This window comes from Antechinus flavipes, chromosome 2, assembly GCF_016432865.1.
Source record: "Antechinus flavipes isolate AdamAnt ecotype Samford, QLD, Australia chromosome 2, AdamAnt_v2, whole genome shotgun sequence".
Taxonomy (NCBI): domain Eukaryota; kingdom Metazoa; phylum Chordata; class Mammalia; order Dasyuromorphia; family Dasyuridae; genus Antechinus; species Antechinus flavipes.
In genome coordinates this window covers 330,320,554-330,440,704 of record NC_067399.1, presented here as the reverse complement: position 1 = coordinate 330,440,704, position 120,151 = coordinate 330,320,554, and the positions used below count along the sequence as shown (strand labels likewise).

General features: G+C 34.3%; 1 protein-coding gene across 2 annotated transcripts; it reads right to left on the bottom strand.

The window, feature by feature from the left end:
* Nucleotides 1–42,310: 42,310 nt before the first annotated feature.
* On the bottom strand, nucleotides 42,311–106,553 carry PPM1A (protein phosphatase, Mg2+/Mn2+ dependent 1A). 2 transcript variants are annotated; one of them, XR_007950667.1, is made up of 6 exons: nucleotides 106,400–106,553; nucleotides 59,578–60,431; nucleotides 57,968–58,085; nucleotides 53,091–53,199; nucleotides 50,253–50,499; nucleotides 42,311–49,427 (listed from the first exon to the last, which is right to left on the bottom strand). XR_007950667.1 is itself a non-coding variant. In XM_051977777.1 (6 exons), exons 2-6 carry the CDS (start codon nucleotides 60,409–60,411, stop codon nucleotides 49,398–49,400), a joined length of 1,149 nt encoding a protein of 382 aa, XP_051833737.1. In that variant the 5' UTR covers nucleotides 60,412–60,431; nucleotides 106,400–106,553; the 3' UTR covers nucleotides 42,311–49,397. The 2 variants fall into 2 exon arrangements, 1 of the variants encoding a protein (XP_051833737.1); XM_051977777.1 differs by having other exon boundaries at nucleotides 50,442–50,499.
* Nucleotides 106,554–120,151: the final 13,598 nt, after the last annotated feature.

Here is a 120,151-nt window from a genome sequence, read left to right as displayed (position 1 = left end):
TATTGGCTACTATGACACAAAAGGAAAAATGACAAATGTTGGAGGAGATGTGGAAAAAAATAGGACACTAATGCACTGTTGTTGGAGTTGTGAATTGATTCTAGAACTATGCACAAAGAATTATAAAATTATAAAATAATTATAAAATTGTGTATACTCTTTGTCCCAGCAATAATACTAAAATGTCTTATATCTCAAAGAGATAAAGGGAAAAAGAAAAGGACTTATACATACAAAATATTTATAATAGCTTTTTTCAGTGGCAAAGAATTGGACATTTTTGAGAGGATATCCATCAACTGGGGAATGACTGAAGAAATATATGATTGTAATGAAATACTGTTATTATGCTATAAGAACTGGTGAGCAGGATTCTCTCAGAAAAATCTGGGAAAACATATGAACTGATACAAAGTGAAATGAGCAAAACAAAGAGAACCAATGTACACAGTAATAGCAATATTGTTCAATGAAATATTATGAATGATGTAGCTATTCTTCAAAATACAATGATCCAAGACAATTCCAAAGGAATTTTGATGAAAAATGCTATACACCTCCAAAGAAAAAAACTGATGGATCTGATTGTGGATCAAAGCATATGTTATTTTTACCTTCTTTGTTTTTTTAATCTTTTTTGCAATATGACTAACATGAAAATATGTTTTGCATTACTTCCCATATATAATCTATAACAAATTGTTTGCTTTCTCAAGAATGGGGAGGAGAGGGAGGGATAGAAGAGTTTGTAACTCACAATTTAAGAAAATGAATGTTTAAAAATTTTACATGTAATTGAAAAATTAAAATAAAAGAGAAAGCTAAAGAGATGGCTTTAATATTCTGATTTTGGATTAATTGCTCTGATCTTCATAGTACCTCATTGATTATAGTAATTTCATTTTAACAAAACTAAGGAACTATAAACAATAAGATTTCCAAAAGTAACAATGGTACCTTACACTTTAGTATCTGCTACAATACCTAGCACAATGCCCCAATAAAGTCAAAGTATAATTATTTTATTAGTTGATTCACTGACTTCATTATAAACATTAATCAATTACTCAACAAGCATTTATTAAGCATGTGATATGTACCAGCTATTGGGTGCTAAGCAGTTTAGATACAAAGATAAAATCCCCATCCTCAAGGAATTTGCATTTTAACAGTTTATGTGTCAGGGTTTACATAATATATACAAAATGAATACAAGATAGTCTGTGTAAGGAATACACAACTAGGAAAGACTTCATATGGAACAAAGTATTTGGGCTAAGTCTTGAAGAAAACCAGAGATTTCAAGAGGCAAAGGTAGAAAGGGAGTGCATTCTAGCCATGGGGTACAGCCAGTTCAAAAGTACAAAGACAAGAGATAAGTCGTGTGTACCAAACAACTGAGTAAGCTTCATATATGCTAGGAAGTAGAGTAAATGGAAGAAAGAATTATGGAAAGGAAAAGGCTTTTACAGCCCTTTCAGGGAATCTTTATAGAAAGCAGAAAAAGTTTTGTAGAGGAATTTGTATTTGATTCTAAAAATAATGGAGAGCCACAAGTTTATGAGTTGATGGAGTGGGGATGATGGTGACATAATTAGGTTTGTACTTTAAGAAAGTGACATTGACAGTTATGTGGTGGTGAATTGGAAGTAGGGAGAAAAATTAGGAGTCTATTCTAATAATCTTAGTGAGGAAGACCTGAATCAGATCAGTATGCAAAGGAAAGAAGGGACATTTGCAAGAGATGTGGAGATGGAAACGAAGTTTTCAATCAACAACCATTTATCAGATATTTAGAAAAAGGGGAAAAAAAACACTGAGGTTGCAAAATTGAGGTTGACTAGAAAATGGTGGTACTCCTGAAAATAATAGTGAAGGAATAAGAAAGTTAGGCAGCACATTGGATAGGGAACTGTCCCTAGAGTTAAGAGAACCCAAGTTCAAATCTAGCTATAGCCATTTTTTAGCTGTGTGACCCTAGTCAAATCACTTAACTCTGCCTCCCCAAAAAAAGAAAGAAAGGAATAAGAAAGTTCAGAAAGAGATTATGTTTGTAGGATAATGAGTTTGATTTTGGACACGAATTTCAGATGCTTATGGAACTTCTAGGGTCAAAATGTCCAATATGCATTTTGTGATTCTGGACTGGAGCTCATGAATGAGACAAGAGCAGAATATACAGATCTGTAGTCACCCATATAAAGATGATGATTGAACCCATGGGATCTGATCAGATTGTTAAGTGAAGCAAGTTGAAAGAGAAAAGAAAAGAAAATCCTGGAGAGGAACCTAGGGGATGAGGTTGGCACCTATTCTTAGGGACATGACATGGATCACGAATCAGCAAAGGAGACTGAAAAGAGATGGTCATTTTGGTGGGAGGAGAACTAGGACAAAGTAGTCATGAAAATGCAGAGAGAAGAATGCCTAGGAGAGGGTAGTCAACAGATCTCATGCAGCAGAGATTAAGAGATCAGCAGATTTTCCTATTGAGAGATCATTTGGTAACTTTGTTAAGGGTAATTTCAGTTGAGTGAGGAGATCAAAAGTCAGATTCCAGGATTTTGGGAAGAAAATGAGAGGAAAAGAAGTAGAGTCTGAGTTGAAAAAGGGAAGAAAGACATGGAATGATTGCCAGGGCAGTGGGAGGTAGTGAGGAATTTTTAGAGATGGAGAATTGGGGGGGGGGGGATTTGAAAGCACCTGTAGATAGTAGCCAAAATGGTTTTCCTAGCACATGGGTCTGACCATGTTACCTACCCTACTCAATAGAATCTACTTGTTCTTTAGTCAATCTTTGTATTTTAAAAATATTTGCAAAGTGATCCCTTTCCAGGCTTATATTTTATTTCTTTCCAAGCATCCTATTACCCACCTTTGTTGCCATCTCAGTAGTTTTTATCTGGTTCTGACTTTTCATGACCCCATTTGGGTTTTTTTGACAAAAATATCAGAGCAGTTTGCCATTTCCTTCTCCAACTCATTTTATAGATGAGGAATGGAGGCAGATTTAAGTGACTTGCCCAGGGACACACAGTTAGTTAGTCTGAGACCAGATTTTAATTCAGGTTTAAAATTCTGACTTTATAATTTTCAAAATTCTCAAAAACATCTTCCCTCTTCTAGTATACATTCTACTTTTTTTTTTTTCAGGGGCAAGACCAAATATTCTAACCCTCATTGATATCTGTCTTCTTCACTCTAGTTTTTGTGTGATTGTGTACTAACTCTATGCAAGCCTCTTAATCTCAATGTGCCTCAGTTTTCTCATCTGAAAAATAGAAGTAACAAAAACACCTGCTTCCCAGGGTTATGTGAAAATTAAATGAGATAATAATTGTAAAACACTTAGCAAAGTGCCTGACACATAATAAATGCTATATAAATTTCAGCTATTAGCAATAGCAGCAACAATATTAGAATACTGGGAACATGATAAATTTTCAATAAATGGCTCAATTGATTGACTTTAGGTTATTTTGAGATGAGATTAGATTACTCCAAGGGACATTCAGGAGTTGACTCTGCAGTGTAGCCTACACTTTGGGGGAGGTAGGCTGCAGACAAAAGGAAACAGAGGCTTCAGCCTACTTAATCACATTGAATGTTCCTAATCCCAGAACCATACTTTTTGAAAACTCTCCTCACCACCATGACATCATGAGGATTGGCCTGTCAATCAGGTACACATAATTGAATTTTGCCTTGGGCTACCTAAGCTTTGTTCTTCAACAGTATGTCAACATTAATGAGAGTTAACTTTGACAAAATTTACTTCCTTTTCCTTACTGTAGCTGCTCTCTAAAGAAGGCCCCAATTACTCATGTTTTCTTCCCCATTCCACTATTATCAAAACTTGAATTTTAAGTGATAATGGTTCTTTTACTCCATCCTGGCTGAACCCCAGAAAACTATAACAAGGAAAGCCTGGGTACAATCTATGGTTATCTATAAAAATCATGGAAATTTCTGTTTCTTCTCTGTTCCTCGCATGGTAGGAAATAGCTACTTGTTATGTTTAATATCTAACACCATAGCTTCATAGGTTCTTCATTGGTGAATAATTCTGTATTGATAACTTAAGGCAAGAAGTCACTTGTGGATTTTTTTTTTATTTACTCTCCTTCCCTTTATACAAGTAATAGTTATCGAGTCATTTTTCTATCATGTCCAATTTTTCATGACCCCATTTGGGGCTTTCTTGGTAAAGGTATTCTGTAGTAGTTTGCCATTATCTTCCCCAGCTCATTTTATAGATAAGAAAACTGAGGTAAACAGGATCTTGACCCACAGCTAGTGTCTTCCTAGAAGAGTCACAAGCACTCTCTAAAATATGACACAGGCAGCCTCTTCATACAAGTAGACTTAATTCCAATTAAGCTGTTGCTTACTCTTTAGAATTGTGTTCTCCTTTCCTCCTGTTTGCCTAAATTCTGCTTAGTACAAGAGATTTGCTGTCAGCACTGGGCAGGTAGGTGATTAATTGAAAAGATTTGGAATGCAGCAGTGTTTCTATTGGGCTTATATCCCAAAGAAATACTAAAGAAGGGAAAGGGACCTGTATGTGCCAAAATGTTTGTGGCAGCCCTGTTTGTAGTGGCTAGAAACTGGAAAATGAATGGATGTCCATCAATTGGAGAATGGCTGGGTAAATTGTGGTATATGAATGTTATGGAATATTATTGTTCTGTAAGAAATGACCAGCAGGATGAATACAGAGAGGACTGGCGAGACTTATATGAACTGATGCTGAGTGAAATGAGCAGAACCAGGAGATCATTATACACTTCGACAACGATATTATATGAGGATGTATTCTGATGAAAGAGGATTTCTTTGACAAAGAGACCTAACTCAGTTTCAATTGATAAATGACAGACAGAAGCAGCTACATCCAAAGAAAGAACACTGGGAAAGGAATGTAAACTATTTGCATTTTTGTTTTTCTTCCCGGGTTATTTTTACCTTCTGAATCCAATTCTCCCTGTGCAACAAGAGAACTGTTCGGTTCTGCAAACATATATTGTATCTAGGATATACTGCAACATATCTAACGTATATAGGACTGCTTGCCATCTAGGGGAGGGGGTGGAGGGAGGGAGGGGGAAAATCGGAACAGAAGCGAGTGCAAGGGATAATGTTGTTAAAAAATTATCCTGGCATGGGTTCTGTCAATATAAAGTTATTATAAAATAAAATAAAATATAAAAAAAAAGAAAAGATTTGGAATGGAAAGCTTGGAAAAGCTGATTGGAGGAATCTGTGGGGTGTGTACATTCTAGTGAGTTATCTTTCCATTCTGTGAATGTGAAGTGTAAATTGGGATAGGAAACATTTGTGACTAAGACTCAGACATCATGATATATTTTCTGGCTCTATCAGATAAAATAATGTAAACATAACAAAAAAATACAACTTTCTTTTAGCTCTTATAATGAGAACGTTCAGTAGAAAAAGCCAATTGGATGTTATCAAACTTTCCTCTAATCACCAAAGGAGCCAAAACTGAGCTTCCTCAGCCAATAAGAGTTTTCTTGTCTTGGTTTATTTATGCTTTTGACTATGATGATAAATAATAGTGATAGTTCTGAAGGAAACATCAAAATGGAAATTTAATTTTCCATATCTTGGTGATATTTGAAATGTCAAGGGTTCAGTTGATTTTATGGTTCATAACATTAACCCAACTTTTTGATTCAGCTGAGTTCATTTTAAGTACACAGGAATCATGTGTTTGTTATAGGTGGTTAGTCATCTGTGAGTGAAAGATGCAAGAAGGTATATGAACTATTTGGTGAGAAGGTAATAGTAATAATAATAATAATAATAATCAACATTTATGTAGAATCTCTTTTGAATCTCACAACGACCTTGAAAGGTGGGTGCTATAATTACCCATTTTACAGGTGAAGAAATTGAAATTAAGTGATTTGTCTAGGGTCACATAGCTAATACATGTCTGGGGTCAGATGTGAGAGCTGCCTGACTCCAGATCCAGCACTCTATTCACTTCACCTCCAAGCTGCCTTACATACTTATGGCTGATTAGGAAAGGTCAGGAATGGTATGACAGATGTTCTTTATAGACTACTTATTATTAAATTGAAACTGACATAAAGAAACTTTCATTTTTCTACTAATCCCCATCTCCAGAACATACAGTGATCATTTATAACTATATGCAGATGACTTGGTTCAACCCAGCAGTTCACAAACTCTTTAGCTCCAGGACCCCTTTACATTCTTAAAAATTATTGGGGACCCTTCAAAGAGCTTTTGTTTATGTGTGTTATAACTATCAATATTTGCCATGTGTGTTATCTGTCAATATTTACCATATCAGAAATTAAAACAGTATTATTATGAAAATATTTTGGGCCTTGGGGACTCCTTGAAAAGGACTCAAAGATCCTCTGGAGATCCCCTAGACTACACTTTGAGAATTGCTGATCTAAATATCCAGTAAAGCAAAAGTAGATGAAGAATGTATGTTGCTCACCTTCTTAAATTGATACTGGAGGCACAGACTTGAGCAGGAGAAAGTAACTGAGCTAAATCTCAGTAAGGAAATTACTCCAGGCTTTTGAATGAGTACAATGATTTCAATGAGCTCAGGCTCCTCATGGCTGTAGGAGCTCACTTTTTAACCAAAATATTTTCCTAGTGATGTTCTGTGGTCACAAATTAGACAATTTCAGAAACAATCACCATCACAAATAACTCAGTAAAGGAGAAAAAAAGGCATGATTGAAAAGAGTAGATTGAAGCATCATGCAAATAATTATTTACCCATGAAAATGGTATAAAGGGCAATATAAAAGGCATATGTGGCCAGAAAAGGAGATGGAGTCAGATAGTTGGACAACATGAGCACTTATTAGGTACCAATTTAAAAACAAAGGAAGGCTATTTGCCCATTAGTTATGTCTTCTATGGAGGATTTGTGGAAAAATAAGAGGGTGAGAAAGCTTGCTGGAGTAGTAACTTGCATTGGTGGAGAGAATACTTGCATCAATCAAATTGTAACTCCATAAAAGTATCTGGAAATATATAAATGTCCTTTCCTTCTAGGATCAGACCTTGCTAGAATGAAATATGCATTTCTGGAGTCCTCCATGAAAGAGTCAAAGGAAAAATATGAAAGTCAGGGGAAAGTTTTTTTTTTTTTTAAATAAATGGTTAAGGAAATGGAATGTATGAATAATGAGTGTAACCTCCCGGGTCACTGGTTGCCAGTCTTACCTTATCCCAGGCCTTTGGCCATCTCTGGCCACTGCCTCGTCCAGCGTGGTTCTTGCTCAACAGAGTACCCGGACACAGTGGCTTGTGAGCACAAGTCTTTATTGTACCGATCACATCCTGCACTACTTTACTTCCTGGTCCCCACTATTTATATTGGGTCTATGAGGTCACATAAGCCAATGAGCCAATAAGAGAAAGAGATGGAGCTCATTATAATGTGTCCTCATGGCGGTCACAGCTTCAGCTCTCCAGGCGGTCCCTGCTAGCTGCAGAGAGCACACCAGGTGCCTTGGGCATCCAAGCCTTTTTACTTCCTTGTTGCTCGCCATGCTAGGTTCCTGTTTGGACCCTTACAACTCCCTTTTCTTGTTTAGTGGGGACCACTCATCGCATCAAACTAGCTTTGACATCAACAACAGCTCGCTTAATCAGTGAGATTACAAGGCATATAAAAATAGGACAAAGGCAAACAAAAGGTAAAATGGTAAGAGCTGGTCCCAAACAGAACTAAGAAAAGGTAACGTGGTGTGTAAGCCACTCAAGAAAGCCATGTTCGGGGAGGTAGGATGTTGTAAGTCATAAACAAAATTAATGACTGAGGTAAAGTTCTGTGGTTTCAATTATATACACCCTTTGGTATCTAGTAAAGAAAGGCACAAAGGAGGGGTGTGTACAAGAAAAGTCATATTCTTCAGCACTGCCTCACTAACTTTGACAGGCGGCCGTGTTGGTCTTTCACCCACTAATTTAGAGGCATTGCCTACAAATGGAAAATGGGGTGAAGCCTCCCCCAGCCCACCATACGAATAGCGGGACATGTCCATTGTCCTGTTTTCAGCCTCTGGGCATTGTGCATTAACCAGGGCAGTCCAATTCAGCTGCAACACTGGAGCTGTGTTCACCATATTTGGTGTCATGGTCAGGAGCGACATGGCTGTCATCAGCATCTAAAGGGCTGCTGACATCCGGCATCTTTCTGGGCCATTGTTGAGGATGATGTCATCATCTGGTCCTTCTTGATTCCCCAGGTCACGAATGTTTCTGGTTGGGATCCACTCCTCAGCTATTGGGTCTGCATCTGGAACGACAAGAGCATACCCAGTCCCCAAAACTTGACCCAATCGGGGCCCTTCCAGATGGCATCTAAGCCCTTCCACATCACTGTGGAGAGAGGGCTCTTGTCCTTATTGGCCAATTTATTGTTCAACTGTGCCTTTTGCATGTGCCAAAAATGCCTTGCTGGGGTAAGATTCACAGAATATGAAAATTGCAGGTAATTGTATGTATTTATTGCTGCATCTGAGAGAGCCTTTGTGAATTGGATAGATGTTATGGGCCAGAACTCTGAAACAAGGATTCTTACAAGGTGCTAATTCAACGGAATTGATGTTACAATGGTTATCTAGTTTAGCACAGTGATTAATAGTTCTCTAGTTCAGTATGATTGATTCAATCTTACAATAAATAATGGTTTCCTAGTGATATGATGATTGGTTTATGTTCAGTGTAGAGCATATAAGCTGGGACAAACTCAACCTCCGAGTCAGAGCCAGAGACAGACTCAGAAGGGACTCAGAGCCAGATACATTTCATCTCATAGCACCGTGGTAGCTGGTCTTCTGCACTTCCCCCACTGAGACCAAGCCCTGTCTGAAAGACTCTCAAGAAAACTAGCCCAAGCCCCAGGCAAGGAAACTAGATTGTGAAGGAGATAATAAAGGATTTGGACTTTAACACCTGGCTGTTCTTGTGGTAATTACTGAACTGAAATGAAGGCTGATCCAAGACCTCCAGAAAACCAACCAAGAACACTACAGGTTGTGCAAACCCCAATACTCCCTTTTCTTGTTTAGACAGAAGCATCTTGAGGATACAATTAGCTGTTCAACAATGGCTTGGCCAGTAGGATCATATAGGATGCCAGTGGAATGGGCAATGCCCAATTCAATGCAGAAGGACCGAAAAGCAGAAGATGTATAAGCTGGTCCATTATCTGTCTTTATTGCTTGTGGCACACTCATAATTGCAAAAGCTTGTATAAGGAATTCAGTGACTACTCGGGCTGTCTCTTTTGCTGCTGGTATTGCAAAAGTGAATCCTGAAAAGTGTCTACTACAATGTGGATAAAAGATAGGCAACCAAAGATTTATAATGGGTCACATCCATTTGCCAATTTTCATTGGGCTGCAAACCACAAGGGTTCTTCCCTGGAGGGAGTGTAGGAGAGTGAAAAGGAAGGCAAGCTGTACAGGCTTTTACTATGCTCCTAGTTTCCTCTTTTGTTATCCTAAATTGCAAACGTAAAGCTCGAGCAGCTTGATGATGTTTAGAATGAGATTCTTGGACTGCCTGAAATAAAGGAGTATTGTTGGCCAACATGGTTAGAAGGCTATCTGCCTTTGAATTTCCATAAAAAATAGCTCTTGAAATTCCACTATGAGAGTGGACATGAAAGATATAAATCTTACCTGGATGCTTTCTCACTTGCTCTGTGGCAATTCTTTGTACTATACTGTTCTGTGATTTTAGAGAAAAGTTTGGATTCGCTCCTATAAATGATGCTCTCGGACCGAATTAAAGTGAAAGTAAAATTTAATTATACAATACATGGAATAGATTGCTTATAATAACAACTAATACAATAAGTAATACATAAAAGATAAAGAATAATGAGAATTATGATTAAAATAGTAGAAAAAGAATAGAGAGAGAACTTCACCAATTCGGGGGAGTACCAACTCTAAATTGCAGTGGCTGGGGAACCCCAGGTTAGCAGCCTTCGAGTCCCGAACAGGAAGATCCCAGGCAGATCGTCATCTCCATGGATGAGATTCCAAAGACGATTGAACTGAGCAGAGTTTTTATAGGGTTTGAAAACAAAAGAAGGCACAGAGCCAACTTGCTTACATATAGAATGTTATATATAGGAGAAGGAAGTGCCAGATGGGCTTCAGGATATAACTTGATTAATGTTGACATCAGGGAGGGGAGCCAACACTCCCTGACATCCATTGTGTTCCAAGGAGTGGCTAGTTCCTGGAATTTCAGAAGTGAAGCCAAACACATGTGGCACATTCCCGGTCTCATAGGGTTAAAGAAGGGTTAAGTTCCCATGGAGAGAGTCACGTTCTTGAAATGATTTGAAATGAACTTACTAATAAGAAGGCATTTCCTATTCATACACCTACTGAATGGGCTGAATCAGATACTATATTTATATCTCCTAGATAATAATTAAGAGCTAGCATGATTGCATACAATTCATTCTGCTGAGTGGACTGAAAGGAAGTTCTGACTCTCTCTTTATAGTAAAGTCATGAGAGTATGCAGCACAAATGTTATGTTTGGATGCATCTATGAAGATAATTGGTCCTTTAAGAGGAGCCTTAGAAATCTTTTCTTCAAGAATCCATCGCCAATTATGTAACAGTCTGGTTATCTTCAATGGAGACCTATGTGTAAAATTTGGACCCATAGCCAATAAAATTTGCCACTATGGGATAGTTTCACAGCCTGCATTGATATAAAAAGTATATATCTTGTCAGGTCTTATCCTAGATAATTGTATTACTAGCTTAATGGCCTTTAATAAGATTCTAGCCACAAGCACTGGGTAAGGAGTAAAGCTTTGTTGGCTTGGGAGGTTCACCCACTCTATCACACTGTCTCCTTGATGAAGGACTGCTGTGGGTGCCTCTTGTGTGGCAAAAACTGATATTTCCAAGGCTTTCTAAGGCCCTGAAGTTCAAATCTGATCTCAGACACTTAATGCTTCCTAGCTGTGTGATCCTGGGCAAGTCACTTAATTCCAATTGCCTCGGGGTGGGGGGGGGGGGAGAGTAAAAAAAAAGACTTCCTTAACTCTGCCCCAAGTGCTGTACTCTCCAGGGCTTTAGGCACCAACTCTCTTGCTTTTTTCCTCATACTTCCTTGTCTGGCTACCCAAGTTAAAAATCTTTCCTAGTTTTAAAACTTGTGGGATTCCTTAAAACCAATTTTAACCCATTGAACTTCCACCTCTTTTGGCTCTAATCTCGCTCCCTTAAAAAGCCAAGAAAATATGCCCTTCTGAGCACCTGAGAACTCATTGATCTGCTTCTGAATTACTAACAAACTTTGCTTCTCTGTTAACCTAACTAAGCATGCTTCATACGTCCCTTGGAAGGGAAGCTCGTTTCTCTGTTCTATTGGGAAAGCAACAGGTCCCTGTAAAGTAACTTTCTGTTTCTTCTCTGACTCAACCTTTAGGCAGAGTTCTTGTACTTTTTGTTTTAAGTGCTTAAGCAACTCCTCCTGATTTTTTTTCTTGCTGAGCTGTATTCAATGGTCATGGGAGTAGACCTCTTAGAGCCCAGGAGCAAGCCCTCTGCTCCCATAGGGATGTGTTTTCTGTTAAAGCATCACCCGTCTGATGTATATATTTGAGCCGCGTGTCTGGCTGTGTCCTTGGGCTTGATCCTTTGGGGGCCTGGTGACCCTGAACGCACTGCCCCATGTTTGGGCTGCCACTTGTGACCACCCAGATCACTGGTTGCCAGTCTTACCTTATGCCAGATCTTCAGATGTCTCTGGCCACTGCCTTGTCGAGCAGTGGTTCTTGTTCAACAGAGAACCTGGACACAGTGGCTTGCGAGCATAAGTCTTTCACATCCTGCACTCCTCCCACTTCCTGGTCCCCACTACTCATATTGGGTCTATGAGGTCACATACACAGCCAATAAGAGAAGGAGACAGGTCCCATTAATGATACATCCTCAATGTGACCAGACCTTCTGCTCTAGAGGCAGTCCCTGTTAGCTGCTGAAGATACATCTGGGTGCCTCAGGCATCAAAGCCTTTTTATTTCCTTGTTGCACCATGCTAGGTTCCTCTTCGGATCCTTACAAATGAGGAAAAGGTTAAAAGAATCAAGCTTCCTCAGCATGAAGAAGACTGAAAAGTGTTTTTATAAATAATCATTGAATTGTGTAAGAAATTCTTCCCCAAAAGAGTGGCCATTTGCTCTCAAAATAAGATGAAATGAGCCTCAAAAGCCCCAGAAATTATTCAGTTTATTTATACAAAAAAACTTTCTTTCAGTGGGACTTTGATCAACATTAAAATAAGAGTAAGAAGACTGTGGAATCTTTTTGTCCCTCTCTTTCTGCTTTTAAAAACAACTTTTCCTGCTTCAGGAAAATGGGAAGCCAGGTATTATGTCATATTGTTGTTTCTTGTCCTTCAAAGAGAACCAATGGCAGTGGTCTAAGGTAAGCCAGCTGCTTTTCCCATTTTTGTTTTATTCAGTGAATTTCTGTCTCCCTGGTAGCCTACTGAGGTTTTGCCTAAAGCTCCATGAGAAGGAGTTGTTTATCCTATAAATGCAAAAAGATGCAAATTTGGAATTAGAATATCTTGATTCATATCTTAGTTCTGCTAAATGTGATCTTTAGATAAGCCACAAAATCTCTCCCAGTCTCAATTTCCTCATTTGTAAAGTGAACTAGGTGATCTCTAAGGACTTTTATAGTCAGGGATGTGTTGGAGCCAGATTGTAATTTTCATTGTGAGCATTTACAGCTCAGAAATTGGCAAACACTGCAAATTAGGTCTTGATTTATTATTTCATTGATTTTTCTACCCTTGAAAAAGTGAAATGTTAATATGTTAATAAGTGAATACTAATAAAATAAAGAAATAATAATAAAAATAATTCCATGATTTATTGTGGCAGAAGAAAAAAAAAAAAGAAAATGCTAGTAATGCAGGTAGAGTTTAAAAGTATGATGTAAGTATTTTTTTCTTTTCATAGAGCTGGTTGTTAAACATTTACCAGCATGTTCCTGCTTATAGTTCAATCTCTATGCTCCTATGATTTTAGGTTAAGGGACATCAAACCCTCTTTGCCAACATGAAAAGGAAATTACTTTAATATTTGTGGAAATTAATCAGAACTGCACAGGAACAATTCTTTGGTTTCAAAATATCCAGCAGTGTAGAACTGTCTCCTAGAATTTAAGCCTGTTATTCTTGTTTTCTCTTCTTGACCAGTTCTCTGGATTTGTTTATTTCTTATAAGATGTTTCATATTCTCTTCTATTTTTTTTCATTCTCTATACTTTGTTTTTGTTATTTCTTCATCTCTTATAGCTTCACTGGCTTCCTCTTGCCCAATCTTAATTTTCAAAGAATTATTTTTTTTTCTTTAAGACTCTTGAATCTCTTCTTCTAGTTGGTTGATTTTCTTTTCATAATCTTATTTTTCTTGAATCATTCTTATTTTTTTTCCTTTAGTTTTTCCTCAATCTCTCTCATTTGATTTTTGAAGTCTTTTTTGAATTCTTCCATAATTCTTTCTGGGAAAGTAGCCATTTAATATTATTCCTTGGGCTAGAAGAGACTACTTTTACTTCAATGTCCTCCTCTAAAGACGAACCCCAGTTTTCCCTATTCCTAAAACTTTCTATAATTGTTACTTCTCTTTTGCTTGTTCCTTTAAAAAAAAGAGAGAGAATTTATTATTGTTAACACCTCTAATCCTGAGGGGTGAGGAGACTGTGCCTCTAGCTTCACTTCAATTCTCTCCTCTGAGCTGGATTAACAAACCAAATGCTCTACCCCTCTGCAAATGCCAAAGTCAGCAGCATCTCTGCTCCATTGCTTCTTTACTCACTGGGTATACTGGTTCCTTCTCACGCAGGGCCAAGTCTTAACAGGCCTGGTTCCCTCAGTGTTCCAGGATACAGATCCTAACTCACCATGTTTAATGGAGATTTGAACCCGGCTAGCCTCAGGGCTCCCCACTGGCTGTTTCTGCAGAGCTAGCCTGGAAGTATTTACACTTGATACTAGTTAACCTCACCCCACTCTCTCCTTCCTGGGATCTTTCTTTGGACCTCCTCAAGTGGTCCCACAAGGACCCCTATTTTGCCCCAAGTTTTATTGGTTTTTCACTGGTCTATGCTCACCCTGAGGTGCAATTTTGCTTTGTTTGTGGGGGAAATCTGTTGAGCTTGGAATTTTCTGACCTACTCCACCATCTTTCCAGAACCCTCCTAGAATTTAGGAGAAGCAATGAGGTAAAATTGGTATTTCTCACTAGATTAGATAAGGCAGTGAGAGAAAGTCTCTCTTATATTAATAACTATTTACTATTAGAGAGATACAGAATTTTTTTCTTTCCTGTTTCCTCATTCTATACTAGGTCAAATCAGCCCCTGAAGAATAGGGCTAATAATGAGATTAGATTTGACAGTTTGCTTAGATCCCACCCAACTGGGAAAGTTTAGATCTAATCAAAAAGTAAAGACATTTTAATCTATTTGAAATCCAGCCCTTTGTGTTATAGTCAGGTAGGTCTGAGTGGAAGTGTATCCTCTTTTTCCAGATTGCCCTTTGTGGGGGTGACTTGATGATCAGAGCCCCTCATTAGAACAGATATACCTCTCATATTATTCGTTTTCTCATTAATTATTAGTTAAAATTAATTGATTGCCACGTCAGGGACATCCACTCTTCCAAGGGCCTATAAGCACCAAAAAGCTATCATAATCAATCTATTGATTTATGAGAGATGGCCAAATGACTATCCTTTTATTAATTACTTACTAACCATAATTAATAAAATTATTAACTACCTAGAAACTATGTCTCTAGACTTTTTTATATGTCACATAGTGTTGCTTTCTTTTTCTCTTAAAGGAAAATGCTACAAGGCCTAATTCCAAATCATTATTCTCCCAAAATGGAATTATTGGAAAAAGTTGCCATTTATGATTGAAACAAGAGACAAGGCATTGTAAACATTATCAAAGCTCACAATGCTAACAATTCACAGTAGACTTTAAAGTTTAAAAAATACAACATCCCTTTGAGGGAGCAGGTGTAATCATTATCACCATTTTACAGAAGAGGAAACTGAGACTAAGAGAGGCTTGATTTGTCCAGGGTAATTGCTAGGACTGTGATTTGAACCTGTGTATCTTGAGCTACTACATTTCCACTATACTCACTGCCTTCTTAGATGAAGCCTCTCATTGATCTTGGGACTTTGGTAGTTTAATACATATCCCAATCAAATCTAGAATCATAGGATCTTCGGATACAAGGATATTTTGAATATAACTCCGGATTCCTAGGTTCTATGTCTGCAAAACATTGTGATGGAGATGGGAGATTCAAGCAGATTAGGGCTATCTAATTGAACTTGGTTTTGGAAGGTTTGGGGGAGAAGAAACTGGAAGAGAAGTTTTGGCATCCAGTTTGCACCACATGGTGTTACTTTATGCACCTGTGCAACATGACCATGTGTGAACATTGGATATACTATGTTTAAGAGAGTTATTAAAGGCATCCTTTATAATATGGAGTAAAATATGCCACAGGGGGCAAATCTTGTTTATATTTTTCTCAAGAGCGTAGGTCAGCTAGATCTAAGGCTATGTATTTAAAAATATGGTTCTCTGTTACAGACTTCTTTTTTTCCTGGAAAATATCCCTTCTCATTTCACTTCAGATTGTGATGACACAGGGCATATGTCTAGAGCATTTAAAACTTCATCTCAAATTTCTACCTGCACCAGTGTTAATCACATCAGACAATGACTTGATTTGCCACTAGACTGTGTTTATGTCATACACAGAACATATATGACAATACAGGAGGGGAGGAGGGAAATAAGAGTATCTGATCAGAAAGCAAAGATTCTAAATGAACACTGACCCGAAGTCAGATCAGATCTCTGTTTCCTTTGGTCTCATCTATGTGGATAGCTCATGTCTCTATTTCCATTGTAGGGCTGCAGTTACCAGAAGAAAGGATAAGGGAGTCATATGCAGCTGACTGTATATACTTCCTCCTACATAAGATGGACAAACTTCCTCTCCTTAAAATCTCCCAAAGACAATACATAACTAACCTGGTAAATTCTGGAAGAGCATCTGCTCAAGTATTCCATCTCTATCACAATTCTATCCAGGCAGGGATTCTGAGAATTTGTATATTTTCAATAATCATATATTTTTTCATATATATTTTCAAAATCATCACCAAGAGTCTCAATTACTTATTCCTGGATAGAGAACCTCTAAATTTAAGATCAAACCTAGCTATACTCTAGACAGGGATCAAATCAAACAGCAAACTACTTAGCTGGCTTGAAGTTGCAAAACAAATGAGAGAAAAGTGAGCCAAGTGGTGGATTCAGTCCCCATACACAAAGGAGAGTATCATCTTGCAATCCCACATAATATTTAGATTTCTATGAAATCTGCCTTCTGTCAAAGCCAAAAAACATCTTAAGTCTGAGGACTCATCCCTGTTTCTCTCTCTACTGACAGGAAGAGTCACCTGAAATCTTTCTGGTGCAGCCATTCACTGTGTTTTTCTCTGTGGCACTGGCAGGATTATACTAGTACTCCTGGACTTCAAGAAGCTATAACAGATTTGCTCATTTCTTTATGTTTCCTTCTACCAACTAAAGCCTTGGATCATCACTTAATACCATAGTATTTTCAGTTTTTAAAAGTGGAGCAGCTAGGTGGCACAGTTCTGAAGCAAGAGCCTGAAGTCAGGAAAACTCATTTTCCCAAGTTCAAATCTGGCCTCAGATCCTAGCTGTATGAACCTGGATAAGTCACTTAACTTTGTTTACCTCAGTTTCCCCATATGTAAAATTAGCTTTCAGAGAAGGAAGTGGCAAATCACTCCAGTGTCTTTGCCAAGAAAATGAAGAGTTGGACATGACTAAACAACTGAACATCAATCTCATCAAGACTCTTATAACCATCAGAGTCCTCCCTTTGTGGGGAAAAAAAAATTGCTCTGCACTCAGATATCATGGAAAATGGAAAAGTCTGGGGAATGAATTTCTTCTTGTAAGCAATGCTTTCTAATTCAAGGCTCTTGATAAATAACGTGCTAGGGGCTTCTCTTTTTGGCCATGTCTGTTATACTAGTAATATTCTATTTAAGTCTCACTCAATACTATAAAAACTGCCTAGAAATCTTTAAATAGACCATAGTCTGAAAAGATTTTTTTCTCTTGTGGTATTGTGCACTGTGCTGGCTAATTCTCTGAATTTGGGTCTTTTTATTAATAGGCCCTTAATCAATCACAGACTAATAATTATTACTGATATTAATTCTTACAAAAGTACTATTGCAAATATCTCATTTTCTCTTCATAACAACTGGATATAAGTTCTACTGTTATCTCCATTTTACAGATGTGACAACTGAAGTTAAATGGCTTTTCCAGGGTCACATAGTTAATACGTATCTGAAGCTGGATTGTAACCCAGATCTTTCTGACTTTAGCCCCAATGCTATATCTATTGCACTACTGACTGATTTCTTTCTCTTTTTTTAAAATTAAACATGTATAATTCTTCTAAACACATTTCCATATTCACCATGTTTTGCAAGAGAAGTCAGATCAAAATCGGGGCTGGGGGAAGAATAAGAAAGAAAACAAAAGAAGCTAACAAATCACAACCAAAAACGGTGAGAATACTATGCTTTGATCCACATTCAGTTGTCCTAGTTCTCTTTCTGGATGTGGATGGCACTTTCCATTATAAGTCTATTGGAATTGCCCTGAATCACCTCATTGTTGAAAAGAGCCAACTCTTTCAGAATTGATCATGGCATAATCTTGTTTCTGTGAACAAAGTTCTCTTGGTTCTAGTCACTTCACTTAACATCAGTTCATTTAAGTCTTTGCAGGCTTTTCTAAAATCAACCTGCTCGTCTTTTCTTACTGAATATTAATATTTCATTACATTCATATACCACAATTTATTCAGCCATTCCCTAACTGAAGGGCATCTACTCAATTTTCAATTCCTTGCTACTACAAAAAGGGCTGCCACAAACATTTTTGTGTCTTTTATGATCTCTTTGAGATGCAGACCCAATAGAGACACTGCTGAATCAGAGGTTATGCATGGTTATATAGTCCTTTGGACATAGTTCCAAATTGCTCTCCAGAATGGTTGGATCATTTTTTGACTCACCAACAATGCATGAGTATCTGTTTTCCCAATTCCCTCCAATATTCATCATAATCTTTTTCTGTCATCTTTGAGTAATTTCTTTATCAAGTTTAGATCTCTAAACTAATAAAGAAGGACAAGGTTTTATTAAAAAAAATTCCCTCACTCCATTTGTGTCTCTTATCTGACTCCTTGGACTTTTGATAAACTATGGTAACTTCTGCTGCCACAATTCATATCTTTTTGCAGGGTTTTAATTTGAATGAGTGTGGGGAAAAAAATTAATCAGAAAAAAGAAAAAAAAAGCACATTTCCTTTTTTTTATTATTGTGGTTAACCTGAACGTTTAAAGATGACTTTCTTTAAAGGTTCTGATATAATCCTTTCTGTTATTATTTTTTTTTTTTTAGGCGATCAAGGACATTGACCTTGCAATCATATCTAAGCAGTTGATGCTAGTCCCTTCTGTGATCAGTACACACATACTGGGCAAGGGTGTTTTCAGGACACTGGATAACGGACAGATTGGTTTTTCTTGACAAGACCCTAAGTAAAAGGATTTAATGCATCCAACTCAATATGAATTGTATTTTGCTATACTGACATTAGATCCTTTGCCCCAGGGAAAACTAGGCTGGCTGCTGTGTAGCTGCATTAGATTGACTTAATGATTATAGGAAGAAACAGAGCATGATAAAACCTAAGTCATGTTGCCAGGAAGGACAGAATCACCACAATCTCACCAGCTTGCCTTTGTTCCATGCAGACACAACTGAATAATTAAGAATGGTAAAAAGTCATAGCTGGCAGAACACATTTTCAAATGTGTCTAGAGGTTCAATGTCACTGGCTCTCCTCCAGAATGGAATGCTATCCTTCCTCATCTGTGCTCTGACTTTCCGTGCTTCCTTCTATAGGAGCCCTTTACTTCTGGTGACTTCCCTCTCTTGATTATTTCCAGCATACACTGTGTATACTTAGTTTGTAAACGCTAGTTTGCAGGTTGCCTCCTCCATTAATCTGTGAACTCCTTGAGGGCACTTTCTCTGCATCCCCAGTACTTAGCACAAAGACCTGTTACAAAGTAGATGCTTATTAAATGTTTATTGACTGACTTACTGACTGAGCAAAATAGGGAGTTTCCTAAGATGAAACCACTTAATAACTAGTAATAATACTAGTTTACATTTATATAATGCTTTGCAAAAGACTTTGCCTATATCAACTCATTGAGTGATTAACTTTTGAGGAATTTCCATCAATTCTTGTTAAATAACTTCCCCACAGTAAAAAAAAAATTAAAAAGCTGCCATTGATCATAGTTCATACTGACTTTAATATTTTGAAGTTCCATCATTTTATCAGGGAACACCCTCAACCAAGACAGATTGCAAATTCTCGGTGTATGTGAATTGCTGTGGTCAAAATAATTCACTACTTGGTAGTCAGTTTTGTGGGGATAAATCTTACTGAATATGGCTAAGCCACTCTGCAATTACAGATACACAGAACTAATACATAAACACATACATGTAAAAATATATATCTCAATATACAAAATAGATCCACAATCCAATAATAATAGCTGGTTTCTAATGAGGTCCTGGATAATTAGATAGATAGAGAAAGCCTGAAGTAATAATATGATTATAATACTCTCTGAGACAAGCAGGGAAGGAACTGATGAGTGTAAATTCAGCCTTACTATTCCATCCCTGTGGAGATCTTGGGAAATCCTACTTTACTGTATCCAATCAGAAAGCCAAGTTATGATGTCAACCCCCTGAGTTTCAATTTCTCCTATAAAGCTGCTCATGCCGTCTTTGCTAAATACCTATTGGAGTTAGCCTCCCAGAACATTCTATTTCAGGTTTCTTTGCTCTCACTCCCTTCTCCATGCTTTATGGTTTTTCTTCTTGATATAGCTAACTAATTCTTTTAGGGTGCTAAACTCCTCTATGGATTAATCTGCCAGTTAATGGCATAACTTCCACCTTGTGGCATATTCCCTTTCTCCTGATTAATTGTGAGTTCCACTGGGGAATTTGTCTTTTCCAGTTGTTATTATTAAAACCCCTTTCTTTACAAACTATAGGCTACAATGTTTCTTGGATAAGATGGTATCTAGCAAGAAGAAGGATTCCAATCCCTGGTTAGGTTTGTAGGAAGACATGAATTTGGAGGAAATTATTTGGAAAGTGCAGGGTCAAGGTAAAATGTGAAATGCTAATTTAATACTCACTCCCTCAATTTGCTTCATGTATTGAATATACCAAGAGAGTATAACAATAGTTATAATAGTTATCAGTTACTTTGAGCCTCTTTTATTAGTATTGGAAAAACAAATACTAGAACAAGCATATTTTATGGGGCCATCACAATAATTTAGCATATTATAATAACATTTAATAACATCTGTTCTCAAAATTTTTCACTCAAGGTACTGAAAGAATAAACTAGATTGCTAAAGGCAATCTCTTAGTTTAAAGATTAGAGGACATGACTCAAAAAGAAAATATGCTGATATATATATATATATATATATACACACACGCACATGCACACACACACATAAATACATATATGTGTATATAGACATACATATATGTGTGTAGACATAAATACACATATGCATATGTAGATACACATAAATACATATGTGTGTATGTAGACACATACAAATACATATATGTGTATACACACACACATATATGTATATGTTCTCAAGAAACATTATGGCTTTCATTTCTGAAACTCACTAATTACCTGGTACTTCTTTAGGAAGCAGGACAAATCTGCATAGAGAAAGTATAAGAGCACTAAAGTAGGAAAAAATAAAAGGTAAGAAAAAAGACTGAAGAATTAGGAGATTTTTTTAGTTTTGTCTAAGCAATGTCCTCAAAAGTACTTTTTTTATTTGTTTCACCTCTTATCTCACATCCCTGCGTGATCCAATTCTAAGCAAATTATTTAACATTACTCTTGCCTTAAATCCTTTTCCATACCTCCTCCCCACCTCACTCCAACTTTAAGCATATAATTATTTAGACTAGGCTATTTCATTCAACCATCTCCAGTGACTTTGTCATTCATGTAATCATGAATGGTAATTTGCCAACTGCCACTGAAGTTTCTTTTAAAAGTATCCTCTTCCGAGTGTCATGTTACATCACCAAACAGCATGAGACAATGAAAAGGAAATGGAATTTATCCAAGAAACAAAAATACACTGATCTGAGCCCCAGGTGACTGTATAGAATTAATTGCAAGGTTCTTCAGGGACAGAAGGGCCTGTCTTTGTGAAAAGGTGAATGGAGTTAGGGACAGCAAAGACCAAATGGTCCCTTATGGCTCACCATTCATGAGTGCTCACCATAGCATTCAAGCCAAATTATTGCTGTAGATAATTAAACTGTATTGAGTTTAAGGCAATGGAACACAGAACTCCAAACTTGATAGAGCAACACATAAAGAACCAATTTAGAACCAAAGGCCCCAGTTCAGTTCTTGGATCTGACGCAATATTTGTGTTACCTGGAAAGTCATTTCTCTTTGTCATTTTCCTTATTAACATAATAAGGGAATTAGATTAGATGACTTCTGAGTTCATCCAGCTCTAAGCCTAATAATCCTGACTTCTGAGGGCCAGGACACTTACTTACTCTTCTATATGTTTTCCCTCATGCCTGAACTTTCTTCCTTTATAAACATGGAAAACAGTGCCTATGAAAGTAAGCCTCATCAAGGTACTCATCCTTGCTACTATAGCTTAAAGCAAAAGGAAATCATCTAGGCTATTACTTTGATCATTTTATACAATATGAAGATGAACAAAATATATAAAAGAAACTAAAGTATTCAAAAAGTATCTTTTGGGAAAGTAGCTAATTGATGATGTCTTAGAAAATGATCTCTTAGAATAGAGGAAGGAGGTAGAAAAGTTATGGATGTCACAAAAGTAGAGCTGGAAAAGGAAAAAAAAAAACAAATTTAGAAATCAACTATTCTAATCTCTTCATTTAGTAAGGTCCAAAGAAGTCAGAAATGACTTGCCTAAGATCAGACAGAAAGTATCATAGTAAGGTGTACAAATCTGGGAGGTATCAAGTTTTAGATATTTTGGCAAGACCTTTCTGTTCTCTTGGTATCTAAAGTGATTAGAAAGATCCTGGAAAACTCAGCAGGATCATACCCAATCACTTGTGTGAAAGCTTGAAGAATGTTTTAATTTTTTTTTTTTTAAGAACTTGTGTAACAAGGAAACTGCCAGCAAACTCAGTCCTTCTCATTAGTGCCAGATGTATCAATGCTCTCATGATATTCTCCATTTGGAAGTAAATGGAAAGCATATTTATTGAAGAGTCAGAATGACAAAGTTTAGTCATAGAACTCTATCCCTCAGCTTTTTCTTCCCAAAGAAGATTTTGAGTTTTGCATATTGTAAATTGCCCTATTAGCTTTATATTTAGGCTGAATTTATATATATACTAATTATCTCCCCCATGAGAATGTGAATTCTTTACATTTGTATATAGCCAGTATTTAGCACTGCTTGATGCTTAATAAATTCTTCTTGATAGAAGTGAGATTAGATTTAGGTTTTTTTTTTGAGCTGAAAGGGTAGAACTAGAGTATCTCAGTAAGAATTTTAAGGAGTCAGATTTTGTCCCAATGAGAACCAACTGCCAAATAATTAGTCTGTATAAATATCTTCTAGACAAAGTAGAGAGAGATGTATTGCATATTTAGGGCTCTCCAAAAGTGGAATTGAGTTTCTCAGCAGGGGTAGTATCTAAGTGAAGGATGATCACTTGTGTTCAGATAAGGACTGAATTAAGCAATTTAGAAGGTGCTTATGAACAAGAGAAAACCACAGAAAAGAAACTTAAGCATTTGTGTTTCATCTGGCCAATTTAGGAGTTCCTTATGCTTTTCACCCCAGGTTATATTCACAAAGGAGGATACAACTTTTCAAGATGTCTTGAAATAACTATTTCTCAAACTGGGAATTGGGATTTACATGAATTACAGAAAAATTTGAAAGGAGATCTCAAGTCAACACCTGACCAGAAAATCTGGTGATCTATGACCTTTTGCTAATATTTACTGAGTCATTCTTAATTGAATAGTTTTATTCTAACCTCCTTGTTGGCTCTTAAATACATTCCAGAGAAAATTTAGCCTTTCCCATCAAAAAAAAAAAAAAAAAAGCAACAAAGAGGAATTTGCAAATTAGGCTGATATCTGTTATATAGGATCTCTTAACCTTTATTTTTGTCTTGGGTGTCAAGTGGAGCCTATGAACCCCTTCTCAGAATTTTTTAAAGATGTAAAATAAAATGAAAAGGATTACAAAGTAAACCAAATATATTGAAATAGTAATATTTAAAAAAAAATAAACTCCATCCAACCAGGATAAGAACCCCTGTGTTACAGGAATGCAAGTGACAAGCTATATTCCTTTCTATTAAAAAGTTGTTTAGTCATGTTTGATTCTTTGTGACCCCATTTGGAGTTTTCTTGGCAAAGATACTGGAATGATTTGCTATTTCCTCCTCCAGCTCAGTTTACAGACAAGGAAATTGAAGCAAACAAGGTTAAATGACTTTCTCAAGGTACATAGCAACTGAGCATCTGAAGCCGGATTTGAACTCAAGATAACTCTGACTCCAGGTCCAGCACTTTATCCACTGAACCACTTATCAAATTTCTCCAGTACCCCATCCCTAAATCCCTTTCTACTCCTCTCATAGCCCACTCTAAAGCTACTCATGCACTCCACTGTGTTTTTTGGAATGCCTATTTTATAAGTAACAAACCTGTTTTGCTCTTAAAATTTTCTTGATTGTGCTTGCTTTATTCTTGAATGCTTTCTTTTTGGCTAATCATAGTATTTTTTCTTTGAACTGTAAACTTTGGATTTTGGTTATAATGTTCCTGGAAAGGAAGAAGGCAGGTTCTTTTTAGGATTTCTTTTAGGTGACAAGTGGATTTATTTTTACTTTGCTAAATAGTTTCAATAGGCCTACACAACTTTTCTTGATGATTTTTAAAGTATAGTATCCAGGCTTCCTTTTTTGGTTATGGTTTTCAGATAGTCCAGTAATTCTTATATTACCTTTTTTTTCCTAGGACAGTTGTTTTTGATTATTATATTTTATAGTTTTTATATTTTGTATTTCTTCTCTTCTGTCATATTTCTTATTGTTTCGCTAGCCATATGTTGGGTAGTTAGCCAACATATCTTAACTCATTATTCAATCTGATTTATCTTTTCTAAAGTATATGTGTGTGAGAGAATTAGGTTGAACTGTTCCTCTTCATTGCCATCTCAAACATAAGTCCCTCCATGCCTGATTTTACCTGCCTTGCCCCTTTAAAGTCCCTGTAGAAATCAGCTGTCAATCCTACTCATGTCCTCTCTGAGCCTTATAAGGCTCTTGGCGGAAGGGCGAAGTCTTAATAATATATTCAAGGATTGCTAGCATATACTCCAAGAATGTCATGGTAGTTTTGTCCAATCAGACTCTAGAAACATATACAATAACAATATAAATGGAAAGAATGATGAAAATTGAATGCTGTGTAATTATGACCAACCAAAATGGCCCCAAGAGTTATGAGTAATATATCTCTCTTCCTTTTAGTGGGTGTGGAATACCACACATACCTTAATTCAAGTGTTGGGTTGATTTTTCTAAACTATTTTCTCCTTTTTCAATTTTTTTTATAAGATATGCCCCTCTGTGAGAAAGAGATAATTGAGGATTGTAGGTGGTCTAAAAAACAAAAGATAATCTTTTAAAAAAAAGAATTCACTAAGAAAAGTAGTTAATTCTTTCCTGTCTATCTCTTCTATCCAACACATTTACCCCCAAGCTTCACACTGTCAAAGACTGGACTATTCCCTCTACAATTCTTCTTAGACCACCAAAAGGACCGACAAGTTCTTAACAATTAGCCTGTGAAGGAAATCAAAAATGTAGGTGGGCAAAAATATAGGGATTGTGAATTCGATGTAATGGTTCTTAGTCATCTCCCAGAGTTCTTTCACTGGGGGTAGCTGGTTCAGTTCATTACTGCTCCATTAGAACTGATTTGATTCATCTCATTACTGAAGATGGCCAGGTCCATCAATATATATGTGATTTTATAAAAGTGTTCTTTTCTTACAAATCTTCATTCCAAATGAGTAGTATAGAGAGCCATGAGGAGAGCTGTTCTGAACTGAGATCAAGGGAAATGGACCTGGGACCTGGACAGAAACGGATACTGCTTTTTTCCAGTGACCAAGGGAGCTAAGAAAGTAATCAGTTGGGGCTTGTATTTGGAAGTAGAGTTAATGATTAAAAAGAATTAAAGCTAGGAGAGCTACAAGCAACTGGTAGAACTGAGAGACTGGATCTGAGAATTAAAATAAGCTAGATAATTAAGAAAAGTAACTCTAAGGATTTAGAGAAGTATTATGGGGTAGAAGGAAAATGAACATGTTCCAGCAATGACTTTTTTTCTTGATGTTTTAGAATTATGCCAAACTAATGTGCGAAGTAGATTTATCCTTAAGATTTCAAATTTTCATAATAACTTTTGCAACTGAAAGCCTGTTGAAGGGTAGATTGAAAAAGAATAAAGAGACCCTGTAGTAATTAGAAATATAAAAACATGGGACTGTAGGAATATATTTTTACAAAGAGATTATTTTTCTTGTCATAATAGTAGCAGAAGAAAGTTTTTTTGGTCAAACATTGATAGCAACCAAGCTTGGGGGTGATAGAATAGTTAATGTTTATATACTAGCCCTTCTTATCACAAAACCACATAAAGCATTGCAACACGCGCGTACACACACACACACACACACACACACACAATTTTACATATTAAATCCTGATTGAATGAATAAGTCCAATGCCCTACCCTCTTCCCCCCCCTATTTTGAGAAATAGTGTTTTAAGTAGTAATTGTTAGTAGCTTGGATTAGGTCTTATTCCCACTTTTTATCTTTTAAACAGCCCAGGATATAGCCAAACTCAGTGAGCCACTAGGATTAAAAGATTTATTAAAAATAAATCATTTGTTTACTCTGGTCTGTAATCAGACCACAGTAATATCAATTTATTTAAGGAATTTTTGTCTGGCCAGAGAATCATTGTTTTACTTTTGTAAATTCTAAAAGTGGTGACTTACACGTTTATAAATTACTTTGTAATTAAAACTAGGCACATTTACATTTAGCACAAATTAAGTGTGTGAGAATAGCCTTGGCTCTGCCATTTACCATCCTTGACCTTGGCAGTGTAATTTGACCTCTTCAGGCCACACTTCATTGGTAAAAATGATCAGATTAGATGACTGCTTAAGTCCCTTTCAGATGTAAAACTATTATTCCATGTTATTTATCTGGGAACAGTTTCTCAAAAATCATTCTAAAGAACCAGTGGTGGTGGGGCATGTCTACATTCTATGCTACCAGGGATGCTGAAGCTAGAGGAGTTTCCTGAGCTCAAATGTTCTGAGATCCAATGGGCTAAGCCAACCTAATGCCTGTGTTAATCTTGGCATTTATATGGTGAATCCCTTCAGAAGGGTGGCAGCACACTGGGTTGTCTGAGGAAGAGGTGAACCATGCAGAGTTTGGGAAACATAGCATAACTAAACTCGTCTTGTTTTGATCAGAGAGGGACTTGTATGAGTAGCTTTATGACTTTCAGTTTGGGCAAGAGAGGAGACCCCCTCTTAAAATCAACAGTCCATTAAAGTTTTTTTTTTTATTAAGCTATTAGTAGCTTAAAATGGTACTTAAAAACTTTTGTGACACCTGGTAAAAACCATCCCATAGAGAGAGCAGGCACTTTCTTTGAGGCAATGAAAATTGAGAAATTTGTATTAATATGTTTAATATTGTTTTTATTTAATGAGAGGCTAAACACCAGGATGAGTTAATTATTAAAGATTTAAGCAAATATTCAAACTTCTTTAAAAGAACTAAGAATGCTGTTGTCGACATTATTTTTCATCAACTGGAAATAATGGATCAAGGGTCAGAAGAACCTGAAGTTCTAGTTACTTGCTCATTACTTCCGTATGTGATTTTGAGCAAGTTAATCTAATCTCTTTGGGCTTCAAATATATCTGTACAATAAAAATTTGGATTAAATGATTTTTGAGGTCCCTTCCAGTTTTAATAGTCACATCTGTTTAGCCATAACATTGTTGCTTGCCCTTAGTTCTTGAAGACCGTGACATCAAGGAGGTAATATCATGATATACAATGAATTGGAATTACATGAGGGAGGGCTGTGCAAGGTCATCTGCCTCATTTTCCCTCCCAGAGTCATCTGGGTCCAACGGCAAGATATAGATCAGGATGACAGAGCTGGTCCTGGATGCAATGGGAGATATTGGCCTTTTTAAGCTAAAGTCTCAGTTTGACTGAGGCCATGGCACCTTACAACAATATGTTGTAGGTCAAAGGGAGGGAATATGATGCAATATACAGTAGGGCTTCTTAAACTTTTTCCACTTGAGACACATTTTTGCTCAACAAATTTTTGTGGCATCCTGGCTCAAATCAGCATTCATGTATGTACAATGCAAAGTGTGCATGTTGTGTGTCCAGAACCCAGGGTTCAGTGATTAAGCAAACTTTGCCAGAAAAACTTTGGATTTATTACCTATTTGATTTTGAGTTCATTTTTGGTTGTTGCATTCAGAAACCTTTTACTGTTGCCCAATTTTCTGCAAACCCCACATCCAGTTAGGGGACCCCATAAGGGGTAGTGACCACAGTTTTAAAAGTTTTAAAAGTGCAGAGTACTGGATCTGGAGTTAGGTTTGCATCTTGCCCAAGACATTTAGCTGAAAGGCCCTTGAGTTTAATCAACAAGTATTTGTAAAAACCCTTACCACATTCCAAGCACCAGGAAACAATTCCTACTTGAAGGAAACTTACAAAGTTACAAATAGTTTGAATCTGCAGTTTCCTTTTTTATAAATGGAACTAATAATAGTATTTACTTCACAGAGTAGTTATGAGGATTAAATGAAATATCTGTAAAATGCTTTGCAATCTTGAAGTCTTATGTTACCTGTTTTTATATATGAATTATGAAAATTCACTTTAATTATTGATTCTCCCCCTCTATGCACTCCTCTATCAGGAGAGGATGAGAGCAGAACATTTTTTCTTCAAAGTTCTTTATATGATTACTTTAAATCAATCTACAAGTATTTATTAAGTATGTGTCACCCACTGTTCTAAGTGTTGGGGAATACAAAGACAAAAGAGAAACAATCCTTGCCCCTCGTGGAGGAGCTTACAGTTTACCAGGGAAAGATGCATTAGTAGATTCATGACATAAACCAAATAAATTCAAAGTAGTTTTGTGGGAGAGTGCAGTAATATCTGGGGAGAAAGAAGGTGGTGCTTAAGCTGAATCCTGAAGGAAACCAGAGACTTCAAGAAATAGAACTGATATAGGACTTAAAGAGTAAAAACAAGGTTCCAAAGGCCACTAATTTTAGTGAGATTTTTCATAGCCATGTTTAAGACAAGATATTAAAAAAATAATCAGAAGGCCCACCCTAAGATCTCAAAGGTTTAAAGGAAATAAACTTTATAGGACATATTCTTTGGGGCAGTGTAATGTAGTAGGAACTGTTATCTGCTTTATCTAAATATATTTCGCTCTAGAAGCATCCAGGACTACCTTGAGATAAAAGTAGAATCATTTTTTTCCTATCACTGAGGTGCCAAAACTTAACCAAGATAGACTTAATAAATGAATCCAGTCTATCAGTGCCAAAGCTATATGTATAAAAGTCAATTGACAGAAATGCCCTCTAAGGATGGGACATGGGTTATGTTTAGATGGGATTATTGATTGGAAAGAGGCAGGAAAAAAAAATGTGGTCAATAAATGTACAAGGGAGACTACCAGCAAGATAAAAAGGTAAGAGAGTCAACCTTACTGTTGTTTTTGTAAAAAGTAAAATAAAATGTTGTGTGGTTGCTGTTGTAATCTAATGGCAGGCTCATCACCCTGATTAGCTAAAATTCCAGTTGAGGTGAGTCAGAGAAGACTCTTTTCTTGGTGATTCTCTCCTTCTCTTGCCCCCCTCTCCCCACCCCCCCATCTACATCATCAAATGTATTTAATCTCTAGCCCTAGTTCATTGACGGGAAGAGGGAGACATTTCATCAGTTTCCCTAAATACCACTGATGTTCTTTTAAAAAAATGAACTGGCATCCTTTTTCATTTCAAATTAGTTAAAAAGCATTAGTTGCCACTGGATAACATTTCTGCTTTAATCTCATCCATAAAATGAGAAGATTGTATTTAAATGGTCACAAAAATCCCTTCTATAAGCTATTTCACTTGCAAGTTTGCTTAAAAGGAGATGGAGTTTATAAGCTAGAGATTATTTTTTAAAAGCAATTAAAATATTTTTTAAATGGCCAACTATCTAGCTTACTGGGATATTTCTTTCATGCACTCAGATCTTCACAGATCTGCACAATTTTTGCAACTTGAAAATAATTTTATAAATAATATCTGAAATAACAGTGTTGAAATCCTCATTCAATAAATGCAATAACAACATGAGGAGTTATCCATGAATTACTCACAAATAAGGCATAGTTGCCTTTTCTGTTTTCTTTTTTTCTAAAGATTGTCTTCCTGTTAATTTTTATTCAGGGTAACTGCTATTTATAAAAATGAAATTCCTAGAGCAGAAAAATGCATTATTGATTAAACTTACATAAATTTTTACATGGTTACTTAATTACACCTTATATATTCAGGTCATTGCTTTGGGTATAGTCACTTCAGCTACAAAGAAGTTGTCTGTGAAGCCAAGAACCCTGTGACAGTTTAAGCCTCAACCATCAATGTGATGCTTGAGCTTGAGGGATGCTGTTTTTGCTGGCTTTAAAAAAAAAATCACACACAAACAATTTGAAATCAAATAAACACCTACTATAAATCAGAAACTAGATTTCTAATTAAATGGGAACTGCATATACTATCTATTGTATAAGATCCTAAGGAGCAGTGTCATTTTTGTTTTTGTCTGCCTAGCATATCACCTGGAGTTTGGCACAAGACAGGTCTTCCATAAAGGACTAAGTTTCATAGATATCCAGCAGGAAACGAGCTTAGGGGTCTTCCTAATCCAATCTCTCTCTTCATTTTACCAAGGCTTAGAGAGAAGTGAATTGCAGACACAGAAAATTATCAGGATTGTGCTTCCTTACTCCAAATTCAGTGTTCTTTTCACTCTACTTTGGGATTTGATGAGACTGCATTAGGACTATTTTTTACTTGCTCCTTCCATTACTAGACTTTTTCTGCCTCTACTTTTTGGGGGAAGATAGAAAGGAAAAAGAGAGGACATGCATTTGTGCTCATCAGGCTGATTTCAGAAAAGCCTGGACAAACTTACATAAAATGATGCTGAGTGAAGTGAGCAGAACCAAGAGAACATTGTACACAATAACAAGATTATGTCATGATCAGTTGTGATGGACTTGGTTCTTTTCAGCAATGAGATGATTCAAGGCAATTCCAATAGACTTGAGATGGAAAATGCCAATTCATCCTGAAAGACAAGCATGGAGATGAATGTGGATCAAAGCATTTTCACCTGTTTTCTTTTATTTCTCATCTCCCCCTGCCTCTTTTTGGTTAGGTTTTTCTTGTACAACATGACAAATATGAAAATATTTTAAAGGATTCTACATATTTAACCTGTATCAGATTGCTTGCTCTTCTGGGGAGAGGGGAAGAAATGGAGGGAGAAAAATTTGGAACGCAACATTTTACAAAAATAAATGTTGAAAACTATACATGTACTTAGAAAATAAAATACTATTGAAAGGGGGAAAAAAAGAGTTTGTACTCATGAAGACTAGAAATTGAATTTTGGGGAGAATATTCTCCAAGTTCAGATTCTACTTCCATCTTCCTTTTTTTTTTTTTTTTTTTTTAAGTAATGACTTTAAAAGAATTTTTAAGTAAAAGGAAAAGGCAATTTATAAGGAAAGATAAGTAGAGAAAACTGCTAAATAAGGAAATTTATAATTTATTGATGGTAAGGACAAATTTGGTGAAGAGATTGGCTCTAGGGCACAGAAATACTATGTATTAGTAGTTATGGAATTATTGAAATTAAGAAATGGAAGCTATGTGAGGTTGTGAAATTATTAAGGTGAATAATTGTTTATAAAGCACTTAATGAGATGCTTGCAGATTAAGTGTAAAAATCCACTAATATATGAAAATATATGAATGAGTACGGATAACATGATTTTTGCAGTCATATGAAAGAAAAGTGAAATATCTGCCATAGGGAACACATAACTTGAGGAAATCCCCTGGCAAGTGGAGTGAAGGATAATGAAGTGTTCCTAAGGGAAATAGAAGAAGGGGGTCAATAAAAAAATACTTCTATCCTTTTTTGACATGACTAGTTAGATAGAAAATCTCAGGGAATGCTATCGATACAGTTTACCTAGATATTAGCAAAGATTTTCATAAAAATTCATGCTATTTTCATGGAAAAGGATATAGAGTAGATTGGCTTTAGAACTGATTGGATGGCTAGACTTAGAATGGTTTAATGTCAGCTTAGTGAGGTTTCCAGTAGACTGCTCCAAATTGCTGGCCTTTGTACTAGTTAATACGTTTTATTTTTATTTTTTTTTTATTAATCATCTGGGATAAAGGCATAGATATCAAATATGCAAACACTATGAAGCTGAGAGAGCTAAAGAACTGGATAACAAGATCCCAAAGGACCTCGATAAGCAGTACAGTAGGGTGAACGGAAAGGTGAAATCCAATAGGAATAAATATAAATTCTTATACTTGGATTCAAAATAATCAACTTAATAAAGGTTAGGGGAGAACTGATTAGATTGCTGTTTGTTGAAAAGGATTTATAGAATTCAGTGGATTACAAATTCAATGACTCAGCAATGTATTGTAACCAAAATACTGTGATCTTTGATTGCATTAAAAGTTGTCTAATTTCCAGAAAGTTATGGCTTTCTTGCCGCGCGCGTGCGTGTGTGTATGTGTGTGTGTGTATACACACACACACATACACCTTGTCCTAGTCAAATCACATATGGAATTTTGTGTTTGCTTCTAGATGCCAGTTTAAGAAATATATAGATGAAACAGCACAAGTAGAGTAACTATTTGAATTCACTCCATATTGTTTAGTTGGAGAAACTGAGAATATTTAGCCTGAAGAAAATTCTTAAGAATTAAAAAGTATTTGAAGGATTATGTGGCAGAAGGACTGGACTTATTCTACTTGACCTCAGTAGACAGAACTAGGAGCAATAGGTAGAATTACAAAAAGGCAAATTTAGAATGGATGTCCGAAAAAAAAATTTCCTAAAAATCACAACTATTGAATGGAAATGATCTGCCCTGAGGAGGTAGTTTCTCCCTCACAGGAGCTTATCAAGAATTGGGGACAATCTTTTGTTCCCCATGTTACAATAGTAATTGCTTTTAGGTGAGACATACCTGCTGAGACCACCTTCAACTATTAAATTCTTTGAGATTTTGTATGTGTATCTTTGAGATGAATACAATTGGAAGAACTATGGAAAGGGAGAAGGCAACAAACTGATCTCCTAGCATCAGTTTCATATACAAACATAGAGGACATTATTAATCATCATAAAGCAGAAGCCACCCACGCATCAATAAGTTTTTGTTGTTCTGCTATCTCCTTAGGAGCTTATGTCTAATGCTACCAACTTTTTGGACCCCATTTTTTTTTTGTGTGGAAATTTGAAATTTTCACTGAATATAAATAATTTAGTTATTAATATTTCATTCTTCTATGACTAGGTAATTTAGTCCTTAAGACTAAGTCCTCACCTATCTCAAGAATGCAAATCACATGAGGAGTAGATACAGAAAAATTTCAATTACTGAGGAGGAAGAGGAAGAGGAGGAATCACACTGTTACATGTTCATGTTACATGACTTTGCCCAGGGTCACACAGCTAGGAAGTGTTAAGTGTCTGAGGCCAGATTTGAACTCAGGTCCTCCTGACTTCAGGGTTGGTGCACTATCCACTACGCCACCTAACTGCCCCCACAAATAATTTTTAAGAGGTACTGAATCATTAAAAAAGATCTTCAGGTTTTGAGAAACTATTAAAATCATACTTCCAAATTTTCCTTTAAAATGGCAGGAGAATGGATGTAGGCAAAAGTCAAGCAATCATCATAAATCAGTGTCACATTCTTCTTTAAGTGAAAGAGCCCCTTTCTTTAGAAAGCTTCCTATTGAGCACTGGGGCCCAGTTAGGAGGAGTACACAGACACTGTTAGATCCCAAATATAATCTGTTCTTAAGGCAGTTCAGTAATTCTAATGTCAGAAGATGTAAAAGTAACATTGTTCAGATATAGATTCTTATCTGACTTTATAAACACTTGTGTGGATATATATTAAGAATATATTTAATTATGACATCTATACAACAAAGAGTCAGCAAAGTTTCAAGACTATAATAAATGTTTTTAAAAATCAGGTCAGAGCACATGACACAAATCTTTAGGAAGCCTGAGGGTGCAGTACAATGCAATGACCTCAGACTTTTTTGAAAACTGATTACAAAATCCCTACAGGGAAATGTAGTCAATGACCTCATATGCAAAATGAATAAAAAGAAATTCTCCCAACTCCCAGCCACTGTAATAGACCTTCTAGCCCTCATTTTAAGGATTAGAAAACTAAGGTTCAGAGAGGTCAAAATGATTTGCCCTAGTAGATATAGGCAGCAGACAGACATCTCGAGATTGAATCCTGGTCCTAATACTCCAAATATCAGCCACGTTTTTATACTGACATAAAAGTTCCCACTGTTCCCACTTCTATCCCATCAAAAAGGAAGAAAGAAGCCCAGGAAGTTGCCCTGGAAACAGATATACTTTTTACTGTATTTATTCAGTGTTGGGAGATTGTTGAGAATGGGCAAGCAGTGTTCAAATACTAGTCTACAGGGATGTGTGTGTGTGTGTGTGTGTGTGTGTGTGTGTGTGTGTGTGTGTGTGTACACACACCTGTATAAAACAGGTGAATAAAGTTAAATGAATAAAAAAGTATAGTTCATCCTTCAGGCTTTCCCTTGGATGCTTCTGACAAGTAAAGGAAATCAATTGTTTTCTATGTATCCTCTAATTTAAGCAAAAGACATTTTATTTTACTAGGAACACTGAAAATATAGTTGATTTAATGACTCACTTCAGAAATTGTAATCATAATAACCAACATTAATATAGTATATATAGTATATTAAACACTTTATTGTGAATTCATTTAATAACTTTAGATAACAGGAACAATTAAAAATTTTAAAAGTTAAGCTAAGTGAATACATCTTTAAAAATCTTTTTTCAAATGGAGACATGTCACTGCACTACTCTAGTACCAAATGCAGAGAACTGGGGAGGAGGGAACAGTTCCAAAGATCCCTAACTTATAACTTAATGATACTTAATAACAAATACAAAACTCATTTTATAGAGTCCCTGGTTAAACTACTTTAGAAAAAATTTTTAATCATTAAACCATCTTAGCAATCATAGATCCGAAGCTTTCATTTTATTTGGTATTGTCACATATTCAAGTTAATACATAAGTGCAATCTAAGTCCATTTTGGTTGTCACTTTAGAATAAGACATTACCCAATATAATATACAGAGAATTCCTCAATCATGATATCAGGATCCTGGACAGTTCCAATGCTCTAGCAATGTAATAAAAAATTTTTCTTATTATTATATAATGTTTTTTAATAAACTTGAATATTCCTCCAATCTTCTCTTTCTTCACATTCTCAATTTTCTTGTTTCCTATTTTCAAGTAGCAAGATGACTCCTCTAAGTTTAATTGTTAAATGTTAGCCATTAATAATTAGCAATCCCAGTTTTTAGAAACTTCTATTTCCCAGCTTTGTACTTTCTTCAAAATATTGTTTCCATTGGTTTTATTTGTGCAAAATGATGAACAAACATATTAGAAAAGGCTGGAAAGATTTATATGAACTCGTGCTGAGCAAGAACCAGGAATACATTGTACATAATAACAGCAAGAATATGCAATGACCAACTATGAAAGACTTGGTTCTTCTCAGTGGTTCAGTGATCCAAAGCAAATTCAACAGACTTTGGACAGAAAATGCTTCTGCATATAATAAAAAGAACTATGAAGACTGAATGTAAATCAACACATGCTGTGTTTACTTCTTTTTTCTGTTTTTCTTTTTTTTTCTCTCCCATGGTTTTTCTCTTTTGTTCTGATTTTTCTCTCCCAACATGATTCATAAAGCAATATGTATTAAAATAAAAATTTTAAAAGTTTATATTTACTGAAATGCCTTTTTCACAAGCACATATGACATATATTATAAAATATATATTTATGACTATATATGTAGACATGTCTTATGACTATAAGAAATAATCCTACACCCAAAATAAGAGAATACATCACAACATCACTTTTTTTTCCAATACAAAACGGGCATTGGGTTAAGTATTAGTAAAAGAGAACAAATTAAATTGGACAAATTATTTTTTCCTCTTTAAAAAAACACCTGGGGAGAGGATTCTGGGAAGATGGTAGAGTAGGTTGATAAATTTCAAGCTCTCCCAATTTCTCCCCAAAACATAACAAATTTGAGCATCAGGACAAATATAAGACTGGTGAAAAATCAGGTCCTCCTGATAATAATTCAAAAAGATCTGAAGAAAGACCCAGGATGGGATTAACTTGTATAAAGTGCAAACACCTCTAAGCTAGCTCCACATAAACAAAAGAGGAGGCCCAAGACAAGCTGGGTGTGGCTAGAGCCTCAGGAGGAACCACAGAAACTTTTACCTCCCCAACTATTTGTCTAGTCCAAGCTTGAGTCGGAGAAGAGGAGGTAAATCTCAGCTGATCGGGAACGCCAAGAATGCCAGGCCTAGCTGCTAAGTCTCAGTCCTGTGTGAGAAGGAACCAACCCATGTGAGTGCAGAGGCAGTAGAATAAGAATGCTGCTGGCTGTGGACAGGAGGGTGGAGCTCTTGGTTTGGGGTTCCTCGTCAGAGAAGAGAGCTGTGAGAAGCTCTGAGAAGCCAGAGACACCATCCTTTCAGATTAGAGGTACTTACTAATACCTCTTACCTAACCAAAAAAAAAAAAAAAAAAAAGGCTGGCAAAGAAGAAAAAACCTCACCATAGACACATACTATGGGAACAGGAAAGACTGGGGTTGATATTCAGAGGACACTAAAGTTAAGAAAAAAAAAAAAGCTTCCACCCCAAAGAGTAATGTGAAATTGCATCCTGCTTAGAGAGAATTTATCAAAGAACTCAAAAAAGTCAAATGAGAGACACTGAGGGAAATAAATAAATGCCATCCAAGAAAAAAACAAGATTATGGGGGGAAAAAAAATCAACCAAAAGCAAAGGAGACAGTTTCAAAAATGAAAGTAACTCTTTAAAAATTAGAATTGGGCAAGGGGAAGTCAGTGAAACTATGGGAGATCAAGAAATAGCAAAACAGATTATAAAGAATGAAAAAATAGAACAGAATGTAAAATATCTTATAAGAAAAATGACAGATCAGAAGAACAGATCAAGATGAAAAAATATAAGAATAACTGGACTACCTGAAAGTTGTGACCAAAAAAATAATCCAAGAAAATTGTCCTGGAATGATACAACATGAAGGGAAAATAGAGATAGAGAAAATCCACCAACCATCACCTCAATGAGATCTTTTGTGGAAAACACATAGGAATATTATTCCCAAACACTGAAATCCCTAGATCAAAGAGAACATTTTGCAACAAGAAAAAAAAAATTCAAAGTTCTAGCATTAAAACTACAAAGGACTTAGCAGCCACAATAAAAAACCATAGGTCCTGGAATCAAGAATTAGACCTGCAGCCAAAAATATCACATCCAGCAAAATTATCTACTTGAACGAGAGAAAATGGACCTTCAATGAACTTGCAAATTTGTAGGACTTTCTATCAACCAAACCCAAACTTAACAAAATTTAACATGTAAGAGCAGTATCAAAAAGCAATTTCAAGCTATTCAACATGGATAAATTGCTTTTTTTAAACATAGGAAATTTATAGCATTATGTTTAAGATTGACATCAATATTACAACAGCTCAAAATAAAGATTTAGGGAGAGTTAAGGTAGAAATAATAATTATATACAAATGAGGTACAGAGGAAGAATAAACATAGAGGAATTAGAAGGGGGAAGAGTGCTCATAGTTCTGAACACCTACTCAAATTTGGGATGGGTTAAATAGGCATTAGATACATGAATAAATTCATATACCATGAAGGGCATAGTACCTCTAAAATCTATAAAAAAAAATAAGGGGGGTGCAGAAAGATGGGCCGGACAGGGAAGCAAGGATGAGGGAAAATGACAAGGATCCATGCATTGGAAGAGGTTAAGTACAGCTTGCTTGACAATAGGGGTGGAGATGAAAAGAGGAAAAAAAAATAAAGTAAAAAAGGTGCACAACAGAGAACAATTTACAAGGAAGCAAGTAAAAGATGGATACTCATCAATATAATTTCTTCTACTAATATATATACTTTCTTGATCTGATATTTGTTATATATTTTTGAATCTTCCCTATTCTGTTAGGCACATAATAATGTTCTCTTTTGTTTTTCTTTTTTGTATTCCTTTTGTTTTTCTTTAAATAAATTTGAAAAAAAAAATAAAACCACCCTATTTGGTTACTACTATCTTAGACACGTGTAGGAATATGGTGGCATCCGAGAAGCATCAGGTATTTATTTGAATTTTTAAGTCAGTCAAAAGAACTAGTTTAAGAAAGTCTCTGGAAAAAAATTTTTTTTGTAATTTTAATTAAAAAAAAAAAAAACCTACTAAAGAAGCCTTCTGGTCTAGATAACCCAAATGTCTGTCTAGCATAAAGAGAAAATAGTTTGATTAAATAAGCAATTACATAGTTAGAAATGTATCACAAAACATGCTTTGGAATCTAAAGCTATTAAATAAGAAATGGAAAAAAAAAATTAGATCCTGAATTTCAGATTTATTGTTGTTCAGTCATTTCAGTTGCATTTCTTTGTGACCCCTATTTGGAGCTTTCTTGGCAAAGATACTGGAATAGTTTGCCATTTAATTCTCTAGCTACTAAATGTTTAAGACCAGATCTGAATTTGGAGAAAATGAGTCTTCATGACTCTAGACCAGACATTCTATCTACTTCACTGTCTAAAATCTGACCTAGATTTTAGGGTTAGTAGAAAGCATTTTATGTCCTCCAACCAGCTTACCAATATCTTTCTTCCTTTAAGAGACAATGATCAAGACTGAGAAAAAAAAATCAGTTCCTCTTTAGTTCTATGAAAATTAAACCTATAGAGGTAAAGTGAGGCAAAGATCTGCTAGAGTAATGAATGTGCAATTCTGTAAAAGTGACTTAATTTCAGGCAATTTCTTAAGATTATAACCAAAGAGATGCTCTCATATTGGCCTAGAAAGCAGTCAGCATACATAGGAAGCAAAAATTAAAGGCTTATAAAGTGCCAGGTACTGTAAACTGGAGCTAACAATACAAAGATGAAAAATAAAATAATATATTCAAGGAACTTATGTTTTAACAGTGATGACAGCAAGAACATATACAAAAAGGATACTGAATATTTAGAAATTAGTTAGTTGAAGAGGTACAAGAAGTTGAAGTCATAAAGGTGACATTTCAGTTGTGTTTTAAAGAAAGGGATTCTATGAGATAAGAGTTAAGGATAGAGTGTTTTAAATATGGGGGAAAGCCAGTGGAAAGGTAGGAGGATGGGAGACTAGTATATAAGGAACAAACAGAAGGCCAATTTAACTAGACTTCAAGAAGGGTAATAATGTCCTATGAAGTTGAAAAGATTAGTTGGGGCCAGGTTGTAAAGGTCTTTAAAGTAAAAAAGTTACACTTTAAAGTCAAAAAAAATTATACTTTATCTACAATAAGGAGCTTCAGTGAGTTAAGTAAAGGAGAGAAATAATCAGGAACACGTATTTAAGCAAAATCATTGATAGTTGTGTAGAAAGAACTGGCCCAGAAAAACCAATTAGAAAGTTGTTGGAATAGTCTAACTTGAAAAAAGATGCCTGCTGGGTGAGTAGAGAAAAGAAATAGAAAGGAAAAGATATTATGAAGATAAGCACAAGATTTGTAACTGATTGCAGACAAATATATATGAGATATCTAAATTGAGGATGTCACCAAGTTTACAAACTTAGGAGACTGGTAGTGTATTACTCTAGACATAAATAAGGAAATTAGTTAAGACAGTGTGGAGAGCAATATGGGAGAAAAGATGAGTTCTGTTGCATGTTAACCATGTTTCTGGAACATCTGTTTTGAAACGTTCAATAGGTTGTGTGGTACTGAAACTCAGGTGAGAGAATGAAGCAGAAAACATAGCTCTGTGGTCACCAAAAAACTGTACAAAGAGAAGTCAAGGCTTAGGAACCTTTAGAGAGGAGTGGATGGGTTAGTGGCTATAAGGGAAGGCTGAGCTTAGTAGAACAGCTCCCTTGTAGGTCATTTTGAATTGAATGTCCTGGAGTCACCTTAAATGTAAATATCCAAATTCTTCAAAGATACCACCATCCTATTCCAGGCTCCCAGGTTCATCAACTCTATAACATCCTTCAGTCCAAATAACCAAATCAGTTGCCAATTTTGTCATTTTCTACCTCTATAAGTTCTTTTACATTTTCCCTTATACCTGAACTATTAAAATAGCCACCTGTTTTTCTTGCTTTGTCTTTCCCCATTCCTACTCACCTAACAAAGTTGCCAATCTGATTTTTTCCAAACTGCAGCTCTTATTTAATAAACTTCTGGGGTTCTCTATTACTTCAAGCATCCCCTGTAAACTCCCGTTTCTTTTTCAGCTTTAATGTAGATAGATCCTCTTCATTTAAAGTATGGTCCAGCCAAACTGGCCTACTTAAGTGTTCCTCATAAAAACTCTTTCCCATCTTCCAGGTCCCTATCTTTGCAATGGCAATTTCCCACATCTGCAATGCATTCCTTCCTTATTCTCTAGTTCAGAGCATATACTTCCTTCTATACATTAAGTCTCTAAATCCCCTCCTAGATACTACTGCCTTCTTATTCCTCAGTTATCTTGTACCTACTTGTATATCCCAATATATATGCTTTCCCTGAGGAGATAGCAAGTTTGTTAAGAATATGGACTTACTTTCAATTTGTCTTTGTACCTCCATTTACCAATATGGTTCCTGGCACTTAAATGTTTGTTGATTGTTTAGAAGGGTGAGTTTTCCAAATCAATGAAAGTATAAATCTCATTTTTAAAAGCCTACTGTGATTCCCATATCTATACAATCACTATTTTTATTAGAAGCAATATTTCCTCGTCTGAGGTAGACTTAACTTATTTAATGAATGAAGATGAAAAAAAGTGAAGGAAAAGTATGTTCCTAGTCTCTTTTATAGTAGGTGTCAAACTATCTTGAAGTTAAAAGTAATGGTAATGAATGATTTCCAATGACAAATATTTTTCAAATTATAGAAAAGCTCGAGATAAGCAGAAAAACTTGACTCTAAGGGAGTATCAACCGCACATCAATTGAAAATATTTTATCCTGTTTCATTACACCAATATCAAATTCTTTTATTACTCTGCTTATAAGGCTTCATCATTACGGTATAAACAAGACTTCATGTTCCATTTTGATAACTACCTGAATTCCTATAGCAAAAGATTTCTTAGAAGCTCCAAATTCTTCATAATTTATCATCTACAATTTTATTTGTTCCAATACCATTCACAGAAGTAAGAACCAAAGATACAGATTAATGACTTAAATTTTAATTTAATGACTAAAGGCAATGTTAACATAAAATAGTCTTCTAAATTGTATTAGAGTACTTTTTTCTCTTTAAGCCAAGCTAAGGCATAAGTAATTGTTGAAATGAGATGAACCAAATCAATTCCAATTGTTCAATAATGAAGAGAAACAGCTACACCCAGCAAAAGAACCATGGGACCACAACATAACATTTCCACTCCTCCTGTTTTTGTCCGCTTGCATTTTTGTTTTCCTTCTCAGAATATTTTTACCTTATTTCTAAATCTGATTTTTCTTGTGCAGCAAGATAACTATATAAATATGTATATGTATATTATATTTAACATATATTTTAACATATTTAACATGTATTGGTTGACCTGCCATCTAGGGGAGGAGGTGGAGGGAAGGAGGGGAAAAGTTGGAATAGAAGGTTTTGCAAGGATCAATGCTGAAAAATTATCCATGCATATGTCTTGTGAATAAAAAGCTATTAATTAAAAAAAAAAGTAATTGTTGAAAATCATTTGATTTATAGAGTTGATTAAGAATAAACTGAGCAGATCCAATCTAGCTAATTGTCCTTTTTGAAGCCATATTTCATTTGGGGTAATCTCTTGGACTCCCTTCCAGTTTTTACCACTGGAAGACTGAGATGAGAACAAAACTAGGTTATTAAGGGTTCTGGTCACTTTTTGTAAACCTATACTATATACTATACTATAATATACTATAATAGCTAGCTTATTTGAACTAGATTATCTATTATTGCTTATAAATAAGAATACCTACTAACTCTGTGATTTAACTTCTAAAGTGCTCCCAAGCAATTCTCTAAGGCTGTGTATTAAAGAATTGCCAACCAGTAACAGAGAGGACTTTAATATTGCTAATTCTCCATAATGATGAAATACAGCTCCTGACCAAAAAAGAAAAGCACTGTAATTCTAAATGGTAAACTTCAGGTTTACCTTCAAGCTAAACAATGATAAAGAAAATGATACACATTTTAATTTAAAAAAAAAATATATATATATATGCTCAATACTTTCTTGTACATATATACCTAAAGCTATTTTCAAGTTACCCAGATTTTTCCTAGAACAAATTCTAAAATTTAATGGTAGTGACTTTGATATTTAAAGAAGTATGCTACACAAAACTAAACAATCAAAAATACACACACGTTATGCAATTGCCTGTTTATTATTTAGTGGCACCATTTTTTAAAACTATAAATTATTTCTAAGTCCCATTTCTCATATACATTCTGTAACCATTCACAGGCTTAATGTAATTCTTCAATGGAGTCAAAACAGAAAGTATACCTTAGAGAGTTAGAAACTAAATTCACACATTTTCTTTGGACCAGAAACTGGTACACAATACAAAATATACATTTATTGAACTTATTGTAAACACATTTTGGATCACATAAACTTCAAATAGTGGGTAATCACTGTGGAGAATATTACACATTGTATTTAAGGAAAATAGTTCTGCTTTTATATATTAGTCTCAAAATTTAAAATTTTATAAAGAAGCTAAGTATTCTGCAAACATGCTTTTTAAGCTTACATGTCCTCATTCATAGCATTAATACAAATTAAAGGGGAAAATTACATTTTCACAAAAAATTTTAAATACTATGCCAGGAGCTAAAACAATCAGCATTGCATGGCACTACATATGAGATGTATTTCTCCAATAAAGAGACTGAGTTCATTAAAAGGTCATTAGATGAGAGAGTAGTAATTTCTCTACTTCAAACTTCTACTAGAGACGGGTCCAAAATTAATCAAAACATCCAATTAGTGACCAAAAAAAAAAAAATCCAAACTTCAATTAATAGTCAAACCTTTTTTTTATTGAACATGTGTTTTGGGGAAAAAAATGTCATTAACCCTGGGCTGATGACTGGGATTGTTGGGCAGAATTATTAATTTCTTCTCTATTAGCACTTTAATCTAGCTTGATTTCACTTGATTCATAAGATTTACTTGAAATCAGAGATGGCCTGAATATATGTGCAATATTTTTTTTTATTCTTCTAACACCAGCAATGAATACCAGAAATTTAATCTCCTAATAACCAAGGGTTAAAAGAAAAAAACAAATTAGTGAACTTCTGAAAATAAATTACGTGCATAGCAAACATTATATTAGGTGTGCTTTAAATGTTTCTACCATAAATCTTTTTTTTTTTTTTTTAACTCCACTTAATCTTCTGTCAATTAAGTTTCCAGGGCCAAATCTTCTTAGAAAAGGATTAGATTTCCTCAAAGAAAAAAAAAGAGAGATTAGTCCTAACTTTATCATTTCCCTTCACCATTCAACACTTAAAATACAAAATTTTAAAAAGTTATAGGGTATATTCTGCTGTGCAGGGAAAAGCCCAGCCATTAGTTATTTTGAAAAACTCTCTATTTCAGACTTCTGCTAAATTCTTGCCTTTAAGCATCTTCTCCCAGCTCTCCAAACTTAACACAATTTACTAAAATAAACAGTCCTCTTGCATTTTGATCACTATTGGGTTTAATTGTTTGGGGTTTTCTTGTTTTATATATTATAAATGTCTAATAGCATAATGCCACTATATAAATATACTATGTATATGGAATTTTTGGCACTCACTGATCATACCTGCAATTACTGAATTAAGAAAGTAGGTGCAGAACCAACTATGTACACAAATCTAAGTTGCTTCAAAAAGTATTACACATATTTGCAAATATGTTATTAAATAGTAATTTCCTGGCTGATCAAAAGGTTCTGTGTACAAAAGAACAAAATGGCTCTACGCAATTTTTCTAAACATTAAAGTTGATGAGAAAATAATTAGAAAAATTTAAATGTCCCATAGATAGGATCATTAAAGGATTTTGGTGCAGTGATAATGTGAAAGGTCAAGAGTTTTATAGTAAACACTGCTTTTATCTTTATCAGATGAGTTCAGAAAAAATATAAATGGCTACATCAACAAAATTCTCCTAAAAGTTACTTTCTCGTTGATGGAGCAATAACTTTTATCACTAAGAATTTCTTGCAGCAGAAAGTGATATAGGTTGAAGTTAAGGTTGGATTTTCCTGACAGGATGCTACATCATTAGCGATTCACAGTGGGACTTCCAGAACTATTGTACCTACTAAAATAATAAAGGCCCACTATTTTCATCCCTACTCATCCTTATCTCCAGCTACTTCTTTATTTTAATCCTATTTTAACATATCATTCAATAAAAGGCAGCATGATGCCATTAATGGATAGGGGGTTGATCTTGGAATCTGGAAAACCCCAGTTGAATTCCTGTCTTTTTAATACAACTATCAGCAGGAAAGACAATGGACAAATTAAGTAACTGTCAATGACCCCAGGCAACTACCTAAATCTATAAAATTGCAGAGGAGTCAATAAGAGTGAAGGCAGTTTTCAAAGGAGAGTTCTCCACCCCAAGAAATTAGATTCAGACACTGACCCCTCAAAGTTATTAAGTATTCAGACACCTTTAAATATGCCCTTTCTCAGTATAAAGAAGCTAAATACCAAGCAATTTTAACCAAACACAAAATTGGCCTGTTTCAGTCTGATAATGAAATTAAAGAAAAACTAGAGCAAAGAGAAGGATAAGACATTTTAGGTGAAAGAAGGGAAAAACACATCTCTTTGCTACATAAGCAGTAAATAAATTGAACAGGCCTCTTCTTTTTCTTGTTCTCAGTGATAAACCTAATAGGATAACTCTGTTATCCTAATGAATATTTTCAGCTAAGCATTTGCTAGAAATTTCATGGGACCATGAGCAAACAGCTTAAAATAGCAAGTAGGTAAAAGGGAAAGAAGCTAGCTATGCCAAAGTCAATAAAATTGGAAAATGCCCACTTGATAATGAAATAGAAAAAGGCAAATTCCATTTTATTTCTTTATTATTTATAATACTTGAAAATCACTTGAAGTATGTAAAGTAGTAAAGAACAGGGATTTTTTCCCCCTAATAAACCATACCTAGAAATTTGGAGATAGTTAAAAAAAAAGTGTTTAGCACTCTGCAATAATGTTTACTTTTAAAAGAAGGGCCTTAGTTTAATAAACTTAATTAATTATTATTATTAATTATTAATTATGCATTGTGGTGGAAAATGACTTAAAAAGACACAAAGGAGAATCAGATATCCAAAATTTCATGTTATTAACTATTAAAATAAAGAAAACCATGAAATGTCCCAATACCTAAAGGAAAATAAATCCATTAGAAATTTGGACCACTGTTATTTAACCTCTCTGCAATGTTTGTAAAGCTCTACTATAAGATGGTTACTGGGATCCTTCAGAGCATTAAATTACACAATCTGAAACAGTTTTTATGTTCTGATATATTTACATGAAAACGTTTGTACTAACAGTATATCCTATAGTAATACGGTATAATTAGAAATCAAAGCATTAGATCCTTAAACTTCTCATTTAATCTCTCCATTAAGAGCCTTAAAGAACAAAACAAAAATCCTTTTTTTCAATAGCACAATAGGGTAAAATATTGAATTTCTAAATAAATATGTTTAATAATTAGATGAAGTAAAATTATAATTAAGCCACAAAGAGCCACTTTGCTGAAAAGGAAGAGAACACTGACACTGGGCTGCTAATTAATGATGAGACTGGCTGTTTAAAAAATATAAAGCTCAAATCCTAAACCTATTTTGAGAGCTAAGTGATTCATGATTTTCTTCCTGACAGGTTCCTATATATCTTTAGTTCAATCTATAAAGCACATGGACTAAACAATCCTTAACACACCAAATTTCAGCTTCTTATGCTGAGCACAAACTTTAAAAAAAATTTTTTTTAATTTGAAGGATAGGAAAAGGTGAAGAGAGGAAGGATGAAGGGCAAATGACATCAATTTTATGGCTTAATTTGATTGGCCACACACAAAAGTTAAATTTCTCTACTATACTGAAAGCTTCTTAAGGTTAGGGCCTGTTTGAATACTCCACAATGCCCACCACATTCAAGGAGCTCAATTAATTGAAAAGTTATATTAGTGGATAGAATATAAAATACCATCAAAGGGATTATATTATAGAAATGAAACCATTTGTAATTCAAAAAGCCTTAATTAGATACATTCATTTCTTTTTTAAAATCCTGATTCTTTTTAATATGAAACCAGGAAATGAAATTACCAATTTCTGCAGTGGTTCTCAATACTACAACAAGAGCAGGTCAACACAATATTTATAACTAAAATAAAGATTTCATTTAATAAATCTTTAATGCTGAATTAATAAAGAATATATATATTGATTTCTAAAAGTCAATGTTAATATTGAAAACTGCTCAGATCATTACACAGTTACCTATTAAAAGGTACATGTCCCCAAAGAAACCCATTAAGACATTTTATCTGGCTGAAAGTACTCACAAAAATTGACAAATCAGTGGAGCTAAGTAAGGTAAAGGGAACATATCTCTATGGTTTATGAAAGTGGATTTCTATACAACAAGCCATTTCCTTTTTAAATAGGTAAACTGGGTCCATTCTATTAAAACATTTAAATCAAAGTACATTTGGAATACCACATTACAACACTGTTACCACACAAGAATTTTCCCCCAAAGGGAAATAGCACATGACACTTCAAAAATATGTGGCACAGCCCCTGAGGTGCTAAAGTTCTTAGCACAGCAACAAAAACTGAATAGGTACAATAAATGAAATACATAACAAAGGTGCAAAAAAAGTGCCTTTTAAAAGTATGGTTAATAATTTTTTCAGGGAATAGTAAAAACATATAGTCCATTGTTTTAATAAGGTATACATACTCATTGCATGTATTTTCATAATTAAAATTAGTACCTAGCACGGCAGTGTTTATTCACAGATAATAGATTCAGTGTTCTCAGACCACAGTAAGTACTAAATACAAAGCCAGAATAAATTATTTTAGACATTTCTTTCACCATCAGCCCTAGGTGAAACACTGGCAACTGTAATAGTAGAATGTTTCTATGTTCTCATTTTTTAGAAAGGACCTCTCAAAATTGTTTTTTTAATAAATTTCATTTTGACACACTGTGATTGTAATTTGAAATATGGTTTTCTGCCACAATTCTACTTGTGATTTAAGATTTTATATATCAAAAATGTCCATAGTCCAGTTAAAAGTTTATTGTTTCTAGAACTAAACTTCAGTCTATACAGTAAAGAACAGGCATGTCCTAAGAGTTCAACTTTTTATACTGGTATATGTGTACCTGGTAGTCAAACTGCTGGTCATATTAACGACACATTATGTAAGGAGTAAGAAGCTTTAACTTAGGACATTATGATAGTTTTCATTCTACAATAGAATTAGACATTAAAAGGAAGTGGTCTTTAACCCAAATTACTTTAAAATGATAAATTCAAATAGTACTTATATTTTCTTCATTCATGCTGATACAGGATACAAAAAGACAATTAAAATACATTTAATCACCCCCACATAAGAGGGATAAAGGAAGGAATTCTGCTGGTATATAAACTATACTTATCTGAGACATTTTAAATTACTTTGTCCAATGTTCTTTAACCTTGCATTAGTTTTAAGGCTACATATTATGTATATATACACAAATATGTGTCTTTCCAAATTAGGGAAAGACAGAGTAAATAGAGAGCATTATACCACATTCTTACACCAAGTTTTGATTTTGTATTAGATGATGGGTTAAATTTTACATTTAATGACTTTCCTGTGAAATCTTCCTACTGAATAATTAAAACTACATACTGATAATACAATATTCTCAACCTAAAGAGACAATACAAAAGAGCACAAAACAGTAGTTTGTCAACGACTTAATTTGAAAACTTACTTTCATATGATCAAAGGGAGAAGATAAGCCTAAAATAAGATAATTTTTATTTTGATATCTATAATTCCTTAACTTTTAATAGTTATTTTATGACCAATGTTTAAATGTGGTCAACATGCTCTATTTCAAATCACAAATGTATTTTAACCACTAGTATTCTAAATAAGTGGGTCAATTAAAACACAAACACATTCACACACATCATAAAGTGTTAGATTGTCAGGCTTAAATTAACATTTTCATTAAGTGGTGGGTAATTTCAAGTTGATGCACTTCTGAATGAAAAATAGGCAGTCTGAAAGAAACCCGTTTAAAGTAGATTAAAGAATAATAGTTACTTAAAATCCTCTAGTCCATTTAATGGAAGGGGAAAAATTCATCTATGCCTTGGGCAACATTGCATTCCATTTTAAAAATGGGTTTTCATATCTACATACCTTAAACCCCTCATTTACAATGACACGGCATTTTAAAAGGCAGGGGGAGAAAAAGAGGAATTACACATACATGATTAAATGTCTTGTTTGTTAAAATCAAGCTTTATTGATAAAATGGAGTTCAGAATATTTTACTAGGAACAGCAGCAAGGCCCAGCCAATCATGATAGTAAAAATGCTACAGATTCCTACTCTATGTAGGAAGCTGTTCCTCATCAATTAGTAATTTAATGTAAGGACTTGCAAAAGAGGTGCAAAGAATCAAGGCATTTTAGCCCCAAGATCAATATTCTTATGAATACACTATTACCTGAAATAATAAGCGGCAACAAGGAAAAAAACATCCTGAAAGAGTTTATGAATGAACTAGCTATATATTCTTATGCTAGCTCACTACCAAGAGAATTAAAGATGTTTGAAATAACTTCATGGATGTTCATCTCTGTAAGATTTTTGAAATTATTCTTCATAATCATGTGTATTTTTTGAGCATCTCACTGGCCAGGCTGCCGCTTCCCCCACCCCCACCCCAATTCCAAAACACAACATGAATTTAAAGGGCTACCCACTTATCTGTTGCATCACACAACAAGCCGAACATTTTAAACTTTGATAGGGATTTTAAAAGCAGTTCATAATTAAATATGAGCATTTTGTACAAGGACAATTGCACTTTACCAAAAAAAAAAAAAAAATCATACAACAAAAATTGCTGAAGTCTGATTTACAAAATGAATTATGGTTTGAAATCACGTTTACATAAGTCTCAATTTTATAAAAAAAAAATAAAATAAAAATAAAAGGATCAGTTCTGGGCTAGTTGTTGTACTGCTGTAGTTCTGTGGTGTCATCTTGCTCACCCTTATAGTATTCCCCTTCTTTAATATTGAAGATGGATGTTAAGAAGGTTCAATGAAGTTGGGCTGTATGTACTTCCTTGGGAGGATGAAGGTAAACTCCAGGCTAGATGAGAAGTTTTTACCACATATCATCAGCTGATGTAGAGTCCTTTATGAAGGAAAAAAAGGCACCTTTTAAGGCCTAGAGTTGACAAACTTATTACCTTCTATTTAATCTTGAAAAGAAAAAGGTTAAAAAAAGAAAAAGATTCCCGTGTCACAGATTTTATGCTAGACTATTTGTTTTGTAACAAATAACATCAAGGAAAGAAGTTGAGTTCAGATCAAAAGCTTTATAAACAAAAAGATGGTTTATAATTTTACTCTGATTCCCAGATTAAACTCTATAGTTTCTTTTCATGCCACCATTTTTATAAACTTTAGCCATGTATGAAGAAATTAAGACCTCCAGTAAAATCAAAAATGTTAATAGAAAAACATTATAGTGTAATCTGATTACAAATAGAGGAATATTAGACCTGGAAAATACTTCAGTCCAAAACTCCCTCCTTTCACAGATGAGGGAATAAAGTTGATCCATACTAATTTTTTAAGTCTTAAAACACACACACACAAACACACACGCACACATGAAAAAATCAGAATGCTACATCAACTCAACAAAAAAACCTCCTAGAGGTGTGTTAATGTGTGGATTTCTAGTATTTGAAAACAACACTACAATAATTTAAAAATGTGAACGCAAGTTTAATATTTGCTTATGCCAAATCAAGTTTATTTAAAACTGAAAACCACTAAAAATGTCCGTTTTTAAGGCAAAGATGTTATTCCCAAATATAAAAATTATGTGGTGGAAATAAACATTCAGAAGGCATGTAGGATGTTTACAAACCTAGAAGAATTCACAAAGACTTCCTTTTTTTCTTTCCTTTTTTTTTTTTTTTTTTTCCTTTTTTGAGAGGTGGCCACTCACCATGATTATGTCCTCAATCACTAGAACTGTTGTTCAGGCAGAGATCAGAGCAAGCAGAATTCAGAGCAATCAATCAGGGGTGTGTGTAAGAGAATGGGTGCAGTGAACAGCTCTGCAAAAACAGGTAGGAAGGATATGCATTTAGAGAGGAGGGGAAGAGGCAGTGAGAGGAGAGAAGATAGTACTTACAGTGTCATCATTTCTGAAAGGATTCAGTCTATTGTAAACGGCTTCAATTAAACTCCGCCTAAATTAAAAAGAAAAAGGCAGAAAAGTGTTATTCTTCTTTGACAAATCCAACATTTGCTCAATAATCCATTGCTCCATGTTAAAAAATATATATACATATATATCATAAATATGAATATTCTGAATGTTGCAAATGAGTTTACATTTAGGTACAATTCTCTATCTCCTACACTTAGTAAATAAGGCCTCTTTTGATTTTCAGTACCACACATTTGTAGAGAAACTCTACTATAGAATTCTATGACTTACAATGTATGTAATTCTTAACAAAAGGAGTTGAAAGACTGAGAAAAAAGCAACGGTGCATATGCTCTATTTTAAGAGCTTAGGAGTGATTTTAATAGTTTCTATGATATAGTAGCAACTTTTACTAGCCACAAATTCCATGTTAATTTTGGCTTAGAACTCATCATGGCTAGCATTTATATATAATGCTTTAAGAGTTTGCAAAGTGCTTTATAAAATATTAACTCATTTTGTCCTCACAAAAACCCTAGGAAGTAGATACTATTAGCTCCATTTTACAGGTGAAAAGACTGAGACAGACAGAAATTAAGTGACTTATCCAGAGTCACAAAACTAGTGAGTTTTTGAGGTTGGCCTTTAACTTAGACTGGAGTTAGGAAATTCTATCCTATTCCTTGTTCTACCTACCTGCAAAATTTGACGCAGTAAATGTTTAAATATTATTTTAAATTTTAAGTTCCTGAGCTCTTTTAAGATAAAGCCAATATTATAAGTAAATGCCCTTTTTGCATGTTTTAATCATAAAACTTTGGTATAAAAACTTTGGCATAAAAATAAAAATTATTCAAAATGGTGAAAAATTCTTCCCCAAATGTTAAAATTCAAATGTTTCAATAAAATGTGAATTAAAAATTGTGGAAAAGAGGGGGCAACAGAAACAAAACTGCAAGGAATATATACTAAGTTAGCTTTAAAATAAAAAATTGCTCCATTATAGTAATGCAACCTTCACAATAACAGCATACTTTAAAAAATCCATGATGTTAAAAAATTTATTTTTGAATCATTTTAATAAAGTTTTAAAATAGAAATAATCTAGAAAATATGATTCTGATCTCTTTGGCACATTGTTAATACCTGAATAGCAAGTCAAGACTATGAGAACATAACCAAATATAGATATTTGAGATATCACCTGAACAAACCTGCCTACTCAATAAACCCATCCCTGTCATTGATGCTAAAGGAGCTACAGCATGACAAAGCACAGTACTTGCCCTTCTGGATCATATAGGGATGTGTGAAGGACCATGATAAACCACAAGTAACTAATATATAAAATAATACATAAGTATTTTTAAATGTAAATAAAAATGCTATTTCTGGTTCAAAGAAGGAAAAAATCATGACTGACTTGGGGGAGAAGGGTCAAAGAAGGATCACAGAATCATAGATTACAGCCGGAAGGGACCTCTGAGCTCTTCTAGTCCAACCACCTAATTTTACAGATAAAGAAATGAAGATCCAGGGTGGTCAAGTGATTTGCCCAAAGTCACATAGACAATAAATTATAGTCAGGATTCAAACTCAGTTCCTTTGACTCCCAACTCCATTGTTCAGTCCACTGCAATAAGCTGCTTCTGTTGGGCTTCCTGAAGGAGTTGTCATTTATTATAGGTTTTGAATTAAGCTTTAAAAGATGGGTAGGAAGTCACAAAGTGGCAGATTGGGGAAAAATTCTATGAATAGGGAATATGATCAAAGAAATGAAGGCAGCAAAACATGGAATATGTACAGAGCCCTGAAAGTAATCCAGTCTGACTGAGGCATGAAACACATAAAATAGAAATACATGAGAAAAGGTAGGAAAATCTAGTGTGATACTAGGCAGAGAAGTCTAAACTTTTCTCAGCAAACAATGAAGAATCACTGAGGAGTTTTAAAAGACTACTAACATCAGATAGACTCATACAAAGGATCAATTCAGCCATATTGTAAAGAACAGTATGGAGAAAAAGACAGTAGAAATGAAGAGTTAAGTGCAATCCTGTTGTGTCAATTTATATGGCAGTTCTTTTAGATAAAAGAGACCTGGTATCTGAATTTTCTACTTGGGGGCCTTAAATACTTAATATAAGTTAGCTCAAGTCCACTGGCTAAAGTACCTGGAAAAAAAGTACCTGAAAAAACAACCTGAAGAAGTTCCAAATAAGTTGTAAAGGAACAAAATTAATTAAACAAGTAAAGAGACTCATCCTGGGATAGTAACCGTCATGGTTATTTTAAGGCCATATAACAATAGTATTTTATATTTGTACATTATTTTAATTTAGAAAGATCATTAAAAACAAATAATGCTGAAAATTATGTCACCATTTGAGCCACAACTGACATTTTTCAGTGTAAATGACAAGCATCAAAACCGAAACAAAACACTCTATATGGTAATGTTTCATTAAGTAGCAAATGACTTTAGTAATACCCCGAATCAGAAACTAAGTAAAAATATCTTACACGCAATAATAAATCATCTTAAATGTAACTGCCATTTTGTCAATTGTGTATCAAAAATATTTTCTAAACTGTAATCATGGATCAATGTATACAAAATAGAAAACTTACTTGCTTGCCAGTTCACCCCCTGGTGGGAGGTTTGGGATGTTCTCAGTTGCTAATGTGCGCATCACATGGACTAAGTCTGGTACGCCTTCGCCCTGCTTCTTTATGATTTCTGGGAATCAGAAGTACTTTTTTTGTAAGTGCTATCCACATTGAACTTTACAAGACTGAAACAATCAAAGATAGCTTAATATTTTTATAAATGGTATTTAACACATCTCAGGATTTCCATACTGGTCCCAAAAGGAAAAAATTCACAATGAATTTTGAAAGTTTATGATAAGTAAATATACAAAATGACAAAAAGAAAAAAAAAACTTTGTAGATTAATTTTAAAGAAGAGTGATCAAGATTAAAATTAGAAAAATACATGTTAAATTGGCATATTATGTAATCAGGAGTATTTGTAAACAAATGGGAAAAACATCTTTCTTAAGAAGTCAATTAGTTACTTCTGAGTGGACCAATTCCTTTCTTTAGACTGGAACATGTTTACTGAACATTGCCCTGTAAACAAAAACATTGCACAGCAGAGTTTTTAAAGTTATAAAAATCAAATAATTTGTAATTGCCTTAAAAATAATTAATCATATTCTTAGTCATAACCATTTGATACTTAAATAATAGTCACACAATGACACAGGTTAAACAGCATGCATTCACATCTTAAGCTTATAAATCATGGTTTTACATGCTAAAACTCCACCATTAATGCTTCATCTAAAGACAATTAAAGATTTCACAAGACACAAGTTCTATAACATAGGTATAAGAAAGGCTAATTAGGAGTGAGCTTCAAATATATTACAATGCCATTTTCAGTATCAATGTGTGTGTTTGGTATGAAAACGGCCCAATTTAAAAGACAATATTTTTAGACTACTCAAATAATAATAAATAAAAATTTTCCAATAACAGGTACACTAATACATGGGACTTGTTATGATGCGAGGCATGCATATACATTGCCATTTATACCACAGAATGCCAAAAATAATAATAATAATAATAATGTACCCAGGATTGTACAATTCTCTTTTAAAACAATTTCTTTAAGTATGAGAAGTGTTCATTTTGATGACTAAGAATACTATAAGGCAGGACCATGCTAAAGGCATCATGTGTATCCTTGTCATATGTGTTATATGTATTCAATTGCATATTATAGTTGGTTAAATCAATTATATAAAGACACTAAATGTTTTTGCAAGTTTTCTTCAAGAGATAAATTTTTTTCTCTTAATAAGCAGTGTTGTTGGGAGAAAAAGCAATCATCATCTTAGTTCTTAGCCAAGTTAGGAATCTTTGAAAAGTAGCCATTTATTCAAAAGCTCTTTATTTCCTTTTATCAGATGAAGTTTGTAGATCAAAATATTAAACTCCTAACACTAGGGCTACATTTTAGAAAATTTTATTTATAACCAGATTCAGTAACCCACATTATTTAAGTGGTAAACTGTTCTTTCAGAGTAAAGGCCAAAATTTTACCATCTAACATTTATTGTTCAGAATTTTCTACCACTCTTAAATCTGAATAAAAAGCAAAGAGCTCAGATTTGGTTTGCCAAGTTCCTTTTATTGTATAATCTTTGACATCTAATATAACTTCATAATGCTAATGCTAAAATTTTGCTGTACAAAAATAAATGAATTTAGTGTTTACCTAAACTAAACAATTTCACAACCTGGTACATTTAACATACAAACTCCACTAAGTTAATACAATTATTTAGATAACTATAGATACAATCTGAATAACACTGATGACAAATTGAACCATTCTGTTGGTTTCAGTCATAAAAAGGAAAAAAAAAAATCACCTATATTTCAATGTAACTTGTATCCTTTTTTTTTTTTTTATAAAGTGCAAAAATACAGTAAGACAAACATTCTAAAAAGTATAAAGTTGAAAAACAGGGTTAATGGTTCTCTATTTCAAGTGGAAAAACTTATTCAATTTACTTGACACTTAGTATTATACAAACCTTAATTCTTTTTTAATTCAAAAAATCAAACCATAAATGAAGTCTGTAAAATAGCAATCCTTTAATCCCAATCCCTAAAATATACACACTAATTAGCACTACAGAACACTCCTTTTAGCATGAATATTAATAGATATTCTCCACCCTATCCCCAAAGCTGAGGCAGAGTTGTCAGGGCATTTAAAATAAAAACAACAATAATAGTATCCAAAATATCAGCCTAGAAGGATCAGAAGTATTATAACAATCCTGATTCACAATAGAAAAATGCAAAACTGAACAAAAATAACACAAATTTACTGAGGGATTAAAAGATTGAAAAGGCTTTTCATGAATTTACTGTACCTCTAGTTAGAAAGTTAATTTTCAAAAAAAAGAAAAAAAAAAGCTCAATTGCTAGAACCATTAAATATTTAGTAGCAACAAAGATTATGTTTTAAAAAAAAATTCGGGGTGGGGAGAGGGGAAACACAGAAGCCTTTCTAAAAAGCCTTTTTGAAACTATTTTCTTGTGTTTTGAGAGATGCTCACAGATTGTTTCATCCAAGTAATTAAGATGAAGTTTAGCATTTCATAGCAACTGTTAGTACATGCCAGAAAAGATTTCTAATGCATGCTTTGGATTTGAAGATCAATTTATTCTGTTCAACCAGAATAAAAGATGCACAAAATTCTCTACTTTTTAAACTACTTCCTACTGATAAAATTTATGAAATTTAAAAAAAAAAAAAAAGAAAAGGAAAAAAAAAGAAAAACAGGACCATAGATCCAGAGCTAAAAGAGACCTCAAGGGGCCATCTAATCCAACCTGTCCCCTATTCCCCTTTTATAGATAAGGAAACTGAGGACAAGAAAAGTTAAAATGGCTTACCCAAAGTTACATGGATAATCAGTGGCAGAGGTGATAATTTAAATTAGATCCTCTGCATCTTACCAAATACTATTCTGAAATCATCTTCTAACCTAAGTTGATTTTAAAATTCCATACATGTTTTAGAATTTTTAATTTTCTTTCAAGTAAAATTTTAACCATTTTATCCTTTCTAAGGCATTTTAAGTAGCAGCAGTTTTATTTTGGCCTTATCCTTGGTAGAAAAAATAACTTTAGTTTAGAATATAAAATAATCTACATTTTAACTATAAAACATTATTAAACTTAACATAATAAAAAAATTTCAATTCATTTATCATGTACCATAAATGTCCTACCTGGTATTTCTTGAATGGAGTAATAAACAGTTCTAAAGTTCTGATATTATAGCATATAAATATTTAATTAAAATGAATACTTGATCATTTTACTTTGAAACAAAGTAAACAAGGAAGGGAAAGTAGCAATGCATATCGAAAAACTGTCCATACTTCATCAAAACTAAAGAGCTATATCTTTTTCTGGGAACAAATGAGCCAGATTTAAAAGACAAAAGAGTCAATGACGTAAAATTTGACGTCACTCTTTATATATAAGCACATAATTTTAAAAATTTAATTCCTTTCTTGCATTAGTGATTTAGATCAATGTGATTTGATTTCAAATTGATTATTTCTATTAATGTTAGTTTAGCACATTACCTGGGAATAAAGCATACTTATTGAATTTTTTTAAAGTATTAAAAATGAAGGAACTTGCCAGTGAGGAAACAAACTCATTGTATTATGTCAAGAACTACTTACTGAGTTAGCAATCAGTGCACACATGTTATTTATCATTATCAAGGAACAAAATAGTCAATAAAGCTAAATGGCAGCCTTAAATTGGATAATGTTAAAATTTTAAATGATCAAAGTGACAGACTGATACTATACTTAAATCTCAAAAAAGTTAAAAAGAAAATGAAACTAAAGTGCACAAGAATTTTCATAAGGTAGACATGATAGAATCTAATGGAATAGTGTTATATCTATGCTTACATGCTATTAGAGACCTTTAACATGCAAGTGATTAATATAATGGACCCCAAATGGCCTTTTTAATACTAACATAGTCATTCCATGGCTAAGTTTACCCACTTAGAGGATACTTTATAATCTATACACTATATTGCATATATGCAGTAATTAGTGTTTTCAGGAAATTTTAACTTATGCTGCACATTGTGGCTACAAAAAAATTTAGATTCTTTAAATATCCAAAGGCACTAATCAGAGTTACAAACAGTTCATTAGTGGTCTCAAAGTCATATGCAAATTTATAATACAAAATGCACCTGAAATCCCAACTTAAAAACAAACAAACAAACAAACTTAATATAAGGCACACAAACACTTAATTACTGCCAGGCAGAGAATCAATATATCTAAAATCAGGCAGTTTACGGTTTTGCTATGAAGCCCTGAAATACAGTTTGAAATAGAAACATAGACATACTTTAAAATATAGTGGCACTTGCAGGTTAACTAGAGTTTCAGTAACAAAGCTATGACCCTTATTAAAAAAAAAAAAAATTTAAAAAACAGTCTTAGTTGACCCAAATGTATTGTGGTACATAGCTTTTCACAGAAAAAAATGGCACTTAAATCATCATTTTCATAATTCACTTACTACTTTCTCTTTAACTCATGTCAAAAAATCATATTTTACTGATATAGTTACTCCTGCCAGTGAATTCACAAGGAACTCTGAAATATGTACATCTTTAATCTCAAGAGATTTTAAAAATAATAATAATTTTTTTAAAAAGCATCCTAAACAATTTCCAGGGTCACAGCTGCTGTGGTCTTATTTCTAGCAATATTTTGGAAGGACATAAAATATGCATCTAAATAAGTTACTACATAAGTGCCTTGTCCCACTGATGCACTTAAAAGATTTAATTAAAAGCTAACATGTGAAAAGGTTCATTGTTGCAGGGTTTCTTTCTAATAAAGTTACTTATTTTTTTTTAAATGATCCACCTTCTACTCTGCTTTCCAGGTACTTGTCCAATTCTGTCTCTTTCTTCACTGCCTCTGGTGATACTTTTGGTGCACTTGGAAAACAGATCAATATCACACTCATGTTGTCTCGACTTCCCTGGGAGAGAAAAGAGTTTGAGAAAACATTCTGGTTTCCTTCCCACCCTCCCTCCACTGTGAATCCTTTCATAACCATATGAAACTTTATTACTACATCAATGTAATTATATTAAAAACAAAGAAAGTCAATTATTCTTTGTACTCATTAGTAAACATTTCCCCCCTCAAAAGCACCCTAAGAGAAATAGCAAAAAATATTACAGATTAAGTCCTATTAAAACTACTTTCTTAAAAATTTTTATGATATGAAAAGATTTCAAAGTTCCTACTGTTTGGCTTACTTACTTTAAACAATAGCTGATAAAAGAAAATTTTATACCCCATTCAAGAAAATTCTAATGCCAGAAAAGAACTTAGTCTATTAAAAGTCATTATAACAAGATTTGATATGGAGTAATATAAACATCAAAATCTTTTTTTTTGTGGATACAGGTTACCATAAGTCTGCTGAAAGTTGCAGCCAATACTGAGGCTAAAAATTTGATGATGAAAACTAAAAATTGAAAAAGATGTAGGGAACATTGTAATTTACATATTGAATACTTAATTAATAGAATATATAAGGACACTGGAACCTAGAGAGATTAAGTGATATGCCCACTGTCACAAAGTTGAGATATGAATCCAAATTCTGACTCCAAAATAACTACTCAAATTGTTGCTGCATTAACATTTTAAAATCTTAATATGAATGTCAAATGCAAAAACCCCATAATCAGCAATAGTCATGTGCACTATCAGGAGTTATTTAATAACCAAGCTAACACTAGTATTTTGGTTGGCTGTTTTAAGTATTACAAAACAAAAATCAATTAGAACAAGCAAACAATGCATTTGATTTGTCTGAACCTGTGATTTCATTGGGACAGCGAACTTCAATCAAGTGAAATGTGGCAATGTACAATCTTGGAGAGTTGCCTGGGTGCACTCAGAATAGTTTTGTAAAATCTATATTTTTAAAAGTAAAATCTGCCAAAAAACTACTAAAGACACTGATACTTACAAAATCCAATTTAGAAGTCTGAAATAATTTTATAATGTGACTACAAAGATATCAAGATGACAAAATAAAATGAACAAGTAAAAACATTTTTCATTTTCATAAAAGTTTAACATCTGTTATTAATAGGTTATTAATATAACTTGATCAGTCATAATTCTTTTACCTGAGACTACCTGCTAAAAACACTGGTAACAAATAACAAGATTTATTTGTTACATGAAAAGCAATGTTTTACATATGATTAAAAACCCTAAGTAAGCATAGTTACTAAGAACTAAATATACTCTTATCAATATTGAAAACTATGGTCCTTCACTTTTTTTTCTATTAACACTTCTGAAATTAAAAAAAATATTAATAGTTGGTGATAACTGTCTCAATCTGGGCCAAAACAAATGCTGGGAGCTATGGATTCTAAAGTGAAACAAAGTATTATAACTAAGATAATGACATGAAACAGTTTCTCAATTTTAAAAAATCTAGCTACCTTATATAAACAGGTGTCCACTACTTCGTTACACACTCTCTCAAGGTCATCAGTGACTTCAAGTCTGGATCTTACAAAATCACAGAGCTCTTCATTTCCCATAACATCCCAGATACCATCACATGCGAGGATGATAAACTGATCATCTTTTTCTGATCTTTCAATTTCATAGACTTCTGGCTCTGGAGAGACAAGCTGCTCTGTAGGACCTTTACCATGGACACATTTGTAATCAAAGTCTCCAAGTGCCCTCGATACAGCAAGAGAGCCATTCACACGCTGAATCATTACAGAACCACCTGCATTCTGAATACGTTCTTTTTCCAAAGGATTACTTGGTTTGTGATCTTGTGTGAAGAAATGAACTTTCCTGTTCCTACAAAGTAAACCTCTTGAGTCTCCACAGTTGATGAAATATGTATGTTGGGGAGAAATCAGGACACCTACTGCCGTTGACCCACTTCGGTCTGCACCATGTTTCTTCTCTGATATTATTCTCATATGTTCATCAATCTGCAGAAAACCTGTTCTGATTCCATTCTTGACATTTTCCACAGAAGGTGGTCCTTCAGATCCTTTAAAATCCTGGTTATTTGTGATATGATCTAACAAATGCTCACAGCAGTATTTGGCAACCTGGGAACCAGCATGCCCATCATACACAGCAAAGAATGACCATCCTTCAAGTCCACTAGGCAAACCAATCACAGCTGTATGTGCATCTTCCATTTCAACTCGCCAACCTTGCATACTGCTTAGCCCATAACGTAGCCCATTACCTTGTCCTTGGGCATTATGCTTTTCCATCTTTGGCTTGTCTAAAAATGCCCCCATTGTGTCTTGATGCTTTAGTTCTGAGGAAGAAGAGAAAATACAGTTAAGATATCTATCAAAAAACTGCTCTTACAAACAAAATATTCACCCAACAGTTTTATTTTAAATAACAGCTCTACCAAAGAAACTTTTAAATCTGAGTAGGTTCTTATGTTTTTTTGTAGTATAGAACCATCAGATTCCTTATTTAATCCCTCAAGATCAAAGAAGTGGGAAAGGAGAGATGTGTATGACTTTATAGAAGTAGTTCAAACTAATCATATTAGGGGAGAGAATAGGAAACATTTTTAAAATTAGCAAATTAGCACCAAATTTACAGATTAATAGACATGGAGATCACCTTAGTCCAATTTCCTCATTTCACAGATGATGAAAATCAACAGCAAGTAGCTTAAGTGACTGGCTCAAGATTACAGAGTCAGTTAATAGACTTGTTTAACTTAAGGCCTGATGCTGAGTCCTGTATTTTTCATCATGCTGCTTGACTCTTGCTCCTCAGAAGATATGACTGGGATATGAACTCCAGACCTCTGATAACAAGTAAGAATACTATTGGCAATAAGGTAAACTCTACATCAAAGATTTAAATGACCTAAAAACATGCAAATTTCCCTATGCTATTCAAATCTCATTTAGCCAAGGTGGGGAGAGTTGAATTCTACAGCAACTAGATGTGGGCTAGATCTTGTGAACAATTAAAAACAATGTCCTGCCCTACACACATATACACATCCCACCACCACCACAAAATTTTACACATATGCACAAATATCTGCATTTGCTGATGAAAAACCAAGAGCCTAGTAAAAAGTTACAAAACATACATTCACTCTAGTATAATAACTTTCTTTTAAAAGGATGGGTCACATTACTAATTTATGTGCTATTCTTCACCACCATAAAGGCTAATTCTTAACTTTCTTTCTGAAGTAAAAAAGATGATAAAAAAGACATATTTCAATGAAACAGTAGACAAAAAAGCATTTGCTGAGGAGATGCAATTTTTGTTTGCTAAGAATTAACAAAGACAAAGGTCTTAAAAGGGAAAATAACTTTATTGAATATGATTATAAGGATAAAATTCCTTAGTGGTAGCTCTACTGGCCCATTCAGATCCTATCAACTTAAAAAATACTATTCCTTGGCAAGGATTAAGGGAATAACCTAGCTTAAGCTAAAGCTTTCTCTCTTGTAGCCTCTATTCTTTTCCATAGGAGCTTCTCTTCTCTTGGAAGCTTTCTCTTCTCTCTCCACTGCTCTGCTTAGATTTCATAAACTGACTCATGAACTGAGAAGATAAACTCTACGAATCCAAAACTAAGAGTTGGCCCTGATATTTATTTTTAATTATATACTTAAATGGCTTCATCTTATTTTGTCCACTCTAATGTTTTAAAATATGAATTCACCAATTTTTCATTTTAAGTTATGAAAAGTCTATAACATATGTTCTTATTACAAAGAGAAAAGCTTTATTTAGTTATAACATTAAATTAAGCCCATAATTTAATGATATGAACAATAATTATGCTACATGTTAATTAGGTATAAATAGTAATGGAAATTGAGAAGGAACAAAGACAAAACTTCACCCACTCTACAATTTTCTGTAGGGTTAGCCCTGCCCTATAGTTTCTTCATCAGCAAAACACAGGGTTGGGCTCCCAATCTAACTGATCAGCTGGACACTTGGATCTTCCAGAAGCTACTAACTTATAATCTCCCAGGTCTAATAGTGCCTAGCCAGGTCAGGGATGATTTCACAAGGGTGTGGAAAATAAAGATAGATAAAGTAAAATAGTAGTCCTAAGAGCTGGAATCCAAAGAACAATTTGGAAAAGGTGCTGAGGGAAAAGTAAAATAAGTAAAAACACAAATGTGAATGCCTTTTCCTATTTCCATACTCTTTCAATAGTGCTAAACAAAGCTTTCTTAATATTTCCTTGATTGACCACAACATACCCCAAAGCAGCTGTTCTAAATCTTACCTCTTCAAGTCTCCCAAAATATTCTTTACTGCTGCTTCTCAGCACACAAATTTCATCATTTACTGAGAAAATAGAGAACATTGCTATTATATATCAAAATTTCCTTGGCATCATCCTCTATTTTCTCCTTTACTCCAGCCTTTAGTTATGAGGTAATTCTGCTGATCCATTTCCCCCATCTCTTCTCTAAAAGACTGCCGCCACAGCCACTCTTCCTACCTGTCTTCAATCTCTCTCTATCAAGTAGCTCCATCAACAAACATGCCTTGGTTTTCCCTTTCCGTAACTTGATTTTATTATTGATATGTATATGCATGTATATGTGTGTGTTCCATCATCAAAAGCCTACAAAAACCTGTCAACATTCAATGCATTCCCTTTCCTTTCTTCACCTTGATACCCCTTGCAATCTGATTTCCAATCTCATCACTTAAATGAAATCATTCTCCAAAGATACAAATATCAATGTTACCAAGTACTTTTCTCAGTTCAAATTATTCTTGAATTTTCTGCTGCATCTGATAAGAGTTGACCCCCTTCTTGGATACTCACTCTTACATCTTTAGATTTAATAACATTAAGTTCTTTTAAGCGTTTGGCCACTCCTCAATCTCCTTTACTGGGTAACGATTTTTCATGTCTTCAAATAAACCCCAAAGATCTGTTCTCAATCCTCTTCTTTTTCTAAGGCAAGGATGACCTTCCCTTATCCCCACCCTCACCCCCAACCCTGTCATGAAACACTTCAGTTTATGAATCCTCTCATGATGATTCTTTCAAATGCATAAAATACAGGATTACAAAGGAAACCAATTAAGCTGAAATGCAAGTCATCAAAATATGTTTAGAAACAAATTCATAGATCCCAGATTAAGAATCTCTGTTCTACATTCTTCTGGATGATCTGATTAGCTCCCATGGGCTTAATTACTGTTTCTATGTAGATAACTCCCAGATCTACATATCCAGCACAACTTCTCTTCTCAACTCTAGCTCCATATTACTGATTATTTATTGGACATTTCCAAATGGATATCCTGTAAATATTATGAATTCAACATGTTCAGGATTTCTTTTCCCCCAGAACCTACTCCCTCCTGAACTTGCCTATTTTCAAAGATACCTCCCCATCCTTCCCATCAGAAATTACTCTAGACTCCTTACTATCTTCCTCACTACTCACACCTCAAGCAGCTTATCAGTTGTATCTGATCTCTTGTGGCCACCACCTTAGTTCAATACTTCATTACCTCTCATTTTAGCTACTGCAGTAGTTCTTAACTAGTCTCCCTGCCTAAAGCCTTTCGTCTCTCCCATTCATTCTCCATACAGCTGTCAAAGTGATATTCCTAAAGTAGCTTTCCAAGATTATTACATACTATTCCACTTTACAGTCTCTATTCTACATTCAAACTGGCCCTTTGTTCTTTGAACATGAAATTTTATGTTATATCCAAGCCTTTGCACTGCCTATTCCCCACCTTTAGCATATTTTCTTTTCATAGATCTCCTGGTTAAATTTCTGCGACTTTTTCTAAAACAATATAAAATATGCTTTCTGCAACAGGATTTCCTGTTTTTTCCCCAAATAGTAATGGCTTCCATATACTCTGTATACATCTTATATATGTAACCTAGTTATTTACACATTGTCTTCCCCACTTTTCTTTTCCCCCTGAGGCAATTAGGGTTAAATGACTTGCCCAGGATCACACAGTCAGGAACTGTTAAGTGTCTGAGACCACATTTGAACTCAGTTCCTCCTGACTTCAGGGCTGGTACTCTAAACACTGAGCCACCTAGCTGCCCCTTCCCCACATGATGAATTCTGACAAGTGCCATTTTTACATTTCTTAGCACTTAGAACTATGCCTGGCACAAGGTAAACATATATTAGAATCGTATTTTTCTGAGTGAAGTGTACTTTCTTCTCACCATCCCCTTTTAGAATTCCTAATTTCCTTCAATACTCATTTTTAGTACCACAACTATTATAAGAGGAATATCTTTTAAAAAAAAAAAGACTTTCAGAAGATAGATGATGAAAAATACTATCTACCTAATGACAAAAACATGGTCAACATGGGGACTTTGCTTTCCTTGTCTATGAATCTTTGTTTTAGGGCTTTGTTACTTGGTTTTTAATGGGAGGGGGAGAAGGAGGAAAGGAGGTATAGAGAAAATAAAGTCTTATTGACTGAAACATATTTTTATAAATTAAAAATCACTTTGTACATATTTTGTATTTACATGTTGTTGTCATTCTGTCCCCCTAAACTCCACCTTAAGCTCCTTGAAGAGATGGGCTGGGTTTTTTTTCGTTCTTTTAAATCTATGTATCCCTAAAGACTGGCACATACTTTTACACAGTGAATGTTGTTCGTTTTTCCCAAGATTGTCCCTGATATTTAATTTGAAGCTTGACTTTACCTATATTATAAAACTGGAAAATGGAGAGAACATAGTGTTATTTGAACTTAAGCAAGGACAGAGGTAAAGTAAAAAAAACTATACTAAAAGAAAATTTTAATTTCAAAAATGTTAGCTAAAATACCCAACATTCCCCTTATTTTGAGATCACCCATCTTTTTTTTGTGTGTAATTAATTCCTTTGGCAGTATGTCGAAGATTATAGATCCCTTCTTACATGTTTTAAAAATGCATAAAATATATAGGATTTCAAAGAAAACTAATTTACATGAAATTATTCATTTTCATTCATCTATACATTAATTCCTACACCCCAGGTTAAGAACCCCTAACTCCTTTATTTGGAAGCTGAGGCTGAAAGCAGTGAAGTTACTGATCCAGAGTTACAAAGTTATAAGAGAGTTAGAATCTAACAACTACCATGTGAACTCAGAGTAATCATTGGTAAAATATGCTGCCTTCCTTGGATCCTTAGAAACTTGTCAAAGCTTATTCTACTTAGTAGCAGCCCTAGAATTAAGATCCAAAGGTCTTTCCATTACACTCTATCATTTAATTCAATTAAGAGCATTATTCTCTTCTTCCATATTAAGGCAATTTAGATAAGGATAAACAAGAAACAGTGATTTATATAATAACTTGGAAGATGTTTTATAAAAATAAACTCAAAAATTGTTCAAAGCATATAAAAGATGTAAGGTGTTTTGTTCTTGTCTACCACTTAGAGGAAAATTAAACATCTCATGGAATTGAGGGGGAATAGAGTGTATTTTCTAGAAATTAAAAGGGCACACTCCTTCAGGAGTTCATGCTAGGATTTGTCTTAATTATTTTTAATATATTATTTAAAAAAAGGAGCTAAATTTTTGGTTGGTAGATGATACTAAACTCTTCAAGACAGAGAAAAAGAGACTATAGAAAGTCTTACCATTTTGTATAAGAGGGTCAAAATGGTACTGAAATATAGTTTAAACTTTAATGTGATGCATGTATGATTATGTACTTAAAATTTTTTTTAAATCCAAATCAAACAAACAAAAATTTAAAAATCCAAACTATATATTAAAATGAAGAGCTCTAAGACAGCATTATGACCTAAGCAAAGAGACCTGGGTGTCACTATGGATTATTATCTAAGGACTTGAACTGCTTAAGCCAAAAAAGTCAACTAAATGTGATGCCAAGAATAATGTTAAGAAAAAAAAGAAACCAAATCATTCCCCAATCAATAAGTTGTCAAAAGATATGCATAAACAGTTTTCAAAGGAACTGCCAAGTATTAATAACCATTGAAAGTATATTCTAGTACACAGGAATAGGAAGATTTTGAGACAATCAACTAGGGTAGAATTACTTCTTCTCAATGGTTCAGTGATCTATGGCAATCCCAATAAACTTTGAATGGAAAACATTCCTCCATGCACAGATTGAACTGTGGACAATGAATGTAAAACAATACATACTAGGTTAACTTTTTTTCCTTCTGTTTTTTTCCCCCCTCATGATTTTCCTTTTTGTCCTGATTTTTCTTTCCCAACATGATTCATATGGAAATATGTAAAAAATGAATGTACCTATATAACAACAACAACAACAACAACAACAACAAAACACACACACACACACACACACACACACACACACACACACACACCCCCAAAACATTGTTTTACATGTAACTGGGGGGAGGGAGAGAGAATTTTTTAAAGTATAATTTAAGTAAGCAAAAATGACTAAAATAAATGTGAATAAGTTCACGTTAGAAGGATTGTGGAAAGATTGGTAGATTTGTTCAATGATTCTGGAAAGCAATTTGGAATTATGAAGAGAAACTAAAATGTTCATATCAGTCAATACAGATTCCATCATAGGCATATATCCTTAGGGTTCAATAACAAAAAGAAAGGTTCCACTTGGTCAGATGATAAGCATTTGTCAAAACAATATGTATACATATATTGTATTTAACATATACTTTAACATATTTAACATATATGGGACTACCTGCCATCTAGGGGTAGGGATGGAGGGAATGAGGGGAAAAGTTGGAACAAAAGTTTTTGCAAGGATCAATGATGAAAAATTACCCATGTATATGTTTTGTCAATAAAAAGCTATAAAAGAATAATTTAAAAAAAAATAACAAGTAAAAAAAAAAAAGATTTAGAATCAAGAAAACCTAAATTTCAGTCCTTCCTGACACTTAACTAGCAATGTGACCCTGCACTAACTAATCATTTAACCTCTCAACCTCAGCTTCCTTATTCATAAAATGAGGATTAATAATAGAACCTACATCACCAAGTTGTTATGAGAATCAGATTATATATGTAAAGTACTTTGCAATTTCTATATTATTCTTAAATTTCTATATAAATTCTACTTATTACTAGTATATGACTATTAATATACACAAAAATACCTATGTACTAATTCAGAGTGAAGTTGACAATACTAGAAAAACAATATATAACCACAAAACTAATAAAACTCAATGTTTTGAAATGTTAATGATCAATCTTGGCCTACTGTTTTACCTCTGAAAAATTCTCCCCCCACTATTTTACAGAGGAGGGGAATCATGCTGTAAAGTGCTGCATAATTCAGATTTTCCTCAAAAAGCTGGTTATTTTTTTCATGATAGTTTTTTATTTTCAAAATACATGCCAAGATAGTTTTCAACATTCATCTTTCAAAACCTTGTGTCCCCAATTTTTGTCTCTCTCTCGCTACTCTTCTGTTCTAGATAAAAAGTAATCTTATATAGGTTAAACGTGTGCAATTTTTCTAAACATATTTCCACATTTATCATGCTGTACAAGAAAAATCAGATCAAAAAGGGAAAAAAGATAAGAAAGAAAAAAAAAAAGTGAAAAACCAAAGGTGTTCCACATTCAGTCACCATAGTCCTCTCTCTGGATACAGATGACTTTCTCCATAACAAGTCTACTGAAATTATAAGACAATTACTTTTACAGAACTTTTTTTTCCCTCTTTTAAAAAAAAATTATCATAAGGGATATATAAGGGATAGCTCTATGGGAAGGAATAGGACAAAGGATATAGTAGAAAATGCAAGTGATGTAAAAATAATAGATATCAATAAAAACATATTTCTTTAAAGAGAAAATACTGCCCTGTTCTCATATTAAGCCTTGATTTAGTTTTTTTAAAACTAAATGAAGTTCAATGAACAAAAATGTTTGTGCTATACCTTAAGGCTCTAATTATAAAAGAGTTAGAAAATAAAAGTTAATAATTGTGAAGAAATAAGTGAAAAGTAGGCAGATCTAATAAAACAACAAACGCTGATTATCCATGTACAAATCTAGCACAGAAAAATAAAGAACTGTGATTCATTCTCCTGTCTATTAAGAAGTGAACAGAAGAAATGTTTCAAAGATGTCACCAAGAAAAATTGTGGAACTTCATTTTAAAACAGTTAATTCCTATTCTCTAGGCTATAACAGAAAAAACATCCTACCTGGAAATCTGGATTTAAATCCTATCTCCGCTCTCTATATTTATATGATTCTAGGACTATAATTCATTTTCCTGAGCCACAGTTTCTTCATCTGTAAAATGAGGGGACTGGATTATAGAACTATGATAGTTTGTATAAAAAGGTCCTCCCCCATCCTCTTTCTCCCCTGGAACAGAATAGTGGAATAGAAAAAATACTGGTTTAAGAATTAAAGAACCTGAGTTTAAATCCAATCTAAATCCAGCAAAAAGTCCTTACAATTTTGTTGTGAAAGAATTCTATAAACAAAGTTCCATAGAAATATGCACTATTATTATTTTTTCCTTGTGCTAGTGTTTGGTTTGAAAGTCATCAAGATGCATATTTTCTGTGATAACAAGTTAGATGAGAGGTAAGTAGAATAACAAAATTAATTTACTGTGGAAGAAGAAAATGTTAAAAGTTGCTAAAACATACAGGAATAAATTGATATACAGAGCGCTATCTGGATTCTGTGAACTAGGATGTGGTAATGAGGTCAAGGTAACAGATTTGGTCCTTGTTTAGATCAAATAACTTCATGCTGAGGAAAATTTCAGTATCACAGCCACATACAGCATTGCTAACCCTAGTTAGTCAGTTGGTAAATGAGTAATCTGTCATAAGTAGACTAGACAAAAAAATGTGAATCACATTGTTATGTTTTGCAAACCCCCGCAGCTGCCATGTTTTGCCACAGTTGAACATCTCATCAATTTTGAGAATGAAATATAGCATGCTGAGAAATAGCAAATCTGGATACCACATTTGAGAAAGTACAAAGATAGGCTGCTGAGAATGGAAAGAAGGTATAATCAACATGGCAAAAAACTTCAAGTTTTTGTCATATGAAAATCAACTGAAAGAATTAGGAATCATTAAATTAGGAAAGAGAAGACTTAGAGGGTATATAATAGCTATCTTCAAGCATTTCAAAATGTCATAGAAGAGGAAATAATTGTTCTACTTGGTCCCAAAAGAACTAGGAGGATGTGGGAGAAAGGAGATGTTTATATGCATATGTATGTGTGTATGCTGGGGCTGTTACAAATAGGCAAATTTAAGTTAGATATAAAGAAAAATTTAATAGAACTACTCCAAAATGGAGTTCCTTCAAAAGGTAGAACCCCACAATAGAGTCCCTTCAAGCAAAAAAAAAAAAAAAAAAAAAAAAAAAAAAAGGATAATTTTTGCGGTTTAAATAGAATGAACTAGTACCAACTATAAAATTCTGTGATTCAGGAAACTTGCATTCACTGCTTAGGGATGTAACCTTGGTTCAATTACTTACCTTTTTCTGGGTTTCAGTTTACTGTTTATCATTCTAAAGTTTTATATTTAAGAAGCTTAGTTCTAAAATACATGGCAACTCAATGTTAGGACAACAAAAGATGAATGTGACAATTTGAGGGATGTGAAACAAGAGGACAAGAGGAAGGGGAGAATATTAATAATAGATTTGCCTAAGTGACCAAAGCAAAAAATAATAATTAAAAAATGAACTGGAAGAGAAAGTAGGATGGTGAAATTTTCTGTTTGACAATTACATTAAATTGTTTCTAGTATTGAAATGCACATCTGAAAACAGATGGCAAGAGATTTTACAAAAGTCTGAGTGAACAACAACACAAAAAATGGTAGACAAGTTTTAGCATGGATAATAATAATTTAATATATGGCTGTGTGACCTGAAGAAAATTAGGAATTCGACCAGATGATCCTATAATACCCTTTTCAGTTCTAATACCTGTAAATAAGCTAAGATCCTTAGTATCTTAAATAGCATGAAAAGTATAGGAAAGACTGGGGATTTTAACTCTTCTTGAAAAGCAAAAGACATGATCAAAGTCAATAAAATCTTAATGTAATGGGTATACATGGGATTGCTCAGATACCTAAATATTAGGAAAAGGAAGGAACCTTTCTAAATTTGAGCAAGGAAGGTTCAATTCAATTTGATCAATGTTTGAATTGAATTGAATTATATCTCCATTCTACCTTTCCCAACATATTACACATGACTTCATTTCATGCATTCTACTGTCCAGTCAAACCAGCCTTACTGTTAGTTACACATGATATTCCATCTTTCAATTCCATTCTACTCATCCTCTTAAGAGACTTTGTCTTCATCCAAATCTCAGTTTTATTTCCAATTTTGTAAAAAGCCATTTCCAAACTAAGCCCAAAGAGCTATCAAACTGTGTGTATCTTTTGATACACCAACAGTATCTCTACTGAGTCTGTATCCCAAAGAAATCATAAAAGAGGAAAAATAACCCACACGTGCAAAAATGTATGTAGCAGCCCTTTCTGTAGTGGCACAGAACTGAAAATTCAGTGGATGCTCATCAGTTGGGGAATGGCTTGAGTAAGTAATGGTATATGAAGATAATGGACTATCATTGTTTTATTTCAGAAAAGCCTAGAAAGACTTTCATGAACTGATGCTAAATGAACTGAGCAGAACCAAGAGAACATTGCATACACTAATAAGTAGATTCTTCCTCCTCCTCCCCGCCCCAAGAAAAACATTATTTATTTTTTACATCTTTTACAATTAAGTTCCAAATTCTTTCCCTTTCTCCAGACCCTCACCCATCCACTTTTTCAGTGGATCAACTGTACCTGTGAAATCATATAATGCATGTCCACATTAGCCATATTGTAAAGAAGGCAAGAAAATATAGATTAGTAAATATATATAAATATATATTAACTTTACAAAATATTCAAATTAATATGAACAATATATCATGCTATAAAATTTTATCTAAAAATCGTCTAGAGAGCTTAAACTTAAAATTGAGATAAATTCGGAATCTAAAAAAAAAAAAAAAAAAAATACAGGACTTAAGGTTAGAAAGCCATAAGAGTTTCTCTTGTCTAGCTCCTCCCTTATTTTATAAGAAAATTGAAATATTTCTTCCCTTATTTCCCCCTAAAAGAAACTACATGCTAGGTCTCACTTAACTACACACTAGAAGGTAGAACTTGTTTTTTGCTCTTGCCTTTTTTTGTACCTCATGCACTTTGTATAGCGTCTGGGACATAGTAAACTGTTAAAAAAAATGCTTACTGACACAGAAACTTATAAATCAAAATACTATCAGAAAACTTCATTTAATTCTATGGTTCAACTTTGCCATGCTCAGGGAATTTTAATAGAATTTTTCATCTTTTTTTTTTTGGCCTAATGTTTCCTTGAACAGTATGCCTAGAACCTTGGATTTAGAGTCAAAGGGTCTAAGTTTTAAAATCACTTAAAAGCAAGTGAGCCTTCTCAACTACTTCATTTCAACACAAGGGTTGAATTAAATGATCTTTAAGGTTCCTTTTAGCTCCAAATCTATGATCCTAAAAGTCATGAAGCAGAATTTCAGGCTTTCTTGTTCCAAATCCAATGTTCTTCCCAAAACATTTTAACAGAGACACAGCCCAAATATACAACTGTACTTATTAATTGTCTATTATGTGCCAGGAACTATCTGAGATGCTGAGGCTACAGTAAAAAGTTCTACCACCAAGGAGCTTACATTCTGATGGGAAAGACAAGATCAAATATAAGTATAGACAGTTCTTAAATATAAGTTCACTGCATTATGCAATTCGGTTTTACCTAATTAAATCTGAAAAAAAATCTGCATTCAAAAAAATTATGTTTAATATACTCCTTTGGAATGCCACGTCTGTTTCCACTCTCACTTTGTCACCTGTCCTCTCCAGTCTGTATCTATATCTAGCTCCCACATGTCCCCTCTCCCCATTGCCATCATGTATATTTTCTTCAAAATCTTTGTCCCCAATGTGTCCTTGAACAGTATGCCTATCACCTCCCTCCAAAAAGCATGGCTTCCTCTTGCCTCCTTCATTTCTGGGGCAAGTTCCCATTATGTAAAAATTGTTTTATGAAGAAGCCCTTAGAAAGGTCTGGAATTGTCCATTTACATAAAGCAAGAACTTTTTGTATGTACAAATATAACCATAATATATGCAAAGTAATAAAATACAATATAAAATGAAAGGGCATTCTGATAGACAAGAAAAGCAGAAGGTGATGCTGGAATGGAATTTTAAAGAAAAGAGGGACTCTATGAGGCAGAGGAGAGGAGGAAGTGCATTCTAGACATGCAGAGATGGAATATGGAGTGAAGAAAGTTAAGATCAGTGAAACTGCATCATAAAGTAATTCTAAGAAAAGGGGCCAAGTTATGAAGGCTTCTAAATAGCTTAAACATAATTTTATATTTTAGACTAAGTGAAAAAAGAAATTCTTTGCTTCTATTGTTACCTAGTAATTGAATGGGGACAGCTTCAATCAAACTGAGACCTATTAAAGACCTTAGCTTAAAAAAGACCAAGGTTGGGGCAGCTAGGTGGCACAGTGATAAAGCACCAGCCCTGAAGTCAGGAGGACTCGAGTTCAAATCTGGTCTCAGACACTTAACACTTCCTAGCTATGTGACCCTGGGCAAGTCACTTAATCCTATTTGCCTAGGCCAAAAAAAAAAAAAAAAAAAGGCCAAGGTCTCCCATCCAGGGCCATCTCCAGTCATCCTGATCTATACCTGGCCACTGGACCCAGTTGGCTCTAGAGGGGAAACTGAGGCAGGTGACTTTGCACAGCCTTCCCTCACTTAAATCCAATTCACTTGCATATTAGTGGCATCACCTCCTTGATGATATGGTTCTCTTTGAGAACAACATAAGTAAAATCACTTCAACAGTAGTAGAGCCTAGGAAAAAAACAAAACAAAACAAAAAAACAGTAGTAGACCTGGAGAGGAAAGACTTGAGCAATGAAAACTAAATAGGGGGGTATTTCAATAATTTGGAGATAAGGTACTTAGGGCCTGAACTAAAGTAGTATCTGTCTGAATACAGAGGAGAGATCATATGTGAGAGATAAGAGAATAGAAATGGCAAGATTTGATAACTGACTGAATATGTGAGGTGAGGAAGAATCAAAGATAATTCGAAGATCATGAATGTGAGAGACTGGAAAAATGGTGGTACCTTCAACAGAAATAGGTAAGTTTGGAAGAAAGATGGATTTGGGGGTAAAGATGAGTTATATTTTAGACATGCTGTGTTTGAGACGATTCTGGGATGCTCAACTGTGGACAGATTGAGTATAGATATATATCTGGAAGTCCTGTGTATATAGACAATAATTAAATCCAAAGGGACTTATAAGATCACCACAAGAGAAAGTGTAAAGAGAGAAAAGAAGGGGGCCAAGGGAATAACCACAATTATTAAGCAAGCTCTGGACAATAAATCATTAAAGGAGATTATATAGGGGAAGTCAAATAAGTAAAAATCAAGAGTAGCAACATCAAAATCCAGAAGGAAAAGAATATCTAGGAAGAGAAGGTAGTGTCAAAAACTGTAGCAAGAAAAAGAGGCTCTAAGGACTGAAAAAGGCTGTTAGTTTTGTCAATTAAAATGGAAAGAGTAGGTTCTTCAGTGAAGAGATTGAAAGACTGCAAGGAGTTGAGGAATGGGTGACAGAATAAGTCTAGTGAAATAAATCTAAGTAGCTTTTTCAAAGAAGTTAACTGAGAAAGGAAGGAGAAACAAAGTAGGACAGCTTGAAGGGAATAGCAGGATCTAGTAACCGTTTGATTGGTTTATTTATTTTTTCTTGTTTTTGTTTTTAAGGACGGGATCAGGCATGTCTGAAGGCATAAAGGAAAGAACCATGGAACAAGGAGCTTTGAAAGTGAAAGTTGATCAATGAAATAATCTACAAGAGATAATAAGAAGGGAAAGGCTCCAGGGTACATATGGAAGATTTGATCTTGGCAAGGAAAAGAACCACCTCATTTTCAGAAGCTGGGAAAAGGAAGAAAGAATGTGAAATCATGTTAAGAAGTTGACATGAAATTCTCAGATGAAGAAATTGAAACTATTTCTAGCCATATGAAAAGATGCTCCAAGTCATTATTAATCAGAGAAATGCAAATTAAGACAACTCTGAGATACCAGTATACACTTGTCAGACTGGCTAGAGTGACAGAGAAAGATAATGTGGAATGTTGGAGGGGATGTGGGAAAACAGGGACACTGATACATTGTTGGTGGAATTGTGAACACATCCAGCCATTCTGGAGAGCAATTTGGAACTATGCTCAAAAAGTTATCGAACTGTGCAAACCCTTTGATCCAGCAGTGTTACTACTGGGCTTATATTCAAAGAGATCATAAAGAAGGGAAAGGGATCTGTATGTGCACGAATGTTTGTGGCAGCCCTCTTTGTAGTGGCCAGAAACTAGAAACTGAGTAGATGCCCATCAACTGGAGAATGGCTGAATAAACTGTGGTATATGAATATTATGGAATATTATTGTTCGGTAAGAAATGACCAACAGGATGATTTCAGAGAGGCCTGGAGAGACTTACATGAACACTTGCTGAGTGAAACGAGCAGGGCCAGGAGATCATTATATACTTCAACAACAATACTATATGATAATCAATTCTGATGGACCTGGACATCTTCAGCAATGAGATGAACCAAATCAGTTCCAATGGAGCAGTAATGAACTGAACCAGCTACACCCAGCAAAAGAACTCTGGGAGATGACTAAGAACCATTACAATGAATTCCCAATCCCTATATTTTTGTCCGCCTGCATTTTTGATTTCCTTCACAGGCTAATTGTATAATATTTCAGAGTCCGATTCTTTTTGTACAGCAAAATAACTGTTTGGTCATGTGTACTTATTGTGTATCTAATTTATACTTTACTATTTAACATCTACTGGTCATCCTGCCATCTAGGGGAGGGTGTGGAGGGAAGGAAGGGAAAAATTGGAACAAAAGCTTTGGCAATTGTCAATGCTGTAAAATTACATATGTGTGTGTGTGTGTTGTGTGTGTGTGTGTGTGTGTGTGTGTGTAATTTGTAAATTAAAAGCGATTTAAAAATTTAAAAAAAATTGACATGAAGAAAAAAGAGATTCATTGATCTTTAATCTTCTCAGGAAAATAAGGCAAGTTGAGAGAGAAATGGGAGAAAGCTTGAAAAAAGAAAATATAAGGCATAAGTTACTTTTAAGTTACTTCCTATAATAAATACAACCTAATTATAACAAATTATATATCAATTATGTATTACATACAGAATACCAACTAACTTAAGGTTAACTGAGACATAAAGAATTACAAAATTCAAAGTTATCAATAAATATTAATCCAAAAAAGGTTCTCTCCTTTTTGGTTCTCTCTTCTCCCCCAACTTTAGGTCCAAAATTATTCAATGATTATAACTCTAAAAAAATTTAGAGTTATAATCATTGAATAAAAATTTAGAGTTATAATCATTGAATAATTTTGAGGGAAAAAAATTCTTGAAACAGCTTTGCCTTATAGGAAATTAAGAAAATATAAAAATTTTATTAAAAAATAAAATCTTTTCTAAGAAGTTTTTCCCCCTAAATCCAGAAAAAGGAAAGATAGACAAGACTGGGGGGAAAGGAGGGAAAGAAAGGGATAAAATCTTTATAATAAGCATTTCTTATGAAAATATGAATTTTCCTAAAGTGAAATTCTGACCATATCATTCTCCACCTCCCCTTAATAAATTCCAATGGTTGCCTAACATCTTCAAGATGAAATGTAAAATTTAGTATTCAAAAACCTCCATTCCCTTAATCCTTCTAATCATTTGAGTTTCTGACACTTTACACCTTCTCAGACTCACAATCTACAAAGAACTGATGCAAATGTATATAGGAAAAACCTGTTCTTTAACAGAATCGAGAGGCATAAACACATTTATTAAGCAACTACTACCGTGTTTCCCCGATAATAAGACCTATCCCGAAAATAAGCCCTCCCCTTACTGTGTAAGATTCCTCTAAAATAAGCCCTCCCCCGAAAATAAGCCCTATTGAGATTGCTACTGTAGTGAAGGTAATCCCCTTCGTTACACGCTATATTACGGTACCCTCTGTATGCACCCCGCCTCTCCCCCGTGAAACGCTTGCCGTGCTCTGAGCTGCATCCGATCAGAGCTGCAGCAGTGAGCGCGTCATCCTGTTCTTCCCCAGTGATTTGCTTGCTGGCGCCATTGACAGCAGTGCCGCATTGAGAGCAGTGCCGCGGAGGAGAGCTGAGGCGGGACAACATAAAAACCCGGTATGTAAGTGGGAGTGAGGGGACATGATGGAGGATAAAAGGGGCATAATGGAGGATAGAAGAGAGCACTCAGGGAGCATTGCTGCCAATGTTCATTAAAATAAGCCCTCCCCTTAAAATAAGCCCTCTGGTGTTTTTCTGTCCAAAAAAAATTTAATAAGACAGTGTCTTATTATTGGGGAAACACAGTATGTACTAAGCATTGTGCTAAGTGACAGGGATGGGGGAGGGGGAAGCAAAAGAATCACTGTTCTCAAAGGAATTTACAATCTAATGGGAGAGAGAACATGTAAACAACTATGTATGGATAAGCTATATAGAGGATATAAATTAGAGACAAATCAACAGAAGAAGGCATTAGAATTAAGGGAGACTGGGAAAGAAAGGCTTCCTAAAGGTGATGAGATTTTACCTGGGATTTGAAGGGAGATAGATACAATGTGATAATGAGGAAGAGCATTCTAGACATTTAGAACAGATAGTGAAAATACCCAGAGTCAAGAGATGGAATTTATTGCTCTAGAAATAACAAGAAAGCCAGTGTCCCTTAAGTTCAGAGTCTGAGGAGGAATAAAGTGTCAGAAAACTCAAAAGATTAGAGGGGTTAAGGGAGTAAAGGTCTTTGAATATTAAATTTTACATTTCATCTTGAAAATGTTTGGCAGCCACTGGAATTTATTGAAGGGAGGTGGAGAATGACATGGTCAGACCTGCACTTTAGGAAAGACCACTTTGGTAGCTGTTTTGGGGGATAGATTAGAGCGGGAAGAACTTGTGCCAGAGAGATGAATCAGAGGATTACTGCAATAATTTCATGTGAAATGATTAGGTTTGCTAATGCAAGCAGTGGTGGCAGTGTCAGAAGGGAAAGTGTGTATGTGAGAGATGTTACAAAAGTAAATTAAACAGATCATGGCAACACATTAGCTATGACTAGATGCAAATGAGTAAGGAGTTGGAGGATGACATCTGGGTTGCTACTGGTACCCTCAACAGTTAATAGAGAAGTGAGGAAAGTGGGAGGGTTTGGGGGAAATATGAATTCAGTTCAGTTTTGAACACACTGAGTTTAAGATATCAAAATTAATAAAAACCACTTTAAAAGGGGTTCAATGTTTCTAATAATCAGAAAAATTAATATGTTTAAAATTCTTATCACCTTATATGCAAATAGACAAACATTATATGGGATAATAAAACTCAATGCTGGTTCAACTTTGCAAATTTGTACGTTGTGTTTGTATAGCTGTGAACTGGTTTTTGGAACACAACTTAAATATTTATTGCCTTTGACCCAGGAATTCTAACTCCTAGGCCTATACCCAAAAGACACAATTGACAGAAAGCAAAACTTAACCCAATAAAAAATATTCTTAGCAGCACTATTAATAATAGTACAAGTCCAAAAACAAATTGTGTATTCAATGTCTGGGAAATGGATGGATGAATTATGGCATATAAATAGAATGGATTACTGTGACAAAAGAAATTACAAAAATGAAGACTTCAAAAAAGATTTAGAATGAAAATAAAAGTAGAATCAAAAGAAAAATATGCAGCTTCACACTAGATAAATAAAGATATTAAACAATAACAAATGGGTGTTAAAAATACATGTGAATTCCTTTACTATCTTGTTAAAGTTAATACATGCTTTTTGTTTTGATTGGTAAATAACTGAAGTGTACATATACATTTAATGTATATGTATTTATAATCATTGAAATGTTTTTTAAAACTTTTTTGTTCATATACTTAAATGCTTATCCTTGTTGGAAAAAAATTAAAACATTCTAAAAGAGTATGATTCCTAATATTTTTAATGGCACAACTCTGAATATACCTTTTTGTAATAAGCACATTTTAAGTTGGCTAAATAAAGGTTTTCATCTTTTTCACATATGCATATACAGTAATAAATATTAAAATCATAGCTATAATCCCCTACATGTAGAGAACTTAAAAGTTTTAAAAATAAGACTGCTTAAAAAGTTATAATATACATACTATTTTTTTTAATCTAATATTTCAGTGCAGAGTTCAGAAAACATCCAAGCACAAGAAGATAAAAGATCGGCATAAACAAAATTGCATTCACTTCAAATAATTCTCTGATCTCTATATGCAAACATTTACTGATAGGTAAGGTTTTTAAAAAGTACTATTTTAAGGTGTAATCACACTTCCTTTTCCAAAAAAGAAAAAAAAAATGCGAAAGTACTATGTGCCATAAAGATTAAAATAGGAGTGATCTTGAAAATATTGCACCTTGGAAAAAAATCTTAAATACTTATTCTTTGGAAATAACACATTTGGGGAAAATATCACACTACTGACAAATAAGAAAAAGCTATATAGGTGCGATGCTAGAGACCATAGCCAAAAACAAGCAAACAAAAATCTATCTTAGTAATAACACAATGCTAATAGTCTATGACATATCATAGAACACCAAAATTTATCTCTACAAGATTCAATTTACAATATATCAACTAATTAGACAACAAGGCTAAAGCAGGGGGGTTTTAATTTTTTTGTGTGTCAGAAAACTTAGGCAGTTTAGTAAAGATTATGAACATCTCAGAATGATGTTATTAAATGCATAAAATTAAATATACCATGTTATTACAAAGAAAACCATTTATGTTGAAAAGTAGTTATCAAAGTATTAAAAAAAAAAAAAAAGTTCAAAGACCCCAGGTTAAAAATCCCAGGTCTAAAAGAATTTATAAAATTAAAAATAAGAAATATGAAGTTATTAATAGGATCATAGTTTTAGATCATAGTATAGGAAAACTTTTATAAATAACCTGGATGGATTATCAACTAAAGAGAAAATAACCTGGGACAGAACTGCAGAAAGAACTTAAAAAATTCTCCACAATAAGCATTTACATTATTCTTTATTACATTATTACATATATTACATTATTCTTTACAATATTAAACAAATTCATCACCAAATAACTAATTATTCAGAGTTCAATACTGATTAGACAGTTGATTTAGTGCTAGAAGGGACACACACACACACACACACATACACACACACACACGCACAAATCAGTAGCTCTGGATCCTAATCCCCTGTCTACGGCTCCCTACCCATCTGACCTGAACCTTTGGGCCTCAGTTTCTTCATCTGTAAAATGTGAAATAATAAGACCAGGGTTCAAATCTTAGCTCTGCTTCTACTTTGGTCCTCATCTATAAAAGGAAGGGTTGGACTCTATGACCTTTTAAGGTAATTTCTAACTCTAAACATAACATCCTATAAATTCTGAATATTCCTTCAAGTCTGTTTCACCAACATTAAGATACCAATATAACTTGTCACCTACCAATTCTGTAGAAAAAGAAAAAGCAAAGATGAAAAAGATTCATTCTGGAAGCACTGTGTTAGACTGCACTGTAGGCCTATGTGAGGTATCTTTTAAGTCTTGACAAATCACTTTTGCTATATTTCCACAAAAAATCATTACAAGCACAACTTGCATTTGTAATAAAAATTTTAAACTCAACATATAAACAAAGACAGATATTTTCAAAATTTATTTTATAGTTCAGCTAAGTAACTATAAAACCTAACAGTGAGATGAAAGAAGATAAAAGTTCTTATTCACATTTTCCCCACCCTCTCCCCAAAAAAATTATAGTGCTAATACTTGGAAAGAGTTCTCAAGTAAATCAACTCAAGAATATTTTAAAACAAAGGTCTGATTTCATTTTTTAATGGAGAGAAGGAGGGATAAAGTAAAATTCCCTAGCAAGAGATATAATTATTGCATATTTATATATAATACAATATAAATATAAATTAATATATAATAAATATAAAAATATATTATATAAAATAAGCTGTTGCAGGTTAAGAATCAGTTATAAAAACTCCATAGACAGACTATTGCTGACTTTGATATTTAACAAACCTTGACTGTAAAGTGCTTTAATTCTTCAAGTTCGAATTTAGAAACATCAACTCTCTCTGAAAGCAGAGAGACCCAAGACAGTACTTTTACAGAAGTAAGTATTTAAGCTATGTTTACTGCACTGATAGTACGGAGTTTTACTTCACTCTACAAAATATAGTTTAGCCTCATTTAGAGACTAACACAAATATGATTTGATTTTATGTTTCAACCATAGCAAAGCTTTGTCTGAGGGGCAGCTAGATGACACAGTGAATAGATTAACTGCCCAGCAATCAGGAGGATGAGAGTTCAAATCCAGATTCAGAGTTTATTACCTCCTAATTGTGACCCTGGATATGTCACTTAGCTTCAATTGCCTTGCAAATAAAAAAACAAAACAAAACAAAACAAAAACAAAACAAACAAAAAAACAAACAAACTGCAAAACAAAAACAAAGCTTTGTCTGATATCTCACAAATTGTACTTGTGAAAGCTCTCCTACAAAGGTCATTAGGCTATAATAGTTCACTGATGCAGTAGCAGCTTAGGTGACATAGTAATAAACCACTTATTTTACACAGGGGAAATTGAGGCCCAGAACACTGAAGTGACTAGCTAAGGTTATAAACAGCTAATTCCAGATTAGATGGAACAAAGAATCCCCTGAAATCGCTGGATTATTCAAATGTACATTATATTATTTCCATTGGGTTGGAATCAATTTCTATATTTTACATAATTATAATTCTGAAGAATACAAATTTGAATACATGCAACCACTTTAAGGATTCATTATCTGCACTAATCAGCTGGGGTGTTTGATGTAGTATATTAATGGCAAAATAAGATAAAATCCAGTATCACTCTAAGCCTCAATTTTCTTATAAATTAAATGAGGGAGTTGAATCAAATGTTTTCTAAGGTTACTACTAATTTTAAGATTCTTTGTCTATTTATCTAATTTCTATGTAGAGATGGAATTAAATAAGACTAAATCTCGTTAGAAAACCTATCAGTAAATCAAATTTTTGTTCATTATAGCATTTTCATTTAATTGCAATTTCACAATTTACTTTCATTTATTAGACTCAAATTTCTCTTATACACTGTTCTGGAAAACAACACAGCACAGAATAGTGTGCTCAAGTTCACTGTCAAGATAGTAAGGGACTTGAAATCATGCTAGTGAGGATCATAATGGAAAGATCTTCAAGTGAAGCCTTCACTTAAATCTTCAAGTGAGGAAGACAGCATGTGAAAGAAAACTATAGGACCTAGTGACAGATAGAAAAGGGATTTAAGGAGCATGCTTTCACAAACTGTGGAGGGAAGGGCAAATTTTGCACCACAAAAATACTCAGAAGTACTCTGTGACCACCTTCCTATAAATGAATGTAGATGGAGTAAAGAATGAAGTATTCTTTTAAAATAGAAGGTGACAAGATAAAAACCAAAAAGAAATAGGATCTGGTATATGGCAAAGAAAACATGAGTAAGGACTACTCAATTAAGGCATATGGTCTAAACTTGTCATTTTACCAGGATAAGGAACTCCTGAGAAAATTGCCTTTACCAACAAAGAAAAAAAAAAAAAAAAAAGCATTTAATACTGCTCTCTTCTAGAAGTGCCATAGGGTTACAAAAGAATGTTGTCCCAATGTTCAAACCAAAAGTGAGACTCTGGCAATCCCCAAATGGTAGCCATGAATGGGTCAATAGCAATTTGGAAAGAAGGTACTAGAGTTTTTCAGAGATTTTTTCTTGACCTGTGGATTTTTTATCAATAAATCAGATAAAGGAATAGATGGTATACTTATCAAATTTACAGGGGACAAAAAGGTAGGAACAATGACTAACCTGCTTACTATGAGTCAGCATAAAAAAAAAAAGTTTTCAAAAGACAGGAATAATGGAATAGTTATAAAAAGATAAAATTTAATAGAAAAAAATATGTTTCTACTCAGGTTAAAAAAATCAATTTTAGAAATACAAGATAGAGAAGACTTGACCAGGTGAGCTATGCCAGCCACAAGAAGATAAAGTATCTTAGACTTCAAATCCAGAATGACGTAAGTAGAAAATCCCACTGTACTCCATTTTGTTCAGTCTACATCTAAAGTGCAGTATGTGATTCCATATGCCATATTTTTAGCAGATATCAAGGTAGTAAGTATCCAAAAGAGGACAATTAGGATAATGGAAGTTCTGAGATCACATGCACTCAAGAATCATTTGAAGAAAATCAGGAAATCAGGATTAGGTCTAAGAAAATTTAGAGCAACACTTGAAGAGCTATCATGTGTAACTATCTTTTTTTTGTTCAAGTTTTTATTTTCAAAATATGTGCATAGATAATTTTCAACATTAATCCTTGTAAAACCTTGTGTTCCAATTTTTTCCCCTTCCTTCCTTCCCACATCCTCCCCTAGACGGAAAGAAATCCAACATATGTTAAACATATGCAATTCTTCTATATATATTTTCACAATTATGCTGAAGAAAAATCAAATCAAAAAGAAAAAAAAATAAGAAAACACTTCAAGCAAACAACAGCAAAGAGAGTAAATGGTATGTTGTGATCCACCCTCAGTTCCCATAATCCTCTCTCTGGGGGTATAGATGACTCTCTTCATGACAAGATCATTGGAACTGACTTTAATCATCTCATTGTTGAAAAGAGCCATGTCCATCAGAACTAATATCGTATAATCTTCTTGTTGCTGTGTACAATGCTCTCCTGGTTCTACTCATTTCACTTAGCATCACTTCATGTAAGTCTCTCCAGGGCTCTCTGAAATCATCCTGTTGATTGTTCTTATAGAACAATAATATTCTATAATATTCATATACCATAACTTATTCAGCCATTCCCCAACTGATGGGCATCTAATCAGTTTCCAGTTCCTTGCCACTACAGAAAGGGCTGCAACAAACATTTTGTACACGTGGGTCCTTTTCCTTTTTTAATCATCTCTTTGGGATACAAACAAGCCCAGTAGAGAAACTCTGGACCAAAGGGTATGCATAGCTTGATAACTTTTTGAACATAGTTCCAAACTGCTCTCCAGAATGGCTGGATCAGTTCACAATTCTACCAACAATGCATTAGTATTCCCAGTTTTCCCGCATCCCCTCCAACATTCATCATTATCTTTTTCTGTCATGTTAGTCAATCTGAGAAATGTATAGTGATATTTCAGAGTTATCTTAATTTGCATTTCTCTGATCAATAGTGATTTAGAGCATCTTTTCATATAACTATAAATGGTGTTAATATCTTCATCTGAAAATTGTCTGTTCATATCCTTTGACCATTTATCAATTAAAGAATGGCTTGAATTCTTACAAATGAGTCAATTATCTATATATTTTAGAACTGAGACCTTTATTAAAACCCTTGGATATAAAAAAATTTCCCAGTTTATTGCTTCCCTTCTAATCTTGTCTTCATTGATTTTGTTTGTGCAAAACCTTTTAAACTTAAGCTGGGGTCTTTGGGCTTATTAAACACTAACTTATTCTAGTGATTTTCTATTCTATTTCTTAGCCAGTACCAAACGGTTTTGATGACTGTTACTTTATAATAAGGTTTTAGGTCTGGTACAGCTAGGCCACCTTCATTTGCATTTTTTTTCACTAATTCCCTTGAAAGTCCTGATCTTTTGTTCTTCCAGATGAAATTTGTTATTATTTTGTGAAACAACAATTAACCTTGTTTTCCTTGGCCCCACAGGGCAGAAGCTGAAACAAAATGCAAAAGACAAAGACAGGCAAATTTAGGCTCCATGCAAGAAAAACCTTAACAATGAAAACTACCCCAAGACAAAAAGAGCTGCCTAAGGAAATGGTAGATTCCACTTTATGGCATGTCTTCAAATGAAAGTTAGATGACTATTTTTCAGAAATGTTAAAGCAGAGATTCTTAATGTACAGTTAGGGACTGGGTCCAAAGATTGCTAACATACCTTCCAATTTTAAAGTACTGTTATTCTGATCTTTCAAGTACAGCAATTAATAATTTATTAAATGTTTAAATATCCTATGGATCATTTTCTAGAGTGAGAAAGGACATTAGAGAGCATGAGAAAACCTAGTTTTAAAGATAAGGAAACTAAGGAAGTTAAATGATTCAAATCCTATGTTCTTTCTTTGTACCACAAGCATCTAGAAGAAGAGTTTTTAACCTCTTTTTATATCATGAACCATTTGGTTGTTAATTAAAGTAAATGCTAAATTTAAATTAGAAATTAATGGGAAAAAAAGTAATATTTTTTTTTCTGATCCAATTTTACAGACACCTCTCCCTTCCCCCCAAAATCTTATCTGTAGATTTCTTGGGAGGGGGAGGGGAAGAGGACATGAACTCTAGATTAAGAATCAATCACAGATTTAAAAGAATCTTTTAGTAAACAATCATTTTTATGATTCAAATATATGTAATTGCATGGATATGAAAATATTTTAGAGCTGATCTTCATTTTTATGTTACCTTTTTGATCATAGCTTTTCCCTAAAAGGTTGTCACAGCACTGGGAAACAGGGCCCAGCTATGTATTTCTTGAGCAATACCAAGTCAAAGCAAAAAACAGGGCCAGTTTGATAACTGGGACCAGTACAGGGAAGCTTCTGCAGTGAGGGAGGGTTTAAACTCAGATTAATCTACATCATCATTCTAAAGACTATCAGATTTAGACCAAAGAATGGAGGCAACTCCAAATCAGACTAAGGATTATGAGAAAGAAAGAGAAAGGGCCAATTGAAAAGTGAATCCATAGTGGACCACCAAAAAGCTGAGAAATCAATCAAGGATTAAGACAGAGGGTGGGTCCTAATATCAACCAAATCATTCAGAACAGCATCAGAATTTAGGCTTCAAGAGGACAAGTCCAAATTAGACTATTTTACCACAGCATAAAACCTTAATCCCAAAACACACCAAAAACATAAAACAAAAGGCATCAAATACAGTACAAATATATTATGGGTTAGAAAAAGATGGAAAAAATACATCCAGAAAAAGAAAGTATTCTGACAACAACACAAAGAGTAAAAGTGTCTAGAAGAAATAAAGAGATAAGGAAAGTAAAGCTGGGGATGGGGAGGAATGAGATGAATAGCTTAGGAAAAAAAGTTAGAAAATCTTCAGCAATTAGTGATCCCTGACAAAAATGAAATGGAGTAAATAGAATTTCATGACTCCAAGAGAAAAAAAAGCAAAGTTTTGTTTTGTTTTGTTTTTAATGGAAAATTAAAAGAAAATTGTAAGTCATGTACTACCAAAAAAACTAATCTGCAAAATGGATTGAGAGATGATTTTAAAATCAAACCTCCAAAAATCCATGACCAAACAACAAACCTGGATATTATATTTCAAGCAGTCAAAACTGTTCAGCTCTAACAAAGCCAGAGGCCAAAATGAAAATAGGAGGGGGAAAAAAAAACTACTAATAATTTGAAAGAAACTCCAGATAAAAAACACCAAGGAATGCCTAAAATTCAAAGTTTTCAAGTCAAAGAAAAAACATTGCAAGCAGCCAAAAAGAAAGAATCTAATTTGCAGCACACCGTCAGGATCACACAACTTAGCAACTGTTACAAAAGAAAGAAAATTTGAAATGAAATATTTCAAAAAGCAAAAGGCTATTATGGCTTACAACAAAAAATAACTTACATTGTAAAATAATGGATAATTCCACATGGGAAGAAGTGGGTTTTTAGGAGTATAGAGGATTTGAAGAAATCTTGATGAAAAGACCAAAGCTAAATAGAAACTGAAATGCAAACACATAGAATAAGAAAAACTTAGAAAGTTAAAAACACATTTCATCAACAAAAAGGGAATAAAAGATGATGTGCTTGATCATAGATGGAATAAAAATAAACCAAAGGTGTTTATTTGTCCTCTTCTGTTGGTATTAGGGGAGGAAAGAAAAATACTAAGAAAAAAGGAATAGATTAAAGAAAAGAGGAAAAAAGGAAAAATTTACTATTTTGCATAAGTGTGATATCTAAGAAAAATATGCAAACATGAGAAAAGAGAGGAAATATCAGGAACCACATGCCCTCATTCTTATAAACTGAGGATTAAACACACAAATGATTGGTATAGAAATAACATTAATTTCAACAAGGAAGCTGGTAGGAACAAAGAGTACAAAGTTGAGGAGGGAACAAGTAAAGCAGACTTCACCTCTGAGTGGGGACTAAAGAGAAACAAAATATAAGAACTTGAGCCTGAAGTCTAGTTTTGGGCAAGGAATAGGAATAGATCATTTCAATTATTGATTATTAGTGTTGATTTTTTTTTCTGCATGTATTGTAATGAGGAAATGTACTGTTCTTCATGTACTGTTCATGTACATGTCAGGAGGAAAAGAGGAAAATGGATAAGAGAATCTGAAGAAAGGAAACACACAATTAATAATCATAACCGTGAATGAATTGAATTTACATATAAAATACGACAGGGTAGCAGAAGAGATCAGAAAACCAACAGTGTTGTTTGCAAGAAACACACTTGAAACAAAGATTCACACAAAATTAAAATGAGGTAATTCAGAATTTATGCTTCAGATAAAATTTTAAAAGCAGAGATAGTAATCATGTCTTATGTAGGGTAATATTATAAAAAGATACTGTTAAACAAGATAATCAGGAAAACGATCAAAAGGCACTAGAAAACTAATACATCAATACTAAACACACACACGCAAGAGAATGGCATAGTATTGAAGTTATTAAGTGTTAAATGGCAAGGAACAAAAGACAATAAAACTTTAAGAACTGGCAACCCCAATGTGCCTCCTTCAGAACTAAACAAATCTAACAAAAAGATATTTAAGTTAAGGACCTAAATAGCATTTTGTAAAAATTAGGATAGATTTCTGGAAATGAATGGGAATTTTTTTTAAAAAATCTATACTATATACTAAACTATGCATGACACCTTTATAAAAACTGATCATGGATTAGGTCACAAAACCTTCAAAATACAGAAGGGCAAAAATATTAAATACATCCTTTATAAACCATAACCCAATAAAAGTTAAAGTCAATAAAGGGTTTTAAAGAAAGGAATTAAACTTATTTTGTGATTAAAGAATTATCTTTTTTAAAGGCTAGCTCAAGTGCTATTTTTTCCATTTAATCTTTCCTAATTTTCAATTCAAAGTATTCTTTTCCTCCTCAAATATATGCTGGACTATTGAGGGGCTATGAGGTGGAGAAGGGGTTAAGAGTGCTTGACTTGGAGTCAAGACGATCTGGGTTCAAATTTTCCCTTAGATATTCACTAGCTGAAACTGCATGACTCTTGATAAGACATTTAAAGTCTCAAGACTTTATATCTTCATTTATAAAATGGGAGTGATAATAGCATAGAAACGACAGCCTATTAATATTAAGAGGCAAAGGAAGACTTTCAGTAAATTATTTAAATTATGGAAAGCATATATAAGAATCAAAGGATAAGAAATTATAATGGGAGAGCACTTTATAGTAACAGAAAGAATTCACATATCCAGGTAAATAAGATGAGGTCTTGGGTTCTGCAGACATGCAATCTATGTCTGAATTGGTCATAGTACTTGAAAAAGTCCACTTCCAAAATGGTTTTTAAGGTGTACTATGAAGTCATTTTTCAGTTTTACTGGCTGAGAATTTTCAAACCAAATTTAGTTTAGGAGATTTAGTAAGAGAAACTAAAGGCTAATCTATTTTCTTTCAAAAACAGTTACAATATTAGCAACAGCTGTGAAAAGATGTTTACGCCACTGTTGCTCTATATTTTTCTTCAAAAATTACCTAGGGAGTTTCCAGCATTCACAACAATTTCTTTTATTTGCTGAAAATATTACAACAGTAATTTTGCTAATTTACTGGTTGAAAAGTTTGCTAAATTTTTATTTTGCAATGTGGCATAATGCAGTGATGTCAAACTCAAAATCGATTTCTACAAGACCTCTACTGACTTAGAAAAACACAAATTAATGTTATCTATGTTGTATTATATTTTTATTTATTTGTTATGTTATTTTGCTCTTGATTACATACTTATCTGATTTGAACCTCAGTGTTCTATTGGCCACATCTGGTCTGGGTCACAAGTTAAACATAGAAGAAAACCCTTAGAATCAAGCAAAATGATCTAGAAAATAACTCTCCCCACCCAATCCAATTCAAGTCTTTTTGCTACTTAAAAAAAATTTAAAACATCAACCCTTCTTAAAGCATAGCAAGGGATAAATACAAAACATACTGTAGAGGCAACCAACTGGAGTGAAGACCTTCCCTGCCATTCAGTCTCTCACATATACTAGCAATAGTACCCTGAACAGGTCAATTAACCTCTCTTGGCCTCAGTTCATCTGTAAAATGAGGGGCTAGGATCAGATGACCTCTAAGTCCCTCCTTGCTCTAAATCTATGACCACATGACCTTTAAAAAATAATTTGGGAATATGCCCAAATGGGTTTATGCCCGTAACACGTCACAAATGGAAAAACACTCAAAAAAATTTGTTTATAATGAAAAACTTCTTTCCATAATATTCTTCAGATTAAACTATATGATACCACAAAATACAATAGTATGCTAAAATGTTAAGCAGTGTTATGTTACCTCAATGTGTATCTTGTCCCAGGAGTGTGTCACTATGCTAAAACAGAGATTAAGTGATCAGTCAAGTTCATGAAGCTATAAAGTCAAGGCTAAAAGATATAAGCCTCTGACATGCAGTCCTGTTACTAACTTATTAAATCATGCTACTTTCTTTTGCTCTTTTCCTAATAAGGATGAAAACTTCACAGTATTTAAGTAAAAACACTGGTCATTTAGTTGAGATTTTTTTTCCCCCAAAATTCAGGCTCCAAATCTTACTACTTGTGTGACCTTATGTAAATCAATTTCTGAGTCTCAGTGTCAGCATCGTTATGGGGATAACAACACTAGTACTACTATCCTCATGGGACTATGAGAAAAGCACTATGCAAACCATAAAACACTATGTATCAGTTGTTATTACAGAGACCCCTTCTCCAACCAATAAATATTTTATAGTAACAAATTTCATAAATATCATGTTCTTCTACATACATCTGATAATACAATATTAATTTCTAATGTGAAACTGTAATGCTAACAATTCAAAAAGTCTCATGAACAAGAAAATCCAATGTGATAAGATTTTATTTTAATGACAAACTGACTAAAAATTCTAAGAAATTGAAGGGATAGGGAGGTGAAGTCACATGACTATTTTTATGATATTTTCTTTTTTTTTTAATTATAGCTTTTTCTTTTCAAAATATATATAATTTGTCATTCTCTCCTACAAAACCCTGTGCTCTAATTTTCCCCTCCCTTTCCCCCAACACCTCCCCCAGTCAGCAACTGATCCAATATATGTTAAACATGTGCAATTCCTCTATACATATTTCCACAAATACCATGCTGCACTAGAAAAATCAGACCAAAAAGGAAAAAAAAATGAGAAAGAAAACAAAATACAAGTAAACAACAACAAAAAGAGTGAAAATACTATGTTGTGATCCACATTCAGTTCCTACTGTCCTCTCTCTGGGTGCAGATGGCTTTCTTCATCACAAGATCATTGGAACTATTGAATCACCTCATTGTTGATGAGAACCAATGACATATGTTTCCTAATATCAAGATCTAGCTTCAGACAGTTTATGAAAGTTTAGAAAATGATATTTCAAAGTACTTAGCGCAAAATTTGTTTAATTTACATTCAAATTCAATTTCTGTACAAATAAAAAAAAAAAAAGCATTTGTACTTGAGGAGTTTCATATGCTAATGACCACAGCAAATAAATACAATGTAAAAACCAGTTGGGTATATATGCAGCTAACTAAATAAGTTGCAATAATATCTTCAAATACAAGAATGTCATTCACTTTGAATGAGTGGTACCCATATGTGTAAAGGAGATAAAGATACTAAAGAATCACAAGACCTCAAACTGAATATTCTCTAGAAATAAATTATATTGAAAACTTACCCAGGACATCAAAAGAGCCTATAAACCCTTCACCAATTTTCTGCTGTCAAGTAAGATTACTTTTATTTCTACTAATTAAGCTGCCTTTCTAAAGTAATACAACTTTTAAACATGTCTATAATCTAAATTTTGTTAATAGTTTGCAAAGCAAAATCATGCTGGCATTTTCTCTCTCATTGCATCAACAAATATGAGATCACTTTATGGTACAAATAAATTTTAAAAATCAAATATGTTTAACTACAAAGACAAAAAAGTTCCATCAGTGAAAGTATGCTGTTTTCATAAAATTTCATATTCAGTTCTGATGAACTATATTAAGCTATGATCTGAGAAGATAAGTGGAGGACAAAATTTCTCTCTGCCCTTATGGAACTTATAATACAAATATTGTATATAGACCAACACAAAGGATGAAAAATGACCTTACGTGCAAATTACTCTGAGAGTTTTTTTAGAATGTTGTTGTTGTTTTAAATACAGGTATGTTGAACATCCTCAAAACATTATAACCTACAAACAAGATTATGAAGCCAAGCAGATGACCTAACCAAAAAACAAAGAAAATTGTCTAGTTGCTGCAGGATGTTTAATGCTTTCCACATGTTGTTGCTTGTCCTTCATTCTTGAAGACCATGCCAAAAGGGAAGTGATGCCATGACATGCAAATGAATTAGATTTAAGTGAGGGAAAACTAGACACCTACCTCACTTTCCCCTCAGAAATATCCAGAACCATCTGGATGCACTGGCAAAATTTAGATCAGGACAACTGGAGATGGCCTGATGGTAGGAAATGGTAGGGGAAAAAAAAAAAACAAAAACAAGAACAAGGAAGGGTCAATTGACAATTCCACTAATAATGCCTGGTTTTACCACAGCCCTTGAAAAATCAATTATTTCGAGCATTTTTGTCATCTTTGACAGTTTGCTCGTTTTAAATCACATTTTTCGTATTAGTGATTTGAAATATATTTTCTTTTGTTCACTGAAAACATGTAATTTTTTTGAAAAGCTATACATTTTTAATGACTTTTATGTATTTTGGACATGGGGTTTTAATCAAATATATCTAGTCCAAACACTTCTTCACTTAATGTCTTGACTTGTCTTAATCATTTCATCCTTCAAAGAAAATTTCAAATTTGGACTAGATTCTCATCAACAACAAGAAGCTGATCACATGGATTAAGATGATAACTTCTACCTTAAAAATTTTAATAGAAAAGACTGGAAAGATTGCTTCTTTCCTAATCATGAGTCAAAAGAAAAAGCAACAAGCTAGAAGTGAAGAATCATGAGTTTAGTTTCTAATTGTCCTAAGTATCTTCTCTGAATATCAGTATCCTTGTCATTAAAATGAGGGAGAGAAACAATATAATAGTGTATGGAGAGCCAATTTATAAGTGAGAAGGAATAGAATTCAAGTCCTACCTCAGATAAGTAACTTGCTATGTGACTCAGAGCAAAATATAAAACAATAGCTAATTTGTATTGGGAAAATAAGCCCATCAAGCAGGAAATTCTTTATCCTGAATGAAATCATAGATCTTCACCAAAATTGAAAAAGAGTCAGTTAAGACTGATGATCTCTTTCTGGTGTAGTGCTGAAGATATCAACTTCATAGAAGGCAAAACTTCACCCCCCCCCAAAAAAATGGGGACCATTTGCTCAAAGCTTCCTCTTCTCCCCTTTCTTCCTATTCTACCTCATTCAAATATCTTGCCCATTTTTTTCTCCTTCACTTCTGTTTTGGATAAAGAGGTAACACTTCTTGTCAATGCCATCTCCTCATCCCCTTGATCCCAGCACCTCCTATATTCTTGGCAAGATTGCTCCCATTTTAACCCCACTCTTTCAAATCTTCAAACTTTCTATGTGTAATGGAGTATTTCTTGCTGTCAACAAATATCCCATGTCTCTCCCATTCTCCCTTCAATAATCAATCACATTAGCTATTGTCCTTGCTATTGCCCCGTCTTGAAGAAATTCCTTGAGAAAATCTAGACTATAGGCCTCCCAAGTCCTTCTCTCTTACTTTGTTATTAACCTATCTACAATCTGGCTTCTGAGCTCATTAGTCAACTGAAACTGCCCTTGCCAAATTTAATAGCCCTTACTCAAATAGCATCCTTCTTTATCTCTACAGTCTTTGACACATGATCACTTTCTCCTTCTGGATTCTCTTTCCTCTCTAGGTTTTCACAACACTGTTCTCTTCTGATTCTGCTCTTGCCTATCTGAAGGTTCAATCTTACTAAATTCTTCATTCACTTCACACCCACTAACTCTGAGAACCCCACAAAGTTTTGTTCTTGACCCTTTTTTTTTTCTTCCATACTATCTCTATTAGTAATCTCACCATCTCTGAAAAGTCCAATTGTTAACTCTATACAAATGATCCTAAATATGTAGCCCCAGTCTCTGCCCTGTGCTCTAATCCTATACCATCATCTTTTGCCTTTTGGCCTCTAGACTGGATGTCCTGTAAGCATCTCAAGGACATAAACAAAATAGAACTCATTCTCTTTTCCCCAACTCCTACTTCTTTCCAACTTTCCTATGATTACAGGGAATACTACCAACTCTCTTGTTATCCAGAATTATAACCCTGGTTTCATCCTTAACTTCCTTACTTTTATTCACCTCACATAACCAACACTTGCTATATCTTGTAATTTTCTGCTTTCACAGCCTCTCCTAAACATCATCCTTTTCTCTCCCTTCAAAAATCAACCCACTCTAATTCAGGCTTTTATCACCTCTCTCCTGGACTATCAAATGGCCTTCTGGTCTCTCTGTTTCAGACATCTCTTCCCACTTCAATTCAGCTTCCATTCAATTGCCAAAGTGGTCTTCCTAAGAAATAGATTCATTCCTTTACTCAGTAAATTCTAGTGGCTGCCTATTTCCTGCAGAATCAAATATAAGTTTCTTAATTTGGCATTTAAAAACACTTTACTATCTGACTTCTTCCTACCTTTCCAATCTTCTTCCACTATACACAGCTCCACACACTCTAAGATGAAGCCACATTATCTTATTGTACTTGACATTCAGTCTCCTGCTTTTGTATTGGCAGTCTCCTATGCCTGGAATGCTCTACTTTCCTCATCTATGCCTTTCACTTTTTTAAAGTTCTTTCAAAATTCAGGTCAAGGGTCACCTCCTACGGAAAGTTTTTTCTAGTCCTCCTAGCTATTTAGTGCTTTCACCCCTGAGATTATCTTCCACTTACATTCTATATAATCTCACACGTACTATGTATTTTCATGTTTGTCTTTCCATGTAAATGAGAGCTTCTTGAGGATATGAACCATTTTAGGGTTTCTTTATACCCTCAGTGCTTAGCACAATGATTGGCACATAGATGGTGAGGATCATGGAGGACATAGTAAATTAACAGATATCCATATTCTAAATCTATTCCATTCATACCAGACACAATTTTTATAAACTGTCAATGAAGCAAGAGCTGATCTATAAGAGCAAAGCTAGCTGAAATGTGTAACATTCTTGCTCTGGAAAAGAGAATCATATTCTTGAACATAGATTTCTTACAACCATATTCCAATTCATATCCTTTTCTTCTACCATGACTCAAGAATATTTTATTGCATTAAAATTTACCATTTTCCAACGTCCCACATGCCCATTCCCACTTTTCTCTCTTAATGCATTCTAATAATTACACCAATTTCTCCATACTTGCAACCATGATTATCATGGCTTTCTTGTTTCTTCCATAAACCACAGAAATTCGAGTTTTGGTGTCCCAAAAGATCATATTCTAAGTTCCGTATTTCTCTCTACACTCTTGATGACGACATCAATTATTATCTTGTTAAAATTAACTCTTCTGATAATTACCATTTCTTTATATCCAGCCTTCTTTTCTCTCATGAACTCCAGGCATACACTCTGTCCGTTAGACATCTCTACTTGGGAATGTCCTAGTAGTATTTCAAATTCAATCATGTCCAAAACAGAGCTCATTGTATTTTCTTCCAAGCCCATCTCTCCCCTAAATTTCCTTCTTTTTGTTGAGAACAATGAGTTTCACAACCTCAAACCCTCAGCTGTCGTCTTGTTATTCCTACCTTTGAAACATCTCTCCCATCTGTTCCCTTCTCTCCTTTCACCTACTTCTCTACCCTACTTCAGATCCCCATCATCACTAACCCTGCCTTCTAACTGGTCTCCCTGTCTTTAGTACCTCTTTTGTCCAATTTATTTCTCTCTCCTCCTCTCCGATCTTGCCAGCTGCCAAACTCATATTATTAAAACTTAGGTCTGACCATTCTACCCCTACTTAAAAATGCTCATTTCCTACCTGTTCTCTGAAATACAAGCCCCTCATCCTGACAGTTAAAATGTTCTATACAAAAAGGTTTCAATTTATCTTTCTTCATATTACTCTTCACCCTTCTCTATTCTAATACAATTGTACTGGCTGGTTTAGTCACCCCTAAACATAACATTGAACATTCAGCCTTTGTGCATTTGCACATGTTGTTCCTTGCCATGTGTGAAATGCATTCAATTCTTTTTCACTTTTACCTTGTAGAATCCTTAGCTTCTCTCAAAGCACAGCTTAAATGCTACTTTCTAAATAATATCTTAGCACAGTCTTCCTCTCAAAATTACTCTGTACTTAATGTGAAGTCCTTAAGGGGACCTGGTTTATTTTTTACTTCTATCTACAGGACAGAGTCAATGCTTGTGTTTGATTTATTGACTTAGGATATTGACTAGGATAAAGAAAGTAACTCAGTAAAGAAGACTGAATTACAGTCCTTTTATTAACAGATTCATTGTAGGATCTTGGCTAGTTCACTTAATCTCTCCCAGTCTCAGTTTTGTTATCCGTATAATGAAAGTCTAGTCCTATGTCCTATCTGTGGTCCTATGGTTGCTCAAAAGGAAATTAAATAAAAACATAAAAAAATTGGTCATATCACATAATCTATAAAGAGCGATAACCCTTATATACACCACAGTAAATGTTTTTTCTTTGACTTCTTTCCATTTCTAGCACTGTTATTAGACAGAGTTCTTTCCATTTCCACTGAATATTAAAAAAAAAAAAATGGGGGGGGGGGGAGATGTCTGGCAAATAGCCCAATTATTTTCTGTAAAATTAGTATGTAAGAATAAAAAAGTGGTCTCTGTACAAATTTTTAAAGCTTAGAAACTTTCTTTGCAATCATTTCAACTATTTACTAAGCACTTGCTATTTAGTAACTAGGAGGTGCAGTGGACAGTGTGCCACTCCTGGTACCAGGAAGACTCATTACCCTGAGTTCAAATCTGTTGCCTCAATTTCCTCATCTATAAATGAAAAGGAAATGCAAGACACTTCAGTCAAAATGGGTTCACATAACTAAAATGACTCAACAACAATTATCTGCCAAGTACTGTGTTGAGTACTGGGAATATAAAGATAAATTTTAATCTCAGGAAGCTAAGAATCCAGGGAAAGACATGTACACTAACACCTAGAATACAAGAAAAAGTGAAATAAGTGCACAGCAGCAGTTCAGACAGCAAACTATAAGAAAAGGTCAAAGAAAACACAGTGCAAAAAGTAGCCCATGAGTTAGGTTTTAAAGAATAGTACTTCAACCAATTTAGAATAAAACGGGTAACAAATTACATAATGCAGTTTAGACCTCAACCCAAGTCTTTGGATTCCAAATCCAATGCTTTTCCCTCTATACTACCATCTAGGAAGTTTGATGGTTCAATGGGTAGAGCACTGTGCTTTAACATTAGAAAGACGAGTTCAAATCTAATCTTAGACACTGTTTCCTCGTCTGTAAAATGGTTTTACAAGGATCAAACAAAACAATATTTGCAAAGTACATAGTAGGCATTTAATAAATGTTTCCTTTCTTCCTTCCTACCACATTACCTCATGTAACTGAAGAATAGTGGTCCTATGTATACTTGTATTTAATTTATACTTTAACATATTTAATATGTATTGGTCAACATGCTATCTGGGGGAGGGGGGAGGGAGGAGGGGAAAAATTGGGAACAAAAGGTTTGGCAATTGTCAATGCTGTAAAATTACCCATGCATTTAACTTGTAAATAAAGAGCTATAATTAAAAAAAAATAATAAACAAACAAAAAAAAAAGAATAGTGGTCCTGATTTGGAACTATGCCCAGGGCTATCAAACAATGCAAACCCTTTGACATAGCAATGCTAACGGGGCTGTATCCCAAAGTGATCATAAAAGAGGGGAAAAGACCCACATGTGCAAAAATGTTTGTGTAAGTTCTTTTTGTAGTGGCAAGGAATTGGAAATTTAGTGGATGCTCATCAATTGGGGAATGACTGAATATGTCAAGGTATTTTAATGCAATGGAATATTATTGTTCTATAAGAAATGATGAGCTGGTTAGTTTCAGAAAAGCCTGCAAAGACTTGCATAAACTGATACTGAGTGAAATGAACAGAACCAGGAGAATATTGTACACAGTCACAGCAAGATTATGGGATGATCAACTACAGCAATACAATGATCCAAGACAATTCCAATAGACTTGGGATGGAAAATGTCATCCATATCGAGAAAAATAACTATGGAGACTAAATGTGGAACAAAGCATCCTATTTTCATATTTTTTGTTGTTTTTTATTTCTCATGGTTTTTCCCTTTTGTTTTTTCCCCCAAACATGACTAACATAGAAAAAAAAATTAATTATACATGTAGGTTTTGTGTGTGTGTGTATGTGTGTATCAGACTGCTTGCTCTCTTGGGGAGAGGGGAGGTAAGGGAGGAAGATAGAAAAAAATTTGGAATTCAAAAATCTTACAAAAGTGAATGCTGAAAACTATCTTTACATGTAATTGAAAAAAATATACTATTAAGTGGGGAAAAAAGAATAGTGGTGCTGATTAAAAATAAAAAAAGCTGGAGAAAGGAGTATATTTGGCAAGAAGATGAAGGATTCACAGTTCTAAAGACATTGAGTTTAAGTACTCAGATACTCAGTACCTAAGATATCCATTTATTTATAGACATAGATATGGGCACAATATGCATAAAGGAGTATATTTGGCAAGAAGATGAAGGATTCACAGTTCTAAAGACATTGAGTTTAAGTACTCAGATACTCAGTACCTAAGATGTCCATTTATTTATAGACATAGATATGGGCACAATATGCATAAAATACTTACAGATAAAGGTACTTTTGGAAGATTTTTCTTGATTAAAGTAATCAAGTCTTTATATATTCATAGTTACAAACCATCCTCAAAAAAAACATTTAGATGTTTTAGTGTTAGAGCTGGAAGGGATCTAGGAAATCATCTAAGCAAAACCTCTCATATTATAGATGAGGGAAAACAATTATAAGCAGGTGAGTATAGTAGATAGAATGCTGGAGTAGAAGTCATAAAGTCCTGGGTTAAACTCCCACTTCAGATACTTACCAGTTAAGCGATCCTAGCCAAGTCACTTAATTCCCTCAGCCTGACTTTCTAAGTCAGATCTGTCACATGAGAGCAGTAAAAATGATAATCTCTACCACCTTTTATAATTCTAAAGGCGGATCTCTCCCACAACAATGTACGATTTCTACATTTGGGAGTGGGGATGGGGAAGAGACACACAAACCCATCATTTACCTTCCCTCCAATATTGTAACTTTAGGGTTATCTTTGAATTTTCTCAAGTCTCACATTCAGTCAAATGAATTTGAATGCCACACTTAATTGCTACTTGTTTTACCATCCTACTCTCAAGGCATGGAGGAGGTCCAGGCAATGAACTATGAGAAATCTAATGAGGGAGGGACTGTATTCAGCTGAGAAAGAAAAGAATCAAGGAAGACTTCTTGAAGAAGGTGGCACATGAATTAGGTTCTGAAAAAAAAGGCAAGTCTTCAACCAATGGAGAGTATCCTCTGGTTTATACTGGAAATGCCATGTTGTTATCATCTACCTAGACTAATTGAATAACAGATGGGTTCTAACATCTCCACTATATTCTCTCCAGCAATACATTTAACTGTCAAACTTCTATCAGCCCAATGTTCCTTATACAGAATGCTGGTCAAATCGCTCTGTTCAAAATCTCCCAACAATTTATTATTGCCCAGAGTAAAATTTGCACTTTAGTCTAGAATTCAAAAACTTCTATAACCTGCTATTACCTTATTTGTTCAGATTTCTTTCATATTACATAGGCAATACTACCCAAACTGGAGTACTCACTATATGTTCCATGCATTTTCCTGAATTATACCTTTGATCATACAATTTTTAAAGTAGTATTTTATTTTTTCCACATACATGCAAAGATAGTTTTTAATATTCACCCCAAATCTCTGTGTCCCAAATCTCTCTCCTCTTCCTCCCTCCCCAAGACAACAAGCAATTCAAATATGAATAACAGAATAAATATTAAATAGAATAGTGGTGCTGATTTGGAACTATGCTCAGGGCTATCAAACAGTGCAAACCCTTTGATATAGCAGTGCTACTAGGTCTGTATCCCAAACCAATCATAAAAGAAGGGAAAGGATGCAAAAATGTTTATAGAAGTTCTTTTTGTAGTGGCAAGGAATTGGAAATTGAATGGATACTCATCAATTGGGGAATGGCTGAATAAGCTATGGTATTTTAATGAAGCAGAATTCTATTGTTCTATTAGAACAATAGTCAAACATGTACAGTTCTTCTAAACATATTTCCATATTCATCAAGCTGCACAAGAAAAATCAGCTCAAAAGGGGAGAAAAAACACAAGAAAAAAAAAAAAAACAAGCAAACAACAACAAAAAAGTGAAAATACTATGATCCACATTCAGCCTCCACAGTTCTCTCTGGACACAGATGGCATTTTCCATCACAAGTTAATTGGAATTGCCTTGGAATCCTTTCATTGAAAAAGAGCCAAGTCCATCATAAAATCTTGTTACTGTGTACAATGTTCTCTTGCTTCTGTTTACTTCACTTAGCATCAGTTCATATAAGTCTTTTCAGGTTTTCTGAAATCCAAGTTTCTTTCAGAACAACAATATTCCATTACCTCCATATACCATAACTTATTTAGCCATTCCCCAACTGATGGGCATCTATTCAATTTCCAGTTCCTTGCCATTACAAAAAGGAGCTGCTCCAAACATTTTTGCATATACAGATCACTTTCCCTGTTTATGATCTTAGGATACAAACCCAGTAGAGACACTGTTAGCTCAAACAGTATTTGTAGCTTTTGGGGCACAATTCCAAATTGCTCTCCAGAATAGTTGGATCATTTCATTACTTGACCAACAACATGTCAGTTTTCCCCAATCTCCTCCAACATTCAACATTATCTTTTCCTGTCATCTAAGCCAATCTGAAAGGTATGAAATGGTACTTCAGAGTTGTTTTCATTTGCATTTCTCTAATCAATAATGATTTGGAGCATTTTTTCACATGACTAAAAATAGCTTTAATTTCTGAATTTTGAAAATTCATCTGAAAATTGTCTGTTCGTATCCTTTGACCATTTATCAATTAGGGAACAGATTGTAGATCACATTACTCCCTATGCTTGTAATGCCCTCTCTGGTGATTTCTAATTTGTCCAGCTAGATGGTACAATGGATAGAGCTTTGGGCCTGGAAATTTGTAAGACCTGTGTTCAACTTTGGCTTTAAGACACTTGCTAGCTGTTGATCCTGGGAAAGTCACTTAACTTCTATTTGCCCCAGTTTTTTTCTACTGTTTAAAAAAAAGTCTACATCCTAATGGTGACAGTGAGAGAAGACATTTGTGTAAAGTGTTTAGTGCAGTGCCTGGCTAACTATTGTTGTTATTATTGTTGTCTTTAAAAACTCAAATGCCACCTCCTTAATGAAAGTTTTCTTGATCCAAGTCAGTAATGACCTTTCCCCAGTAGGATATCAGATGCACATATTACTGTTGATAGATATATGTGTATTTGTCATATCCCCTCTTAGACTATAAGCTGTATGCAGTTTCTTACTCAACCTTTGTACCTTACTTAAGGCCTGACATAAGGCTTTTTAGACTAGATATTTCTCTTTCAAGATAGCTAAGATCTTTATGATATACTTATTTCACATTACTTTGAAAAACATCAAATACTATACTTTTTTTTTTCAAAAATCTTCAAACCTAATCTAACCCTTTTAAAAGCTGCATAGAAAGGAGATAAACCAGTTGACCATAAAGTCAAATGTTTCTTTTCATTTCATATTTTTTACATTTAAAAATGCAATTTTAAGCATAAAGGTCATGATTTAGAGAGGGATAGTCTCCTTAGAGGTTTTAGTCTGATCCCATGATTTAACTGATGGGGAAACTAAGACCAAGCAAAGTTTGGTTTAAAGCTTTTTAAGTTTAAATGTTTGAGTTTAAAAAATTTTTAATGAGTTTAATGAAAATTCATGAGTTTAAAAAAAATCCAATATTCTTAAGATTTTTTTTTCCCAATTAAATAATCTTTCTGATCTCTTAAAAATCAGCTAAATCAAATTCCATACTCTTTGGTTAAATCAAAAAATCAGAACTACAAGGGTCCTTAGAGGTTCCTAAATCCAATCAACCTCCCAATTTAAAAAAAAAAAATCTTCTAAAATTTCCTTAACAGATAGTTGAAAATTTTAATTCATCCCATTCTTTATTTTTTAAAATACCAGAGATTTCTTATGTTAAACAAAGTTGAAAGGTTCTAACTATTCTTAGAAGGAGTGGAATAATATTTATTTTCAAATGGCATTGGTTGGAATGTAGCCCTAACACTGTTAAGTGGAAAGCAAGCATCACAGAATAATAGTAAAGATTATCCCTTAAAGGGGGAAAAAAAGTGGTTTTCTTTGAATTTCTGGTGATCTTTCAAATTTGTACAGCCTCTTGCCAATAACTTGGCATAGAGGAAAGAGTAATGGACCTGGATGTCAAAATAGACCTAGAGATATGAAACCTGGTTTGTTAACTACTATATAACTATTCGATAGTTTTTTAGTCATGTTGATAACCCTATTTTAAGGCTGCAGAATTCTACTGTTCTATAAGTACAGTCAAACATGTACAGTTCTTCTAAACATATTTCCATATTCATCATGCTACACAAGAAAAATCAGCTCAAAAGGGAAAAAACACAAGAAAGAAAAAAATAACAACAAAAAAGTCATGACTATTAATAAGCTCGTTTGGGGTTTTCTTGACAACGATATTAGAATGTTTTGCCCTTTCCTTTTCCAACTCGTTTTACAAATGAGGAAACTGAGGCAAACAGGATTGAGGGATTTGCCCAGGATCACATAGCTAGTAAGTGTCTAAGGCTAGATTTGAATTCAGGAAGATGAGTCTTCCGCACTTTAAGTGCAGCACTCCATCTACTGGCACCTAACCGCCCCTACTATGTGACTATAGGCAAGCCATTTAAACTACCTGCTTCAGAAGGCTGTTAAGAAAATATTTATTATACAGTTACAACATTTAGCTCTGAATTTTTATGCTATAGATTCAGATCTCTTAATTTAGGCTACAAATATGGGGATTATGGAAATATTAATTTAAGGCAGTCAGTGGATACCTACATATAATATTAGTGCCTGTAGAAAATTTAGATGTTTGTCCACTGCTCATTCTTAAATCCACTTCTGAGATTTAAAAAAAAAAAAATAGTACTATATATTAATATAGTCTTCCTTTTTATCAGGATTTTAAAGTCTCATGCATTTTAGAGAAGATACATTCTCTTATTCATTCTCTCTAGATCCTCCTACTTGTCTCAGCTACAGGGAAACTGAATTAGCTGATCTACAACTAGGAGATACAAAGATAAAATTCTCTAAAAGTGTATTATGGAAAAGTCAAGACCAATCTGAAGTGTACAACTTAGCTATCTAATGTGTATGAGGTACAGAGGGTGAGAGAATGAATTCAACTTTGCATTTTAGTATCATTAATTAATAAATACAATTGCCTAGGAGAACAAAAGTCCAGCTTTATTACAGTCTAATCAATTGAATTTTAAAACATTTCTTTATAAAAATGGTTTCAGATAAAAAAATGAAAATTTCTATCATGTTACTTTTGAGGACATAAAGCCATTTAATTATTATCTAAGAAGCCTTTTTTAGTGCAGTAGTTGGCAAGTCTGTCTCATTATTGTTACCTAGTTGCCTTACTACACTTCTCCCCTCATCCAAGGTTTACATATTTGACAGTGGCACACTTTGTTTCACATTATTTTTCAACTTTTACATAACTCTGGTAAAATTGGTGCCTGGTCAATCAATGAGTAAGTATTTAATAAATCACCTACTGAGAACACAAAAACCAGAGGAGCACATACCCTCAAGCAGTCTGAATTCTGGCAAAGTGGCAAGCAAGTATACAGATAAGTACAGCCCTCAATTTGTACATACCTATGTGAATGTGTCAGTCTCTCCATTTATTTTATGCCCTCTGAGGGTAAGAACTGTTTCATTTACATCACTGTCATCATAGCAAGGAGCTAACAGTGCCTGGCAAATAGTAAGAGCTTTATAAAAAGGTTTCTAACTGATACAAATAAAAAATACAAACAGAGTAAATGCCAAAGAATTTGGAGTGGAGGCAGTATGACCAGCTGGGGTGGAGGAAAGGATGAGATAGATCAGTAAGGTCCTTATAGAAAAGATAAGCCCAAACAGAGTCTTTGACTTGAAACTAGGGTTAGTTATTCTAAAAAGGCAGAGAGGAAAAAGGTATGCATCCCAGTTATGGGAAACACATTGTACAAAGGCACAGATGGAAGAAACAAGGTGCTGGGTGAGGAACAATCACTAGAACATCAATCTTGGACTGCAGAATGGATAAAAGGGAATAATAAAAAAAATTATACTATTAATGGACAGTTAGGTGGATAGTGGGTCAGGGCCTGATATCCAGAACACTTATCTTTCCTGATTTCAAATATGGCCTCAGACACATATTAGTAAGTGTGACCCTCGACAAGTCACTTAACCTGTTTGCTTCAGTTTTCTCAAATGTAAAATGTGAAGTGGGGCCCTGAAGAGTAGAAAACAACTAAACAACAACTAATGATAATTAACAATGTCATTTGCACGTCACTTTAAAGTTTACAAGTGGTTTTATAAATATTTCGTTTTACCCTCACAACTCTGGGAAGTAGGTTCAATTATTATCCCCATTTCATAGATAAAGAAATTGAAGCATAGAATCTGTCCAGTTTCCCACAGTTGGGAGGGGTCTGCAAGATCTGAACTCAGTTTTTTTATTCCAGATCCAGTATTCATCTACTCATTTAATGACTACTAAAGGTCAACTGGAACCAGATATTCATGGATCATTATCATTCTCTTTTTTTAATAGTGGGACTAGTTCCACAGTGGAAAAAATGTCAAATTCAGAGGACTCAAGTGAACATATTTTTGTTACTTGCTTAATATTTTAAGTAAATAATAAATTATGGAAAATTTTTAAAATATGTAAATCTAGTTAACATAAGCAAGATCCAGCTTGAATTGCCAGAAAAACCTTTATGATATGCTGTTATACTGCCATTCATATCAACTATCAAGTGTGAACGGCTTGTACAGACCTGTAGTTTCAGCTAACTTTTCTCTAGTTACTCCATCCTCCTCCCAAGAGTTTCTCATAGCAATATTCCTAGATTTCCCAAAGGGAGGGAAAAAAATCAACAAAGGTTCTCTACAGGAATAGTTTTTTCCAGAGAACAAATGAAAAGCAATGTTGAAAGGATGTACGTTTGTATGTATGAAAAATAAATACTTCAAACAACACTTAATAGAGATCATAATCGTGAAATATTTTATATAAAATATATAACTATATATTATAGAATAACTTTATATAAAATATATACTTTATATAAAATTCTCCAAAAAAGCAATTATGGAAAAATCAAAAAAAATATTTAGATTTATCAAATTTCAACCTCTTTGGATCTCAGACTATAAACACAATGAAAATACAATGAGAAATGTTAAATTATAACTAATCATATGATTTAATGCTTTATCACTGAAATATATAAACTGAGGAAATTCCTAACAACATTTAGAAATGTGCTCCGTAAGTATGAGTTAACCAAAAAATCATTAGGATTCTATAATCTCTGATCACAAAAAGGATGTAGTTTTGTGCTTGAATGTATTCAATCAAAAAACTGAAACACATTATTTTATGTATCAAGTGAGAAATTGCTGGATGAGTTACACTTTTCTCAAGCATTTATTGCCTCATCTGAAAAGTAAAGATATGGCACTAGATGATTTCTTTCAACTCTAAAAATTTCTGAGTTTATAGAGGTTCTCTTCACCATACCTGGAATGGATCTTAGAAATCATGTAATCCAACTCTTTCATTTTTACAATAAGGAAAATGAAGGCCCAAGGAAATGCTGACTTGCCCAAAATCACACTGATTCTAAACTGCCCACATATTTGAACCTAAACTGACCCGAATTTCTCTACTGTGGCAGATTACATCAAATGACGATTTGCTTTTGTAAGCACATACTAATAATTACATTTATGTAACAATTTCAAAAGTATATGAAGTTCAAATCTCACAAAGTTTAAATGTTTTTTTAGAAAAATTCAGGAATCTCTAACCCACTCAAGTACCCAAAGATGTCTTACTGTGGGGGAAAAATATTACTTTATTCTAGTACTACCATATGCTAAATCACCTTTCAAATATATATCCTACTCATCAATTCACTATGGACTTAAAAGGCAAATGGACAAAACTAAGCAGGTTTCTTACAGTGGACAATTCAAATTAAAGTATTTAGTGATTTTTTTTTTCAACACCCTGTTTGGTACAAGAAGAGGAAAAGAAAGAAGGAAGGGGTGCTTACTAGATCACGTTTTCAGGATTAAGAAACCTTTGGGGCTTTTTTGAATACCCAATTTATTTTCACAAGCAAGTATCTCAGACAATTTGTTTAAAAATATGCAAAGATGCACCCACCGTACTTTAACTACACTGTAATGACCAAGAATTGTTTACCTCCTTGTACGACCACACATTAAAGGCTAAGAGAAAAATCAATACATTTCACTTTAATAGATCTGGTTCCCGTTTACCTGCAATAAACCGACTCCCAAATATACAAGACTCAAATTTAGCTAGCTCCTAACTCACCTACTCTTCTCCCCCAACACCTTTCCATCATCTAAATGTTCTCTCCAAAACAAATTTCAAAGCAAATATAGTTTAATCAACTAACTACCTGAAGCAAAATTATACATACTTCCCCCCGGTGTAAGAATTGTTCCCACATTTGGATTCCAATCATCTCGGTCAAAACCTCTCTACTTCTTTCCCCCACGAGTCGGGGTACTGGAGGACCAAGCGCAAGCTGATGGAGGGGACATCTGGACCATTTCAAAGCCCAGCACGTTCCTATCTCCCTAAAGGGGGGAAAAAGTTAAGAAAGCCGGTGGTCCTAACATGCCTGAATTTTCTGGCCAAAGTACCGGGAGGATTGGTGAAGGCCGATAGAGGAGGTCGGGACATGGGGGTGGAGGGGAGGGAGAAAGGGGGAAAGGGTTGAAGGGAGGAAAGACACACACTAGGGGAGGGAGGAGTGGGGGAGGGTCGCCTTCTCTGACTCAAGCACTCCACTCCCCGACCCAGCCCCCGTCGCCCGCCCCAGGAGGAAGCGTTAACCCTCGAGCTTCTCCCCGCGGGCGCCTCCCGAGCTCCTCCGTCCGCTCTTCTCCTCCGAGGGGGAGGCCGGGTAAGGGGGTGGGGTTGCTGGGTGTTCCCGGGAGTGCCCGAGCAGCCGCCCCAGCTTGTTTACAGGCCCCGGGCCTGGCCAGGCCGCTGCTGCTGCCTCTGCCTCCTCCTTCTCCTCTTTTTCTTCCTCCTCTTCCTCCTCCTCCCCCCCTTCAGGAGGAGCGGCCGTCTCCACCACGCAGCTCCCGGGGCGGCTTCCCCCTCCCGGGCCCTGCGTTCACTGGCGCGGCGCTTACCGAAAGCGACCGAAGAAGAAGCGGGTCCCAGGTCCGAGGCGATGGCGGTGGCCCGGCTAGGGAGGGGCGAGGGAAAGAGGGGGAAGGAAAAGGGGTAGGGGGAGGTCACCGCACGTCGCGGGCCGGGCCCGGCCGGGTCGGTCCGGGAGGAGGGAAGGGGAAGGGGGAAAGAGTCGGAACGTGTCTGGGACCCCGGCTCGTGGCGCCCTTGCCGCAGCTCAGATCATCGCAGGCATTGGGACCGAGGCGCAGAGCGGGTCCTGAAGGGAAGCAAACCGCGAGTTCATCGCTGGCGGGCCCCGCCGGCCCCGAGTCGATCTCTCCGCCCCCCTCCCCCCACCCCCGCCCCAGCCACCCGGTCCAGCGATCCAGCCGCCGCCGAGTCCCCGAGCTCGGGGCTGAGGAAGCGCCGAGACCCGGTTGTCTCGTTCCCAGGCGCGCTCCCGCCTCTAATGTCGCTGCCGCCTCCGCCTCCTCTTCCCGCGCGCACGCGCGCACGCGCGTTCACGCCCCACTCCCTCCTCCTCCTCTTCCTCCTCTCTACCCCCCCTTTTCTTCTTCCCTCCTCCCCTTCCTCTCCCCCCTCAACAGCTGCGGTGCCTTGTAGCAGCTGGAAAGACCCGGATGTTGTTGGGCTGGAACTTCTGCAAGGGTAAGATGGAGGAGGGGCAGGTTAGGAATGACATAATTCCTCTACCCCATCTTCACTCGGCCGCCTCCTCCCCCGCCTCCACCCTGTGAGGGATGAAGAGAATACGCGCTCGTTGGCTCTGTGGTGTGTTGGTGCAGAAAGGGGGAGGGGGGACTCCCACCTTGGCATGCACTCCGGCCCTCCCCCACCACTCCACGCCCGGTGCACACATCCTGGCCAGCAGCATCGTCTCCTGATCTCAGTGTGGTTGAGAAAGTGCATGTTTTGTTCTGAGCCCGGTAGAATGTGGTCCCAAAATAGCCCTTCAGAAGCCTGATTGTAGGCAGAGCTTGGTTTCTGATGAAGACTTCATGAATTGTAACCGCCCCAACTAGGCCTTTACATCTCTTAAGCTAGACCTGAAACCCAAATAAACCCTGCATGTGAACCCACATCCTATGCACACCTCTACTTTGATCTCCTTAAACACTTTTTACTTCCAAATGATTTTTCGCCTCTAAATACAAGATGTAAAATATCCATATCGGTGCAGCACAAAATATTTTTTAACCAGCCATCCAAAAAGCAATCCTAGGAATAACTTAATTAAGTTCTAGTCATTTCCCTATTTGAAATTACAAATATCTCATTTTATAGCTCTCTCAACATTTTTACCTATCTGTCATTGGTTGACTTTTCAGATCCTCAATAGTCCCATCTCACAGAGTCGTCAAATAGAAATATTCACTTTGTTTATTCCATTGAATACCCCTGTTGCTTCTCATATATCCATACCCTTTCATAAGGGGCTGCTAAGTGATACAGTAGACAAAGTTATAGATCTGGATTAAGGAAGAACTGAGTTCAAATTCAATAATAGACTCTTGCTGTGTGTAACTCTGGGCAAATCATTTAACTCTGTAAAATGAGCTCGAGAAGGAAACAGCAAACCACCCCAGTATTTTTGCCAAGAAAACCCCCAATGGGGTAACAAAGAATCAAATGGTTCTGAAAAAACAAAAACAAACTATATAGTCCCCTCTTTGCCTAAGTCACTGTTTTCCTCACAAGTTACACATACTAGTCACACATACACACACCCGTTTTCCCTCATGCTCTGATACCCACCTACAACTGCACCTAGGATACAAATGAGTTCCTGGTAGATAACAGTCTGGAGTTGGTGAAATTACAAATTCTTTTTGTAAGTGTTAGGCACATGTCTTTGTGAAAAGAAAAGAAAAGAAAAGAAAAAAAAAAGAAAAGAAAAGAAAAGGAAAGGAAAAAGAAAAAAAAAGACTTCAAAAATTTTTAAAGACTTTTAAGACAGAAATATACTTCAATAAAGGTTTAGGAATGAACTGAACAATTGAAATAACTAACACATGCAATCTATTAATTTCACATTTTACTAGACCCTATGGAAAAATCTCATGTTTTCGGGAAGCAGTGTATAGAATGACAAGGGAATTAGCCAATGAATCAAAAATCAAAAGTACTACATCACTAGAATATGCTTTTGTTAGCTATTTTACTCTCTTCAGCTAGTTGCTTAATCTTTCCATAAATGATAACACATAACAGATATGATAACAGAATGAGAATTATTTTTAAAGAAGTAGAAATTTTTAAAGAATTTTGCCACAAAGAAAAAAATGCCACATTTTAAAGGGGGGAGTGGTTTGGAAAATAATTTTTAATTTTTATAACCCAAACATTAAAAATAGGATTATGATTTCATTTTTGGTATACTTATTTTGCCCCTGCTACAAATATAATACTTTTAAGCCTTGCTACACTGTTACTTCTAAAAACTACTTTGTTACCTAGGCATTCCAACCTTACTTCAAAACAATCCATTATCTGTCAGTTACGTTTAAGCTTTTGGCAATATAACAATATTGTTACTGAGGTTACAATCCTTTTTCCTGTATTTTCAGAATAAGAAGTTCCCTAAGATTTCCAAATCATCCAATTGTAAATTCCAGCTAAAGATAGTTCTTCCCCTATCCTACCTATTTGGGGGATAGGCTTTCTTAGAGTGATAGAAATGGATAGTTTCTAAATCCAAATAGTAAAAATAAAATGGAAGAAATGCCCCTTAATCCCTATACTCAAACTTCATCTAAAATCATTTCTCAATTGTTTCCCCTTATATCTGCCCCCAAATAAATAAATAAACTCTAGATTCTTGAGCTTCTCTTCCTTTTAAATTTTAAATATGATTAAAAGCACTGTACAAGAACACATAAGACAATTGGCAATAAAAATGTCATTGTGGCAATCATAAAACCCAAACTTGTGAATGTGTGTATATATTAAACAAAATCTTGATAATCAACATTTTCAACAATTTCCCCCCTACTGATAAATAATTTTATCTTCCATTTCTAAACTTAGATTATTCACCACTGCAAGAGACCATTAGTACTAGATACTTATCTGTTCCTTTCCTCAAAAAACTTGAAATTCTCAATTAACACTTTGCTATGTTATCTAAAGAAAAATTCTCACTCTATTCCAATCACCCCATTCATATTTTCCAGAAAAGTAACTTTAATAGCTGTGTAAATATGGCAAATACAAAAGCAAGAAAAATGTCAAATGTTGACCACATAGGATTAGTGTAGATTGATAAGAACAGTTGCATTAATTGGACAAGTCAGAACAATCCTTCCTGATTAATCCTAAGGATTAAACCAGTATGCAATGAAATCTTTGCTTCTATTCAGTACCTTTATAGTCTAGGAGAATCTGGAACAACTATAGCGTAGTGAGGAGAATGGAAAAGGGGAGTGAGAAAAAGAAATCTAAACATAAGGGGGGAAAAAATCGAAATTTTAAAACTCAGAATTTGAGTTGATCTACTATAAACTACCAATATAACTAACCCTCTTTATCTAGTTATGACTCTCAAAGAAAATTTAAAAGTAGATCAAGAAATTTAGAAGTTATTAAAATACACTTTTTGTTAAGAGCTATAAAACTTTTATCACTTTTTGAATTATATACCTATAGGTGAATATTCCTTTTTTTCCTGCAAAAGTTCTTTAAGTCTCTAGAATTTTTTTTAATTAAGTTTAAAATAGATTCTTGACTTTTTTTGTGGTTATAGTCTAATAAAGTTTATGAACTCAAAATGCTTTTAAATCAAAATTAAATATGTTAATTACAAAGAGATCTAATTATTTTGAAATAATTTTATCAAAATTTTTTTTTAAAGTTCATGGACTCCAGGTTAGAATCCCTGTTTTAGCAGAAATATACAAGGCTAAGTGTTCATTTTCAATTAATTCAGTAGTACTTCAAAAAGGGATTTGTTGACAAAATTTAATATTTTCATAGCACTAGAATGAAGTTATTCTACATAATTTAGAAAATTGTGTGTGTGTGTGTATTTGACAAAAGGTAAAAAGACTTTGAAATTTTACTTTAACAGTCTTTAGTTCCAGAATTTAGTTTTTTATTTGCCATTTTTCTGAAAACAGCAATCATTTATTAAACATCTACATATAGAAGATGTACTAAGTGTAGAGGATACAAAACTGCAGGGGGGAAGCCAATTGCTTTCTTCAAGGAGCTTATATTCTATTGAGAAAAATATATGTACACAGAACATTACATCAATTCAAAGTAATTTCTAGATAGGTAGATATATGGTATATGGTAGCAAAGAACTAAAAATTAAAGGAGTGCCCATCAACTAGGAGAATGACTATACAAATTGTGGTATATGGATGGAATAGAATATTAATGCACTATACGAAAAAGATGAAATAGGTAGCTTCAGAAAATCTTGAAAAGACATATGAATTGATACAGAATAAAATAAGAACCAAGAGAACAATTTATATTATAGCAACAACATTGTGAAAACAATTTTGTAAGGCTTAAGAACTCTGATCCACAATTCCTATGACCGTGGCTCTGTTCAACATTGAGATGACTCAGACCAATTCCATTTGTGCAGTGATGAAGAGAACCATCTACACCCAGAGAGAGAACTATGGGAACAGAGGGTGGAACACAGCATAGCATTCTCACTCTTTCTGTTATTTACTTGCATTTTGTTTCTTTTTTCTTAGTTTTTCTTTTTCTTCCTTCTTGATCTTATTTTTCTTGCGCAACCAGATAGCTGTGTGAATATGTATACACATATTGGATCTGGCATGTATTTCGGCATATTTGGCATGTATTAAATGACTATCTGCTGGGTGGGGGAGGGGATGGAGGGAAGAAAGGGAAAATTTGCGGCAGGGGCTTATTCAGGGGTCAATGTTGGAAAAATTACCCATGCATATGCTTTGTGAATGAAAAGCTTTAATAAAAAAAAATAGCATAAAAAAGGGAAAAACACCTTTTCAAGGTATACACACACACACACACACACACACACACACACACACACACACATATATACACACATACATACACACACATATCAGCCCTTTTCATAATGGTAAAATACTAGAAATTGAAGGGATCCCTATTAATTGAGGAACTGCTGAATAAGATAAGTAAATAAATGTAATGGGATTCTGTAGATATATAAGAAATGCTGACAAGGAAGATTTTAGAAAAACCTGGAAAGATTTGTATGAACTGATATAAAACGAAATGTATAAAAGCAAGAAAACATTGTACATAGTATCAGTAAAGTTGTGGATGATCAACAATAACTCGGCTCTTTTCAGCAACACAATGATCCAAGACAAGTGTTCAGGAAGGAAAATGCTATCAATAGCCAAAGAAAGAATTGGTGGACTCACTGGATAGATCTGAATACAGATCAAAGCTTTTTTTTTTTTTTTTACTTTTATTTCTTGTGTTTCCCCCCCTTTTAATCTGTTTCTTCTTTCATAACTGTGACAAACCCATGGGAATATGTTTTACATGATAGCACATGTATAATCTACATCAAACTTCAGAAGAGGGAAGGGGAGGAAGGGAGCAAAAAGAGTTTGGAATTCAGAATCATAAATATGAATGCTAAAATTTTTCTTGACATGTAACTAGAAGGAAAATAAAATACTATTTTAAAAAAGAGGAGGAAGAAGAAGGACAACTCTGATCAACATAATAATCACTTTCAGAGGATTCATGATGAAATAGTATCCACAGGCACATATTAAGACATTTTGAGGGAGAAAAAAGATAAGGTCAAAGTGAGAATTAGTTTTGTTTGATCATGTATATTATAAAGATTTTATTTGGGATTTCTCCCCTTGCCCCAATATAGAGGGAAGTAAAAGAAAGAGAAAATAGATTCTTGTTAATAAAATAAACTTTTTAAAGATCTGAGATATAAACATTTTTTTCAAGATACTTTGATGTGACTTAGGGCAATTTCAAGTACTTTAAGCAGAGTAACAGAGTCTATACAAAATAATTTGGCAAGTTGGTCTAATTGACAGTTTTATAACTTGCCCCACCTCATACAAATACAACCAAAGAACCAAAAAGATTCGTTATCCTGATCTTTTAAAATATTGCCAAGCACCAATCAAGCTAAATGCTTAGATCAAACAACTTAATAGGTTGCTCTAACTTGTGGGCAAGCTATTTATGAGTCTGAAAATTTTATCCCAAAGAAATAAATTCTCTGGTCAAATAAATTTAAGTAGAAAACTGAACAAGGACCTTTAGAAATCATAGATGATTTTAAGCTGAGAGAGAAAGAAAAGTTTAAAATTGCTTATTTCAGCTGTCTTTCAGAAACTTATGTTTTGTATGTTTGTCAACTGTGCATGCCAGAAAAGCTGGTAAAGGGTAATAAAACCTTCCATTTATATATTACTTTTACAATTTACAAAAGTTACAACATCTGTTATCTCACCTTGGCTTCCCAATAACTCATTTTTTAATAGCTGTGGAAACATTCTCCAAAAGATTAAGTAAATTGACAAAAGTAACACTAATTATGGAGACAGAACAAGAACAAAACCAGGTCTTCAGACTCCCAATCCAATGTGCTTTCTAAAATAATATACTCATCTTCACTACATCCCATTCTAGTTTAACATGTTAGTAATACACTGTATATTTGTAAAAACTACTTGAATGATCCTGCTAGTTAGTACTTCCATCTTTAGGTAGGCTTCATTTAAATAAACCTTTGCCTAAGGACCCTTTTTCTTAAGTATCTATTTATTGCCTTATTTGAAATCCAAGTCATCAGGTGCAATTTTTTAAAATTGTTTTCTGTTGGATTGGTTATAAAGGCACTTTTAAATTGAAAGAAGTAAGAATATGACAGTTTCTTCATATGAAATAGGCTTGTCTGTTTGGCCCCAGGAGGCAGAAGGAGGACAATGAGTAGCAATTGAAAAAAAGCACATTTAGTCTTTACTTAAGGAAAATCTTCCTAACAAAGCTGTCCAAAAATTGGAATAGACTATCTCAGGCTGTCTTAGTGAATTTCCTATCAGTCGAGGTCTAGAGGAAATTCTTATACAGGTACAAGTTGGATTAAATGGTCACTAAGATTATGTGATTCTATGACAAAAATTCATAGGATGCACTCATAACCACACATTTTTCATGAGAAACATATTTTTTCCTATGCTACTTGCAGCTATTTGGGTGACATAATCTTGCCTCTGTCATATGATCTCGAATAAAACATATATAAAACATTTTTTAAAACCTCAGAAACAACTAGAAGGCCTCTAGGCCAAGATTGATGATTTATCTGAAAATCATATGAAACTTGAAAATCTTTATGTCCATAAAAAATATAATTGTAATAATTATTCACATTACTCATTAGAAAAATCTAGGGAAACAGGGCTGTGAGAAGGATAAAGGAGAAACATATCATTTAGACTTTAGAACTTCAGAGGTCCCTTCCAAAAAAAAAAGACTTAGCCTGACTGAAATCCACTGGGCTTTTGTTATCTGAGATGGGTGACTAAGTCTATGACTAAGAAGATTTCCTCCTCCTTATCTTACCCTAGCAAACTAGTGCTAAAAGTATAGGCAGGTGATCTTGAAGACTTGAAGCCCAGAACATAGTATTGCCCAAGAGAAATTACAAGATCTAGAATCCTCATAAGATTAATGTTAGCAGTATTCTTAATGGAGAGGTAAAACCAAAATGCTAGAATGAAGTGAATAATTTTGCTGAGTTCTCCCAATATATCCTTCTAAATGACTTTAAACATACATTAAATTGAGTTCTGAGTGGGAGAAACAACAACAACAACAACAAAAAAAAAAAAATCATAGTAATTTTTCTAACCTAGGGAAGCTTGGGAGGACAAAAAGGAACCTGCAGTCACTGAGATGGGAATGGCCTAGACCATGGCATAGCTGAAGCAATATTTTAATTCTTGGAAGTGGCAGCCTCATTGCTTAATATGTAATGTCCAGAAGGAGACTGAACACCTGGTTTAAAAAAAAAAAATTATATAGATGAATCCCTGAACTAGCACTGGAGGTTAAAATCAGGCTCTATTTAGTAACTTCCAGGTTGTAGTTACAAAGTGGAGAGGAATGATTATGGTCACAAGGGAGCAGGAGCTCTACCTAGGTAAGGATTAGAAAACAGCCTAGAAAGGCAAAGACCAGGCCAAACCCTATCAAGGGTCCTCAAACTTTTTAAATAGGGGGCCAGTTCACTGTCCCTCAGACTGTTGGAGGGCCGGACTATAGTAAAAACAAAAACTTTGTTTTGTGGGCCTTTAAATAAAGAAACTTCATAGTCCTGGGTGAGGGGGAATAAACATCCTCAGCTGCTGCATCTGGCCCATGGGCCATAGTTTGAGGACCCCTACCCTACCTAAATCATACCACTTTAAAAGCATTGAAAACTTACAGGCCTCCAGATCTAGTTGCAGAAACAGCTGAATGTAAAACCTAAAGCTCAGGTCAATCGCCTCTCATCCCAAAAGTGAAATCCCAACTCTAACAAAAAATCCAATGTCAAGAAATGTGCACCCAGAGAGAAAACTGTGGGGACTAAATGTGAACCATGAAATAGTATTTTCATTTTTGTTGTTTGCATTTTATTTTCTTTCTCATTTTTTTATCCTTTCTGATCTGATTTTTCTTGTGTAGCATGATAATTGTGGAAATATATATAGAAGAACTGAACATGTTTAACATATATTGGATTACTTGCCATCTAGGGAGGGAGTGAGAAGGAAGGGAGGGAGGAAAAAAAAATTGGAACACAAGGTTTTGCAAGGGTGAATGTTGAAAAATTATCTATGTGGGGCAGCTAGGTAGCGCAATGGTTAGAGCATCATCCCTGAAGTCCAGAGGACCTGAGTTCAAATCTGTGCTCAGACACTTAATACTTCCTAACTTGACCCTAGGCAAGTCACTTAACCCCAATTGCCTCAGGAAAAAAAATCTAAGCATATGTTTTGAAAATAAAAAGATTTAATTAAAAAATGGGCTAGAAAAATGAGCAAATAGTAAAAAATAATAATCTAATCATAAAAAGCTATTGTGATGAAAGGAAAGTTTTTAAGACAAAAAGTCAGAAGAAAATGATTTGGAAAAACTACAAGCAAAACCTTAAAGAAAAATGCACAGTGGACACAAACTCAACAAGAATTCCTGGAAGTGATTTTTAAAAGAGTGAAAAATTATTTTAAAACAAGTTTTATTACTTGGGAAAACAAGAGAAATACAAAAACTTATGAAATGTTTTAGACATAAAAAGTGGTATTATAAGCAAATTAGGAGAGCAAGGGATATCCACCAGATTTGTGGAGAAGGTAGGAATTTATGGCCAAAGAAGAACTAGAGAACATTATGAAATGCAAAATGGATAATTCTGATTATATTAAAAAGGTTTTGCACAAACAAAACCAATGCAATCAAGATTAGAAGGGAAGCAGAAAGCTGGGGAAAATTTTTTACAACTAGTGTTTCTGATAAATGCCTCATTTTAAAAATATACAGAGAACTGAGTAAAATTTATAAGAATACAAGCCATTCCCCAATTGATAAATGGTCAAAAAATATGAACAATCAATTTTCAGATGAAGAAATTAAAGTCATTGCTAGTCATATGAAAAAGTGCTGGGCAGCTAAGTTGTGCAGTAAATAGAGCACCAACCTTGAAGTCAGGAGCTCCAGAGTTCAAATCTGATCTTAGACACTTTAAAACGTCCTAGCTGTGTGATCCTGGGCAAGTCATTTAACCTCAATTGCTTCAGCAGAAAAAAAAAAAAAGAAAACTTTTATTGATTAGAGAAATAAAAATTAAGACAACTCTGAAGTACCACTTCACACCTCTCAGACTGGCTAAGATGATAGGAAAAGATGTTGGAGGTGTGAATGTAAATGTTGGAGGGTATGAGAAGTAACTCTATTGGACTTGGGCGTGGTGAAGTTAGAAGTTCATTTTATTGTGCCACTGCAGCAGTGGGTATCTTATAGATTGGGCACATCTTACAGAAGTGTGAGCAAGTTCTTCTATACCTGTTCCAACTGTCAAATCCTTCTTTTTTTCCATTGGTTAGGTACTACAGAATGTACAACTTCTCCTTGATATGTTCCTCCTCCATCACATGGACTGCCAGACCTTAAAAGTGAGCTTTACTCCTTCCAGTGAAGAAGTTAATATTCATGAGATTATTGAGCATGAACATTCCAGGATAGGCTTATCTTTTGCCTTACTTAGCTGACTCCCAGCCTCAAAGCAGAATAAAACTAATTATATCCTATTTTACCTAGCTCCTCTGCTGACTGTTAACTTTGCCCTATTTGAGTAATCCTTAATCACAAAAGCCAGATAAGGGCCCTGAAATCCTATTTTGCTTCATTTCTCCTGCTGGCTAGCATTTTAACATAATCACATATGGAAACAAAGAATTTGTTTTGTATCTCTCAAGGAGATGTAGGAAAAATGGGACACTAATGCATTATTGGTGGAATTGTGAAATGATTCAGCCATTCTGGAGAGCAATTTGGAACTAAGTCCAAAGGACTTAAAGTGCATACTTTTTGATCCAACAGTGTTACTTCTTGGTCTGTATTCCAAAGACATCATACAAGAAGGAGAAATATCTACACATGCAAAAAAGTTTGAAGCTCTTTTTGTGGTAGCAAGGAATTGGAAATTGAATGGATGCCAATCAATTGGGGAATTGTTGAAAAAGTTATGGTATATGAAGGTATTGGAATATTGTTTTTCTAAAACAGTGTTTCCCAAACTTTTGACATATGTGTACCCCTTCCATAATTTTCATAATGCTGAATACCCCTCATCAAAAAAAAAGGATGTATTTTAATAACAATCAAAATATATTTTTTCTTTTTTGGTACATACACAAAATAATAATAAATGAAAAATAAAATTATTCATAATAAAATATAAATCCATGCCAGAAAGTTTGTCGCATGCAGAAGAAGAACAATTGTTGGACTTGACTTCAGATGATTCTTGAAAAATAAACATAAGGAGTGTACTTTAACATTATTCTGGTTACAGATGCAACATGTGTATCCTGTTTTAACAGAAAAAGTTCTGAAATACATCTTGCCTTTTCCAACTTCATATTTATGTGAAGTTGCTTTTTCAACATTTGTAGACATTAAGTCGAATAAAAGGAACAGACTATTGGATGTGGAGCCGCATCTCAGATGAAAATTAACAACCAGGGAACCAAATTATGACGATCTATTATCTCAGCACAAACAATTTCATCCTTCTATATAAAAATAATCAAAATCAGCGGGACTTACTAAAGCACATAACAAACCTTTCCTAAAAGAAAAATCTCACAGAAGCTAAAAATATACAGGTGCTTGGAGAAGCCCTAACTATTAAGGAAGTAAGTTGTCTCTGTAACAAAGTGCAGTATATTCACATTGTGTCACACCGGACCATCTCATACCTTACAAGATTGTCTTGACTTGACTCATGAAAATGTAGAATTAGGTGCAGCTAAGCACGGTGCAGTGTATATCCCCACCAAATTGTGGTGCAATGCATACTCCCACCAAACTCTTCCTGTACTCCTGGGGGTACTTGTACCACACTTTGGGAAACACTGTTCTAGAAGAAAGGCAGATTTCAGAAAAGGCTGAAAAGACTTATATGAACTGATGCTAAGTGAAGTGAGCAGAACCAAGAGAACATCGTCCACAGTAACAAGATGATTTGATGATCAGCTGTGATAGCCTTAACTCCTCTCAGGAATAAAGTGACCCAACCCAATTTCAATTGATTTGGGATGGAAAATGCCATTTGAATCCAGAGAGAGAATTATGAAGACTGAATGTGAAGCAAAATCAAATATTTTCACCTTTTCTCTTGTTGCTTTATAGTTCTCATAGTTTTTTTTCCTTTTTGGTCTGATTTTTGTTTTATAACATGAGAAATATCTAAATTGTTTAAAATTATTGTACATGCATAACATCAGATGGCTTGCTGACTTGGGGAGAGGGGAAGGAAAAAAATCTGGAATACAAAATCTTATGAAAATGAATATCTTTGTATTTATATTTGGAAAAATAAAATACTATTGAGAAAAAAAGAAACTTAAGAAAAGATAATTAATAATGTAGGTTTGAAAAGGCATAAAAAACTGAAGAAAATAAATACTTAAAAATCAGAAACAGACAAATGGGGGAGAAAGGTAGAAAATCTAAGTGGGAAATTGGTCAAGTAAAAACTAAGGATTCCATGAAATATCAAGAAAAAATAAAACAAAAACAAAATCCTGAAAAATAGAAATAAAAAATAGGAAATGTGAAATATCTCATAGAAAAACTATCTGATCTTCAAAATAAATTGAGCGATCATTTAAAAATTATTGGACTTCCTAAAAATCATGAACAAAAAAAAGGAAGCTAGATATCATATTTCAAAACAAAAATTAAAAAAAAAAGTGTAAAGGAAAAATTTCCTTGATAACTTAGAACCACAGGGCAAAGTAGAAACTGAAAGAATCTAACCACCTCCTGAAAGAGATCCCAAAATGAAAACTTCTAGAAATATTATAGTCATATCCCAGACGTCCTAGGTCAAAAAGAAATAATTCAAATAATGTGGAGCCATAGATTCACATAAAATTTAGTAACTACCACTATAACAGAGTGGTAGGCTTAGAATATGATTTTCTAGGAGGCAAAGGAGCTATTATTACAGCAAGTAAGAATAATCTACCCAGAAAAACTAAGTATAATCCTACGATGGAAAAAATAATAGATATTTGATGAAATAGAAGACTTTCAAGTATTCTTGATGAAAAGACCAAAGCTGAAAAAAACTGGTGTTCAAAAATAAGACTCAAGAAAAACATAAAAAATTAAATATGAAAGGGAAAGAATAAACAATAAAGTTAAACTTTTTTCCCTATATAGGAACATGATACATATAATTATTAAGAACTTTGCCATTATTATGATAGGAGGAGACTAGAGGGCATGAGTGTGAGTTGGTTATGTTTGGATGATATTTTTAAAATGGAGGGTGAGAAAGAGGGATGCATAGGGAAAAGGAGAAAGGGGGAGGTAGTATGAGGAAAATTATTTTACATTAAAGAGGTACAGAAGGAACAGTTTTTATAATAAAGGGGAAAGTGAGGGTTGGGGATTGGGCAACATATGAACTTGTTCAAAGAGGTAATGGTACACACACACGTACGTGCGCGATCGTGCGTGTGCATGTGCAATGAGATATAGAAATTCATCTTAAGCAAGAGGGAAGAATGGGAAATGGCTAAGAGCAAGGGAAAAATAGATTAAGGGAGGTAGTAGTCAGAAGCAATGAACTTTTGAAACAATATTTTAAAAGAGATAAGAATAAATAGAAGAGAACAAAATTTGCAATCACAACTGTAAATGGGATGAATTCATGCATATAATGAGAAAGAAGAGCGACTCCAAAAATATTGTTTGTCAACAGAAGACAAATTGAAACAGAAAAATGCACACAGAATTAAAATAAGGTATTGGAGATGAATGTAGCTTCAGCTAAAGTAAAAAAGGCAGAAGTAGCAATCAGTCTCAGATAAAGCAAAATCAAAAATAGACCTAATTAAGAAACAATTGCATAAATAGCATTTTGCTGAAAGGTATCATAGACAATGATTTAATATCAGTTCTGAACATATATGTACCAAATGACATAGCTTTCCAGTTATTAAAGTAAAAAAATG

What these genes read in the sequence shown, in the direction of transcription:
- PPM1A (XM_051977777.1), bottom strand. Translation starts at nt 60,411, where the DNA reads ATGGGGGCATTTTTAGACAAGCCAAAGATGGAAAAGCATAATGCCCAA. An exon ending in CCTGGAAAGCAGAGTAGAAG is followed by an intron (nt 53,200 to 57,967) that starts GTGGATCATTTA and finishes TCTGATTCCCAG; the next exon opens with AAATCATAAAGAAGCAGGGC. An exon ending in GGGGGTGAACTGGCAAGCAA is followed by an intron (nt 50,500 to 53,090) that starts GTAAGTTTTCTA and finishes TTTTTAATTTAG; the next exon opens with GCGGAGTTTAATTGAAGCCG.